The sequence below is a fragment of the Centroberyx gerrardi genome, chromosome 3 (assembly GCF_048128805.1).
Source record: "Centroberyx gerrardi isolate f3 chromosome 3, fCenGer3.hap1.cur.20231027, whole genome shotgun sequence".
NCBI classification, from domain to species: Eukaryota; Metazoa; Chordata; class Actinopteri; order Beryciformes; family Berycidae; genus Centroberyx; species Centroberyx gerrardi.
In genome coordinates, this window is record NC_135999.1 from 29,473,632 (window position 1) to 29,615,608 (window position 141,977).

At 41.7% G+C, this 141,977-nt stretch overlaps 10 protein-coding genes across 10 annotated transcripts in view; 5 read left to right on the forward strand and 5 right to left on the reverse strand.

Moving 5' to 3' along the window:
• Positions 1–21,447, reverse strand: part of nup133 (nucleoporin 133) — a 23,299-nt gene extending 1,852 nt beyond the window's left edge. Inside the window, exons 1-21 of the mRNA XM_071909000.2 lie at positions 21,248–21,447; positions 19,930–20,045; positions 19,577–19,680; positions 18,613–18,846; positions 17,808–17,978; positions 17,082–17,237; positions 15,568–15,638; positions 14,632–14,779; positions 13,141–13,294; positions 12,340–12,494; positions 11,925–12,016; positions 10,995–11,158; positions 10,465–10,559; positions 10,143–10,367; positions 9,246–9,368; positions 8,760–8,859; positions 7,261–7,524; positions 5,685–5,818; positions 4,298–4,456; positions 2,145–2,268; positions 825–943 (exon numbers count right to left, since the gene is read on the reverse strand). Coding sequence (XP_071765101.1) covers positions 825–943; positions 2,145–2,268; positions 4,298–4,456; positions 5,685–5,818; positions 7,261–7,524; positions 8,760–8,859; positions 9,246–9,368; positions 10,143–10,367; positions 10,465–10,559; positions 10,995–11,158; positions 11,925–12,016; positions 12,340–12,494; positions 13,141–13,294; positions 14,632–14,779; positions 15,568–15,638; positions 17,082–17,237; positions 17,808–17,978; positions 18,613–18,846; positions 19,577–19,680; positions 19,930–20,045; positions 21,248–21,366 — 3,027 coding nt within the window. The 5' untranslated portion in view covers positions 21,367–21,447. The remainder of the gene's footprint in view (positions 1–824; positions 944–2,144; positions 2,269–4,297; positions 4,457–5,684; positions 5,819–7,260; positions 7,525–8,759; positions 8,860–9,245; positions 9,369–10,142; positions 10,368–10,464; positions 10,560–10,994; positions 11,159–11,924; positions 12,017–12,339; positions 12,495–13,140; positions 13,295–14,631; positions 14,780–15,567; positions 15,639–17,081; positions 17,238–17,807; positions 17,979–18,612; positions 18,847–19,576; positions 19,681–19,929; positions 20,046–21,247) is intronic.
• A 1,253-nt stretch (positions 21,448–22,700) lies between these two features.
• Positions 22,701–29,033, forward strand: taf5l (TAF5-like RNA polymerase II, p300/CBP-associated factor (PCAF)-associated factor). The gene is made up of 5 exons (XM_071909003.2): positions 22,701–22,860; positions 23,435–23,576; positions 25,188–25,292; positions 25,591–26,351; positions 26,604–29,033. Exons 2-5 carry the CDS (start codon positions 23,438–23,440, stop codon positions 27,399–27,401), a joined length of 1,803 nt encoding a protein of 600 aa, XP_071765104.1. The 5' UTR covers positions 22,701–22,860; positions 23,435–23,437; the 3' UTR covers positions 27,402–29,033.
• A 1,585-nt stretch (positions 29,034–30,618) lies between these two features.
• On the forward strand, positions 30,619–47,283 carry capn9 (calpain 9). Its single transcript, XM_071908986.2, has 20 exons — positions 30,619–30,904; positions 33,222–33,291; positions 34,052–34,170; positions 35,039–35,172; positions 35,900–36,068; positions 37,726–37,809; positions 38,664–38,749; positions 39,190–39,267; positions 39,389–39,549; positions 40,390–40,547; positions 41,603–41,811; positions 42,392–42,428; positions 42,976–43,056; positions 43,199–43,256; positions 43,770–43,834; positions 44,264–44,332; positions 44,438–44,516; positions 45,239–45,355; positions 45,953–46,011; positions 46,901–47,283. The coding sequence occupies exons 1-20, from the start codon at positions 30,698–30,700 to the stop codon at positions 46,925–46,927; spliced, it is 2,067 nt and encodes a 688-aa protein (XP_071765087.1). The 5' UTR covers positions 30,619–30,697; the 3' UTR covers positions 46,928–47,283.
• Positions 47,284–48,436: 1,153 nt separating this feature from the next.
• Positions 48,437–60,730, forward strand: ltv1 (LTV1 ribosome biogenesis factor). The gene is made up of 11 exons (XM_071909012.2): positions 48,437–48,578; positions 51,044–51,175; positions 51,591–51,791; positions 52,380–52,467; positions 53,516–53,648; positions 54,575–54,797; positions 55,691–55,818; positions 56,868–57,007; positions 58,251–58,303; positions 58,817–59,017; positions 60,221–60,730. Exons 1-11 carry the CDS (start codon positions 48,576–48,578, stop codon positions 60,332–60,334), a joined length of 1,416 nt encoding a protein of 471 aa, XP_071765113.2. The 5' UTR covers positions 48,437–48,575; the 3' UTR covers positions 60,335–60,730.
• On the reverse strand, positions 60,729–74,085 carry ifngr1 (interferon gamma receptor 1). The gene is made up of 7 exons (XM_078281723.1): positions 73,842–74,085; positions 68,520–68,646; positions 67,310–67,491; positions 66,053–66,216; positions 64,415–64,598; positions 62,851–62,972; positions 60,729–62,710 (listed from the first exon to the last, which is right to left on the reverse strand). Exons 1-7 carry the CDS (start codon positions 73,897–73,899, stop codon positions 62,357–62,359), a joined length of 1,191 nt encoding a protein of 396 aa, XP_078137849.1. The 5' UTR covers positions 73,900–74,085; the 3' UTR covers positions 60,729–62,356.
• A 10,463-nt stretch (positions 74,086–84,548) lies between these two features.
• On the forward strand, positions 84,549–88,184 carry smim28 (small integral membrane protein 28). The gene is made up of 2 exons (XM_071908990.2): positions 84,549–84,659; positions 87,762–88,184. Exons 1-2 carry the CDS (start codon positions 84,549–84,551, stop codon positions 88,182–88,184), a joined length of 534 nt encoding a protein of 177 aa, XP_071765091.2.
• Positions 88,185–90,271: 2,087 nt separating this feature from the next.
• Positions 90,272–93,940, reverse strand: LOC139919320 (lysozyme C, milk isozyme). Its single transcript, XM_071909022.2, has 5 exons — positions 93,787–93,940; positions 92,909–93,064; positions 91,416–91,476; positions 91,148–91,192; positions 90,272–90,365 (listed from the first exon to the last, which is right to left on the reverse strand). Exons 1-5 carry the CDS (start codon positions 93,938–93,940, stop codon positions 90,299–90,301), a joined length of 483 nt encoding a protein of 160 aa, XP_071765123.1. The 3' UTR covers positions 90,272–90,298.
• A 4,375-nt stretch (positions 93,941–98,315) lies between these two features.
• Positions 98,316–99,638, reverse strand: LOC144542969 (centriolar and ciliogenesis-associated protein HYLS1-like). Its single transcript, XM_078290693.1, has 5 exons — positions 99,610–99,638; positions 99,455–99,509; positions 99,289–99,370; positions 98,804–98,830; positions 98,316–98,426 (listed from the first exon to the last, which is right to left on the reverse strand). The coding sequence occupies exons 1-5, from the start codon at positions 99,635–99,637 to the stop codon at positions 98,394–98,396; spliced, it is 225 nt and encodes a 74-aa protein (XP_078146819.1). The 5' UTR covers position 99,638; the 3' UTR covers positions 98,316–98,393.
• A 2,391-nt stretch (positions 99,639–102,029) lies between these two features.
• Positions 102,030–107,985, reverse strand: LOC139919316 (uncharacterized). The gene is made up of 5 exons (XM_078290750.1): positions 107,862–107,985; positions 106,613–106,786; positions 104,007–105,053; positions 103,207–103,267; positions 102,030–102,493 (listed from the first exon to the last, which is right to left on the reverse strand). The coding sequence occupies exons 2-5, from the start codon at positions 106,770–106,772 to the stop codon at positions 102,433–102,435; spliced, it is 1,329 nt and encodes a 442-aa protein (XP_078146876.1). The 5' UTR covers positions 106,773–106,786; positions 107,862–107,985; the 3' UTR covers positions 102,030–102,432.
• Positions 107,986–130,203: 22,218 nt separating this feature from the next.
• akt3b (v-akt murine thymoma viral oncogene homolog 3b) overlaps positions 130,204–141,977 on the forward strand; it is a 22,371-nt gene continuing 10,597 nt past the window's right edge. The window contains exons 1-5 of the mRNA XM_078291487.1: positions 130,204–130,431; positions 133,970–134,506; positions 138,240–138,365; positions 138,456–138,567; positions 141,836–141,977. The exon at positions 141,836–141,977 is cut by the window's right edge and continues 3 nt beyond it. Coding sequence (XP_078147613.1) covers positions 134,461–134,506; positions 138,240–138,365; positions 138,456–138,567; positions 141,836–141,977 — 426 coding nt within the window. The 5' untranslated portion in view covers positions 130,204–130,431; positions 133,970–134,460. The remainder of the gene's footprint in view (positions 130,432–133,969; positions 134,507–138,239; positions 138,366–138,455; positions 138,568–141,835) is intronic.

The following is a 141,977-nucleotide window of genomic DNA, read 5'->3' on the forward strand; positions in this document are numbered from 1 at the left end:
GTAACAATTAGGTATGTGTGTGTTTGTGTAGATCAATGTTTAGCATCAGGCAGAGAGAGAGAGAGAGACAGAGAGAGAGAGAGAGAGACAGAGAGAGTATGAGAGAGAGAGTATGAGAGAGAGAGAGACAGAGAGTATGAGAGAGTATGAGAGAGAGAGACAGAGAGAGAGAGAGAGAGAGACAGAGACAGAGAGAGAGTATGAGAGAGAGAGAGAGAGAGAGAGTATGAGAGAGTATGAGAGAGAGACAGAGAGAGAGAGACAGAGACAGAGAGAGAGTATGAGAGAGAGAGAGAGAGAGAGAGAGAGAGAGAGAGAGAGAGAGAGAGAGAGACACAGAGAGAGTATGAGAGAGAGAGAGACAGAGAGAGAGAGAGAGAGAGAGAAAAAATATTAAAATATCCAACAAATTTGACTACTACCAGGCAATCCCTTATATATTAGGTGAGAAAAATGAATGATCAATATTAGCGGCAAAATATGTTGCAGCCTGCCATAAAAGGGCAATGAGTGACTCTTAACAAATCACTTCATCCATACATGTTTGTTTGTTTGTTTGTTTTTCTGTTCGTTTCCCACATCTGTCTCCTTTAATATTGTATGTTTATTTGTTTGTTTCCCATGTTGGTAGTTCTTTATTATTGTTAGGCTTATTATTACTATTGCATTTGTTTTGTTTTCTTGTTTGTTTTTGAATCATTCCACAATTTGATGCTTTGGCAATATGAGAATACTTGTGTTATACTAGAATACTTTGAATTTGAGAGAAAGAACAAGAGAGAGTGACAGTGTGTGTGTGTGTGTGTGCGTGTGTGTGTTCCCACCTTGATGAGGTTGTGTGCGCTGAGCAGTGGCATGGTGTCTGGGTTCTGCTGCTTCTCCTCCAGCAGCTGTCTGGGCAGCGTCTCCTGGTGCAGCAGGAAGCGCTCCTGCTCTATGATGTCTGATCACACAGAGAGACAGACAGGCAGTGAGAGAGAGACAGACAGACAGACAGACAGGCAGACAGGCAGTGAGAGAGAGACAGACAGACAGACAGGCAGACAGGCAGTGAGAGAGAGACAGACAGACATACAGACAGGCAGACAGGCAGTGAGAGAGAGACAGACAGACATACAGACAGGCAGACAGGCAGTGAGAGAGAGACAGACAGACATACAGACAGGCAGACAGGCAGTGAGAGAGAGACAGACAGACAGACAGGCAGACAGGCAGTGAGACAGACAGACCTCAAAACTCAGAGGCTGCGTTCACACTGCAGCTCACACGGCACAATCCTGCCCCCCAGACTTTGTCAGCATCGCCATGACAAAAAGCAATTCTGACATCATCCACCTGAGGTAATTGTCATTTTGGCTCCACAGCAGCTTTGCGGAGCCAGAGTTAACATGCAGGACAAGAAGACTCAACAATGGAAAGAAAACAAAATAGCCGACTTCATTGGTATTTGGGGAGACGCCTGAATTCTGTAAGTGAAATATGTTGAAAGTGGGACCGGCACAGGGACAAAGACAGATGTGACGTCTTTAATTATCTTTACTCTGCCATGAGTGTGTTTTCAACATCTCTGTCAGTTCATATTGGTATCAGATGGGTTACATCCTACAATAGATATGAACCCTAATCTAAAATCAGGTAAGAGCAGGAGCATGGAGGCCTGCAGTGAACATAGCAAAAGACATAAGTTTCAATAACAAGCTATATATTTACTGTCAGTCAGGGCCTTGTTGTGAAAGCAGAAGATTAGTTACTGCACTTTCTTACATCAAGCCCCTTGATCAGTCATAATTACGCAAAAAATAAAACATTTTAACCAATCCGTCTGTAAAAAACTATTTAGTTATTCATTAGAATGAAACATGCACTTTATCCACTGATAGAAGTGCTCTGATATGCAAATTCATGCATTTTCATGAAATATGAACTCATTTGAACATTTTAAAAACAACATAAATAAATAATACAAAAAGTGTTTGTACACACTGAACACAGAAAGAGAATGATGGGAGAATGTTTTTCTACTACCAATTCTTCCTGAGGGAAATATAGATTTATTCTTTTCTATTCTATTCCATTCTATTGTGAAACTGCTGTATGTCATGAAGCAATCAGCATCCAGCGATGAATGCGAATGTGAGTTTTACCGTTCAGGTCGTCGTCGGCCATGTCGGAGGCGAGCGCCGTCAGCTTGCTGAGGGCCAGCAGAGTCTTCTTCTTCACAAAGTAGCGTGTCTCCATGTTGGCCTGGCTGTACAGCGTCCTGTGGGCCTGCAGGGGCACGGGACACGGGACACGGGACACGGGACACGGGTCAACACAGAGACCGGCAGGGGCTCACTTCTGGTCCTACAATCTACATGGACACACTGCTCTATCTGGGAAAGCAGCTATTCGCACTGGGAACACAATGCTTGGATTCATATAGACAGGGTTCAAACTTATTTTCCATTTCAAAATTCCAGACATTTTCCAGACACTAAAGTCCTCGTTTTGAAGACTTTGTTGAATGTTCAGCATGATTAAGCTTCCTGCAGGCTTCAGAAACCTTTCTAATGCCACCTGGAATCAAATTTAAGAGCGATTTAAAAACCAAAAGAAAGAAACAGCAATCTCTCAAAAACAGCCCATTTCAGACTGAAAATAAATAATGAAGGTTAACTATAAAACTATAAATGACCAGTATAAGAACACTCCAGGAAATTGAATGTGTGGGGACATTGTGTTCCTAAAGCAGATGCCATAAAAACAAACATGCTTGGTATATTGTATTAACCTGTTTTAAAAGTGGATCTGTGAACTGTAATTGTAAGTAATAATATAATATAAGTAATATAATGCAGCAGCACTGTACAATTCACATCTTTTGGTGAAGCTACACTTCATGGCATCTGCCTGATTTTGCAACTCTACTCAAAGCATCAAAGTGAAACTAAATTAAAAAAATAAGAACTACATTTAGGACATTTTATTTCTTTTCATTTTAGTTCTTGTTAAAGCTTTAAATTCAGATGATTTAAGACTTTCTCAGAGTTTTTAAGGAACCGAAAGCCATCGGGTTTTTAATGTTAAAGCTTTTTCATTTGTAGGTTGACTGTGTTCAGAAGTGAAACGGAAGCTTTGTCTGTGTGTGAGAGGCTGACTGTGTGTGTGTGTGTGTGTGTGTGTGTGTGTGTCTGAGAGAGAGACAGACAGAGTGTGAACAATTCTGTGTGTGTGTGTGTGTGTGTGAGACAGAGTGGTGTGTATGAGGCAGCGTGTGAGGTTCCCCTGCAATACAGAAGCTATAGACGTTAATGTTTTTTTTTTTAAAGTGTTCTAGAAGCTGTGTGTGAGCGAGAAAATGTGTGTGTGTGTGTGTGTGTGTGTGTGTGTGTGGACGCATGTGACCTCTGGCAGTCTCTGACATGAATGTGGTTTTTAACTGTGCAAGCAGGAAGGAAGCTGTGCGGTCTGTGTGTCTGTGTGTCTCTGTGTGTGTGTGTGTGTGTGTGTGTGTTAGGGCGAGAGACAAAGAAAAAGAGAAAGTATGTGTGTCAGAGTGAGTGAGTGAGAGAGAGAGAGAAAGAAAGAGTGAGAGAGAGAAAAATGTATGTTGCTGTATGTAAATTAGGTTTTTAGCAGTTTAAGCATGAAAGGAAGCTGTGAGTGTGTGTGTGTGAGAGAGAGAGAGAGAGAGAGAGAGAGAGAGAGAGAGAGAGAGAGAGAGAGAGAGAGAGAGAGAGAGAGAGAGAGAGAGAGAGAGAGAGAGAGAGAGAGAGAGAGAGAGAGAGAGAGAGAGAGAGAGAGAGAGAGATAGTTTCCCCTATGCTGTGGTGGTCATAGTGGATGTAGTTTTTGAGTAGGAAGGAAGGAAGAAAGGAAGAAAGGAAGGAAGGAAGAAAGGAAGCTCTCTGTGTGTGTGTGTGTGTGTGTGTGTGTGTGAGAGAGAGAGAGAGAGAGAGAGAGCGAGAGAGAGTGTGTTTCCCCTACGCTGTGGTGGTCATAGCAGATGTAGTTTTTGAGTAGGAAGGAAGGAAGAACAGAAGGAAGGAAGCTGTGTGTGTGTGTGTGTGTGTTTGTATCCCCCTATACTCTGGTAGTTGCAGAGGAAGTGGGTTTTAAGTGTTCAACCATGAAGGAACCTATGTGTGTGTGTGTGTGTGTGTGTGTGTGTGTGTGTGTGAGTGAGTGATTCTCCTACGCTCTCGTAGTCTAAGTGGATATGTGTTTTTTCAGAAGGAAAGAAGGAAGTAAGAAAGCTGTGTGTGTGTGTGCGTGTGTGTGTGTGTCGTAGTGTGTGTGTGTGTGTGTGCCCTACGCTCTGGTAGTCGTGCACGTGGATGTGGTGCAGCCAGCTGAGGTGCTGGTGCGCGTGCAGGAAGCTGGCCAGCTGCTGGTGCTGTGCGGCCGGCTGGGACAGCAGCTTGCCCCGCTTCCCCTTCTCCAGGTACCAGCGGAACAGGAAGTCCGCAAAGTTCTGCGGCAGGAAGTGACACGCGAGACGAGGAAGTTCAGAGGAATGCACAGTGTGGTAAAACCTTTTAAATTACAGGCCATTAAATACGCAGGAATGACTGGAAATAAGTTATATCTAAATAAAATAGATGTAATAAACTAGTTACAGCATTAGAATGATGATAAGCTGCTTTTACCAGTACTTGGAATAAGTAATTAGATAAGTGGCACTAACACACACTTTTGAAAACTTAGAGGTGCTGGAGGTGAAGAATAAACTAGTTCAAAAAGTTAGAAACACACTGTCTGCACTGATTTATCTTCCATTCATTACATAAAGTGACTCCACCTGTGCAGAAACAATCAGTTTTTTCATTAGGTTTTCATTTGATTATAATGTAGAATACCACCTTTTTATCATATTTTTATTCATCTTTTTTTTTATCTTACTTTTATTTTATTTTATTTTGCCCTTACTGTTTATTTTGGTCTTCATCTTATGGTTATCCTACTATTTACTTGAATCTTTTTCACCTCCAATCTGAATTTAATTCCTGTTTACCACTTTCTAAACGCATTCTGCTTTTATTTTGTCTGTCAAAGCACTTTGTAAACTCTGTTTTTAAAGGTGCTACATAAATAAAGTTATTATTATTATTATTATTATTTAGTTATTACGTTTCTAAATATCAAAAAATATTATAAAGAGCAGTCTACTGACACACAAATGCAGAAGACAAACATCTATTTCAAAATTCATATAAAAAATCTAGGGTGCCTAAGACTTATTAAGATATTTTAAGATATTTTAGAAAAGACATACTGGTACTGACTTTGTTCAATATTCACACAGCTATACAACCATGCTCCATAGTAACTCTACACAAATAACAGAAAACAACAGAAACCCAGTAAAAAGCACCTTTTTTACTTGTATATTACTTAGTAGTTACCAGTCATTCTAATGCTGTAACGTGTTATTACATCTATTTTACTTGGACATTACTTTTCTAGTCATTACTATTTAATTAATGGCCTGTACCCAGCGAGTTGCACTGGCATGTGAATGAATGTAACTCTAAGAATATAAATCTGGATATCCTTGAAAAACAGCAGGCATGCTCAGAGCAAACTCTTCCTTGGATGAATAAAGGTTTAAAAATATATGCATTTTAATAAACTGTTTGGCCCAGTCCTGACTCCTCCACATATAGTGAGCTGTATCACAGTGTTTCTGGGTTTTTGTGCACCTGGTCGGCGAACTTGGTCATGTAGTGCTGCAGGCGGCTCTGGTTGTCGGTCTGCTCACACATCTGGACCAGGATGTCGAAGTCGCAGTACTTCTCAGCCAGCGCTGCCACCCACTGGTACTGACCCAGCTCCACTGCAGCACAGCAACACAAACACAATACACTCAAGCCAAGTGATCTTAAAGAGAAAAAGAGAAAACTCCTCCCTCAGATTCTCTTACACTGTTATATCTCATCAATCTGTGATGTTCAATGCATTCCAGGAGTTATTTTGTGATGAAGCGTTGTCATTTACTTTTTTGGTGAACCCACTTTGCCTCGTCTACTTCTACTGCAGTTAGTGATTTCCTACATTTCCCAGAATGCCTTTCAACAACCCCCAAGAAAATGGACCTGAACTTGTTGCTTTCAGTACGTGTCGTTGGAGAGAGCAATAATGATTGCATAGTAAGAGCAAGACAGAGATTTTTTCCAGTCAAGAAAAAGCGTGAGTTGCGGCCGTTTATCAAAACACAACTTGTGTCGTGTGTGTTGTGGCTGCATTGCATTGTGGTCTATTGAGGCATCTGTGGGTGGAGAAATTGGTCTCTCTGGCTCTTCGACAATGGATTTCTCTCTATAGGATTGTTGGTACATTGGTGCAAAATGGTGACGCGATGTAACATCAAATTGTTTGGCCAGCTACCCACAGGAATAAGAAAAATACACCAACCAACAAAATGCCAGAAATGCAAGGTAGATTTTTAACAGTGTTTAAGTGTTTTAGGGAGGATTTTTCCTTTAATATCACTAGAACCAGTATTAAAAAAAAACACCACAGAATAGCACACTATGTATCCCCATTTCCCCCACAGGATCGCATCTCTTCTCTACTAACTTAAACTGCTCTCTCTCTCTCTCTCTTTCCTAAAGCTTGTTGTCAAAGTCAGCCCAAGAAAAGGTGAATCGATGAAGCGAGCGGGTAAACGTTTTCAACTAGTGAACTTGCTACCTGCCTCTTCAGTTGTCATTGTGGGACATGTGACCTTCAGCCGGAGAAAAATCTGGCAAAGTGAGACTGGTAACGGGCGATATTTTCTCCGTAGGAACGTTTATTTTAGCCATTAGCCTTTATGTACGGTTTGTCCTTAAGGGCTTCCATCGCCCAGTAGCTTTGCTGTGTGTTTACAAATGTGTTGCGGTTGCTGTCACCCTCTAGTGGTCAGAAAAAATCACTTAGTGTAGCTTTAACTCTCATTTAATGTTTTTTCCCAGCACTTCTCTCCAGCATGATCTGTCAGGGTGCTCTGACCTCTGACCTAGTGCTGAAACGATTAGTTGATTAATCGATGAGTTCAACAGAAAATTAATCGATTGTAATTTTGATAATCAGTTAATCGTTTTAGTCATTTATCAAGTAAAAATACCAAACATTTGCTGGTTGCAGCTTCACAAATACTAAGATCTGCTGCTTTTCTCTGTTTCATCTCATTATAAAATGAATATTTTGAGTCTTTTTGGCTGGTGGTCAGTATAAGTAAGAAATCTGTGGATCAGGTCACGTGACCCTCGGTCATGTGAGCATCATGTGACTCACGCAGCGGGGCGAGCAGCTCAGAGCGCCGCTGGCTGTACTCCATCTCCAGGCTGTTGTAGCGCTCCTGCTGGGCCCCCGGGGGCCTCCGCTGCTGCAGCGAGGTCAGCTGGGCCACGTAGCCGCCCAGGTAGATGTCCAGCAGCGCCACCAGCTGCTCGCACAGGGCGCCGCGCAGCTCCGAGTCGGCGTGCGGGTACACCGAGCGCAGGATGAGCTCGTGCTGCCGGGAGATGACGGTGCGAACGCCGCCCACACCGCCAGAGGCTGAGGAGAGAGGAGGAGAGAGGAGGAGAGGGAGGAGAGAGGAGGAGAGAGGAGGAGAGAAGAGAGAGGAGGAGAGGAGGAGAGAGGAGGAGAGGGAGGAGGAGAGAGGACAAGGAGAGAGGAGGAGAGAGGAGGAGAGAGGAGAGAGGAGAAGAGAGGAGGACAGAGGACAAGGAGAGAGGAGAGGAGGAGGAGAGAGGACAAGGAGAGAGGAGGAGAGACAAGGAGAGGAGAGAGGAGAGAGGAGGAGAGGAGGAGGAGAAAGGAGGAGAGAGGAGCAGGAGGAGGAGAAGGGGGGAATGTCAATGGTCAATTTGGTCTGTTGTCTACGAACCATTAGAATAATTAATAATGTAAACATTATTATGCGAACACACTAACATATTGTTCTTAAAGATGCATGCTTTGAAGTTTATGGATCTGGTGGAATTTTATTTAATACTGTGCAAATAATGTACAAAGCAAGAAATAATTTACTTCCTGGTAACATATAAAAAAAAATGTTCTCAAACACAGAAGAGGTTTATAAATTAAGAGGTGAATTTAATTTTAAAAAAACATTGCGATTACCAAGATGAAAAGTATCTGCATTTCAACTCATGGAGTGAATCTGTGGAATGGTTTAGATGTAGAAATCAAACAAAGTATTGATAAACGGCTACATGAACAAGTAAGATAAATATCTCAAATTATTTCTTTCATGTCAGAGGAAACCATGAGTTTTACACTCCTGGTAGCCTTTGTTTGACTTATACAAATACAATACAACAATACAAACTGCATGAATGATTTCCCCTCGCATACTGAACCAAAAACCTGTACTGAACAGTTAAGTCTGTTTGTATATGAAACTGAAATGGACGTGACCAAATGATGATAAAATTTTAAATGCATCTACAAGGATACTTCTTGGAAAATAAAAGAACCCCACTCCCAAAATGACTTGAATAATTCAGGTTTTGTGCAAATCCTCCATTGACACCATTTCTGATATGTGACACCAACACATTATAGACTGTGGCTTGAGCGCCACCTCTGGCCAATCTGTGCATGGTTTCCCTTCCTCTGCACCCACTTTGCCAGCGTATTGTCAGGGTGCTGTGACCTCTGACCTCTGACCTCCTTACCACTGGTTGCTTGTAAGGTTGCTGATCTAGGAACTGAATCTTAAGTCAGTCTGGATGAGAGAATCGGCTAAATGTCTAAAATGTGAATGTAATATAAATGTGTGTTACCCGTCCATGGGATGTACTCCGGCTCTGCAGCAGCGTTTTCAGATGCTCTGTACATGGAGGCCTTGGTCTCTCTGTACTGACCAGCAGCCTGAAGCATGTCCTACACACACACACACACACACACACACACACACACACACACACACACACACACACACACACACACACACACACACACACACACACACACACACACACACACACACACACCACGTTTAAAAAAAGAAAAAAAGAAAATCCCTCAAAAACATGTCGCCTCTAAAACTTTACCGCCACATCCATGTCTTTTTATTTAGAGTATCTAAACCGAGACAAGTCATTTCAAGCTAGGTTTGACATTGTAAAATTTGTATTTCAAGTCTAATTACATACGGCATGTATTGCAAAATGGACTTAGACAGTGATAAATGGACTGTAACTCTAAATGACACCAGTATTCTCCTGTAGGATGCAGCCAAGGCAGACAGACGGGAGCGGTGTGTTTACCTTGATGATGGTGTTGACGGTGAGAACGACCTCGGCCCACTGCACCGAGTCGACCGGGCTCTCCTTCAGACTCCGCTCCTCCTCCTCCAGCAGACACTCAAACACCGACGAGATCTGGGAGACCTGGAGGGAGAGAGGGAGAGAGGGATGGGGAAATGAAGGAGAGGGAGAGAGAGGAGGACAGAGAAACAAATGGAGAGAGAGTGAGAGAAAGAGAGAGAGGGGGAGAGAAGTAGGAAATGAGAGCAAGTGAGAAGGAGGGAAAGCAATATGGAGATTGAGAGAGGGAGCGATGGAGGGTGAAAAAAGGAGGATATAGAGAGAGGGAGAAGAAAAGAGAGGAATAGGAGGAGAGAGGGAGAGACAAGGAGTGAGGATGGAATGACAAAGAGGGAGGAGGAGATGAAGGATGGGGAGGGAAGGAGAGAGATGAGGAGTGAGGGAAGGAGAGAGGGGGAGGAAGTGAGGGAGAGAAGGAGGGATGAAGGTGGAGGGAAGGAGGAAGAGGTGAGGAGGGAGAAAAGGAGGGCAATTGAAGTGGGAGGGAGAGATGAAGAGGGAGGGAAGAAGGGATGAAGGGGGGCAGAAGGAGGGGAAGCAGGACGGATGGAAGAAGAGAGAGAGATTTGATATTGTACTACATTTTCTCTACTATTTTCATTCTACTATATATACACTATACTTAATACTTACATTAATCTATTCTTTATTTTACATACTGTATATTGTTATTACCATTATACCAGTTTCATACAATACCAACTTAGTATAAGTTCACAAAAAAAATCAGCAAGGAATTTTTCACCATCTATAGATTGTGATTTTACTCGTCCAGTTGTCCGACCTCACAGCATCATACATAATCAGTTTGTGAGCGTTTGAGCGGCGGCCCCTCACCTCTCTGAAGAAGACGTCGGCGGGCGTGAGGCTGGGCGGCACGGCGGCGTTGTTCCTCTGCAGCGCGGCGGCGATGGCGCGGGTCACCAGGTCGGCGTGCTTGGCGTGGTGGCTCTTCAGCACCATGGCCGCCTGCAGCTTCTCGGCGTGTTCGCACAGCAGCAGGCGCGTCGCCATGGGGGAGGAGCGCACCGCCGCCTGGCCCAGACGCTCCAGCAGGCCCACCTGGAGGGGAGGGGAGGGGGGACATGATGCAGGGAGCCAACACAACTGAAAGTGTGTGTGTGTGTGTGTGTGTGTGTGTGTGTGTGTGTGCACGTACCTGGAGCAGGAAGTCCATGAAGCAGCCGTGGGCCTTCATCTTGTCCTCCAGCTGGTGGAGGATGATGAGGGAGGTGAGGGGGAAGCCGGCGCTCTCTGGACAGACAGGCCAATAAAGTTAGGAAACAGGAAACTATAAATGGACATTATCAGTAAAAGGACAACAGGAAATAAATTTTTTAAGGAACATGAAGTCCAATTGTGTTTAGTAAAGTAGATCTGATGGAAAAACGAAAAAACAATATTATGTATATTGTCTCTTCCCGTTTTGAGCCGTAAAGCGATCCAGCAGATTTCCCTCCAGATCCACCAGGTGGAGAAACAATGGAGGATGCAGAGTAGAGGCTGATAGAGGCTGACAGTCTGGTTTGTTTATAGTAAATACACTAATGTCTCAAAATGAATGTGGGAATGATTTACTGATGTTAAAACGCTACACGTAGCCCCTTTAAGACCTTAAATTCAGATAACTTCCAAGACTTTTTCATGTTTTTAAGGACCCACAGACACCCCTCCCCCCCCCCCCCTCACCGTCAGGCACGGACTCGGCCCAGCGGGGGTCGGAGGCGGGGTAGTCGTCCACCAGGTCCAGGTTGATGCGGGTCACCATGCCGTCCAGCTCGGCCCCCTCCTCCCCCTCCCCCTCGGCGGGGAACAGCTCGTCCGTGACGGTCTGAGCTCCAACCAGGTCGTTCCTGACAAAGGAAACAACATTTCTTTCCTCAGGGAAGTTTTGAACTGCCACAGAATAAACTGATTACTTTCCTACTGCAGAGGCATCTAAACACTGAAAGACCAAAAACAATGCCAAAGAGAAAGGCATCTCCACTATAATTCATAATAGGGTTAAATAATAGGGTTCAATGCACATTTGCACATTGTTACATTCTATATTTATTGCTTTATTGTTTTATACTCTTTTACTGTTTTTTATAGCTTATTCGCTATGTTGTTTTTTTTAATATACGGCTTAACTCTTCTTGCCTTTTTCTGTATTGACGTCTACTGCTTTTATTGCTGAAATTAGCCAATCTCCTTACAGGGATCAATGAAGTGTCATTTTATCTCTTATCTTACACCGATATACCAGTTTGCCAACGTTGGCCTTTTGTTAAAAACCGGATATCAGCTGCTCAGTGTTGTCCGCCTCTGATCCGATGGCTATGATGCAGTTTAATTACATATTTATTGTATAATTGATCAATATCACACTAGGAAGCCCTTAACATGAATTTATTCTAATGCAACGTGCTGATCTGATTCCACACAAGTAGCACAAATATGTTTCATCATCATCCTGGGTGCAGATGGGATGCACCGATAACACTGTTCCTCTGCACACTATTCTTCAGACTACTCAACTTTAAGTATTGGCCGATACTAAGCACCTATTCCATCCATTTTCTTATTGAACAATACAAGATATTTTTTACTGTCTCTGGGAGCCGTTCAGCCACGTACCGACAGAACTGCAGGAAGGCTGCCTTCAGGAGTTTGGTTTTGTCCTCCTGAGCTACAGGCTCTGCTCTGGTCGGAGTCTCCATGGCTGAAACCTTAAACACAGAATACAAATTATGAGTATATTCCAGATGGGGTGGGATGGGCGGTTGGGAGTGTCTTGGAATTCAAATGGGCCGGAAAGTGAGTTTTGAAAGCCAGGAATCTCAGCAGGTGGTCAAGTAATCGTTGGGTCATTGTTACCCGATCAACAACCCTATCAACCCCCTGCATATACACTATATTATGGTTATTTTGTGCTATGGGGCCGGAAAAAACAAAACATACTCATTGCTCTTTTAATCATTTTTCAAAACCCTTTTCACATGCAGTTCAGTGGATCAGTCAGGTGATCAGCAGGCTCCTGGCTGAGGTTTACCTCCGGAGCGGCGGCCAGCGAGGAGCAGAGCGAGTCCTCCATGGTCTCTGGCAGGATGGAGGCGCTCTCCCTGCCCACCACCGCCACCAGGCCGCTGTTCTGAGAGAAGAAGACCGGCAGGTTGGCACAGCAGCCCCCCCCACGCACTCCGTCGCCTGGGAGACAGAGAGAGAGACGTCAAGAGAGACACGCACAGACATTTACTGTTCGTTCACCGAATGTGAAAAGGGCTTGGTGTGTAATATTATAGGTTGTCACATCGTAGGTCCTTAGTTCCACAGTTTTGCCAAGTTTAAGTCAACAACTAAACCCAAAAAGAAAGAAACAATAATAATAAATTTGATGATAATAATGATGATTTGATGTTGGTGCCAAAATAAGGGGGTTACATTAAGTTTCTCTAATTTTCTGTGATAAAAAATAAATAAATGAAAATCAATGTCTGCACATATTATGTTCTTCCTTCCTGACGACAAGAATGGCTAGTGATAGACACTTATCTCTGACAATAAATGCACTCAAATTTGATCTTATTTATTTGTATCTATTTGTGGTATTACTCTCAATATGTCCTACTGTTGTAATTACTTTCTATTCTCATCCACATCCTATTCTCTTCTTCTGCTGCAACGCCCCAATTTCCCAACAGATATCATTCAAGCTGAATCTATTCGTCATCCATGCTATAATTACTCTCTGCCATCAATATAACTGCATTATTTTTAATCAGATTCTTTGAAATGCTCGTACTCTGGAACCAAGGCTTAAGCCAAAGAACTTGTGTTTGTTAAAGAGTCTCACCGGGGGAGTTGAAGGCGATCTTCTCCTCGGGCAGCCCCGCCCCCCTGCCGGTGCCGGTGGAACAGGCGAACACCAGATCCTCGTTATAGAGGAAGGCAGCGGAGCCGGGGGAGCGAGGCAACACCAGCCGCGTGTTCTGCAGGACCTCTTCGCTCTGAGGAAAACACATCATTCACCCACAGGGGATAAAAATCTTCTTCCAACTTTGACTGGGCGATCTGCCACAAACCAATCAGTCTGAAACTATTATCCTCAGGGAAAACTAAAGGGAGGCACTGCAACTGAAGAAAAGACTCATCGCAAGTCTTCATTTTGCTGGTTTCTCTTACTTCTTTTTCTTCTATTCTGACCATTTTTCTTTTCATAGGAGCCAAAAATCAAGCTGAAACACATCATGATGGATCCTATGAAAAGAACAATAGTCAGAATACAAAAAAAAGATTTAAAAGAACCGGCAAAATGAAGAATTGAGGTGACAAGAGTCGTTTTTTTCCACAGCTGCAGGGCCGTCCCTGCACTAGTTTTCCTTAAGGGTAATAATTTAACATTGTTGACTTTTGAGACACTCATAACATTTTACTGTTGTCGTGTGAAAACCTTGAAACTCCAATTTTGGTTTGTCCCATTAGAAGTGAATGGGAGTTGCACAACCTCTGTTTGTGAAGACTGTGTAAGAAAAATAGTTTTTCTTTCATTATATATCAGGGATGCAAACTCATGGAGAGTGAAAAAGGTGACAGATACCAGGGCAGACACAAAACCACTCATTCATTCACTTGAGTGCCCTATTTTGGGATCAAAAAGGTGACTATCACCTAAAGGTGACTAGTTTGCATCCCTGATATATGAAGGCACTCACTCCATTTTGTGTCTTGTGCTTTGTTTTGTTTCCTTGCGTTTCATTTTGTTTGTACACTGTATTCAATCATTTTGTTTTGTGATTGACTAAGTTAGATTTAGGTAGGTTTGTTCTTTGTAGTCTTTTGAGACACGCTTTTGTGATGAAGGGCTATATAAATAAACCTGACTTGACTCATAAAATACTAAGAACAAACCATTTATTTATTTATTTATTTTTTCACCTTTATTTATTCAGGGGGAGTTTCACTGAGAGCAATGCTCTCTTTTTCAGGAACGCCCTGATCACATTCACACACACATTCATACCTGGAAGCTGACCAGTACAACCACAGTCTGATCTGCTGCCACTGAGCAGCTCCACTGGAGCGGCTGGGGTTAAGGGCCTTGCTCAAGGGCACCTCAGTGGTGGTAATGAGGGAGGGGCAAGCGCTGCTTTTCACTTTCCCCACCCAGATTTATCCTGCCGGTCCGGGGGATTGAACCGACGACCTTCCGGTCACAAGCTCGCTTCTCTAACCTTTAGGTCACCACTGCCCACAATTTGTACACAAAGAAGAACTTTGAAACATTTGACGAGCAAATAAATCAATTTGAACTGCATGAACAATTCAACAGAGTGTGAAGACGGACCTGGAACGGAGGATTGTACTTGGTGACCTCCACGGTGAACTGGTCGGAGATGCTGGCTCCACCGTCCTGCAGGGTGACCAGGCAGAAGTAGGCCAGGCAGGGCGTGTCCGAGGGGTGCCAGGCCGCCGCCAAAACCACCAGGCCCACTCTGAAACAGCACGACACAGGGTCAGGTCAACTCTGCACGAGTGCAATCAGTGTTTGTTTTTTTTCTATTGCCATGACCACTGCAAATGTATGAAACCTTAAACTCCCTTTTTCCAGCTGTTAATGAATGTTTATGGAAATTTTATTTGATGAAACAGAGCCATCCTGTTCGTAGTCTTGACAATACGTCACATAATGCTTTTTTCCTGGATTTTCTGTTGAAATCTCAGCTTACTGTCGCCGACTAGCGGCTGGAAAACCTTTGACTGAATAGTGTTGTTTTGCAGAATTTTGCATGTCATCACACATGCTACAGTCTTTCCCTCTCGCCCTCCACTCTACTTTCCCCACTGCTCCTCATTTTTCAGCATCACACAGTAGGTGGAGAAAGGCTCAAACTTTGGGCACCATGACCCTTCAAAGCTGCACCAGGCAACTTTGCACTTTGGCGGCTCCAAATGGCAGCAACAGGTAACTGTCTGAAAAACTGTTTGAACTTCAACACCCAGAAGTCCTGTAAGGTGAGGTCACACGGCATGCTCATCATGTTTACCAACCGGCCGGTCTGTGATGCTTTACACCAAAGGAAAGGACCTACGGGGTACCAGTTAGTGGTGATGGGACGCTCCTCTCACAGGACAGGTGGATTTTTACATATAAATCTTGCCTAGTGCAGCTTCAAAGACAACTAAAATTATTCAAGGCTATTATTTTTGCCACATAAAATGAGAAAGTAATTACTCGCGTACAAATACAGACACACACACACACACACACGAACACACTCACTGGCTGAGCTTCATGTCCAGGTATATGACGTTTGCTCCTTCCTTCATCTCCTCATAGTTGCTCTCGGACCCCTGGATAGAGGGAAAAGATCAAGAGGTCTTATTATTTGGACCATGTATGACTTGCATGGCATGCTCAGTATTACTAAATGATGAGTTTTAAAAGGGGCATTTCACCCATATGACTGCCAATTTGCTGCTATCTTAGGTATAAATGATTCTCATGAATTTTTATTCAGGAGTTAGTTCAGTGGATACAGTTGTAACTTTTTAGTTTCCATAAAACTGTTTTTCTCTCCAAAGAACATTAAATCATTAAGTATTTAAATACTGCAACACTGTCAGTGCCAGGGATTAAAGGTAACCTATGTAAGATTTTCACTTTGATCTAGCCTACAATTTTCTCAATAGCTCTAAAGATATGGTGGATGAAGGAACTTCTAATCAACTCATTCTCCATAGAGAGCCTAAGTCCCTCCCCTTCCGCTGTCCCCCATGGGACCTTATTTCGGAAAAAATATGTACGGTAGTCAACGGCGAGAGACAAATAATTGTTTGATCCCGTTTGAATTGTGCCATGACTTACACATATGATGTTTTGTCAATTTAAAAGATAATTTTGCAAGTCAAGAAAGTCGCAGTTTGTTGTAAAACAGTAAAGTAACGTTTAGTTTTGTGTGAAACCGCTCAGTGAACTACATCTCTCGTCTCGCACAATATACGTCACCAACACCAACATGGAACGAAACATAGGAAACACACAGGCATCGAGTTAACGTTAGCGCCCACTGTACTAAAACTATCCTAAACCAGTTTAAATCCATTCTTACTGTCTACCTTCCAGGTTGTGTATAATACTCCTGCTATCTGAGAGGGACTTAGCTTCAGCGGCTCTGGGTAGCTTGTGGAGAGAGGAAGTTACGTCACTTGCGCGACTTTTGGGTGTGTAGTCTTTCTAATTACGTATTTTTACAGTCTTATAGTTCAACAGTTTTACGACAAACTGCGACTTTCTTGACTTGCAAAATTATCATTTAAATTGACAAAACATCATATGTGTAATTCATGGCACAATTCAAATGGGATCAAACAATTATTTGTCTCTCGCCGTTGACTACCGTACATATTTTTTCCGAAATAAGGTCCCATGGTGGTCCACCGGAAGGGGAGGGACTTAGGCTCTCTATTTGGTTTGTTGTTGCCCCATGTATTCAACTCAATGTATTTTTTCTAGGCAGCAAATAGCTCCTCCCCTATAGCTTGAACCTATCCCGCCATTATAAACGTTCAGGCTCCATCAATATGGCGGTGGAGCAGCAAGTCGTGAAGCTGAAAAAATCTCTGTATGCTTCCTAAATTGCCTAAGAAGGTTAGGAGGTAAAAGCGATGTAATTCTTTACACAGCTACAACCCTTATAGGAAATCCTACACAGTATACGTTTAAACCAACAACCTTGCGACCTATAAAACATGTGAAAGCCTGAAAGAGACAGATCCCATCCCCGCCCCACGCACCCAGATGGCGTCGGCGATGCTCTCGGTCAGCGCCCGCCTGGCGTCCCAGCTGAGGACCTGGTGCTCCGAGGCCTCGTCCACCTCCCATTTACTCAGGCTGGAGCTGGTCAGGGTGTACAGGCTGCCCGCCCCCCCCACCCACAGCACACTGTGGAGCTGGAAGGAAGAGAGGACATTGTCGCGTTGTGACGTTTTCACCGTTTGTGGCCAATAATATGTGAACAATGATCAGTTTCTCCTGCCCTGCTCCTGTATGTGAAAGTATAAAATTAAATAAATACAAATTTAAATCAACTCCATGCTATTCACAGCTAGTACAAGGTCAGTCTACGTTTTAAGTTGTAACTTATGTTTATGTTGGAACTATTTCAGTTGGTGCAAATTTTAGTGATGTATAAACTTGGAGAGTTTACAAAAACTGAGGTTTATGTGGAGAAACAGGCTGCTGTTTTTTTCAACAAAAAAAACAGATATTTGAGTCATTTTAAGGGTGAATTTCTACATTAAACATCTCAAAATACACCACACCTCTGAAACTACCTGTATGTGCTATATGTTATGAATTCTTCTGCCTAATCAAGTTTCCTGCAGCAGTTTACAGTCATCCTCTACCTGCTGAGCTACACAAGGAATTGGACCTCTAACCCTGGCTGTGTTAGAGCCTTACTCTACCTATCGAACTATACATGTTTCTTCTTCACAGTCAAATCACATAACCTCACTCACAGTGTCGTTGGGTGGCGGGGGGAGGATGCCGAAGAGGCTGGAGACGCGGCGCCCGATGCCGGACAGCACGCCCTGGCCCTGCTGCAGCGCTCTGCTCTGCAGCTTTCTGGAAGAATCCACACTCACTCTCAGCAGGTGACTCTTGAACGACGACACGACGAAGCTGCCGCCCTGAGGGACGAGAGAGAGAGCGGAGATGAGGAGAGAGCGGAGATGAGGAGAGAGCGGAGATGAGGAGAGAGAGGAGCGTTTCGTCTGATTAGTAGAGTGACTTTGTTGCATCTTTGTATTTGGTTCGTTCAGGTTCACGCGGTCCAATTACAAGAGACCCAGGACTTGTAAACAAAAGTCACATGGACTCACAAGGAGCTTGTTTAGTTGGACAGAGTTTTGGTGACCTGTCATCCTGCCAGGTGAGACATTTTGGCAGCTGGGGAGTCAAAACAAATCTGATTCCAGTTCCTGTAACTTGTCTGTCTCTTCTTCTGTGGTGTTCAAGAACACATGATGAAAAAGCTGAATATGTGCGTTCATTTTGTTCTTCTAGGCTTTCCAAGCATGAGGAACTGCTGACTATCAGATGACAACATCCATCTCCTTCTACCCATAATCCCTTGTGTTTCAGAGTGGTTTCCTGTAGTTGGTTGGATTATGTTCTCACTCCCAACAAACCACAACAAACCACACTGCAGTTCTACTGTGAGAGGACTGAGACATTTTCAGGCGTCTCGGTGCCACCAGAGTCTGAATTACAGAGTCTGAATCTGAATTATTATGTAGGAAGTTAAAAGGCGACTCCACTTACTCTGACAGCAACAACAAAGTTGCAGAGTTCCTCCATGTCCAGGTCGGTCTCGGTGTAGTTGCCCTCCTGGGTCAGGCTGGGCCAGAAGCGGGCCATTCCCTCCGACGACACCGCCAGCACAGAGATGGACTGAACGGCGGCCGTCTCCAGAGGAGCGGGGGAGGCGACCGCCACCAGGTCAGCTGTGTAGGCAAACTCACTGCCGGGCAGCTGCAGCTCCTTACAGACTGACAGCTGCAGAAAAACACAGACAGCTCCAGTTGTTGTATTTAAAGGTTTTTGAATCTGTGACAGTGTTTCCTCTGTATTCTTTCAGCAAGAACATGTCCACTACTGCTAGAGAGAATGTGGAATTAAAATAAAAGCATAAATGAGCTAAACTTCCTTCTGAAACACAAATAAGTCTTGATGGTTAGAATTCATATTTTTATCAAGGTAAAGTAGCTTAAAAAAGTTTTCCGCACTGTGACCTGAACTAGAACCATAAATGGAAACAAAACGGATATGGAGCTAAAACTAAAGAACTAAAAAGCAAAAAGCTAATAAATACTGTTCAACATGTCTGTGTCTTACAATATCAGAACTTGGGTTGAACTGTTCAGTAGATCTGCTGTGATTTCAACAGAGCGGCTGTTCTGTTTATACATCAGATCTCATCTTTATCTGGATGGAGGTTTCACATAACAACTAACTTAGACTTGCAGACAGAAATGTCATGTTATGTGTGCGATTTATGAAGAATGAAAGTATAACCGCTTCGCTTAGTTTAGATATTTTTGATAGAAATCCGGTTTCAAACCTTTGTCAATGCACTGTCTACGATGTGCAGTAATTAGAGAGTCACTGCTTGCAACAGATACTCCATATCCCATATGGCGTCGTGCAGAGACACATTTAGATGTGTGAACTGTAGAGGTGTAAACTGGCTGGCTGACTGACTGACTGACTGACTGACTGACTGTACCTTGGCCACAGCAGTCTGGCAGATCTTCCAGATGATCAGTCTCTCTCCACAAACCATCCAGGCCCAGCCGCTCTCATCCACCTTGACTGAGATCTGGTCATCGGCTGGAAGGACCAACACACACACACACACACACACACACACACGATCGATCAATGGCAATACTGGAACAGCATGCTTTTGACAAACCCTCACAATACCCAACAACATTGTGCATGTTGCCAAAAGAAGCAGGGATGCGAACAAAAACAGAAAAATCAGGGAAAAAAGTAATATGGCATGGGTCCGAAAGCCCTGAAATCCCACAAAAACCTGGAATAATCAAATCCCCGACAAGGACAGGGTTTCTTTACCATCAGCCATCGTCAGCGCCTCCATGACTTTGACGGGAAGCGACGAGCCGAAGGTTTGCACGTCGAAGTTGATCGACTCTGCGGTCGTGTGGCTCTGCACCCGGGTGGGCGTCGACCTGGAGGACAGACGAGGATCTCAACTCAGAATATCAGGATATCCAAATACTGAGCTGCTCTTCCCTCTAGAAAATTAATTTCTCAGCTGTCACAGGTCTTGAAACTCCTTGGACCCGTCTCCTCTCCTTCATCTGCATCAGTGGAACCCAACCATGTGCCATCGACTGCCATGTGAACGCAGGTTTTCATTCCAACCAAACAAACATATTATTTATATCAGCTGATTTTGATGTTAAGTTCCTCCTCTCTGGGAGAAGTTGTGATGTCGTGTTTAGTTGGAAAGAAAACCTACAAAACCTGAGACTAGGATTAGACTAATACTGTATATCGGGACAATATTGGCTTGTTATTAAATACCACATATCGGCTAGTCATTTTGTCCACCTCTGATATGATGGAGGCATGGCATATTTTATTTATTTGTTTAATTGTTCAGTTTAATGTATCCCCAACTTTCCCCTCCTAATGAATAAGTGTGGTGGAGAGTTTTAGTATCGCATGATGGTCTAAACGCTGCCTCAGAGGCTTTTCCACCCTGGTGGTTAGTAATTTTTGGCCATTAAAATGGTCAAATTATCAGGTCTGATCTACTGTACAATCCCCACTTCATGTTTGACAGGGTTCCCACACGAACTTGGACATCAAATTAAAGAACTTTTCAATGATTTTCAAAGTTTTGGTGAAATTCAAGGAATTTTTATGTTTTGAGGTAAGATGTAGCATTGGTCAAAATTAGACACCATAGAGGCCTCGTTTTTTTTTTTATTCATGATCCTGGTGAAATCATTCATTTTAAACCTGCTACTAACATAAACGTTAAATTGGCATAAATCTCCACCACAGGGTTTTCTTCAGGATGTGAGGTGTCGAGTACCATCCATCATTTTCAAAAGTTCCCAAGGCCTTATTTTTCTCAAATCCACACACTTTCAATGATTTCCAAGGCCCGTCAGAACCTGGTTTGAAATGGATTTAATAGAAAAGTGAACTCAGTCACTGTCACAGGTTTCACCCGGACTGGCCTGTCAGTGTGTTTCCTAAACACAGCAGGAATCCTAATATCCACGACACTTGATGTATATTTCACTCTGGGGGATAAACAGACAACGTGCCCGCTCGTTAAAAACAAACAGCCACCTAACGTTAACGGTACCGGTACCGGTGGGGAGAAGGGAGGGGGGGGGGAGTGTTGACGGCTCACCTCGCGGGCAGAGACGTCCTGCGCGGGGAGAAGAGCAGACCGGTCGGCGTCCCGGTGACACCCTTCCTCCTGGACTGCTGCCTGCGGCCGGAGCTGGGCGTGCTGCGCGGGGTAAACATGCCTGCGGTGCCCCGTGCTGTTCAACTGCCGAGAAATATCCACAATTCACCGTAAAAATGCACCCGTTTCTCTCCTCACTGTAAACCTCCAAACAGCGCGCGGTGCAGTCGCCTGAAATATACGTCATCGCTGAGTCAACGGAAAGTCCTGCCCATCGGCTACGAATCACTGTTTGTCACAAGTTTTTCTTTCTTTTCTTTTTTTTAATGATTATTAAACACAAGGAAATGTGTAAGAAGACATGGAAAATTTTACATTCACGAGAATCTAATTAAAACAGGCATGTACAAGAAAATGCCACTATATGTAAAATAAAAAAAAGAAGAAAAAAGCAAGGCAGCCTGTGGCATTTTTTGTCCTTTTTAGTCATAATTTCCTAGTTATTTAAAATAAACCACTGCCGACAAAGAGTTGAAGTGGTTCCTAGCTGCACACTGCACCCAAAATGAGTAGAACCTCCTTGGAGTAACGTTAGACCCTCACTGAACCATAATATCCATAATATCATATCATGACATATGGAAAGCGGTTTGACATTGTTTTGTAGATATGTTAGGCCTACATGTATCCAGTCATAATTGCTATCATAGTTTTTGACAAGAGAAAATCTAGATTTGAGTGAATACATGTTATAACGTCTTCTTGCCAAAGCTACTCTCGTCATGACTTAATATCACTAGGTGTCGACCTTGAGGCAAACTTTCTATGTAGCCTACCAATTTAACAAGCAAAAATGTATAGGCTAATTATATGGAACTTAATCTTCTGATGGATGGACGAGTAAACGTGAAAGACATTTATTTTTAGTTGGTCTAAATTGGTCATAACATTGATATACATCGATACTTCCTGTGGTGTATAGGGAGAAGTCACGCCAAACTCCCTTCGTAAATCATGATATGACGATTTAAGAGAATCATTAGGAGACACTCATCAATTCGGCTTGCACCCGATAGGCCCACAACAATCCGCACTTGAAATTTCCAAGTAATTACAAACTTGTATTATTGGTTCACCTGTGCTTTTCACTAAAATGCACACTGGGAGCGGATTTTATTCAAATAAAATTCTGCTTGGTGTTTTACATGTGTGCCGAATTTTCCAGTGGCCACTAAGGATTCATGAATGATGTCAAGTGATATTATATGAGGTATGTTTCTCTGCCGGTAAGCGAAGCCACATTAAATTGACTGGATTTTTATTGAGGATAGACCGCCAGGTGCAAGAACGATCCAGGCAGAGGTAGTAGATCAACGATACATTTACCCATTAAACGATCCAGGCGGATGTAGTAGATCGTCGATAAATTTACCCACCAAGATGAAAGCGGCGAGCTAGCTTAGCCGTCTGATGGAGGTGGACCATGGGGTGGAAAACCACGATGGAGTGGCGACGAAAGGCAGAGGCGTAGTTTCAGCTGGAAACCAAGTTGCATAAAACCTGATCATCGTGCATGCAGTAACTGACCGCTGAGGAGAACAGCACGATATGCAGTGAGTAACGATTCTCAACGGGTGTTTGTACAGAACCGGATTCTCGCGCTAATCCCGCTAAAAGTTTGGACTGGCCAGGCCCATTCCACTGCTAGCTAGCTAGCTTAATGCAGCATCCTTATCACTAAAGGAAACCTGACAGCACTACGTGGGATTTTGTCATGGTACCCGATGGATTATGCCGTTGCATTAGTTGGTATATATCTCAGAAGGTCAGCAAAGGCGTTTCCCGTGTCTCTGCTTCAGTGAGACAGCATTAGCTTGCTAAATTATTCTAGGTAGCTTGCTAGCTAGTTAGCTATAGCTACTGGAGAGATGCTATGTTAAGGTCTGTGAGGGTTAAGTTTGCCATGGAGATCCTGAATCAGAATTTGAGAACTAAACTGTAATGGACCTGTGTTTTGTAATAATTTGTATTCATGAGTAACATCTACACTGAATTAAGCCAGTGGAAAGCTGTAACTACTGATCTTGTGATTGACAAGATGAGAAAGCAGTTGTGTTCAGGTGTCTTCCCCTGTCTGAAACCTTCTCCACCTCTCAGCTGTTTAACTCTGGTGTTTTGGCTCCTCAGGCCATGAAGCGGGTTCGCACTGAGCAGATCCAGTATGCCGTGACTCAGTACCTGAAGCGGAGACAGTATGTGGACACTGAAGGCTCCCTGAAAGGAGCCAAACTCTTCCAGTCAGCTGAGGAGATGGCTGCCAACCTCACAGGTGAGAAAGTGAAGATGATGTAGTTGCTGTAAATTGGTCAGATAGTGAAAGAATACACAGTGCAAAAGCATCCAATGTGCAACCCACTGAGAGCCAAGAGAGAATCTACTGTGTTCTTAAACACTGTCTAGGTAAAGTCATTCATATGAGAGTTGGAACCGGGCTGCCTTCATTTAGTAAAGGAACCAGAATTTGTCTTGGTGACACTGGTGCAGGAAAACATCAGCAACTTATAGAGTAACACAGTGCAGTCTGACATGGTGCAGGGACACCAGCTGGGCGAGAGTTCAATAAGTTGGGATGTAAAGTCAACACCAATACATAGACACTAAAGCTGTGCGTTTGTTCAGTTGCACCATGGAGACTTATGGTACATCTCTGCTTAACTAGCAGAGTGGGAAGTTACCACTAACCAGAACATTGTTGCAGACATTGATGTTTTCACCTTCTGTTTCCAATAATATGCATGCCAAATTCTTTTTTTTTTCACGGCGCAATTAACATTTGCCAAATCAACATTAGGTAACTTGCGTGATAGCGAGAAATAAGCATAAATTTTGCTGATTTAACATTATCAAATGTTAACAAATACATATGTTATCTAGTACAAAGTATGAGGATTCATTTGTAGTTTGTCTCCCATATCATTACCACCACAGACATAAATCTATGTGTATTACTAGATGTAACTAAAACAGACAACAATAGTGACATCAAGTGGTTTAACCGTTAATTTCAGCAGGGTAAAAGTTATGTAGTTAGGCCTAATGCAATTCCCACTATGATGACATGATTTTATTGTTAGCTAGCTAAAATTGAGTTTGGTTCTTCATCAATTCAGTGATCTAATTTCATGTTGCTGACATAAGCAGTCTGTATTTGTTCCTCTGGGTCCAGTGAGTTTTCCCATCTATCAGATTGATGCTCCATGTCAACAGATGTTTTACAGAAGACTTTACGCCTAGTAGAGGTTTGGTTTAAGTTTTAAATTGGAACTTTAGTCATGTAAACTCAGATTTAGTGAAAATGTATCTTAAAACTAGATTATTGACAGTAGACTATAAGATAAGATGCACTTTATTGATCCCCTAGGGGAAATTCGGGTGTCACAGCAGCAATGTACAGTACAGTAGCAGAACAAAGTACCGGGAAGGTAATAAAAAACAATAGAATTGTTTAGTTAGTTTATTTGCACATTTTTTTAAAAGAAAAGTAAATAGAAATAAAGTTACATGTGCAGGTGAGGTAGAAACCCACTACGAGCTTATCTAAAAACCTCACCTAAAAGAGAGAAAAAATATATATATAAATAAAATAAAAACAAAAAATAAATAAAAAAATAATATTAATTATCAAATATAAAACCGCACATCATCAGTTACCCAGCTTTGGTTGGTTAGCAAAGCTGCTTATTTGTTATTATTTATTATTCATATCACTGTTCTCCCCCTCATCAATTTTAGGGACTTACCACCTCTGCTAACAGCTTTCCTGTGCAAGACTGACTAGTCCAGTGTGAGAGGGGTGATGGATTAGTTATGGATGATATATGTTATCACCAACTAATGCACCTCATCTCTCTCTCTTCTGTCTTTCTGTCTCTCTGAGCAGTGCAGACGGAGTCGGGCTGTGCCAACATCGTCTCTGCTGCACCTTGCCAGTCTGACCCGCAGCAGTATGAGACACAATACTCCAGACTGCGCACCTTTCTCTCAGGTACTACATCCACATTCCTGTTGCATCATTATTTTATTCCTTGCATAACTAGAGATTATGTGTGTATTTTCACAGATGAGTGTGGTTCTGTGTAGCTCAATGAGTAGAGCACCAACATTAGCATGATTGACAGTTTGTTTGTCACTGGGGCGCCCATCCTAAAAATGTCTGCACTGATGGCATTGTCAAGTGCTTTGGATACAAGTGTTCACCAAATTGCAGATGTTAGGCCTTCTTGGATGCTGTAGATGTTGCTGTTCATCACAAAACGACCTCTATTTTTATTTCCCCTCTGTAGAAACGGAGGTGCCATGGGCGAAGGAGGTGAGCAGCATCCTGTACCCGCTCTTTGTGTACCTCCACCTGGACATGGTGCGCTGCGGCCTGAAGGGGGCAGTAGACGGTTTCTACAGCCGTTTCCACAGCGCCTTCCTCCAGGACGGCGAGCAGCGCACCACCGTCGAGCAGCTCCGCCACATTCTGACGGCGCAGGACGTCACAGCCAACGCCAAGCTGAACGCCTTCCTGGAGCACAAGTACGTGGTCCACCTGACGGAGCCGGCCTACAGCTACCTGCTGCGCTTCCTGCAGAGCGAGGACAACGGCGCCCTCTGCCGGGCGCTCAGCACCCACGTGCAGGTGGAGGTCACCGCCTCCAGGCGCATCGACTACCAGCTCTACGGGGCGGCCGGCGGACCGACCGCTGCCCCCAACTCCACCTCCTCCTGGGCGGGGGTGGACGGGGCGGAGGGAGGGGAGGGGGTGGAGGTGCCGGCGGGGATCCCGCAGAGCGAGGCGGCCCTGGAGGCTCTGCAGGACTGTATCAAGAAAGTACGCGAAGGCCCGCCCTCGCTCACCACCGTGTGCTTCTACGCCTTCCACCACACGGAGCAGCTGCTGAACGCCGCCGAGGTTTCGGCCGACAGCCGGCTGCTGGCCGCCGGGTTCGACAGCTCCACCGTGAAGCTGTGGAGCCTCAGAGCCAGGAAGCTGAAGGCCAAACCACATCAGGCCGACGTGTCGCACATCCGCCTGGCGTGTGACGTGCTGGAGGAGGAAGTGAGTGACTGGAGGCATGAATGTGGTCTGGTTGTTGATTCAAATCAGAGCTAGTTTACAGCACAGGTTGACATGGTTTATGTAATGTTATGGATAATTGATTGAAACAGCAGACAAAACCAAACATGTTTTAATACGCTAAAAAATTAATTGACATAGCTTACAAACTGTCCTGTAAGACAAGGACAGGTGATGTAAGATAACATTTACAGATGACTTTTTATTTTTCATTGCCATATCATCTCTCCTCAGGTGGATGAGGAGGACGGCTCCGGCAGTGAGATCAAGACGCTGCGCGGCCACAGCGGCCCGGTGTTTCGCACCGCCTTCCTGACGGACAGCTCCGGCCTGCTGTCCTGCTCCGAGGACACGTCCATCCGGTACTGGGACCTGGGCAGCTTCACCAACACGGCGCTCTACCAGGGCCACGCCTACCCGGTGTGGGACGTGGACGTCAGCCCCTGCAGCCTCTACTTCGCCAGCGGCTCCCACGACCGCACCGCCCGCCTCTGGACGTTCTCCCGCACCTACCCTCTGCGGCTGTACGCCGGCCACCTGGCCGACGTCGACTGCGTCAAGTTCCACCCCAACTCCAACTACCTGGCCACCGGCTCCACAGACAAGACTGTCCGCCTGTGGAGCACCCAGCAGGGGGCGTCCGTGCGCCTCTTCACGGGCCACCGCGGCCCGGTGCTGTCGCTGGCCTTCTCGCCTAATGGGAAGTACCTGGCGTCCGCCGGCGAGGACCAGAGGGTGAAGCTGTGGGACTTGGCATCGGGGACGCTGTTCAAAGACCTGCGGGGACACACGGACAGCGTCACCAGCCTGTCCTTCAGCCCGGACAGCAGCCTGGTGGCGTCGTCCTCCATGGACAACTCGGTCCGGGTGTGGGACATCCGTAACTCCCACGGCGGGACGCCGGCGGACGGCTCGTCCAGCGAACTCGTGGGGCTTTACACTGGAAACACCAGCAACGTGCTGAACGTCCAGTTCATGGCCTGCAACCTGCTCCTGGTGACAGGAACCGCACAAGAAAAAGCAGAACAGTAGCGACGGCCATCTTGTTTCGTGTGTTTTATGTGTAGAAGAAACACTTTAATGTCTCCAATTTTTCTGTTTGTTTGAAGAAACGGCCTCCATGCAGACAGACTGTCCTTCTGTCTTTCTCATGTGCTTTCTCCCCTGAGCCAACCACCAAGAGCTTCCATCGGTCATTTGCCAAACTGAAGTGCAGGTCACCACAAATACAATTATTACTGTTACTTTCACTAGTTCTTTGCATAGGAAAAAAAACAAGGTTTAGTATCATCACTTTACTTTTAACGCATAATGTTCATCCTTCAGAAATTAGAGTTTAGATGATCCTTCGTAGAAAAAGCATCGTTTTGACGTTGTTGGTATTCTCTAGTTGCCAGAACTGCTGCACTAGATCTCAGTATTGAAGAATTCATCGCTTCCTCATGTCCCTGATGTTAAATAGGTGTAAACTGTAGATGGGCATGACTGGGATGATGTGAGGGTGTAGAATATGGGTGTAGTGCCTTGGTGGTCGACAGCTGTTTACCCTTCTCTCACGCACAAGTTTTATATGATCTATGAAGCGCTTAGAAATGTGACTGTGGGAAGATATCACTGCTGGGTAAAAACAAAATCACATATCTGCGAAGAATACGTTTACCAGGAATGGGGGAAAAAAATGCTTATATTCTACTTGGCACTCAGAATTTCTTTTTAGTGACACAATGGTGTTGTGAAAAGTCACTCAACACAGAAGTGACCATGGAAATGTTCAATTTGAGTAAGATGTTCATCAATTTGCCGAAATAGAAATGTGACTGAATAGAAAGTAATATTCTGGAGTAAAGCAGCTGCTCAGTATACAGAGTGTACAGAATATTGGAACCACCACCTAAATATTGATTTGCACGCCATTTTACACAATTTATGTCTTCTTTAACCTGTCTCCTACTCTTCTACATCTCTTCCCTATGATTGGAAGTGTATGTAACAAGTGAGATCAATAACTTTCTCCTGGTCAATCCATTTCACAGGATGTGATCCTAATATTCAGTACACTTGTGCAATGCTTATGAAGGTTAAATACAGCTTGAAGGCAGATTGCTGTTCTCGGAGAAATTCATATCTGCAAAAAGTACAATTTTCAGGAACGTCGAATGTTATTGCATCGACGCCCATGGAGTTTTGAAACTATAATTTGGGGTTTTCAGAGGTCTCAAGGGCCCAAAAGTAAAAAAAACTCACCCATAAACTTTAATTTCTAGTGTTTCTTCCCACAGCAGCAGTGAAAGTTTGGGTAGAAAGTGTAAATAGCCTTGTCAATTAAATTTCTAAAAATTGATGGCTGTATTTTTCGCACTGTTCCGCGAGTGGCATTATTTGTACAATGCTAAAAAAAGTGTAAATATATTTTTGTAATATCTTGGCTACCTTTTTTGTTATTCTATGTCAGGAGAGAGTTGACACCTGGTGCATGTGTTTTATCTGGGCGACAAAGTATTGAGAAAGATTTCAGCTGAAGTTGATTTGGTCTTCCTGGTTTGGTTTCATACAGTTGAAGGTCTGGATGTTACAGCCAGTCCTTCATGTCCTTTATGTTCGTCAGCAAACTTCTGATCCCTCCTGTAGCCCAAGACAAGAAATAAATAACAGAATCTATTTGAACAGATGCTTCAGTTTTTCTTTAAGTCTTATCAGGTGTCATGCTTCGTTGAGACTGTTAGCTGAATGCTGGACTTGATTGATCTTGTGCGTTTCCATTCAACATTAACACTTCACTGCCTATTAAACGCTGTTGTCAATGAATGTAAACCGGACATACCAGAATTCATGCTCTAGTTAACTCCAAACATAGAAATAGAATGGATAGACATGCTCTCCCCTGGCTAAGATTGTCAACACATTAAATGTGGATCAGAATTATACAGATGTTATTTCTAATCCCCTATTTTGTAATCCAGGATCAGACTGATCTTGCTGATTTTGTCAGTTTTTAAACAAATATCAGACGGCTTCATTCTGATCCAGATAAACAAGATCAACATTACAGAATCCAGACTGTCAGTCTTTAATAAACCTCTGTCTCACCACCTGTTGGACAAATAATGTTACAACAGCTTGCTGGGCCAAAAAGACAGGAGGGAACAGGATGGAAAAGAGTAAGACAGTTTGTATGTTACTTTCACTCACTTATCTGCACAAGTATACAATGAATTTATAGACAAAATTCTCATTGGAGGCAAAAATAATTCAAAACTAAACTTCCCATTTCTCTGCAAACTGGGATCAAGATCATCCTGATTTCTGGCAGTAAAACAATCTCTGCTTTTGGGTTTTGAGAAACACAGAAACAATATATCAGCTTGATTGATGAGAATCTCAGCTATCAGTTTTGAAAAACGGCAATTTTCAGATTTAATCCAATCTGATTCCTGAAATCCAATCAGAAAATCTTTGAAACACTGGACCCTGGTGCATCATGGTAATCTCCCTCAGTACAGAAGAAGACGTTTCAACTGAAAGTTAAAATGTTCATCAATAGGATGCCTTTGCCATGGAAACGCGTCACATCTTCCCTTCCACCACACCATGGCAGCGTTATCAAATGTGCTATGACAGCTTCATTAAAGTGGTAATTCATGAGGTTCTCCTTTTTCATTTAGTCTCCATCTTTGGGGCTAAGTGATCACCTGTCAATCAAACAGTGTGTGGGCGGGACTGTGGCACTGTGGTACCTTTTTCCTTGGGTTTTCTCTTGAAGTTTGAGTTTCTCTTTTCTTTGTCTGTTCGCTGCTCATGCTAACTACCCAGTTCTTCTTCTTCTGTTGATTCCAAACAAACCGGAAACGTAAAACACATCACTTCCTGTGCGGCAGAGGATTTTTCCCAGGAAAGAGCTACCAGACACCGGCTGTTAGAACAGACAGTGGAGAAGCTTTAACTGGAAATAGGTTGGATCACTACTGTATTAGATGAATCAATAAAAAGTAACAAAACAGACATTTATCTGTATGAAAATGTCACAGATTATTACCTGTTTAATTTCTCTGACAGCAGATCGTCAGGAATGAATTCTCCTGCAGGCCAAGCCCAGCGAGAGAGAGAGAGAGAGAGAGAGAGAGAGGGAGAGGCACCAGCACAAGGGGCGAGGTCCACCGGCGAGGAGGACAAACCTGTTTCTGTCTGGAGGGTGTGTACCTACCAACCCTACCAACCTGACGAGCTTGTCCCTCCATCACACCTGCACAGATCAAACACACTCACTCACACTCACACTCACACACTCCATCTCCCCACGCTGAGGTCTCTCTCTCTCTCTCTCTGGGAAGATGCCTCTCCACTCCACCCTGTCCGGCGGGAGCTCCAAGGCGTCCCGGGCCGTGGACACGCAGGCGGACGGGAAGTCGTTCGAGCAGCTGAGGCAGGAGTGTCTGCAGAGGAAGGTTCTGTTCGAGGACCCCGACTTCCCCGCCGCCGACGCCTCGCTCTTCTACAGCCAGAGCGTCCCGCTGCAGTTTGAGTGGAAGAGGCCCGGGGTACGTACAGCCTGCAGCCCGACATGCCGCAGTTTACATTACAGGTGTTTAGATGATGCTCCTGTCTAGAGGAACGTCCAGTGGGTGAGCGAGTGGGAGTTCAAGAAATATGACTGGAATCGAACCTGTGACCTTTCAGTGATGGCATGCAGGCTCTGACAAATTACTGCCTGAGCACCTTTAACCTGAGAGGAACACTGTTATAATGAAGTATAAAATGTTCTTTTTATTGTACTTTTACTGTACTTTTTAATGTAGAATGGATAGAGCACCTTTAACATGAGAGGAATACAGTAATAATGAAGTATAAAATGTACTTTTTATTGTACTTTTACTGTACTTTTTAATGTAGAATGGATAGAGCACCTTTAAGATGAAAGGAATACAGCAATAATGAAGTCTAAAATGTACTTTTTATTGTACTTTTACTGTACTTTTTAATGTAGAATGGATAGAGCACCTTTAACATGAGAGGAATACAGTAATAATGAAGTCTAAAATGTACTTTTTAATGTACTTTTACTGTACTTTTTAATGTAGAATGGATAGAGCACTTTTAACATGAGAGGAATACAGTAATAATGAAGTATAAAATATACTGTTTATTGTAGACCTACGTATGAAAACAGTTTCAAAGTGTGTTACAGTTTAATACAAGAATGATTTTAAAAAAGCAACAATCAACCATAAGTTGCTGTACTAAAGTGTTCTTTGACAGTTAATGAAATGAATACTGACAGTATTAATAACTAGTAAAGACCACTGTTATAGTATTAGGCAGGTAGAGTCAAGTGAGGTCTGTTTATGGACGGTATTATTGCTTTTATTACAATAAGCATTTGTCCGCCCATCATTGCAGAACCAGTTCTGCCAGAACACACTGTAAACAGAGCCCAGCTTCCCCTCTTTCAGCCTGTTTGATAGATTTTCTCCTCTCACATCTCAGGATTATCTGCAGTAAAAGTGTCAGGAATAGTTTTGTTGGCATGCACAGAATGTCCTGTGTTGATTTTGGTCGGACCGGCGGCTGACAAACTGCTTTGAGGTGAGGCTGGGTTCAGCTGAGAACCAGCAGTGCTGCAAAAATACTCAATACCATAATGGAAAAATACTTCATTAAAAGTCAAAGTTCTGCATTCAAAAGTTTACTTCAGCAAAAGTATAGAAGTATTATCAGTAAAATGAACTGAAGTATGAAAAGTGAAAGTCGTCATTCTGTCAGACAGTTAAATTATTGAAGCATTAACCTGTCAGAAGTATTTTAATGTTGTCGGTCTAACTGCTCCATATACAGTTGGAGTTTAAACTCTAACAATGCAACATATTTTATGAGCTTATCGTATGTTTTGCGTGTAAAATCTTTTTCTGCAAAGTAGCTAGTAACTCCAGCCGGTAGATAAATGTAGTGGAGGAAAAGTAGAAAGTTTCACAGAATGGAAATACTTAAGTAAAGTGCCAGTACCTCAAAACTGTACAGTACTTGAGTAACTGTACTGAGTTACTTTCCACCTCTGAAAACCAGTCACTGCCGTTCAGCTTTAATAAGAATATTTATAGAACCTTTATTGAATCCTTGTGAAATTCATACAGTTTATGCAATATTCCCTAGATGTTTTTGAGCTTCAGGTAAATCCTTGACTATTCCAATTGAGCCCCAACATCTTTTTTTGCGATCAACTTCTTATTGAATTTCTCTATAGAAGGGGTTCAGACATTTTACATGGACATTTCACGTTTTCTTAAGAAAAACATACAGTATTTGCCCCCTTACCCCTCCCTCCTCCCCTCCTGCCATCACCCACCGAATTTACAAATATATAAAAATACAACTGAAATGTAATCTGATGACTAACCCACTTTATCCCCATAATTTATCCCCATATTATCCTCCCACACCCAACATCATCAACAACATCTCTAAATGTAAAGTAGCATAAGAAAGGACTTTTTTCTTATTTCTAGCATCTAACACCAAGCAGACGAAGATCCCTGCAACACCTGACCGAGTGTGTGACACTGAAACACAAAACTAGTCAGAACAAATGTGAATCTCACCGCTCAAGCTCATTACCATTACTACACATTTCTGTGTTGGGCGTTCCTGCAGAGTGAATACCTCAGCTGCCTGTGTGTGTGGGGTGTTTTTCTCTGTGTGTTCGTTCCGCTGACTGGGACTTTGGTCTGATGAACACGCCTGGAATGTGAACACACCTTCCCAAGGCAGCGGTGTCACCTCTCACCTGTCGCTCCTCCTGAAGAACACACCAACCTGTTCCTCCGCTGTTTCCTCATCGTGTCGCCCCTCTCTCTCCTGCAGGAGCTCTGCGACAGCCCCAAGTTCATCGTCGGAGATGCCAACAGGACGGACATTTGCCAGGGACAACTGGGTTGGTACTCAAGTTTTCTGTAAAAAAAAAAAATATGAAGAGAGACAGATCATGGCCTCTAGTGCTGGAACATGCAAAATGTAAAAAAGATCCATTCTCAAAAATAATACCAAGGCAGACTTTTAGCAATGAAAAATATGAAAAATGCCTTTATTATATTGGCTTACCACCGGCACGTTTCGGCTTACATGCCGTTCGAGCCGAAATGCATCAGTCACATTTTTACATTTTTACATTTTGCAAATTCCAGTACTAGAGGACATGATCTCTCTCTCTCTCTTCATGATCTCACTCCCTGGTTTACAAGAACACCTTTTTTGACACCAGCGCTCTTTGTATCTTCTCTTCTATCTGTAAAAAAGACTTTATTTTATATACTTATTGCATCAAGAAGACATTATAAAATAACGTAAAGTAAAATAAAAACTGCTAAAGAGGAAGGTCCATAATTGCAATAGAAGGTACTTTGTTCATACAAGGTTTTTGTTTGTACAAAGTCTGGTCGTAAAGGTGTAACATGAGTAACCCATTTTTCCCAATTTTCATCAAATTTGTCTTTTTAAGTTCTCAAATTAAAGGTTATCCATTCCATTATAAATACACTATACACTAAATCAATCCAGGGAAATTCATACTTTAAGACTTATTTGAAGTCCTATAATATTTCAATCCAGTCTTATCTTGGATTAGGTCATCTTTACCCACACCTTTTTACTCCATTACCCTCCGTTACCCACAATGCACCTGTCTGTCACCACAGGGGATTGCTGGCTCCTGGCAGCCATCGCCTCCCTGACCCTCCATAAAGACGTCCTGGCCCGAGTCGTGCCCCACGACCAGAGCTTTGACCGCGGCTACGCCGGCATCTTCCACTTCCAGGTACACCGGCTCCTTCAGCTGACTGATCTGTGAGCAGAGATGGTGTGTTGGCTGAGACCTCTCACTCTGGAGCCTCATGTTTGAAGACCCCTGCTGGTCTGGGATCAAACCCCAACACGACTTTCTCTCCTCTGTCTCGCTCTCTATCTGTTTATCTGTCTGTCGCTCAGGGAGGAGAAAATGTTAAGAGGAGCCACTCCCACTCTCCTTTAAAAAACAAACTGATAAACTACTCAGATGAGAGCAGAGGGGAGGGGGAAATCTGTGTGCAGTCTGTATGAGGAAATATCTGTGGAATATACATAACAACAGGCCTCACTTATCACTGTTTCAGGCATGCGACACTGAAGGTTGTTGAAATGCGAAATGATTTAAAACTCACTAATTTCTCATTTTCACTGGGGAAAGGAGATGTTTAATGCACATAGAAATCTGATGGGCACAAGCTGTATTACCAACTCCACTTGTCAGTTCAATACAGAAACACTCCCAGCTGTCAGTGCTGATGAGTGAACTGGCAACCTTCTGACTGTAACCACAAAACCAAACTGGTATAAGCAAAATATTTGATCATAGCATTTAGCAGGACATGCATGCACATGTCAAATAACCAGTGAAGAGTTTTCTTCCAAAATTAGATTTCCACCAGTTAAGATAAGTGATGCATATTCGTCCAAACTGACTAATATCACAAAATGAAAACAAATTCTAGCATTTTTTTTTTTAAAGGATAGTGGTTTACTTAAAGTCCTAGGTTGATGCACATCCCAGATCCTCTATATTTTAAAGATGATGAATAATAAGCTTCAGGCAGTGGATAAAATGGTAAAAAAACGAACAGTTGAGTGACGTTTCCTCTGTTCTTCAGTTCTGGCAGCACAACAAGTGGCTGGACATCGTGGTGGACGACCGGCTGCCGTCGGTCAGGAACCGCCTGGTCATGGTCCACTCCGCCTCCAACAACGAGTTCTGGAGCGCTCTGCTGGAGAAGGCCTACGCCAAGTACTGCTCCTCAAACACCTGAATATGAAACACTCCCTGTCCCGCACGTCTTCCCCCAAATCCCATCCTCATCTGTCCTGCCTTTCTCCTTTCTCCCTCTTCCTCACCTCATTCTTATCCTTGTTCCTTCTTACATCTGATCTCTTGTCTTCTTAAAAAAAAAGCTTTCAGCATATTGGTTCTCTCTTCATTTAATTGCTCAATTGTGTGTTTTGTGAATTGGTTCCTCATTTAAAAGCCTAATGCATCCCACAGTGTCCCTACCATTGAATAGGTTTGGTGGGTCACCCTGCCCTAAAGAGCTTTCAATGGAGAGTTTTAGTGTCCCATGATGGTGTAAATGCTGTTTCAGAGGCTTTTCCACCCTGAGAAAAAAGAAAATTCTGGGAGGAAACACTGAATATTTGTCATTTTTTGGTATGAAAATGGACAAATTTTAAGATATTGAATATCAGCACAAAATTTCAACTATCTGTCTAAAAATATCAGTATCGTATCGGCCTTCAAAACCCATATCGGTCCAATCCTACTCTGAATAAGAGCATCAGCTAAATGACTAAAATCTGACTTACTTCTTCACAAATCTTTACTTCTTTTCTGACCAATCCCATGCAACTCTTGGCATAATTTTGAGTTTTGTGTTCAGTTCAGTTCAGTGTTTTTGTGTATCAGTTATTCCATTAAATCCATATTAAACCAGTTGCGGTGTGTCTTCCCATCCACTCAGACTGCATGGCAGCTACGAGTCTCTGAAGGGAGGCAGCACCATGGAGGCCATGGAGGATTTCACAGGCGGAGTGGGGGAAGTGTACGAGACGAAGAAAGCTCCAGACAATCTGTTCAGCATCATGAAGAAAGCTCTGGACAGAGGATCCATGCTGGGATGCTCCATAGATGTAAACAACTCTTCATCTAATAAAACAGAGGAGAGGAGAGGAGAGGAGAGGAGAGGAGAGGAGAGGAGAGGAGAGGAAGGTAGGGTAGGGTAGAGTAGATGAGATTAAAGACGAGTAAAATAGATTAAAGAACAGTAGAGAAGAGCAGAGTAGATCATATTAAAGAAGGGTAGATAGAGTAGAAATAGAATAGTTTAAATCCATCCATTATCTAGAGACCAAGAGCAGGGCCACAACACCCACAGAAATGTTTCAGAGCTTTGATGTCTGTCCTCTCTCCTCCTCCTCTCTTCTCTGTCCTCTCTCTCTCCCTCTCTCCTCTGTCCTCTCTCCTCCTCCTCTCTCCTCTGTCCTCTCTCTCTCTCTCCTCTGTCCCCTCTGTCCTCTCTCCTCCTCCTCTCTCCTCTGTCCTCTCTCTCTCTCTCCTCTGTCCTCTCTCCTCCTCCTCTCTCCTCTGTCCTCTCTCTCTCTCTCCTCTGTCCCCTCTGACCTCTCTCCTCCTCCTCTCTCCTCTGTCCTCTCTCTCTCTCTCCTCCGTCCCCTCTGTCCTCTCTCCTCCTCCTCTCTCCTCTGTCCTCTCTCTCTCTCTCCTCTGTCCCCTCTGTCCTCTCTCCTCCTCCTCTCTCCTCTGTCCCCTCTCTCCTCCTCCTCTCTTCTCTGTCCTCTCTCTCTCTCTCCTCTGTCCCCTCTGTCCTCTCTCCTCCTCCTCTCTCCTCTGTCCTCTCTCTCTCTCTCCTCTGTCCTCTCTCCTCCTCCTCTCTCCTCTGTCCTCTCTCTCTCTCTCTCCTCTGTCCCCTCTGACCTCTCTCCTCCTCCTCTCTCCTCTGTCCTCTCTCTCTCTCTCCTCCGTCCCCTCTGTCCTCTCTCTCCCTCTCTCCTCTATCCCCTCTGTCCTCTCTCCTCCTCCTCTCTCCTCTGTCCCCTCTGTCCTCTCTCCTCCTCCTCTCTCCTCTGTCCTCTCTCTCCCTCTCTCCTCTGTCCCCTCTGTCCTCTCTCCTCCTCCTCTCTCCTCTGTCCCCTCTGTCCTCTCTCCTCCTCCTCTCTCCTCTCTCTCTCTCTCCTCTGTCCCCTCTGTCCTCTCTCCTCCTCCTCTCTCCTCTGTCCTCTCTCTCTCTCTTCTCTGTCCCCTCTGTCCTCTCTCCTCCTCCTCTCTCCTCTGTCCTCTCTCTCTCTCTCCTCTGTCCCCTCTGTCCTCTCTCCTCCTCCTCTCTCCTCTGTCGTCTCTCTCTCTCTCCTCTGTCCCCTCTGTCCTCTCTCCTCCTCCTCTCTCCTCTGTCCTCTCTCTCTCTCTCCTCTGTCCCCTCTGTCCTCTCTCTCCTCCTCTCTCCTCTGTTCTCTCTCTCTCTCTCTCGCTCTCTCTCTCCTCTGTCCCCTCTGTCCTCTCTCTCTCCTCCTCTCTCCTCTGTTCTCTCTCTTTCTCTCTCTCTCTCCTCTGTCTCCTCTGTCCTCTCTCCACTCTCCTCTCTCTCTCTCTCTCTCTCTCTCTCTCTCCTCTGTCCCCTCTGTCCTCTCTCCACTCTCTTCTGTCCTCTTTTCTCTCTCCTCTGTCCCTTCTCCTCTTTCCTTATCTGGCCTCTCTCCTCTGTCCTCTCTCCCTCCTCTGTCCTCTCTCTCTCCTCTCCCCTCTCTCTCTCTCCTCTCCTCTCTCCTCCTCCAGATCACCAGCTCTGCAGAGTCTGAGGCTCAGACGGCCAGCGGTCTGGTGAAGGGACACGCTTACTCCATCACTGGCCTGGAGGAGGTGAGACAGACTTCACTGTGTATCTGTCTTGTTCCTTCAGTCCTGCACTGCTAATCTGTGAAAGCAGGTGATGGAAAAAGGAACGTTACTTTAGTTTAGTTGCATCTACTGGGAAGCCACATGAGCAGGTTTAACTTTAACTTCAAGAGGTTTAATCCAAAACCTGTTTGCATGAGGAAAAGATAACAATGATACAGTGATGTAAACCTCACAGAAATGCATTTAACTCTGTGCTTTTATCCTAAATCACTGCTGTAACAACCATTCAGCTCTCGTTTCCAAGAAAGACCTGAGAAAAAAAATAATTCATAAAATTGACAAAGAAAATATACAACACAGTTCAGTCATAAAGTATGTTTCAGCAGTCATAGGTTATAAAACATTATAAAACATCGGAAAAAAAAAAAAACATGAAAAAAATACAATATACAAAGCAATTGCAGTATAAACATTGTCGAAAATGTGAGATATCATTGCTTTAAAATCATTTCAGGGGACGAGAAATTCTGAGTTCATAGTGCTTTGCAGCCTGTTCTATTTATAAGGTATACTGGAGTTTATGTATGGAGAATATAAAACGAACCAGTCCTGTGATCTGAATTACCGGATTCAAAAATCAGTAGAGAGGTGAGGTACAAAGGTTTATTCGTGTACATGTATGTGCTGAGTGAGTTTCCTGAACCTTCGGCTTCGAAACCTGTTCAAATCCAGTGTGTAACATCAAACGTACATGTGCATCCGTGGGAAAAATCAGCCTCCTCTTTCTTTCTTCACCCCCGAGAAAAACAAAAACCCAGTTCGGTCCCAGTGTTTGCAGAAGTGTGTTTTGTGTGTGACATCATGCTGATCCTCAGGTGAACTACAGAGGAGGGAAGGTGAAGCTGATCCGTGTCAGGAACCCCTGGGGACAGGTGGAGTGGAACGGCCCGTGGAGCGACAAGTAAGAATAAAGTAAACTGTAATCTGTAAACTGTATTTCAACTCTCGGATACACTGAATGTGAAAAAAAATGAGAAAAAGGTCAACCAGGAAATAGATGCCTTTTTATCCACATCAGTCATGAACTGCTGACCAGCAGTTTTCCAGCCCTCTGATATGTTGTTATGTCCTCTTTCCTTCAGCTACTCTTGGAGAACAATTTAGAAAGCTTTATCATTAAAAAGCAACGTGTTTAGTATTAAAAACAAACGCATTTTGGCTGCAATAGCTTTCGTCAGGGTCTTTGTTGGTTGGTTTTTAATAAAAACTTTGTCAATTGTTCTCCTAGAGCAGCTGCATGTTTTCATTCCTTTGGTCCTTTCTGATTCTTGCACCTTGGAGCAGTTGTTTTTGTTTCTGATTGATTTTTTTTTTTTTTTTGCCGTTTCTGTGTTTCTTAAGATCCAGAGAGTGGGATCTGATCGACAGAGCAGAGAAAACCCGCATCCTGCAGAATTCAACAGAGGACGGTGAATTCTGGTCAGTCTTAATGATGGATTTTTTGCAAAATAGAGATCAAAAATATAGAAAATAGAAAAAATATAATTCCCTGTGAGTTTATTGTACTTGGTGATTAAAGCGGGCGTGGTTGTGATTCCAGGATGGAGTTCGAGGACTTCAAGGCGAACTACGACAAAACTGAGATCTGCAACCGGACCCCCGACTCCCTGACCGACAACGTGAAGCGGCACTGGGAGGTCAGCCTGTTCGAGGGGAACTGGATCCGAGGCTCCACCGCCGGAGGCTGCAGGAACTACATCGGTGAGACCGGACTGCAGTGCTGGTGACCTGGGAACTAAAGCTTATTCTGCTGCTGCACTACAGCGACAGCTAAATGTCCAGAAATTAAAGAGACACTAAGTAATCTATAAGCTGTACTGACCTCTTTCTGCAACCAGTTTGAGTTTGGGCTGAAAAGTGAGTCTTGAAAGCCAGAAATCTCAGCAGTTGACAAAATAATCAGTGAAGTCATAAAGTCTTTGGTACTGATTAAAAACCATATCAACCCAGATATTATGGTCATTTTGTGACAGTAAAAATCTTACCTATTGCCTCTTTAAATGTGCATTATGGGAACAGATGGCCTCAACTATCATTCACTCCATTCCGCTCTCTTCTATTCACTCTATTCAATTCTTTTCAACCAATTCAGTGTAATGTGAAAATAAATAAATATAATAATAAACTTTCTTTATTTAACACTTTTCTGAAAACAACAGAAGAAAACAGCAGAAACAACTCACAAAATACAAAGAATAATACAAGCTTAAGCGCAACAAACAACACAATGTCAGGCAAATTAATTTTAATTTTAATTTATTCCAAAATCCACTGATAAACATTTCCACTGAAACATGTGACACATCTACTCCTGCAAAATACTGGCTGGAGTGAAAGTAAAACTATACTACTACTGGTGTATATACACGTTTGGCCTACAAGTAACATTTCAAATGATATAATCAGCTGTTTTTGATTTTCCTTTCTCCAAAATGTAATTATTGTGTTGTTGGTATGAAGCTGTTCAAGCGTAGTCATATTTCAGACGGTTTAAATCACAAAATGCCATCTGAAGCTTTCCTCTTCATCACCGACCCGCAGACACGTTTTGGACGAACCCGCAGTTCAAGCTGGCGCTGGAGGACGCCGATGATGACGACGACGTGTGCAGCGTGGTCATCGCTCTGATGCAGAAGAACAGACGCAAGCTGAGGAAGGAAGGCCTGGACCTGGAGACCATCGGCTTCGCTGTGTACGAGGTCGGACGAACACTTTGATCCTCACATCCTTATTGGCTGGTTTTGGTGGATCCAGTTCACCAGATATGTTTTGGTGCAAAGTAGACGGGCAGAAAGGCAGCAAAGTGAGACACAAGGTTTAAAATCTGTTCAGATATGATGGATAGGATAAAGTTTGTTTGATTACATATTTATTGTAGAATTGATCAATAACACACTGGTTTATCTATGGGAAGCCCTGAAAATGAATTGAACATTTTTATCAGAATCCACACAAATATGCATGAATATATTATTATTATTATTATTGTTAGCAGTAGTAGTAGTTATAGTAGTAGTGTCATCCTGGGTTTCAGTGGAGAGTTTTAGTGTCTCATTTTCATCCCTAGGCTTGGGACAAAATTTAATTATCCAAGCTTTTTTTCCTTTTGTTTCTTTTTTTGTATGTTATTTTATTTCTTCTAAATTACATCAAACTTCTAGGAGATTTGTCTTCTCGGAGATTGTGATATTTGCAAAATATCACAATATTCAATATTATTGAATATTGGCCCAAACTTATTCCACCCTGACAAGAATAAAAGATAGGGGAAACATGATGTAATACTTATATTTTGGGGAATTTATTGGCCTACAAATGGTCAGATTTAAAGATATCCAATATCTATCTATATATAGCACAAAATATCGGCTATCAGCCGCTTCAATCCAATATCCGTATTGGCGTCGGCATTCAAAAACTCATTTTGGTCGAACCCTACTGTGTGCTTTAAAACACATGACTAGATGTCTGGCAGCCTGGGCAGACAAAAAAAGAAAAAAAACAACAACACAAATTGCTTCTTCATCTAAAATTTACCTCTAAACATCATCTCCCCTTTCTCTAACAATCCAAAAAAGTGCAAACCTTCTATTGTCTTCCTGCTGCCCGGCCTTTTCTAATCGTGTTTTGCTGCCTGTTTTGTGTATTTATGTATTTATTAACATCTATCTTTCGTCAGGAGGCCACAGTTGTTAGAAAACTCATAATGTCATCAGTCTAATATCTACCTGTCCTTCTCTCTCTCCCTGTTCAGGCCCCAGAAGACGTGGACCACCTGGGGAAGGACTTCTTTCGGTACCACGCGTCGAAGGCCCGCAGCCGGACCTACATCAACATGAGGGAGGTGTCTGAGCGCTTCACCCTGCCGCCCGGGAAGTACCTGCTGGTGCCCACCACCTTCCAGCCGCACCACGAGGCCGACTTCCTCATCCGCATCTTCTCCGAGAAGAAGGCCGGCGCTCTGTGAGTCTGCAGCTCTCCGTTTAGTTCAGCTGTTTGGACATTTAACGACAGAAAGGAAACAAAAATCCATGTGCAAGTCATATAAAAACCTGAGGATCTAACCCTAAAAGAATCAAAGAAACAGAAAAACATCAACACAACTGAATTTGATGATATGAACAGAGATTGGGGGAGTGGCTCTCTCTGCTTTTTGCTCTCTTTTTTGTAAATTATTCATTAATTTAAATGCTTAATGTATTGCAAAGTTTCCCTACCATTGAATAGATGGATTGGGTCTCCCTGCCTTAAAGAGCTGCTGACCCACCTAAAAGAATTAGTATGGATTTCAATGGAGAGTTTTAGTGTCCCATGATGGTCTAAATGCTGTTTCAGAAAACTTTCCACTCCGACAAAAGTAAAAATTCTGTAGGAAACACTGAGTACTTGTAATTTTCTGGCACGGAAAAGGAAAAATGTAAAGATACTGAATATCAGCATGAAATATCTGTATCGGTATCGGCCTTCTAAAACCCATATTGGGTGAACCCTAGTCTCCTTTGAAACTTTATGGAAAATGAAAACTTTTGGCCTTATTCCACAGGGAGATGGGGAGCACTGTTGATGCTGACCTGCCAGATGTAAGTAGATCGATCTATCTATCTATCTATCTATCTATCTATCTATCTATCTATCTGTCTGTCTGTCTGTCTGTCTGTCTGTCTGTCTGTCTGTCTATCTATCTATCTATCTATCTGTCTGTCTGTCTGTCTGTCTGTCTGTCTGTCTGTCTATCTATCTATCTATCTATCTGTCTGTCTGTCTGTCTGTCTGTCTGTCTGTCTGTCTGTCTGTCTGTCTGTCTAACATTCATCACTGTAGTACTGTGACACATGCTGTATAGGGGGTTTTCAGTGTTATGGAGTAGAGACTAGGGATAAAAACAAGACAGTTTACTGTGTCACAGTAACCTACATTTGGAAACAAATCCATCTTATCACACTATTCACTTTTACATCATCAGCTGCTCTCTGGTTCTAGCTGCTTGGCAGAGATTTAGTTTATTAACTAACAGATGATTCTACACTGTTCCTCCATGACGGAGCCCGACGTGGTTGATAGCAGATTTGTGATGTAACTGCACATCCTTTACAGCCTTGTACTTTAATGCCATGTTGTTCCCATCAGCCGCCCATGCCCAGCCCGCCGGAGGAGGAGACGGACGAGGAGAAAGGCCTGAGGAGGCTGTTTGATCAGCTGGCTGGTTCGGTAAGAGAGCACAGCTCATCCTCATCAGTCCATAGCAGTTATAGAGTTGTCAGCTGGACAGAGAGAGCAGCCAGTAGTAAGCCGCTGGCTGCACAGTATGTATGAACTTCACCTTTTCATCTCAACACCCGTCTGTCTGCAGGACCAGGCCATCTCTGCCAGGGAGCTTCAGCAGATGTTGAATGGAGTTCTCAGCAGAAGTAAGTGAATGAAGAGATCAAATTATATTGTCTTGTTTTTGTCCATCATCCACTTTAGTTTTGTTCTTTTTTCTGTTTCGTTCGATGTTACATGTTTTACAGCCTCCTCGTTTAAAGGTTCCATGTGTAGAATTATAAACCTTAACATACTGAATGATGTCAATAATTATGATAGCTTGGTATAATTATTGTAAACAAATGAGAGTATGGTGGAGTCGATTGGTCTCCTCTATCTCACACTGGTATTGTGCTAGTGTTTCGCAATTTTGCTTTCTGCTGCAAAGAGGACTTGTCCCTTGTAATTATGCTAATGTATCAAAATTAATGTGGTAATGATTTATTAATGCTAAAATGCTACATGTAGCAGCTTAAATCTCACCTGTACAATAGGTATTTTTCTCTCTTCTTTCTGTTTTATCCTTTTAACTAACTACCTACTGACAGACTGACTAATGCAAAGTTGTAATATTATTCCTTGAGTGATTTTCAACTTTTTTAACTCTTTGTCCTCAGGAAGAGAGATCAAATTTGACGGCCTGAGTCTCAGCACCTGCCACAGCATCATCAACCTGATGGACGTATCCTTTCATGTCTGTCATACCAAATATATGACAGCTGCATCAGTCAGTCCACTTCAACTGCTGCAAGTGATGCTTCACTTTGCCACAAACATTTTAAAGTGATATTTTAGTGATGTTTCACATTTACAAACTGGGGAAATTAGGGCAAGGTGATATTCTCTCTCATTCTACGGCCTGGATCTAAGTTTTTAAATGAGTGTTTTTGAAAATCAATAATGACAGCTGGAGAAAACTCCTGATGGCTGACAGCTAAAGTTGGAGGTCAACTTCTTTCGAATTTCTAGGGAGGTATGCATGCTGAAAAGTGAAATATTACTTAGTTATTGTATATATTGTAGTATATATTATACTAGTATAAGTTTTAATTATTGATGAAGTGATTGCCATGATGCTTTTAAAGGCATTTCCCTTGACAGAGTAAACCAGGTGGACAACACAGGGAAGCTGGAGTTCCAAGAGTTCAAGATCTTCTGGGAAAAGATGAAGAAGTGGATTGTATGTGTTGAGTTATGTGTTGATGTTAAAATTGTAACGCTGCTCTGGCTGTGTAGCCGCTGACAGGTTAAAGGTGTGTTGATGATGTTGTTGGTGTTGTTGCAGATGCTCTTCCTGTCTTTTGACACAGACCGCTCAGGGAAGATGTCTTCCTACGAGCTTCGCATCGCCCTCAAAGCTGCAGGTGAGAGCCGACTGCAGGCTGCAGGTTTAAACTCTCTTATCAGTATAGGGATCAGTATTTGTATGTCTTAAATCACTTCTTAAAGAGTAGCTGGCTGATCTTTGGTGCCAGGTGATGTCACCACCTATAGAAGGTGACATCACCTGGCACCAAAGATTAGCCAATAGCAGATGGCAATTTCAGTAGCATGTTTTTTACCATCAGATATCAGGCTTTACACAGATTTGGGTTTGGTGTTCAATTACTCTTTAATACACACTATATTATATATTTCTTATTATTATATATATATATATATTATATATATATATTTTCTCTAAAAAAAAATTAACATTTGTATTTGCTGGGATTCTCATTTGATATTTGTTGGCGGGCCTTTCTGGTTATTTTATTTATTTTTATTTTTTCATGTATTCACTCACAATATCTCACACTGATTCACTTACTGTCCTGGCTGTGAAAACATAACATAAACATAAATACAACAACATTACGTAGTACTAGTAGCTGTAGTCGTAGTAGCAGTAGCAGTAGTAGTAGAAGTAATAGTAGTAACATAGTAGATGAAGAAGTAGAAGTAATCGTAGTAGCAGTAGCAGTAGTAGTAGAAGTAATAGTACTACCCAATTACTCCAATCGTACATTTTAATTGGAAGATTCAGCGCTGCATTAAGTTGACAGAGGGGTCAAAGGTTAACCACAGGTCACTTGCTTCCACTCAGGCATGCAGCTGAACACACCGCTGCTGCAGCTGCTGGGCTTGAGGTTTGCTGACGGAAACTACGACATCGACTTTGACGACTACCTCACCTGCATTGTCCGTCTGGAGAACATGTTCAGTACGTAAACATTAACGTAAAGTTAGGAAGACATCATCATCATCGTCAAATTAATAGTGACAGCTTGGTATAATTACTGTAAACAAATGAGACCATGGTGGAGTCGATTGTTCTCCTCTATCTCACACCAGTAATATTGTCAGTTCTAGAGTTTCTCTACATTAAGACTACATTTCCCATCAGCCCCGTTGCTTCCTGCCCCCCCCTCCCCCTCCCTGAAGAGGATCAACATGTTGGAAGTGATTTTTCCATCTTCCTTTACCTCCTTCCACCATCTGCTGCCAGAAACTCTTTCAGCTTTAGCTCCGTTTGCTCTGGAAGAACAGAACCTCTTCCTGTTTTGTGCCGTAAAGCGATCCAGCAGATTTCCCTCCAGATCCACCAGGTGGAGAAACTATGGAGGATGCAGAGTAGAGGCTGATAGAGGCTGACAGGCTGACCACTGATGGTCTCATTTGTTTATAGTAATATAAACTATATATACTAATGTCTCAAAATTAACATGGTAATGATTTATTGATGTTAAAATGCCACACATAGCACCTTTAAGATATTTATTGTCATATTGTGCTGACTGAATATGCTTTTCTTAACCAGGAGTTTTCCAAGCCTTGGACAAATACAAGCGGGGGAAGGTGAACATGAACATGCTGCAGGTAAACACACATCCTTGTCAGACAGGAGTCAACTCATCTCTGCAAATAAAAATAAAAAAATAACAGATGGGTGGGGTTTATCTGAATCAGGGCAGTTCAGGTGGTGTAAGGTTAGCTGTCAATCAAACTGTATACTAAACTGACTTTCAAATTCTGTCCTGTGGTTGGCTAAACTTTACACACACATTGTAGTGTGCTATGCTGTAAACCCCACCCATCTGGCATGTAAGAGGCATAAAACAAACTATATAGAAGTGTGACCAAGTCAACTTTGCTTGAGTCCCAAGTCAGTCTCAAGTCTTGATGCACAAGTCTCAAGTCAAGTCCCAAGTCTAAATGTAGAACAGCAAGTCAAGTCAGAACAAATCAAGAGTCCAGTATCAATTTAATATCTTAAAGAAAACTAAATATCTAGGACTTTTCAATGCAATGTGGTTTTAATAGGATAAAAACTTGGTAAGAGCATCATGAGTTTGATTTCTATAATCAGTTTCAACTTCAATAAATTCAATCATTCCATACAAATTCAGAAAACAGAATTTAAATTCAGTCATCTGCTGGAACAAATCTCATCACTTTCAATCTAAGTCATTTACACAAACACAAGATCTCAAGTCAAGTCTTTAGAAACCTTTTCAAGTCATCAAAGTACAAGTCAGAGTCAAGTCCCAAGTCACCAGAACCCAAGTCAAGTCAAGTCTCAAGTCTTCTCTTCATGCATCAAGTCAAGTCTCAAGCAATTAAAACTGTGACTCGAGTCCAAGTCATGTGACTCAAGTCCCTACCTTTGAAACTATATCTAACTTTGTGGGACTTTTTTTTTTTTACTTTACTTTGTGATGTTATGGGTGTTGATTTAACTGCAGTTTTTTTTCTTTTCACCTCACAGTTCCTGATGTTGTCCATGAATGTCTGAGGAGGAACTAAAGCAAACAGAAGCCACCAGAAGAACAAACTACAGCAGATGGCCTTAGCAGTGTGTGTTGAATATTCATGCCATAGTAAAACATACATGCATATTCTTTTTCATGTTTTAAACTCTCTGCATCTATTCATTTTAGAAACCTTTCTTTTTTTTTCTATTGAAACTCTGAACGGATAATGTGAGCTTCTATCTGCACTCCAGTGTCTGACCGGGGGATTGGATGTTAAATTTTGATGAAATTGATTAATTTTTCTGTTGGACAAAACTGACTTTGCTTTCACTGCACTCTGCATGATTGGAAAGAAGCAATAAATCTAAATAAAGACTTTGTGTTTGGCATCAATGTTGATCTGCTTCAGAACTGTATATTTTCCTCTGGACTGAATAAGCACAATGTTGCCATAAGTTCCAGTGTCAGAAAGCACAACTACAATTGAAACACAGTAAACCTTACAGGCTGGATAATTGCATCTACAGATCAATATATACTTTCTATATTGGTGAGATGACAGTATACTTAATGTTAGAGTGTCTGTATTAGTTCAGAGCCATCCTTTCTGCTTTTAAACAGACTTGAGCAAAGATTTCCAAAAGTTAAATCTCTTGCTCAGAGAGTCGTCCCTCAGTTTGAAAGTCCTTGTCTGTGGCACTTTTATGGTTTTATTTTATTTATTTAGCCTTTATTTACCCAGGATAGGCTCACTGAGCACAAAAAGTTTGTGTGTGTGTGTGTGTGTGTGTGTGTGTGTGTGTGTGTGTGTTTAATGCTTGGTTGCAATTGCTGATAACTTGTAGGCCTTTTTTATTTATTTTTTGCTGAAGCAGCCAAATATAGAACATAAGATAAAAATAGTGACATCCTGTCCAAGAGGATGAGTGTGGATGATGTGTAGATTGTCTTCGAGGAAAAAAAACACATTATTCTATCATTATTTAGAGGGTGATTATTTTAGGATGAGATGTTTTAAAACTTCTTTTTTTTGGTGGGACACTTTTTTGCAACCTGTTCCCATGGATGCCTGTCCCTCGCAGTACGATGATATCGTCGATCGATTCTTCTTCTAGATGCAACTAGGCATGCTACTGCCCTCCACAGGATGATATCAACTCCAGCATCCTCAGTCTGTTTGATGTTTTCTGTTATACAGGCCGGTCTTACGCAGAAAAAAAACTTTTCTTGTGATTATTTGGTCAATCTTTCCTCGGAACAAGCAAAGTATTCAAAGAAAAAGAAGAAAGCCCTTTATCTAGATTCGTCAATCGATTATTTATGTCTGTTGGACTATACCAACAATTCAGAATGTAGAGGAGATACAACACTAATTACTTTCTTTATATACGCATGTTCTGTATACTGCGAGTTCATTCATTAATAACAACACACATTTTTAACCAATTATTAAAATGTATATCATATATTCTCCAGATTAAAGCCTAAACTGCGGGTTCATGTTGTATAAACCCCGCTGTTGAAGTGGTTCTCTCCAGCCGTGGCAGCTGCAGCATGGTGAAGAGGAACCAGCGTGGATAAACAACATCGACACTTTCTGGTTTTAAGTTGTTGTTTATGTTAACAGCAGACGGCATTTTAAGGTTTAGTGAGCTTTAACACTGACCCGTCGAAGAAACCAGTTTAAAGATGGTAAGCGGACACTTTTGAGCCACTATAGATAGCTAACATAGCTAGCTAGCTAGCTAACGGAGGCTAACGTCACTGCTGTCTGCATCAGTTCAGCTGGCTGGAAGAATATCCATTCGCAAACTAAAAGTCCATCCATGGTGTTCTTCTTCTTATAATTTTGGCTAGTTAAATTAGGTAGTTAACATAATATCTGTCACCGGTATAACTTGTAATCAATATCCTAATATTCCTATTGATATTTCCCTCTCACTATCTTGTTTTATAGCTGAGCTGCATCCCTTTCAGCAGTTAGATTAAGTGGAAATGATTCAATATCTGAGTTTTTTTAATCAGTAATGTTGTCTTTTAGGCAGTGCCACCAGGATAACGGTACACAGAAAACTCTACTTCACTCCTCACTTTCAAAACACACCTGTTCAAAATTTATTTTAATATTCCATTCTCTCTCCTTCCCACAGTAGGGTCATGTTTGTCTTTTCTATCGTTGTTTCTATTGTTGTTTGTTATAGTCTTACATAGTTGGTTTTAGCATGTTTTTTTACTTGCTATGTATCTGTACATTGTTTTTATTTATGCTCATGCTATTTCATGTAAAGTGTCTTTGAGTATCTTGAAAAGTGCTACACAAATAAAATTATTATTATTATTAAGGTTGAACACTCCTAAACTCAGTTTACTCGCCTTTTTACATGTAAAATGTTTTTGCTCATCTTTAGAAGTTGATGCAAACAGAATGTAAAGTCATTGTATAGGTTACATTATAGGAAGAAATGTGAGACTGGGGCCTATACTACGAAGCAAGTTCAACAAAGTCAGGGTATGTTTGAGTTAGCCGGCTTCACTAAACCTAACATTGGGGATCCAGATAACCGGTCTCACGTAGCTGGTTATCAACTGGCTCTGTCAACCCAGGATTTACCTATCCAGCTATGACCGCGTTCACATGAAAGAGGCGGGGTTTGTAACAAATAGCCAATCACATGCAACAGACAGATCCAGATCAGACAATTCGGATAAGATAAGATGGAAGTATTGATCCCCCGTGGGGAAATTAGATAGTTGTGCAGCAAAAGTAATATGATTCAGCGGGGAAAAGGACATAGAATATAAGCGCAAAACTATAAAAATAAGTAATAGTAAAATAGGCGAAAATAATAAAATAGGCTAATCAAACAATAAAAGCCATAAACAATAGACCTAATTATAGGATGATATAAACCCTAATATTTCCTGCTGACATTTTCAACATGGGTATCGGAAAGAAATGGATAGCTACTAACATTGGGTTCTTCTCTCAAGAAGAACAAATTCTTATAATGAATAACTGTCAGCATTGCAAAACATAACCGCGAAAAGTAAAAGTTGTTTCTGCTTCCAAGGCTAGAGAGGATTACTGGAGGAACTGCCCCGTCATTAGGACACAGTGGGCATATTTTTCATTGATAAAATAGTTTGTGGACACATTGAGGCTGTAAAAAGTTTTTCTATTCATAAAGTCGGTCTCTTGTTCTTCAGGGCTGCGGTAATGGAATATGAATAGCCGACACTGAACCAAACACTGTTGGAAACCAATTAAATAAAGTCAGCGCAATTAATATATGCAACAGTAACTTTAATCCATCAATAATATGGTCAATTAAGTAGCCTACCTGCTATATCTCCAATATAATAAGTTATCATGGAAAACAACGTGATTCTACTGGTCTGTAAACACGTCGCCCTGCGAACAGCACTTCTTACTGTCTGTTCATTCAAAAATAACAGGTTTCAGTTTTTTATTGTGATTTTCATTTGTATATTTGTCCATATCGGGATCCTGTAGGAATGGTGACTCCCTGTTTCCAGAGAGCTGATTGGTCAGAAGGCGGCCTTTCATACGTTTTGATACGATACCCTGAACTTAACCTGCTCCGGAGCAGGTTAGCCGTCCAGCATAAGTTACCATGGTGATCTACCCCGGTTAAAAGTGAACCACCTTCGTGAGACCGAAAAGCCAGGGTTAAACCCAAAGCTAGCTCGCTAACCCCAAATCCTGCTTCGTAGTATAGGCCCCTGGTGTAGGGTACATGACATGAAGGTCTTAAGAAATTAAAAACATTCATGTTCTGATTCCTGAAATTATATTTATTTATGTTATTAGAATAGAATAGAATACAACTTTATTGTCCAGCTAAAGCAGGAAAATCATCTTTGGTCTCACCAATTAAAACACAACATCACATCCATATACATCATATCAATAAAACTAAAACATCAAATCAGTGTAAGACAATCAATACAACTTTCATACATCAGTCAGTTATTTGCTCACCTTGTCGCTCATAAAGGTTCATAACTTACCCAGCTGTTTATTTACCACAGAATCACTGTTTGCCACACTTCTGTATATAATCATCACACTATCTCACACCATATCGCTCGATTAAATTGCCATTAACCGCTGCTTTGTTCCTGCTGTGTTCCAGCCTCACCGGAAGAAGAAGTCGTTCATTGAGAAGAAGAAGGCCGTGACCTTTCACCTGGTCCACAGGAGTCAGAGAGACCCGCTGGCTGCAGATGAGACGGCGCCGCAGCACGTCCTGCTGCCCGCCAGCAAGGTACGAGGCGCCACTGTGCGCTCTGCTAGTGAGCTTATCCACAAGGAACTGGTCCAAACAACAGATTCTGGATAAAACTGCAAATCCACTCAGTGTTTATATCCAGAAAAAGGCTTTTCTGGTCTTTCAAACCTCGTTGAATCAGTATGAACGTATTTAACTTTGACATCACAGGAAAATAAAGGCTATTCAAGTCTGCTGTCCAGGGGTTTTAATTAGAAAAGCAAACATACATTTTTCTGATCTTTGTTTTTCAAAGATAAGGTCTCTTAACTTGACCATTGACACAAAATAATTAAATAAATTTCTGTTTTAAATATGTTAATATGTCTGATTTCATATATATTTGGTTTTGGTTTGCAGTGCATCAGGTGACAGCTGAATTCTCCTGTCTGTGGTTTCGGTTGTTTCCCAGGTGGAAGCAGAGGAGCGGCGGGAGGAGCAGAGGAAGTTCGGAGTTTTCTTTGACGACGACTACGACTACCTGCAGCACCTGAAGGAGACGGAGCGGCCCGTGGAGCTGGTGGCAGCCGGCCCCGCGCGCCCTGACCGACAACCTTTTGACCTCCGTAATGACGGGGGGGAGGAGGAGGGCGAGGTGGACCAGGCTGTTCCTGTAAGTTTTAGAACAAAGACTGTCTGTTAGTACCAGAACGGAATAATCTTACTGAATCTTACCTCCTGTGTCATGTTAACAAGGTTCCTATGGTCATAAACCTCTATTCTATCCTATTCTATTCTATTCTATTCTATAACCTGGAAAAGTAATGGAATTTAAGAATTATTGTTTCCAGACCTTTTGAAGGAATTATAACCCCAATAACAAACTTCCTGGGTTGTACCATGTCAACGCAAGAATGGGACATTCACATCAGCCAGTCAACAACAACAACAAAAATAACTTTATTTATCTAGAACTTTTCTAAAAAAAAAGATTTACAAAGTGCTTTACAGACCAGCGTAAAATCAAATAAGATGATATAGTGGTAATAAAACCACAGTAAATAAAAGCAATGACAAGTGTAAGAACGGTGAAAGAAGAAACCAAATAATAATAATAAAGTAAAATCGATTGAATCAAGCAAAAGCACGTTTATAGAGAAATGTTTTGGACTTAGTAAACTTGGACCTAGCGTATATATTCATGGTATTTGACAACCAAAAGTCTGCAATAAAACAAATTCATATTGTGTTTACTGAACAGGCGTCCAGCATCAACCTGCCGTCTTCAGTGTTCGCCTCAGAGTTTGAAGAGGAAGTTGGACTTCTGAACAAAGCCGCTCCAATCTCAGGTAAACAGCATCTGGGTTAAAGGGGCATCAAGTAATCTGTGACCTTTAATGACGTCTGTCCGCATTGATACAACTTATTTCCTGGTGACATGGGGAACAAAATTATCATTTCACATTTTGTGTCTTCTATCAACATCTTGACTTTTTTTTTTTTTTTTTACTTTAGCAGATGCTGTAAATGAAGTTAACTCTACAGTTATTAATATGTGGCTACACTCAAGTTACATGAAACGGGTTTAAAAGCTGGAGGTGATTAGGGCTGAGCGATTTTGAAAAAATATCTAATTGCGATTATTTTGACTGATATTGCAATTGCGATATGATTTGTGATATTAGAGGGAATGATAATTTTTACATCATTCTCATTTTCATTGAAAAACGTATTAAAATGATTATGGTGTGATTTTTGCGGGGATCTGTACCAAACAAAGATGTTTTCTTAAGTCTGTAGAATATGATGTGTAGGCCAGGACATCTCTGCAGCACGACAATATTTAATTTAAAATGGTATTTTGACACACATTTCGCCTTTAACAAATATTGCGCCTCCTGCGATTTGAAAATTGCAGTAGGCCATATTGCTATTTCAATAAAATTTAGATTAATTGTTCAGCCCTAGAGGTGATTCCCCTTTAAGCTACACTAGGCAAGATTTGAATGTGAAAATTCAGCCGTTTTATCAGCCTAAATCAGAAAGTGGGGCTGCAACAGAGCAGAGCGTCCCATCACCACTAACTGAAATGACTTAAATTAAATTCTGGTGTCAGTTTGGACACTTCTCCGCCCACAGAAAGTGACGAATCAAAACTTAAGAGTGAAATCCAATCTGTCTCCTAACCAGCGGCAGAGAAAGCTGGACTCACCAGTTAGATCTTTTCCTCTCTTGTCTCTTTGGTTTGCTTTGGTCTAAAAAGCACAGACCGGCCGGTTGGTAAACAGTTTACTGACGTCACCACACAGGGTTTCTGGGTAGTGAAGTTCAGCCCTTTCAGACAGTTACCTGTCGCTGCCATCAGGTTTAGATGTCCTCGTCTTGTTCCCCTCCCAGGACCGCGGCTGGACATGGACCCCGACATCGTAGCCGGACTCGACGAAGACTTCGACTACGACGACCCGGACAACATCCTGGACGACGACTTCATCATCAAGGCTAACGATGTGAAAGCAGCAGCGGACATGGAGTAAGACATGAACGTTTCCCTCCATACTGACTGCTCTCTCTTTACCAAAGTGTTTATGCTTTTTTCTTATTTCTTCATGATGACTCGATCATTCTAGGGACTCAGGAATGTTTCTTCTATCTGTTGTTCAGGCGCTGTGGCTCTGACCTTTACACTCCTTACTGCTGGTTGCTTGTAATTCAGGGTGCATGATGACGATTTTGTTCCTCAAATCATCAAGACTGATAATCGTGATAATTATTAGTCTTGATGGTTTGAGGAACAAATTTAATTTGTCATCTTGTCATACAATCATGTTGTAAGAGCAATATCGAGTTATGATTCTCAATTCTGTCGTCTAAATTAATGATAAAAAGCACGAAAACATTAATTAAAATCTCACAAAATGAGATATGAAATTAGGGAATATTTGAAAATTAGTTTCATCATACTTTATATATAACCTTGTAATTCAATGCTATGAACATCAATTTGATTATTTAACGTGATTTTGCATAAGTTGGCAGATATCGTTATATATATATATATATATATATATATATATATATATATATATATATATATATGTGTATATATATATATATATATATATATATATATATATATATATATATATATGTATATTGATAATGAAAGAATTTCTTGTGATTATCGTGATTTTAATTTTGTCTGTATCGCCCCCAGCTCTTTTTTCAACTACAACAGACACTCTAAATGAAAGGAAATATTTCAATATTGCAAACATTTTATGATTATATTTTTATTATATTTTTGTTAGTTTGTTAACTGAAATCAGGATATTATTACTTTTTTTTTAATGTTGCTGATGTAGGAAATCCAGCTTAGTCTGCTGTTGAACGGATAGGAGCGTCAGTTAAATGCCTAGAAGGTAAATGTGATTCTCTGTTTGTGTGAACCTGTTGTAGAGGTGAAGATGATGAAGATGATGAGTGGGAGGACACGGACTCAGAGGGACAGTTTGACTCAGACGGCGGTCTGTCGGGGGACGAGGGCGAGGAGGGCGGCAGCCGGCGGGAGTTCCTGTTCCTGGACGAGGAAACCAAGAGTCGCTTCACAGAGTATTCACTCACCTCGTCGGTCATGAGGAGGAACGAGCAGCTCAGCCTGCTGGACGACCGCTTCGAGAAGGTCACTGACACAAGTCCATGTCATTAATGTCAAATTCCAAGTCTAAATGTAGATTACCAAGTCAAGTCTCAAGTCTAAATGTAGATTACCAAGTCAAGTCCATGTCATTAATGTCAAATTCCAAGTCTAAATGTAGATTACCAAGTCAAGTCTCAAGTCTAAATGTAGATTACCAAGTCAAGTCCATGTCATTAATGTCAAGTCTCAAGTCTAAATGTAGAACAGCAAGTCAAGTCAGAACAAATCAAGAGTCCAGTATCAATTTAATATCTTAAAGAAAACTAAATATCTAGGACTTTTCAATGCAATATGGTTTTAATAGGATAAAAACTTGGTAAGAGCATCATGAGTTTGATTTCTATAATCAGTTGCAACTTCAATAAATTCAATCATTCCATACAAATTCAGAAAACAGAATTTAAATTCAGTCGTCTGCTGGAACAAATCTCATCACTTTCAATCTAAGTCATTTACACAAACACAAGATCTCAAGTCGAGACTTTAGAAACCTTTTCAAGTCATCAAAGTACAAGTCAGAGTCAAGTCCCAAGTCACCAGAACCCAAGTCAAGTCAAGTCTCAAGTCTTCTCTTCATGCAAGTTTATTTAGGATGACTTGACCATTAATTTTGAAATAGTTTCACATATCACAACTGTTTATTGAACATTTGCAGTGGGAAAAGTTTGCTGGTCATTAAAACCAGAGAACCAAACAGGTCAAAGAACAACAAATATATCACAAGAAACACTGGAAACAAGTCAGTCAGGATAACATCATCCCTGTCTCCATGTTTTTATCCAGTTATTCCCCCCAGCAGGAGGAGGAAACCTTAATTCCAGATGTAGCTGTAAAGCCAGAAACCTAAAACCGTGTCTCGTGTCGTGTTGTTTCAGTTTTACGAACAGTTCGACGACGACGAGATCGGCGCGCTGGACAACGCCGAGCTGGAAGGCTTCATCGCCCCGGACAGCGCTCGCCTAGAGGAAGTCATCAAAGACTACTTCAAACAGAAGGAGAAGGAGTGAGTGAAGCAGAAAACTGCTCAGGTCCTCATTTGAATAGAAAAGAAATGTAGAGTTAAAGCAGACAGCATGCCAGGGCAAGAAAACGTTTATAGAGGGAATTTCTTGCCCTCTTGATCTGATTTGGTCCTTTTTGGGGGCAATTTTATTGAACTATGAAACATATAATTGCATTTTGTATGTATTAAGTGCTATCTTATCTTATTATTATGTTTGTGCCAACATTTTCTACTGCTTCAAGCTGCGTATTCGGTTGTTTTCTGATCATAAAACGCCCAATTTTTCTCACCTAGAACACACCAGAAAAATCCCCCAGTCATAGGCGGCCACAAATCACCTACGGTGGCCCATGGGGAACAATAGTTGCATTTACATGCTTATATTTGACAGTTCAATAAATAAAATGTGAGCTGTCACAGGGTTAAATGCAAAAGGATACTCCTAATTGTCGGGAGTATTTTTTTGTCCCAATACTCAATTTCCCAGGCATTTTATGATTTTTAAAGAGCATTTTTACCCCCAGCCCTCATTAAGTTCTGACCCTGCTATATGCCCTTTTGCTTTTTATCTAATGCTTTTTATCCAAAGCACCTGACAGTTCATCACAGAACTAGCAGATATCATTTAATCTGTGGCAGGGAAGAACAAAATTTGTAATACAGGAATTCAAACAAACAAAAAAAGAGGACAGACTTGTAAACTTGTATTCCATACAGATGTGGACTGGATTGTGCCAAGTAGGGCTGCAGCTATCAAATATTTTCAGTTCCCAGAGTCCAAAGTGATTCTTCAAATTTCTTACTTGGACTAACCAGCAGCCAAAAAACCCAAATATTCATTTTATAATGATATGAAACTGAGAAAAGAAGGAAATTGTAGCATTTGTGAAGCTGCAACCAGCAGATGTTTGGTATTTTTACTTGATAAATGACAGTTTCCGTTACGGTGGACGATGAATTCTGCGGATTCCAATTCAAATTCCCGTTTTGGGGGAAACTGTTCCTTTAACTGACCCACCTGACTAACACTGACGCTGTCTGTGGTTCAGATACCAGCGGCCTGATGACCTCGGCCCTAAAGAACTTCCTGTGGTGAAGGAGGAGGAGGAAGATGAGGAAGAGGAGCAGGAGATGGAGACTCTGGTCATCGAGGCTCCGGCAGAGAAGTGGGACTGTGAAACCATCATCAGTGAGTCAAAAACCTCTAAAGTTTGGGAAAAACATCAGACTGGGCGATCGCTGATTGGAGCAGATTGAATCAAACATGACAGGGATTTCATTTCCAGATAAAATTGATCCTTCTTTATTGATTGTGTTTACTTGGCAGCTGCTAAAGGCTAAACTGATTTTTTGCACTTTTTTTTTTATTGCATGTCATATATTACAATCTGGTCCGGTCAGATTTATGCATTAATAGCTCAATGCTGTTAATGATTAATAAGAAATTGTTTTGTATGTGTCAGTGAATGAACACAACAGCCAGGCCACCAGATGTCAGTTTCCCTCCCTGTAGAAATCTACTGTATTAAAATCTACTGTAATAATTAACATCTCCAGGTCAGGTGTGATATGAGAAGGGTATGAAAACAGAAGTATGATTTCTTCACCACAGCTAAGTTTAGTTTATTTGTGCAAGAAAGTAAAATATAAAATACCACTAGACAGAATGGAAAAAACCCAACGGCACAACTGAGTCACTGAGAAGGAAATTAACATACAAATAATTCACTTAGAAATAGAAATGAGAATGAAATTGACTTACAAATGAAAATATGTAGTAAAAATAGGAAAAAAATAGTACAAAAGTAATAAAAACTTAACGCAATAATAACCATCATGGAAAAATAAATAACCAACTAAAAATGACAATAAAAAAAAAAAATAACAGAATTAAAACAATTGATTCAGCCTCTATGGAAAGGTCTAATTCTGTCTGTTTTGAGCAAGTCTGAGCTCAGATTCAGCCCTAAACAAACTGCTGAATCAGCAGTTTTCTGATTTTTGAGAAGTTGGCTGAAGCGTCAACTTCACTTCGCTTAATTAGTTCAAGAAATTAACGCTTTTAGTGCTGCACAGTAAAAGTGAATGATGTGATGTTGTAGTACATCAGATAATGCAGAAGAGATAAAATAAGATAAGATAGCACTTTATTGATCCCCTTGGGGAAATTCAGGTGCCACAGCAGCAATTGACAGACAATACCAAAGAAGTAAAGTATGTCAAGTACAGGTAATAAAGAAATAAAGGAAATAGCTTCTAACATAAGATTATTTTATTATGTTAAATGTACCTTATGCAGAGGAGGCCATGGATGAGTGTGTGGGTGAAGTGCAGCTTTATTATTGTTTTATCTGTATGTCTTCTTTTTGTTTTTTTTTGTTTTTTTACTGCATCAGACCAGCAGTTTCCACCTTGTTTCTTGTTCTCTGCAGGTACATATTCAAACTTGTATAACCGGCCCAAAATCATTCAAGATCCACCAAAGGTAAGATAAGAGCGTTGCATTTTTCTGGCTTGATGTTTTGGTTGCTGCTATCGCTGGAGAGCTTGTGTGTAAGTTTTTTTTTTTTGTTGTTTTTTTTTTACCTGGGCCTCTGTGGCAACACTGATGGTTTTATGAGAACTCAGGGAATTTACAAATCAGTCCCTTTACAGGAATATACCAGAATGTACAGTATACTACAATTTGTTTCACTCATTTATTGCCTCAAATGGAGGATTTCAGCCCAAATGTTGTGGAAACCAGACTGAAAAACATTAACAAACCAGGAAGAAATCACATTTTAGGGTCATGGAAGCACTTTGACTTTGTTACAGAAAATCGGGGCAAAGTTGTGGAATTTTACAAGGGCGCAGTATTTACTAATTAAACACTAAATTGTAACTAATAGATTGTCAATAGGTACTCAAGGGGGGTCCAGAACTCTTAGTTCAGCTCACTGAATAAGGATTTGACTTGGACCTGAATGAACTTGTTTTTCTTGCGTGCGCTCCTCAGTCGAAGCCAATCAGAGTGTCCAGCAAGACGGGCATTCCTCTGGACGTCCTGCCGGGCAGAGGCCCGACCGCCAGGCAGGCCGAGCGCATGGAGAGGATCAACGACTCGGACCTGCCGCGCGTCTCCACCCAGCCCCGCAGCAAGGAGGAGAGCAAGGAGGAGAGGAGGGCCAGGAAACAGGCCGTCAAGGAGGAGCGCAAGGTGTGTTAGACTAAGTTTAAATCCAGGGACCCACAGTAATACAGCAGAACAGACCAAACTCTCTACTTGTTATTGTGGAACTGCACCACTGGTTATATGGCCTTTGTAATCCAGATGCCAAAATCACAGACATGACGGGGTAAAATTCCTGTGGTCCTGAGATAATAATTACCAACCAGTTGCTTTCCGGAGGCTCAAGACGACTCTCTTCCTCGTGTGTTCTTTGGTTGCTCATACAAATCACCCGCCACTCTTCTTCGCTTGTGAAATTCATAAAGATGAACCTTGACCCTTTTCCTAAGCTCAATATATAAAATCCTCACCAAGTGCTCGATACAAAAGGCAAGGCACTGAAACAGAGAAGACACCCACACGCTGGACTGATGCATGCTGGGAGGTTTGTTCAGCATCACTTCAGCTTCAACTGGTATTTGTCAGGCTTATGCACATAGTTGAGGTTGAAACTTTGCTTAATAAATCACTAAGAGCGTCAGTCCAGGTGTGAGTGTCTTTTTCATTGGTTAACCACAATCTTGCCTCAACAAAGGGAAACAGTCTATAAATAGCATCTGATTGAACCGATGAATTGAAGTCAGTGATTTGGTTGATTTCGCTCTCCAAGTCACGTACGAGCACTTTGTTTTTCACCTGTCACACCTGATGGCCACAAACTGCAAAGGCAAACACCATTAATTGTATTTCAATATTTATCAGGGGATGAATTATCAGTAATGGAGTTTTTGGAAATGAAAAATGAAAAGTGCGCGCATTTAAAATTGCAACCATGGAGGAAAAGATGTATTTCTTTAATGTACATATAATTTTATATAATAAAATAAGATTTGCACACCTGACAGTTTCAGTCATGGGTGCTGGGAGAATAAAGAGGTTTGAACTTTAAACTTAATCTCTTATTATAGATTTTGTATTGTGATAATGTGAAAAATGCTGACCTATTTAGTGATGTATAAATGTGAAAAATACTGATCTATTTATTGATGTAATATGTAATGTTGATAGGCTAATTTATTATGTTGATTGTTAATCATCCTGCACCTATATGTAGCCTACTGGTGATATCATTTCCACGTTTACCGATTTGAAAAAGGTCTATGACCGAAACGGCACAATAAATTGAGATTTGCAAGTAGACGGTGTGCGGGAGCCTCATGTATTTATGTATATATTACTTTGTGTCAACAGGAGCGGAGAACGGAGAAGAAAGCCAACAAGATGGCGTTCAAGGAGGAGAAAGCCCGGCAGGAGAAGCAGATGTCGAACCTGAGAACGAACATTCAGGGCCTGAAGCTTTCCTAGCCGAGCGGCCGCAGAGCCGCCGGCGCTCTGACCTACAGACTCTGGGTTTTACCTGTTGATGACATCACCAGCGGATGGCCTGTCCTCCAAACCTTTAATTCAGTTCTCCATTGGAATTGGCCTCAGTGCAGCTCAAGACAAAAGACTGGAACCCCTAACAAGAGGACTAAAGGGGTGTGTGACACAGATTTCGTCTTTCAGATTATACCAAATCAGGGCTGGTTTTCCCCAAAATCATCTTGAGAATAAGTTCAGTTTTGTTCCCTTATGAGCAAAAGGAGCAAAGTTGAACTTAATCTACAGTAAACCAGCCCAGGTCATCATGTTATATCAGTTTGAAGTTCACACACACTTCAAGTTCTGTTTGAAGTTAATGAAAGGAAATATCAGAGTATTGTTTGTCTCTGGAAATCTTTATTAAATCATAATTGTATGCATTTGTGTGGGATGCCGTCATGTTGACCTCATCAGTGTTTCCCCTGTTAGGGATCCAATACCATCACCAGTATTTAAATATGGGGCCAACACCAGGTTCTAACAGGGTCTCTTTTAGTAAACAGTTGATTTTGTTCACACAAGGAGTATCAGTAATTAAATTAAAACATTTTAGTGAATTCATTCAGCAGCAGTGGCCTCCACTGTTAGAAAACTGTAAAAGACATTTTTTAAAAATCCACTTGGCTTTATTATTTAGCCAAAAATAAATTGAGCAATTATAAAATTAGTTAATATAATCTTATAAGTGTCTGAATACAAGACTTTTATACCACAACAGGACCTGGAGCAAACCCCGGGTCTCACAGCTGAAACTCCCTGAACCGCCCACTGATTTTTACATTTATGGAGGAAACAGATCATCAACTTCACTCTGTTTCCAAAAACATGAGCAACCCTAAAACAATGTAAACAAAACGTGTTCACACCCACACATTCCCCACAGATCCAGTTTGACAGGTTGCCCCACACCAACGTCCTGGGACGACTTCAGAGTTACAACTGCTATTGTTGGGGGTTTTTTTGGTGGCGCAGTCAGCAGTCTTGAAAGCTACCTCCCCCTGTCAATCTGCTGCCGAGAGGTAAAGCTCCAGTTTATGGAGGTATTCAGGTAAACTCATTACATTAAAAAAAACTCCAAGGCAGTGGGAAGAATCACTGACTGCTTAGCTGCAGTGTAAAAGACTTCAACAACCCAGAACTGTTACTAAACATGTGGCACCAAGCACTTCCTGGTTACTCAAGCATAATCCTCTTCCCTGCAAGAGTAAATACAGTCACCATTCTCTGATAAAGTCAGATTTGGCCGTGCTGTAGTGAAAGACAATCGTTTAAAATCCTGACATCAACGTGCTTATAACTGTACTTTTTATTTTTGTAGAAATTCAGATTATTGCTGCGATGTTAAAATCTCCCGGTGGTATTTTGATGTCCCTGTATAATAAACCGCACTGCTGCGTCTCGCTGCGGTCGCCTAGAGGTTAAGACGGGTGGGCTGGAGACTGGACGGTCACCAGTTTGAATCTCTGGGAAGAGAGAATGAGCTTTCTAAAAGCTGTTTCTAAAAAAAAAAAAAGGTCAAAGGTCATGGCTGTGGTTGAGATTTCATATCAAGCAAAGCTGTAATCATAAATGTTGCTAAATAGCAGTTTTCAGTGCACCAACAAGACTACTTTAGTCAGGATGGGAGAGAAGTGTTGAGGTTTTTTTTTCTCAGTTTTAGTGCTCATGCAGTGACGGTTCTTTGGCTTCGTAGGCGAGTGTTGCTCTTCCCTACCTAAACAACTTCTGCCCATGTTCCCTCGGGCAAAGTACAAAAGTCCCTGATGGCTCCAGTTGCTCAGCAGCCAACAGTAAAAGCCGAGACGAGGCAGCTGCCAGGTCTGAGTGTCTCTGTATGAAAGTGTAGCAGCCCGTTGCTGAAAAAGCTCAGCAAATCTTCCCTGGATTACCCAAGTTTAAAACGGCGTTAAAGGGGCGGTGAAAGAGCCCAGGTGAGGATCCTGAACCGAGTCGTCCGCCGGTCGTTCACCTTCCATTGTAACACTTCACCATGTCCCCGTCCCCCATGTCCATCTCCGGTCTGTGTGGGCAGTCGTAGGGCGACAGAAAGTCTTCCCCGCCGTCTGATGTCGACTCAGCGTCTTCCTGCTGCTGGCTGCCGCTCTCCGACAGTCCGTTTTCCATGTACGCAGAGCCAGCCGGAGACGAGAGATCGGACCAAGCGCTGCTGTTCTGCGTCTCACTGGGACGCTCCGCAGAGAGGAGGGTGAGGCTGCTGTCCTGCTTGTGATTGGCTAGTTCGACGGTGCAGGTGCTGGACACGCTCTCACACTGCATGTTCACGTCCGGGTTTACGTCCGGGTTTACGAGCAGAGAAGCCTGTGTGACCAAACGACAAGGCAAAGTGTAGCATTGAGGAAAAATAAAAAGATACTGAAAGGGTTTGGGAAATGCTAATGGCATAAATTAAGCAGTAGAATTGCCTGTCTTTTGTATATTTTCCCAATTTGACGACTTACCAAACACTTTGGTGTGGGCGAGCTCTTTTCCCAGGCCTTCGCCTTGCAGATCATCAAGGTTACCACGACGACTACAACGACAAAGACTGACAGCAAGACAGCCGAGACAATCAGATAGGAGTCTGTAACAAAAATCAGAATGAATGATTCTAAATGAGTCTAATACTGAAGTGAAGACCACTCTAATGTTCACTTCACTCACTAATTACATACAGTGTAGTAAGTGGTAGGAAAACTGCACACTGTCAGAAATTAAGAATAGGTCGTTAGACAAGTTCATAGAATTCATTCATAGGATTTTTGTTTCTCTGCATAACCATCTGAAAGACAGGTATGCATTTCAGATCCTCGTGTTTTTATTCAGTCTCCATCTTTGTTGCCCAGCACTCATCGCTGTGGTGTTTCTGCACTGTACTTCCCACAGATCACCTGTTAATCAAACAGTGTGGGCAGAGCTTGTATTTCCTGTTGATGCAGTTTGAGTTTCTCTTCTCTTTGTCTTTGTTCAGCCAACAGTTCTTCTTCCAACAGTCTCAAAGAATTTCATGAAATGAGCGCAAACTGTCCAAACAGATTATTTGTTGTGGACACAAATAATGTGAAGATTACGGTTCTTCACCAAGAAAGATTATGTGACAACAGCACAAATTAGATGCACCATTTTCAGATGTTTATCACATGGAAAGGTTAGCTAAGGGTAAAATTTAAGGTTTTGGTTTAATAAGAAAATGGGTAACACTTTACAATAAGGGTCACTAAGTTAAGGGTTAGTTAATGCTTAATAAGCATTAACTAACCCTTAATTAACAGTTAACTAATGTGTCGTAATCGTTTACTAATGGTGTTCATGTTAACTAAGGTATTAATTTATACATTATTTAATAGTCTATTCAACTATTAAATAATGTATAAATTAATACCTTAGTTAACATGAACACCATAAGTAAATTACACATTAGTTAACTGTTAATTAAGGGTTAGTTAATGCTTATTAAGCATTAACTAACCCTTATTAAGCATTAACTAACCCTTATTAAGCATTAACTAACCCTTAACTTAGTGACCCTTATTGTAAAGTGTTACCAGAAAATGTTTACTAAAAATGAAAACTTCCCTCCCAGATATTTTTATTTATGTATGTAGTTTATTTGATAGGGACAATGCAAATTAGCATAGTGCCACTTCAACAGGTTACAAACAAGACTGATGTTCTGCATATAGACTCCTGTCTCTAGTTTGGCTTTTCTTAAGAGAAAAAAGAAAAAAAGGAAGAAAATATCTAGAAACTTGTCATGAGTTGGGTGTAGGCATTTCAAGACATCGTGCTCATGTCAAGAAATTTCAGGCTGGTTCTTCCATTTATTCCAAACAAACCGCTGTTGCCAACAACATAAATCACATCACAATACACAATGTTAAAGCTTTATGAACTGGATATAGGTTGAGTTAGAGCAATCAGCGATAGAGAGGCCAAACGGGACATTTATTTACAAGAAAATGTTGCAGATTACTACTGTAATAATTGAAGTAGAGTCATAACTGAAACGTCCCAGTTCAGACGTACCTTGCTCAGGCTCCTCGTGGGCACAGATGCGGTCCGTGTCTTTGAACAAGACAATGTTAATTCTGCTGCTGTCGAACATCCTTCCCTCCAGCCGGACGCAGCACTCCTCCCGGCTCTGGTTACAGAAGACCTCCTCGTGTCTGCACATGTCCTCTTCTACGCCACACTCTGCTTCACTCTCCTCCTGAAGACCAAGGATAGAAAATCAACGTCCTGTTTTATCTCTACAAAAAGATAAAAGGTGAATGCAAAGAAAAATCTAAGAACATTTCAGGCCACCTTCAATGCCTCACTAATGCACTTTTTTTACAACCGAGTCAAATTAAAAGAACCTTTTTTTACTGTCTCACCTTTCTATTTATTATTCTCAGCTTCTTAATGTAGTTTTTTTAGGCTTGATGTCCTAACTGGCTGATGTGTGAGTTGAGCTCCGTTTCCCTTTTCATGGAGTTTGTGAACTCTGCTTTTGAGCCATTTTACAAAAATTGCCATAATTCATGAACGCATTGTGCTATCTTCACCAAATTTGGTACACTTGTGCAGGAGTCTCAAAATTGTGTGTCATTTCGCCCATAGGGTGCGCTACAGCATCTTAAATGCCCATAACTCAGTGACTATACATCGTAGAAACAAAATTCTACTTTCCCTGGATTCCTTGGGTGAAGACGCATCATTTCCTGTAGGCCACACACATTGCGCCATGTTAGCTTTTTGGCCATTTTGAATTTTCTTGAAAACCTATTTCCGTGAACTCCTCCTAAACCGTTGAGTCAATCATCTCCACATTTGGAATGCATCATTTCTGGACTCCCATGATTAAAATTTATCAAATATCATATTTGACAACATGAGCCAACTGAGGGACGCATAGACAAAATTTGAAGCATTTTGGCCCATAGGTGGCGCTACAGCAACATCATAACTTTAAATAGCCATTCACCTCCATTGTATTTATATCTCAGTCATTGTATACAGTACAAACTCCGTTCAAATTTCCAAATGCTCAGTATGCCACAGGGATCACACTTGCACATTGGCCCACATGACATTCAGCCCAGAGGTCATCAGGTGCTTGGCCCCCACCAATTGCGGCTATATTTATATATGTATTGCTTTGACTTTGGCTCTGTGAAGTACCTTGTGTTGCTTTTTTGTATGCAATGTGCTATACAAACGTTTGACTTGACTATTATACAAACAACGTTTCGACCTGAAATTACCGAAACTTTTCTTGCCCAGCTCCACTAGAGGAATTGGATGTTCGTATCACAAGACAGTTGAGTCTTGTGGTCAAAACGACTGTGCGTATGCGTATTGTGTCACCGCAGAAAAAAACACAGTATGCACTTCCGGACCGCGCTAGCCAGCCAATCGTCACAATGCGATCTCTACAACGACCGCGCTGTTGTTACAAAGTTTACAGGCCGCAACTGTCATATCGCCTTTGATGCTGCGGACGCCACACAATCCACAAAGAGCATATATTAACTATAACACTGCCAGGGTTAGGGGTTCAATTCCCTCTGTAGCTCAGTGAGTAGAGCAAGGCACTAACACTACAGCCTGCAAAATGGCGTGTCATGTCAAACAGCTAGAACTCTCTCTGTGTGGTAAAACTTTAAACTTTATGATACTTACTCCGTCTGAAAAGACACTGAATTCAAGGGAGGGCTTGTCCTGCTGGAGGGCCGACAGCTCTGTGATTTTATTCAGCTCCTTGTAGAAGTGAAGCGGGTTGGGAAAGCTCACTTTGGCCTTCGAGTCCTTCACAGACAGAGTCACAGGAGGGAAATCCAGTTTACCTAGGAGAAGCAATTAAAATTCAATCTCTAGAAAAAAAAAGACATAATTGCAAATCATTTCTATTCCCAACTCAACCAAACATCTTTGTCAAAACCAGACAGTCACATCTGATCTGAGTGTACTGGTACATAAACACACCAGAGTGTGACCAAGTCAGTCTCAAGTCTAGAGGCACAAGTCTCAAGTCAAGTCCGGAGTCTAAATGTAGATTACCAAGTCAAGTCCATGTCATTAATGTCAAGTCTCAAGTCTAAATGTAGAACAGCAAGTCAAGTCAGAACAAATCAAGAGTCCAGTATCAATTTAATATCTTAAAGAAAACTAAATATCTAGGACTTTTCAATGCAATATGGTTTTAATAGGATAAAAACTTGGTAAGAGCATCATGAGTTTGATTTCTATAATCAGTTTCAACTTCAATAAATTCAATCATTCCATACAAATTCAGAAAACAGAATTTAAATTCAGTCGTCTGCTGGAACAAATCTCATCACTTTCAATCTAAGTCATTTACACAAACACAAGATCTCAAGTCAAGACTTTAGAAACCTTTTCAAGTCATCAAAGTACAAGTCAGAGTCAAGTCCCAAGTCACCAGAACCCAGGTCAAGTCAAGTCTCAAGTCTTCTCTTCATGCATCAAGTCAAGTCTCAAGCAATTAAAACTGTGACTCGAGTCTGACTCGAGTCCAAGTCAGCCTCTCTTAGAAGTGGAATTTCATGGAATTCAATTCTGTTTCCTGTCATTCCAATTCAATTCACATGCTGTTTCCTTACAGCTGGGTGACTTTCACATTCACACTCCAACAGAAACTGAATTGGACTCTACCATGCATTCTCAATTCAGTTCATGAATGGTTCCAACCCTGGTGGGCGTCGTCCCAGTGACGCGGGGCGGGTACAGTCTCCCATGATGCTTTGTTGACAACCTGTTTCTCATAAAACGAGGCCAGTTGACTCTGACCTGAACCCAAGTCAAGTTAATTAAAATTAAACTTGAGTCCAAGTCATGTGACTCGAGTCCGAGTCCTCCTCTGAAACACACACAAGAATAGCGTTCACAGTCTGCATGCATTTTCTGCATATTACCTACATTTTATATGAGCGGTCGCGAGCTCGCTGAATGTGAATGTTGGTGATTCAACTGTTTGGGAGCGCTGGTTTCCCCGTTCAGCTGTCAGCTGGATGTGATGCACGGCCGTGTGGCGCCCTGCAGACCGCCAGATGAAGCTGCTCAGGTCAAACCGACGCTCCTTAGTTACCTCCTCAAAATGCCTTAAAAAAAATTTTTTAAAGTTAAGGCAAGACCAATCAAATCGATAACAGCTCACAAAATACTATGATGCAGAATATGGGTAAATTATTTTAAAATATGAAACAAAATAAGTAATGCAATGCGATTTGTGGATTTCTCACAAATATTAAAACTGGAATTAAAAGAGATTTTTATTTAAAGTATGCAAAACATTCTAATGAGCACAGAACCTCAAACACAAGCACAAATTAATTCCCGTTAAGATTCAGAACTGAGCTTCAGGCTTTCAGATTGTCAGTGATTTCACTCCACAGGTGTCATGGTAGCAGAAGTGTTTTGACAGGTTTTGACTCAAAACCTGATCTGTCAAACCTGATCTGTCAAACCTGACATGTATTTTGACAGCGTTGGTTGATCCAAAACATCAACCAACGCTGTCATGTTGTCAAATTGAGAATTCACTTTGTGTTTTATTGTCCTTTATATCATGACATCTGTTTACAGCTGTTTAGCAAGAGTCAGAACCTAGATTTGATTTGGTTAAGTGATGCAGATAAACTCAAATGTCACTGAACACAAGTTATTCACAGAGAAAGCATGGGATAAGCGCGCAAAGAGAACATATATCAGATTTTTGATTATATTTTGGCTCTTCTGATAGGCTACAAATATTTTAGCGTTATTTCCCTGATCTTTCTTTTTTGTAAACTATGTTTGCCGTGCGGCTGCCATTTACTGAGAAGTGACCGTATTTAATTGTGTTTTTGGTGTCTTATAACTTCATTCTTTCGGAAGAGGATTAGGGCCACTCAATAAAATAAAAAACGACTCAGTTGTGAGGTTTTTTTCTCGCAATTGTGACTTCATTTCTCGGAATTCTCTTTTTTTTTTTTTTTTGCGAGAAAAACAAAAGTCATAATTCCAGAGATATAAAGTCAGTCACAATTGTGTCGTTTTTTATTTTACTGAGTAGCCCTAATCCTCTTCCGTACATTCTTTCATAGTGGAATATAAATAAACTTTTGTAGCAGAATATCACTCCGCTCACCCAGCTGCTCCATCCTCCGTCAGCTTGAAGCTGGTGTCTGGTTGCTGCTCGCTGTAGTTCCAGTACAGAGCGATGTGGACGTTCTCGCAGCTCACAGTCACGTTTTCCGGAGGTGAAACTGAAAAAACTGAAAGAAAAAAAAAAGTAAAATTTGTCATAAACCTGTGTGTGAAACAGTTTTGTCCTACAGCGACTCCAACCAGCACACAAAGTTATTTCATTCATCTACTCTGCTCTAGAAACAGCGATGGAAGCCCATTCCTGCCACTCAATAAAATAAAAACGACTCAGTTGACTCCATTTTTTTCTCGCAATTGTGACTTTATATCTCAGAATTGTGACTTTATATCTCGGAATTCTGACTTTATATCTCGGAATTCTGACTTTATATCTCGGAATTCTGACTTTATATCTCGGAATTCTGACTTTATTTCTCAGAATTCTGACTTTATATCTCGGAATTCTGACTTTTTTTTCATGATTCTGAGTTTACTTTTTTTTCTCGCAGAAAAAAAAAAAAAAGTCAGAAGTGGAAGAAATAAAGTCAGAATTCTGAGGAAAAAAGTCAGAATTCTGAGATAAAAAGTCAGAATTGTGAGGTATAGTCAGAATTTAGTCATTTTTTATTTTATTGAGCAGCGGGAATGGGCTTCCATAAACAGCAAACAGAAGTCATGAGTTCAGATTTCACTTAAACAAAAATTCTACTCAGAAATGTTGTTAAATGATATACAGTCCAATTCTATACCAACAATACTTTTATCAAGGGAGGAGATACATTTTGAAGTCATTATTTTTTCTTAGTTCATTTACTCTCATAGTTGCAGCGTTTTGGCTCTGCAGGGCAGCACAGCGGTTTCTGCCAGTCTCAGTATTTTACCAGACAGACTGATTTTTAGAGCAGGAAATCTAAATGGAGTCTGGTTACCTGCTGAGTGGGAGGGAGAGTATGCAAACCTACCAGCCACACCCGGAATAAACATAATAAATGCTTTACATTTTTGTCAAACAGAGTGACTTACGACTGTGAGAAAGACTCACAGGAAAAGGAAATAAATAGGAGCCAAGGAGAAAGGTAGAAACTTTTCTCAACCAGGATTTGGCTGGGATTCATTTCCAAGCATGGATCCAGCATCCTGATCATTCATACTGCTGTATGTAGGCTAAAGGTGGGATGGTGGGATGAAAACGTAAAGGAAAATTACAGTCTTGGATACTCTTACTGTTATATATATATATATATATATCTTCAATCTGTGATGCTCAATGCATTCCAGGAGTTGTATAATTTTCTGTTTTGTTGTTCCCACTTTCCCTCAACCTGCCTCATCTACTTCTTTTGGTGATTTCCTGTTTCCCATAATGCCTTTAGACAATCCTCAGAAGAGGCGTGAACTTGGGTCAGCACGCGTGAAGAAATGTTCGTGCTAAACTGACTCACCTGGGATCAGAACTGAGGATCTCTGGTGTGACGAACCTCTGATTTACCAACTGAGATAAAGCTTCACATGCACGCAAGTTTTTTTGAAAATTTTGGGGCCGACCACAGAGTGACTTACACTACTAAAAACTATTTGAACAAATCATATTTATCAATATATTTATCCTGTGTATTGATAAAAGCAAGTGATTTCACTCTTTGCCCATGCAGAAGAGGGAAGATAAGGGCTTCATCCATCACAGACTCACCATGCAAATCAAAGCATATTTGTACAGACAAGACTCGCTCACACACACACACACACACACACACACACACACACAGCTCCATTTCCACAGCTTTGCCCATACAAGAACCACATTACACTCATATTTGCCCGGCAGTGTGTGAACAGTTCAGTTAATTTCCACCACTAACCACTGAAAGATAGAGGTAGATTCAGTAAAACTCCTGAAGATGAAAAAACGTGTCTACTTTGTGATTTGGGAGAAAATGAGAATGAGATTTTATGTTCTACTGTCCGGCAGATGTTGAATCTAAGAAATGTGTTGTACAGCAAAATTACTTCTGTCTTTATGAATTTCTTCTGGGTAGATGATTATGAAAAAACTTGAACTATGTGTTAGAAAGGGCAGCTTCCATATTCCTCGCTTCATTTGTAAAGCATGGGGGGAAACTAAGTTGGAGCTACAGGGGCGAACTGCTGTGTTTAGTGGTCATACAAACTGTAATGGAGTTTCTGACTGACATGGGGTTGAGGATTTGGAAGGTGGGGCAACTCTTTTACTGGGGGAGGGTGGAGGGGGGAAAAAAGCACATACGATGAGCTCTGGACAGACGGACCCCACCCAACCCCTACCATACCATTATAGCAACTTTTTGCAACTTCTAGAGGTTTGACTTCAAAAAACAATGTTTGCAAGTCAGAAATTATAGCTAGGAAATATCATTTGGACTCAAAATACATTTCACAGAAATACACAGTGGAAATACACTGTACATGGTCATATTTGAACCACAGAAGCATATACAGTCTAAATTTGATGATCAACCTACCATGTTGTTGTTGATTAATACATGTGCACTGATCCTTAGATGTCTAGTAAATATTTGGGCTGCTTACACAGACAGACAGAAAGAAATGCACAACACTAACACACTTAACAAAGGCATCAGAATGGATAAGAGCATCTACTGCTGTATCCATCTGCATCTACTGTCATATAGTCAGTTTATAAATACTCAGCTCTGTTCTGGCTGGATATTTATACTCTGGAACTCAGTGTAATATTCTCGACATCTGTGTGTATTTCTGTTTTGTTTCCACAGCTTCCCATCATTGCAGATAGTCAGGTTCCAACAGAGGACCGTGTGCATGCTGTAGAGACTGGAGTCCTATCCACATTGTGTCTTTATTAAGGGCTTGATGCTGATTGGTTGAGCAGTGGAAACAGATCTACCTGAACAGGCCCAGCATGAAAGTGTGAAACCTTTAATTGGACCAGGTGTGCAAGAACCAAGATGAAACAAAGACCTGCAGGACAGGGGAACCCGAGGACCGGAGTGAGAAACACGGATCTAGATGAGAATATAAGTCAGGTGTGTTTTACCATCATGAAAAAAACAGACTAAACATCTCATTTACATTATGAGTATTTAGCTGAAGCTGTTATCCAGAGGGAAAGAGAGCATCAGTAGAAGAAGTTTACATCCCTACATCACCGACACAACAAGCAAATCAAGTTGCACGGATGACAGAAAAGTACTGAAACAAACAAACAAGAGAGAAGTAGAAGAAGAAAATAATATGGAAGATGTTTTTTTCCCCAAATCTGTCTTGTTTTTGTGTCGTAAAAACCACAAAACATGGGACAGCATTCTATGGCAATATCGTTTATTGAGTGATTTTTACCAACATGCGCAACCAACGGTGTATTTTAAAGTCTTTATACATTTAGCCGCTGTGTTCTTCATATTGATTTGGATCCATTTGGTGATTCTCATCCCTGCTGAAGACATTTACCAAGACACAGAAACTGATGCATCAAGATGGCTGCCAACATTAAAAGAGGTTTTGTTGAATTAGGAATAGAGATGAATGGACTTGGACATTATTCCTTTTCTATAATTGATATTTTAATGACATTGAATTCTGGGTAAACTGGATTTCCCTCTATGAGGCATTTGGAGCTGCAGTTTTCCCTCAGCTGAATCATCACAGTATGAGTCACTTGTCACTGTATGGAAAAGCATAAATCAATCTCACTCTTATACTGAAGCGGATATTGCAGACAATTCACTGAAGTGGGTCAAGAGTCCAACAAATCCCCCCACACCCTTTTTCTTTTACAACAGACTTTGCAAACACTTTATTCCTCTGCTCAGCCTTTGCTTTATGGTCTGGGGAATTTATTTTAAGAAGCACTGGAGCTTCGAATGATTTCCAAACCGTGTGTCAATCAGCAGGAATGTGAGCGCTGCGCACTGTGAAGAATTAAGTTATTATTATTATTATTATTATTATAACTAAAGTTCGGGAACAAGACCACGCCTCAAGCACACATTCAATTTCCTGCTCCACCTTATTTAAAGTCCCCATGAAATGAACTCCCATTACTTTTACTTGCTGGAAAACACAGTATCTTTCATGGTGACCTCATGCTGCACCAGTAGGCATAAATATAAATGTCCAACCAATAAAACCATCAGATTTTTGAACAACCCTGCCCCTCCGCACCCCTCCCATCAAATGAAATCACCTTTCTCTCCCTGACTGATATTCCATTGGTTTACACTTTTGAATGATCCCTGACTGCATTATGTCCCGCCCCAGGATCAAATCCAGGAAGTAAAGATGACATTTCACAGGGTCTTTAAAGGCGCCTAACCATGACCTTTTCTCTCTCTCAGTACAGGAACCACAGGGGGGTATGATGGAGCCAAGAACCCCCCCCCCCATCAGCGAGACAGTGCCCCCACCCTGAGTCTCAATTCCCTGGTTCCTCGAGCTAACCATCGACCCCCAACTCATTCGACCCCCTCGATTCATCCCTTCATCTCGACCCCTGTTTCATACTTCCACCCTTGTTTCATCCCTCCATTCTCGACCCCTCTTTCCCTCAATAAACCATCTAAATACATCTCACAGTGGCGTGGTCTTTGTTAGTGAAATACCGGTTAGTTAGGTTGCTAAGAAAAATAACCAGACTCTGTAGGGAAATGAGAAGTGAAGCCATATCCTGTCACTGTATGACGCTTGGAACAGAAACTCCAGTCAATTCCCACAACTCTTCCCGCAGTACAAACACACTCACAGTCATATTTGCCCAGCAGGGTGTGATACTGTGACTGTGAGATGTCCATTTCATCAAGACAACCCTTACAGAAAAACCACATGAATTTCCCTGTAATCACGTTATCATGTTATAACATGTGGAGCACCTGAAACTTATAAAACCATAAACTCACCGGGGAAATGGAGACTGTCATCACACCCATGGGTGATTGAGCTTGGACCTTGATCTCAGTTATAACTATAATAATAATAATTTCTTATAATCTCTCTCCAGTTTCTAAAGTCCCTGATGAAAAACACCTATAATATTCCTACACATATCATATACAAATTGATGAATTGTTAAACTTAAGCATTATTTATAAGAAGTTGTAAATTAAAGAGACATCCAGCTCTCCCCCAGTTGATTTGTGAGGAAGTTTTATCATGTTAACTGACAGAAATAGTCCAGTGTGCTTCCCCATCAGCACCATAATGAAACATACTGCAGTGTCAGTGTCAGTGTCAGTGTGTCGGTGTCGGTGTGTCAGTGTCAGTGTCAGTGTCGGTGTGTCAGTGTCAGTGTCAGTGTCAGTGTGTTACTCACCGGAGGCAGCAGCCGCGGTGAGCAGCAGCAGCGGGCCGGCCGGGCCGAGATGCAGCATGGTGCTTCCTTCAAACTACCGAGCGGGTTAATCTGGCTGCTTTGTGTTCATGAGAGAAATAAAAAAACATATCAATAAAAAACCCTAGAACCTCATTAGAAACGCCGAGTTTTCGCAACAGCATGAGCTTCCTCCTAAGTAGTTTCTCGTTACGACAGTTCCTTTATTTCCGAAGAAAAACGTAGGAACTGATTTCTGCTCGTTGATACCAGTCTGTGTGTGTGTGTGTGTGTGTGTGTGGGAGGACGTTATTAACTTCTCAATGAGCAACACCTTGACGGTAGCTGGGCCGCTCCTCTCGCGCGTCACCGGACAGAACGAGGACCGCACAAAACTTTCAAAATATTTTTTTTTAACAGCCATAGATACAGTGTGAATAGATAGATTGAAAAGAAAGAAAGGAAGGAATGAATGGATGCATAAACAAACGAATACATGGATGGATGGATAGAAGTTGATAAAATAATTAATAATTGAATAAATAACTAAATAAATAAATGGATGGACGAATAAATAAATGTAAAAATTGAGGAATGAATGAAAATAACTAAATGGATATATGGAAGAATAAATATATAAATAAATAAATGGATGGATGAATGAATAGATTAAAAAAAAACATAAATACTGTAAATCAATGATTGAATCAATGAATCAATCAAAAAATACTTAAATAAATGGATGGATGAATGCATAAATAAATAAATAAATAAATAAATGGATGGATGAATGCATAAATAAATGGATGGATGGATTGAGTGGTCATCAAATCATCAAAAGTAATTTGTTTTTTTTTAGCTCTAAATTTACCATCTATAAGGTATTCCTTCATCATGATACTATTTATATCTTTTATATATTTAAAATATCTATCTTACAGCTATAGTGTCACATAATGTTGAATCAAGTGTTTTCCCAAAGTATTTTTATATGGGTTTGTTGCTCTGTACTGAAAAAAACTCTAAATTCAAACTTATTCTTTTCACAGTCACAAATGTTACACTTTTATTTTGGAGGCGAAATAGTATGGTTTCCTGATCTGCAGGTAAATCACATGATCAGAAGCTGGTCTGTGTCGCCTCCCACTGCTCACTTCCTGCAACACACTGACACTGGACTGAAGAGTGCGGTTCAAAATGAGTTTCCAACATGAAAAATGAAAAGATGGACAGCATGACATGAAAACAGATGATGTCACTTTGTAAAGGAGAGCGGGAACTGAAGTCCACAATAACACTGACACACACACACTGCATCCTCTAGGTGTCAGAGACAGTGATGACCAAGTCAACTTTGCTCGAGTCCCAAGTCAGTCTCAAGTCTTGAGGCACAAGTCTCGATCAAGTACCAAGTCTAAATGTAGATTACCAAGTCAAGTCCATGTCATTAATGTCGAGTCTCAAGTCTAAATGTAGAACAGCAAGTCAAGTCAGAACAAATCAAGAGTCCAGTATCAATTTAATATCTTAAAGAAAACTAAATATCTAGGACTTTTCAATGCAATATGGTTTTAATAGGATAAAAACTTGGTAAGAGCATCATGAGTTTGATTTCTATAATCAGTTTCAACTTCAATAAATTCAATCATTCCATACAAATTCAGAAAACAGAATTTAAATTCAGTCGTCTGCTGGAACAAATCTCATCACTTTCAATCTAAGTCATTTACACAAACACAAGATCTCAAGTCGAGACTTTAGAAACCTTTTCAAGTCATCAAAGTACAAGTCAGAGTCAAGTCCCAAGTCACCAGAACCCAGGTCAAGTCAAGTCTCAAGTCTTCTCTTCATGCAGCAAGTCAAGTCTCAAGCAATTAAAGATGTGACTCGAGTCTGACTCGAGTCCAAGTCAGCCTCTCTTAGAAGTGGAATTTCATGGAATTCAATTCTGTTTCCTGTCATTCCAATTCAATTCACATGCTGTTTCCTTACAGCTGGGTGACTTTCACATTCACACAACTGAATTGGACTCTACCATGCATTCTCAATTCAGTTCATGAATGGTTCCAACCCTGGTGGGCGTCGTCCCAGTGACGCGTGGCGGGTACAGTCTCCCATGATGCTTTGTTGGCAACCTGTTTCTCATAAAACGAGGCCAGTTGACTCTGACCTGCAGACGGATTCTGTTCCTGCAAACCAGCAGATGAAAAAGAAACACAGGATGTTCTCAGTGAAGGTTTTACTGTAAATCATGTAATGTCCCTGACTCTTGAAAAGAGTTAGGGACACTGAAGACCTATACCTGAAGAAAACCCCCCTATTCCTGATATTCTTTGTTGTTGTTCCTGTTAAATCAGCTGGTTGTGAGGCAGAGTCTTACTTCTTGTGATGCGGCTGCTGCAGCGCAGGTTTGAGTCAGAGCGACTGCATGACAAAGCTTGTTTACCGCTCCGTGCCAACAGCATGCAGCTTCACCAGAGTGAAAACTAAGCCTCTTATGGGATTACAGCTGCAGTCTTTTACTGAGTCAGATGCAGAAAGCGTGGAATCACACGCTCACACACACAGTATTCTCCCAGGAAAACCATCACAACAGTCCTGGGAGCGATTCCAAATTATGGAATATTATTATAGTAATTCTATATCATTGTTAAGATGTATCCTGTAGGAAATTTTACCTGTAATTAATCATCTAGAGTATTATATAAATCTGTACAAATATGTCAATATGTGAATTCGTCAAATTTCCAGAGTTACACATTTTTGTGGCTTCTTTATAACTTTCTTTTCAATCAATCAATCAATCAATAAATCAATCTATCAGGGGACAGGAACAACACAACGCACAGCTGTCCAACCTGGTGAGACGCAGGAGGAGCCAGGACCAGAGTCACCCTACAGTGCCTCCAAGTGTCGCAATGACTCCCTCCAGTATCAAGTCTGAGAGGAAGCGGATCAAGTGGCCAGCAGCTAACATGGCATCACTGTGGAACCAGTTTGACAACGATATAGATCAAATTCTGGAGGCAACGGTGAGGGGAGATGTCAACAGGAAACTTCAAGCCATGACAGCAATCATCATGAGCCTCGCATCTGAAAGATTTGTAGAAGAGAGAAAAAAAAAGGCCCCAAAGGACCTTACTCAAAGAACCAAAGAGAGGTGAGGATCCACAATATCAGGCAGGAGCTGAAGACCCTAAGGTGCCAGTACAAGCAGGCAGGAGGAGAGGAACGCATAGGCCCGGCTCAGTTGACGTGCATCCTAAGGAAGAAGATCATCGTGCTACGTCGAGTGGCATCGGAGGCGCCGTCGCAAAAGAGCCCAAAAGTGCCTTTAAGTTCACCAAGGAGCTGGTGGGGCAGAAGCGTAGCGACAAGCTGGTGTGCTCACAGGTAATAACAGGATACAAGTTCATCTACACATCACACATCACCACATGTTCTCGGTATCTGACACTTTTTGCAGTTTGTTTCAGGAAATGATTAAAGCATTAATAAGGCGAACATCACTGGCAAACATCACTGTCATCTCTCTGCTGGTGTCAGCCGGGGCGGAGGGATTACCCAGGGAACCCTCCGAGTCATGCCTCCCACTCTACCCATGATCCTCCTCTCCACCAGCGGAGCCCGGCCCACATTTCAGACACGTGAGGAGTAATTACAGCTGCCGTCTGCAAGCCGGGCGAATAATCTCCACTGGACAAATCCCAACTGTTTTCCCCCGAGAGCCGTGCGTCCCGCCGGCGGCCGGACAGATGTTGAAGCTGACAGCTGGACAGCGGACATGGTGGTGCGTGTCCTGATCTGGACACAGCAGCATCAGCAGCATCACACACAACATCTGGACACACACCGAAATAGCTGGCACATATGGATAGATATTCGTTTAATTCAGTAACAGAAAGATGTGATTATCTTGGTGTTTATTGGTTTACTTTCTTCAAGTCACAGAGCGCTTCTGACAAACAGGTTTGTCACAAAGTGCTTTGCAGAAAACAAGGATGCAAACAGATAAAAACAAGATCAATAAAAAAAAGCAGGTAAAGAAAATAAATGACTGAATAAATACGTACCTGCATTTGGCTGGTGGCTGCTGCTATAATTTCCCAGCATGTCTACAGGGAGTTTCACTGGTCGATAGAAATAGAGGCTGGAGGTACTCAGTTTGAAGAAAACAACAAAAACAACAAAGTAACAATTTGTTACCTTGTCTTTATTAATTTGTTACTTTGGTTGAATGCCAGGGAATTCCCCAGCACTAATTAAAACTGAAGAAGCGAGAGGTGAAATGTCTTCAACTCTTCATTTTAAGTCTAGTGGATTTTTATTTTCTATTTTTTGGACATAACAATAATAATAATAATAGTAATAACTAGTACTAGCAACTTTATTTATAGAGCATCTTTCAAAACAGTTATAAAGTGCTTTACAAAGGATAAAAAGAGAACAGATAAACAACATAAAGTGCTGTGCAAAGGGTGAAATAAAACATCAGCAAAGCAATGTGAGAAATATAAAATGAGGCAATTATCATACAAATTAAGGTACAAAAACTGGAAGAAGAGAACTCCTGCCTTCAGCCCACTGTCTCAGTTCAAGTTCGGAGGTCTAACTGATCCACAGTCTCCTTTGTCTCAGCTGCTGTTGACTTACTGAATGTCATATATGATGATAAAGAGCAGACAGATGGCACTTTGTCTACTCTTTTCCACACCAGCTCACTTTGCTCTGCTGCAAATTCCTGATTCCACTGTGTTTTATATGCTGACTGAAGTGCACAAAATTGCTAAAATATCATCAACAACATGTAAAAAAAGTCATATATCCAGAAAACAAAATCTGCTTTTTAGGATCAGAGCTTTTTCCCATTGACTTCCCTTTATTTTTGATATTAATGTGTTGTCATTGATTTAACTTTGTCACACACAGACACACACACACACACACACACACACACACATACAGACGCCCCACCCACCCACCAACCTACTTTCTACACCACTCCTGACCCCACCGGTTGTCTGACAGCCCACTTACACACAGACTAAATCCTCAGCATTATAGGTGGATGCGTAAATACATAACACAAAAAAATGTGTCATCAAAAATTCTTTCTGAGTTCTTCAGAAAGTAATGCTTGTTTTCTCATTGACGCCCATGTACTGCTGAGAATGATCAATGAGGTTTTAACAGATTTCAGTGGGTCACAAAACTCACTCAACACTTAAATGCTGAACTTTTAATTCAAGTGCAGACAAGAAAAACATCACAGTTGTGTGTATTTTTTGCGCAGCAGCAGCATCTCTGGATGGATTGCAGGCCAATAAAAGAGTAAAGCTGTCGACCCAGACAGGCTCATCACTGCTGCCGCTGTGGGAGGGACTTCATCACTGACCTGCTGTAATCGAGGAGAACACGGCTGGTTTTTGATTTTTACTCAGACAGAAACCTGCTCCTGCTGCACTGATAATCCATCTATCCATCTGTTTAAACCAGGACAGCTCACATTAACCTTGATTGATAAACAAGCTGCTCCTACATCACAGCCAAACACACGTTGTTCACCCCACTGTGTGTCTGTAGGCTCACTTGGTATTTCACACTCGATTTAGCTGCTTTTTCATGCAGATGAAACTACAGATCAGAGTTACAAGCCATGTAAACCTAGCTGGAAATGTGCGTGAAACAGTCCTAAAAATATCAATATTCAAGTTTTGATGGTAGCATCAGGCATCGCCATGCGGTTGAATACATCAATTAATTAAATCATGGTATGATAATGATTTAAATGTGAAGTTGTTGCTCTTATAGTTAAAGTCCAACAACAGAATTGATGGAGTGGCTATGATCGACCCATGTTCTACTTTTCATCAAAGTAAAAATCAAAGCATTTTGTTTTATTAAATGTTGTGCACATGCACCTATACACAAATACACAAACACATGCACACTCATGCAAACACACACACACACACAAATACACACACACACACACACACATATATTGTCTTTATGAAAGTACTGGATAGAGGATTTGCAGTTGTGTCACCAATCTCCCAGTAACCCCGTCCATCATGGAGCTCCAGTGGAAAATTAGATGTAAATAAAGTCTAAATATATAACAACTGGGCTAGAGAGAACAGAGAGCTAGCTGAAAGAGATGGTTGTGGCGTGGCTGTAGGTAAATTCAGTAATGCTGTAAGTAAAAGTTATCTGATAAGGTGGATTTGTTTCCACCTTTAGCCAAAAGCTCTATTTTTATGAATCAGTGGCACACAGCGCAAAATCCAGTCAAAGGTGCACAGTGCGAGCGTGCAGCACGTAGCAACTGACCTTCATGGCCAGGTGCGTACCTGCGGCGCGGTTGCTAACAGGGTTCGGATTAGGAGAAATATATTATCAGTAGGTGTGGTGGGCGTGGCATCAGCCATGACCAATCAAATCACCTCTTTTCCTTTCCTTTAAAAGCAGTGTGCTTCGTGCCACAGCGCTCTGACAGTTTGGTGATGAAAGAGAACAGTCCGGAGCGTTTCTGTCACAAACGCTTCTCCCAAGAGGAAACTGACAGATTCACCATGAGCCAATATCCTGCATGTTAAATAAGCCGCTGAAGGCAGATTATGTTAAATTAGTTTGGGAGGAGAAAGCACATTTGGTTCCCGTGTTGCTCTGGTCCAAGGAGAACTGTTTCCCAATGTAGGAAACGGTCCAATTATATTATTAGGACTGTGGAGGTCTTGGTTCTTCACTGATGGCCTCCCTGTTGTTATCAGTCTCTTTGTCAGCTAAAGTGACCTGTGCTGACCTCTGGGGTTTTTACTGCCTTTAGCCTTGCTTCTCTAGCCTTAAAGCTAGAGAAGCAAGCTTGTGCCATGAAAATCTGAGTGAGGAAAATGAATGAGAAACACTTTCCCCTTCCTCAGTAACTACTGTCCAGGAGCCAGTAGAGCTGCTCAGTGGCCAAAGCACAAGACTGTGATTGTACCAGACAGCTACCAGGTTTGAAACTGTATGAGTATGAAGCAGAACACTGTTAAAAACAGTATGTATGCTCAGTAAATAAATAAATAAATAAAGCATAAAATAAAGTGTACATATATACAGATAACAGATAAATAATTTACAATTTACAATTTCCCATTTGGCAGACGCTTTTATCCAACGCGACGTACACATGAGATTTTAATACAACACAAGCAAGGATCTAGTCTTGAGAGAACAACGAGAGTAAGTGCCATAAAGCTAAGTTCTGGTCCAACAGGACATAGGTGCTACGAGGCAGTGCATAGAGGCAGATAAAGAGTTGTTTTTTTTTGTTTTTTTTGGTTACACAGTCCATCAGGTGAGAAGGTGTTCACTAAAGAGCTGGGTCTTTAGCCTTTTCTTAAAGATTGAGAGGGACTCTGCGGATCGAATGGAGTTTGGTAACTCGTTTCACCACCGAGGAACCACAGAAGAAGAGTCTGGCTAGAGACATTGATAGCAGCAAATAGATAGCAGCAACACACTGGCCTGTTTGTCAGTGATGACAAATAGGAAAATGCTGACACCTCACATACAGTACAAAGGGATGATTCAAGACATTCAAGGGACAATAAACTTTACACATCATTTCACATACATGTATTCAGTATTCTCTAGCTGTGTTTGAGCCTGCAGTGTGGCAGGAAGAGAAGTCACATCCATACTCATCTCTTCACTCCATCAACATGCAGAGCTTGATGGCCTTTAATCCCGTGATCGAAGGCGTGTTGAGGATTTAGCCCTGTAGGGCGAGGAGACTTTCTGCTGATTTGCAGATGGAGCCTGCGCCGGCTCTCAGCAGCTGCAGTAATAAACTCCATCAGGTTTTTCAGAAAGCCGCCGGCAAGAAGCCGGGATTTGGAGAGGCCGTTTATAACACCGCAGCTTTATGGGAAGTCTGACGAAGACCGCGTCTCGTTTTGTGTCTCGGTCCGTCTAGGTCAGCTCTGTCTCATCTGGCATTGGCACCAATGATAAAATAAACTTTATTGATCTCCAAGGGAAAATTAGGTCAGTGCAGCAGCAGAGAACAGAGATGAAGATGATGAACAAAGAGTAAAAGGTGCTGAAAGTAGGGATGGGACGATATATCGAAATTCAATATCGCAATACAAAAATGTGTGAATCCGTATGTTGTGTCAGGAACATGAATGGTGATATCAGCTCCATGTTATTCTGCTGTAGTAATCACTAATGAGACTCTTGACCATCACAGTTTCACAAGCTCTCCATCCAAATTATATTATTGTCACTTTGTAATGACATTTTTAAATTGTTGTTTACATTCTAGCAGCCAATGGCATCGCTGGAAAGATTTGTGTCTCAGAAATAAACAGATTTCTGCACAGTCAGACTTTGTTGTCACTGAACTTTAATTTATCACATCGTATCCTGGCTGTATTGAATCGTGAACCTCATATCACGTATCGAATCGTATGGTGAGATAAAGATATCGTCCCATCCCTAGCTAAAAGCATAAGAATAAAAATAAGCAACATAATAAAGTAAAGCAACAAATGAATGAAGATGCTCTAATGAAGCATTTCCACCGATTAAAGTGAATTTCCCTCTGCTGCTAACGACGAGCTGACCTTCCCAACACAATGGCCTGTATGTGCAGTAATCGTGCAGATGGATCCCACGGTTAATCCATTCTATAGACATTTAATCAAAAAGCGTTTCAGGTATTTTCTCCCTAATGCAATATTTCAATAAGGATTAATGCAAGGAGCACGCACGCTCCGGCCCGTCTCCGTCCGGCTCTGATATTAACTCACTGCCTCCCTCCGCTCAGCAGATGTTTGTCACGCTCAGCTCTCTTCCTGAAGCATGCAAACCTGCAACACACACACACACACACACACACACACACACACACACACACGGGTGTGTATTACTATACTTGTAGAGACCTTTGACTGACTACATTCATTTCTTAACCCCTAACCTGAACCTTAACCCTCACCGCTACACGCCCTAACCTTAATCCTAATGGGTTCGCAATAGGATTGATTTTATTTATTTATTTATTTATTCTTTCATTTTATTGCGCAGCCCTGCAGAGGATACACTACCAGTCAAAAGTTTGAACACACCACATCTTTCTGTAAAGACATCAAAACTATGAAATTACACAAATGGAATTATGCAGCGACCAAAAAAGTGTTAAACAAATCAAAACTATCTTATATTTTAGATTCTTTAAAGTAGCCGCCCTTTGCCTTGATGGAAAGGCAAAGGCTTTGGAAAGAAATTCATACATAGGATCAACTTCACTATTTATATTTGTCTAAGAAACTAATTTCAAGCATTTAAGCAGAAGCCTTTAGATCAAAATGGCTTTAAGAGAATAAAACACAGAACATTCAGTCAGGTGGTCCAGACTGTTGACAGGTGGTGTTTAACTGTAATGATACAAACTAGTGTTCAGCCAATACAGGTTTTTGAGGGCCAATATTTATATGACATACCAGTATTTTTAGACTGAAGTCTCCAGTAGCCAATATTTTGTGCCCATCTTCAATATCTTTAGATTTGACCATTTTCATGCCAAAAAAAAATCCAAGTATTGAGTGTTTCTCCCAAGCTTTTCTTCTTGTCAGGATGGAAAAGCCTCTGAAACAGCATTCAGACCATCATGGGACACTAAAACGCTCCACTGAAACCCAGACTGATGAAATTCTTAGCAGCTCTTTGTCCCCTACACACACACACACACACACACACTCACACACCTATTCAATGGTAGGTTACTCTGGGATACATTATGCTTTTAAATGAAGAATTAATTTACAAAAAAACATAACTGAACGATTAAATGAGAAAATAAAATATACAATTTTATTTTCTTTGCATATCAGGTTTCCCAGTCTGATTGATTCTCTGTAGCTGTGGTCAGGAAGGAACCTCCATCATATCAGAGGTGAACTGATATCTGATATTTAATAAAAGGCCGATATCAGCGGATATATCGGTCTAACTCTGTTACAAACAGCAAAATGTCCTCGCTCACTCACTGTGGAGGATTTTCCTCTTCTTACTATCCTTGTGAGGAAATGCAGTCATCTTAAGAATAGAAGTAAAAGAGCATACACACACACATGCACACACACACACACACACACAGGGGTCCAACAGCTGTGTAATCTCACTGTCAGCATTGTCTTCCCCAAGTGTGTTCCACGTGCTGAAGATCTGGCCGGACAGCAGGCCCGCCTTTTTCTGTCACCAAGCTTTACTGACACACAACCTGGATCCTCCCTCTGGCACGCACACACACACACACACATACATACACACACACACACACTCTCTCTCTCTCTCTCTCTCATCAATATAGGCCAGCTGCGTTGCTACAAATCCCATCATTGGCCTGAATCCTGTTGCTCTGCTGCATGTGTGGGCATGTGAGCAGCTGCTTAGCCGGTGACCCCCCCCCCCCCCCACACACACACACACACACACACACACACACCCTCCCTGCCCCTACCCTCTCTGCACCGCCGGGTCTCTGCTCTGTTTACTCCGACAGCCAAGGGACCAGCAGCTGGATGGTTGAGTTGCTCGCCCAGCTCCTCCTCTGCTCTTCTTCTTCTTCTACTCTCCAACCGGACGTTTCTCCATCCTCACCTCATCTGCTGCCCCCCCCCCCAACCCCACCATCCCGCCCCAGCACCCCACAGCAGCATGCGGGCGCTACTGGAGAGCAGCTGGATGAAGTTCGGACCGGCCGGCAGAGGGACGTACGACTGGGTGACGGGCTCACCCTCGCCCCCCACGCTGGAGAAACAGCTGCAGGTGTGTTGAGTTCAGGTTCAGCGGTGCAGATCTGACATATAAACATAGTAAACATTGAATGGTTTTTTGGAGTGTGTTGTTATGGGTTGAACCTGCCAGCTGCACTAAATATTGCACTAAAGTCTAGAATCTAACCCCAGTAATATCTTGATATTTCTGACAGCCAGTCTAACTTGTAATTGTTCAAATGGACCTTTTGGGTTGTCATGTTGGAAGTGTTACCAAAACATTACTTTTTTTTTTCTTTCTTTCTTTATTTGGCAAAATCAAGAATTTACATAATTTTACTTTCAATCCTTGCACAGAAGGCAAAGCAAGGCAAGGCAAGTTTATTTATGAAGCACATTTCATACACACAGGCAATTCAAAGTGCTTTACACATTAGATAATAAATACAGGATAAGATGAATAAAAAACAAATAAAAAGACATAATAAAGTGGATAAGAAGAGAGTATAAATAAAGAATTAAAATGCAGAAAAAGAGAATAATACAGAATACAGACATGAGGATTATCACATAGAAATCACAGCTGTATCCTGAATGCTTCCTCCCTCTTTTTGTCCCATATAGAAACAGATATTCATATTGTTCTCCCCTTTCCCCTTTTCCATACACTCCTCTTGTCCTCTTTAAGTAACAACAAAGCTGTTATGGATAATGAGTAAGAACAAAATGATATAAACTATGTACATTATCTGAAACAGAGGGGTGCTATATCGAAATCAGCCAGCTAACTTAGTCTCATACAAAATCTGGTCTCTGTGGTTGTATGTACTCAATCCAGTTTGCCCAAAACAAAACATGATTTTTAATGAACAAATAGAGGCTTCATATTAGTACCTGAATCCCATTGGCATAGATTGCAGGCAGGGCACAACACTGCAAATCCCTCAGCATTATCCAGCATGGACACGGCTGAGCGGCTGAGCGGCTGAGCGGCTGAGCGGCTGAGCGGCTGAGCGGCGGCGCTGCCAGCCGGCCTGCTGCTCACACTCACCGACACTTTCTTGCTTTCGTGAGCTGAGAGGCCTTTAAGCCTCACGAAAAGTCTGGGGATTTCAGGACAGGAGGTTGAGAGTGCAGCAATGGAAAACTAAAGCTGTCCGATGCTGTGAGAGGACCGGAGTCTTGGTGTGTTTGTGCGTGTGTGTGTGTGTGTGTGTGGCAGCATTAGCTGATTGCTAGAGAAAGTGAGGCAGAGGGAATTTGGGACAGTCGTACTGAGTGGGTGTAAACAACACCGCCACATGCTACGCTCTGAGAGTCGGGGGGGGGGGGGAGGGGGGGGGTGCAGGCTGAGCCGCTCCTGCAGCATCATGTGGATCCAGGGTTTGTGATGCTGCAGCTGCTGCACCTCGCACTCTGTCTGCTCACACCGGGATCACACCGAAGCCGTAAAGCATTTGTAACGCTGCAAACACAGTTCTACATATTCCATGGCTGATATGTATTGAGATGAAACTAACTAGCCGTGGTTATCGATGGTAGTATTGCAACATAACATTTTGATTCACGATGAAATGGTTTCATCACAAAAACTAGTAAAATGGTGCAGAACATTTGTTATAGTTTTGTATTCATCATAAACCCATAAATAGAAGAAAGATTTGATTAGAATCATAATCGTTTTAATCGTCAAGCTTGATAAATGTAGAGGAAACTGTCTTGGTGACATTGGTGCAGAGACATGCTGACTCACATCAGACTGATGTTGTGGCCTTGCAGTTTGGAAGGTTTCTAGTCCAACAAAGTGAATAGCCTATGAACCCGTAATCCCTTAAAATTACCTTACATTTAAATTAATTCACCCCTTAATTCATGCAAAATCCCCTTAAAGTGAGTTAAGGGAGTTATTTTCTAATTTAATGAAAAATTCAGGTAGACAAGAACTTTCCATTGATAACTCATTAATAACCTGTAAACCTGCACAAAAGGCATAAAAAATCCCTTGATTTCTAGTGTCTCTGTGAATCAACCCATGAATAAATCCCTTATAAACCCATGATACTAACCTTCCTTTTTTAAAGCTGTCTTATTTTTAACGGATAATTAATGTTTATGTAATGGAGAAATTAAAGACATTTCAGGGATGAAATTAAGGAGTTTGGTTTCGTAGTGATAACACTCTCCCTTCCCTCGTTAAATTTTGTCATGGTGCCTCTGAATGAGGTTTAACCCCCTGCTTCTCCACTGGAGCTGCTCAGTGACACTAACACTGCTGTTCAGCTCCCCGGCCCGAGTGTGTGTGTGTGTGTGTGTGTGTGTGTGTGACTGTTTGAATGGGAATGTTGCTGATAAAGAACGTGCACGCTCAGCAAACGTTCCCTGGATAAATACGTTTCAGATTCAGATTTCAGATCCAGATTTGCCTTGCATGTAAGAGCATCGAGTCAGACACAACCTTAGTTAAAGGTTGCAGGTTAGGGTCCTGATCATGGTGCAGGGTCGGGGGGTGAAGTGCATTTGTGCGAGTTCATTAGTTAAAGCAATATTCCACTTAGGTTTAACATGGAGGTTATTCGGCTCTTGACCGCCATGAAAACCAGAATATAATCTACTCACCTAGATCAGATGCAGCTGGACGAGTTTGTAGCATTCAGATTTTTACTTCCCATTCATTTGAATGGAAACTGACATTGAATTGGTGAACCGATTCAGCATCAGATCCTACTGCTGTGATTTCCAGCTGACTGTTGGTCCGACGCTTTAGAACAGAATTTCCCCAAATAGCATTTTTATTGATAGAAGAGAACACAGCGGAGGGATACCATTTAGGAGAGATAGTTCCTGTTTGGGAGACCGGATCTACTTTTATTTTTACTATTAGTGTAAACCAAGAATAGAAATGCAAAACGACGGCTGACCAATTACTGCTTTATTGTCTTAAAAGCAGGATCTGTTGTTGAATCTGTTCACAAACGTGTTAAATGTCAGTTTTGAGGCTATTTTCTTGGCCTCATTCAAACGCTACAAACTCGTCCAGCTGCATCCGATCTTGGTGAGTTCTTGGTTAAGTGCCAAATAACCCCCATGATAAAACTAAGTGGAATATTGCTTTAGTAAAGATTTTTTTTTTTTTTTTAATGTTGTTGATCTCCAGGGCTACAACTGGAATGAGCTGGACCCGGGCGAGGAGAGGAAGACGGAGCTGGTGATCTACGTGGTTCTGTCGGCGCTCTCCGTCCTCCTGCTGGCTCTCCTGGTCGGCCTGCTCTACCGCCGCTGTTCCCGCGGCAAGCTGAGCCTGGCCGGCATCATCGCTCTGGACCTGCAGGACGCCGAGGGCAACGCCGAGTTCCTCTCCTCCCTCACCTGCAACGCCGAGCGCCACACCAGCACCAGCTCCGATGCGTCGGACGGAGTCTTCCTGATGGTCTACCTGCCTCCGCCGTACGAGGAAACGCTCACCAGGATCACGCGGGCCGCCAGCCTCTCCAGCTCCAAGGACGTGGAGTCGATAAAGATAGAGGATCTGGAGGCCAAGCTGTGTCCGGAGCTGAAGTCCAGCGGCCGCTATGTGTGATAACGCATCGCTGCAGTTGGGTGTAAAAACATTGTAACTCCAAATTTTGGTGTTTTTTGTACTTTTTCTTCCATGAATGTAAATTTTACGTCATCGTTAAAGGTTCCATATGTAGCATTTTAACATCAATACATCATTACCACATTCAATTTTAGACATTAGTACAGTTACCGTAAACAAACGAGACCATCAGCAAGAAGATCGTCAGCCTCTACACGAGTCGGATCTGGAGGGAAATCTGCTGGATCGCTTTACGGCACAAAACAGGAAGAGGTTCTGTTCTTCCAGAGCAAACGGAGCTAAAGCTGAAAGAGTTTCTGGCAGCAGATGGTGGAAGGAGGGAAAGGAAGATGGAGAAATCACTTCCAACGTGTTGATCCTCTTCAGGGAGGGGGAGGGGGGGGAGCAGGAAGCAACGGGGCTGATGGGAAATGTAGTCTTAATGTGGAGAAACACTAGAACTAACAATACTACTGGAGTGAGATAGAGGAGACCAAATATCCCGCCATGGTCTCATTTGTTTACAGTCATTACAAAAAGGTATCAAGATTAATTTAACAATATGTTGATGTTTAAAATGCTACCTGGCAACTTGTTGGGTGAGTTTTGTCACTCACAGACCTGAAGACTGACTGACTGGAGGAACTGCTACAGGACAGACATCACTGAACTCAACAACAGACCTCTCTAGCCTTTACAGAGGTCTCCAGTTTTGTACAGAGGAGTTTACCACATTCATTGGCTGCTGCATTGCTGGGCGGTACAGGAGGCTGAGGCTGCAGGATACTGACAAAAAAACCCATATTTCAATTGTGAGATGAATTGCGATACATACAGACCCAGTTTTTTTTTCCTCCTAATATTCTTTTCCAGCGCTCTTCTTTTCCAGGGGTCATAAAATGAAATACTAATGCTTCATCGGGTCAGTTTGATGATTTTAAAATGAAAAACCTCTCCACAGCACTAGAATACCTCATGAAGGAAGCTTTCTGAAACGCCTTTCCTGCTAACATACAGTACATGTTGTACGGTATGTGCCATGAAACCCAGCTGTGCAGGAAAGTCAGTACATGAAGAACATGATCTGTGTAAAATATTGTATACTGTTCCATTTGATACTATCTCATTTGTACACTATTGCATTTGCAGCACACATTTTCTTTGTAATTCCTTGATCTCATATGCGTTCTCCTTTTGTGATAAATATGTTTCGAATCAGCCGGTGTGTAGTCTGAAGTAGGCCTGTACTGCATGTTATAGCTGCCCTGTTTGTAAAGAACCTACCAGATCCTACCTATGTTTTTAACATCTGTTTTACATATTGAAAATGTCACATCATATGTCACATCATTTTCCTTTTTTAATAAAGATTCCGATTTTCAAGGTGTTTGTTGAATGTTTGTTGAAGTTATCTGTGATAAACCTACTGAACATGCAAAATTAATGTAAATGATCGATTTCATGTCTGTTAATAGCGTATAAAGACTTGGTTGGGGGCTGGGGACAATAAAAAAAACAATATTTTAACACAGTGATACATATTGGCACTTTAGACAAGGCTAATAGGCCATGGCTGCTTGTCCAAAGAGAGAAAATCCTCATGTTTAAATCCATAATGTAGGAAAACACAACTTCTGAGGAGACTGAGGCTGCTGTGATTCTCCTTCATGTTAAAGAGGACAAGCTTGGTGTCGTGAATCGTGCTGCAGCCTGTTGTTGCCTTATAACTGGGATTTTTAAATATATGTGGAATATTTTAACTGTAGTGAGGTGCTGGTGCTTCAACCATACCGCAAAATATTCATTTGAAGGGAAGTGAAGCTAAGAAAAGTGGGGTTCAGGACGAGAACTTGAACCCCTCCAGTCACTTTCATTGGCCTGCGCTTTTCAGAGCAAATCCCTTCACCAGGACACACTTGTGAACCTTTTTTCCCCCCAATTGCTATATGCAATGTTTTAAATTGGATTATTGACATGATTAACACAACAACAAGTGCAAAATGCTTCATTTTATTATTGCTGTAAATATCTGGGTAGTCATGTGAGAGTAGCTTAGCTCTACCAATGATAGTTATGGCACTAATCCACTAACACTAGGGTTATGGGTGAAGTTTTTAACAATCAGCAAAGTATGTAGAGGCGGAGACGTTGTAGCACTCACTCTGGAACAAGATGCGGATCCTGCACATGGAGAAAAGAGGTCAACGTTACCAATGGCTTTAAAATATCGGTAATACTTTATTATCTGGGTCCACAATTTCCTAATAATTTCCTAGAAAGGAATTGTTAATTTCTTGGGAAGTTTCCTGGAAAGAACCATGAAGTGATGTAGTGGTTATACACAAACAGCAGTCAGCAGTCTGGAGAGTCGATCAGATACTGAACACTTCTAAAAGAGTTTCCTGGAAAGAACTGCAAAACTATAAACTATTTATTGGAAAAATAATAGGTAGAGGTAAATTTGGTAACCCAAGTCAGTATTCATATAATCATATAATATAGTTATTTGTTGAATTCCACCTCTAATTTCTAATTTTCTATATAACTATTACACAATTTTATGGCTCTGTCTTCACTCCAAACTCCAAAAGAAATGACCAGGTACCTACCAACTACCACTCAACTCTTTCTCTATCTTCCCTATTATGACATCATGTAATGGTTCTTTCCAGGAAACTTCCTAATAAATTAACAGTTCCTTTCAAGGAAATTATTAGGAAATCGCGGACCCGGAAAATAAAGCATTACCAAAATATCTAATTCATGCATGCTTTAACAGTCTATTAGAAACTGGTTGTTTGGCATCGCCTATCAAATTGATTGAATTATTACCGTAATTATTCATTAATTAATTATTCATTAATTATTAATTTATTATGGTTTGCATACCAAAAGGCAGATTAACAAAGGTAGTACGTGTCACTTAAAGGGTACAATATCAACATAGATGATGTATTACTTACATTCTAATGAAGTCGACCTTGAGGTGGTCGTAGTCGTGACTTTGACTGTGGAGATGAATGAGAACAAGAGTTTTTAATTTATAAGGTTTTTCTGTACAAGTTAAGTCAATGAATAATAGAGTTGAGATAATTCAGTGTTCAATAAAGTGAAGATAACTCACTGTACAATGAATTTAAGATAAGGGAAAAGAGATAACTTGTCTGATGTCTGATGGAAGCTCTGATTCAAAGATCAAGAGATTTCAGAAATTAAAAAGACCCGACTCACAACTTCGTTTTGATCGTCTCCAGGCATTTAATGTCATTAGCAACGTTGTCATCAATTAAATCTGGAAAGAAAACACACAGTTGAGAGACATGATTACATAAACTTCAGAATCAGAGTCAATTTTAATCACATTAAAGTACAATGAATGCACTTGACTTTATCTTGGTAGTGCAGAGACAGTACAAGGAGGATACTATTGTGATTTCAGGCACAGTACATTTAGAAATAAGTGCAGAATCTGACGTTTGGTTCCACTTTGTCACCGTCTTCCTGACCAAGACCACACCGAGAAGACTGGCACTGTCAGCCTCTACCAGCCTCTACTCTGCGTCCTCCATCGTTTCTCCACCTGGTGGATCTGGAGGGAAATCTGCTGGATCGCTTTACGGCACAAAACAGGAAGAGGTTCTGTTCTTCCAGAGCAAACGGAGCTAAAGCTGAAAGAGTTTCTGGCAGCAGATGGTGGAAGGAGGGAAAGGAAGATGGAGAAATCACTTCCAACATGTTGATCCTCTTCAGGGCACTTTCAATTTTCTTTATCTTTTTAATGTTGTCTTTTTACCTATGTCTTTATTTTATTTTTTTTATGTAAAGCACTTTGAATTGCCGTTGTGTATGAAATGTGCTTTATAAATAACTTGCCTTGCCTTGCCTAGCAACGGGGCTGATGGGAAATGTGGTCAACAGCAAAATGTTGTCACTCACAGTCCTAAAGACTGACTGACTCCAGGAACTGCTACAATGATATATAGATGTTTAAAAATTATACACGTAGCACCTTTAAAGGAAAAGCTGCCCTGAATTTTAAAGGTTAAATGTGTTACAAATGTGTTACTGAAGCATAATATGACTAGTAAATATCAGCAGGTTCCTGAATGGTAGAGAGTGAAACAAAGTGACGCTGCAGGGATTCCTGCATTCAAAAACACAGGAGCGGCCCGAGGCTGAAGGCCCTCACCAAGGTCCCTTCAAAAATCTGGCAGTTTGTTTTTTCCTTGCTTATCAGCAAAAATCGCACATCGGAAAATATAATTTGAGAGTTTACTACTAATCAGTAGGGTGTTCTGGTAAATTCGGCATGTACAGTATATAATCCTCTGAACAGCTCAAATTTTGACGGACCAGCCCATTTATGCAGCGGGGAAGTGATGTTACTTCACACACAAAACGACCACTCCTTACCTTCGATATGCTCCAAGCAGGAATCGTGGTGATGTCAGGATCCATCGAATAAAAAAAATGTGCTAACTCTCTATATATAAATCTATATCTATATCTATATCTATATAGATATAGATATATATATATAACATTCATTGTCGTTGATTTTGAAACAGTCCAACCTGCCCACCATGCTGATGATGGTCTCGCTCTACGGAGGGCAGAGTGTTGTTGCCATGACAACGCTGAACAATAGAGGCCAGCATTGGACCAGAGATTACACATAGACCCTTTAACCACGAAGGACATACAAACCCCAAACCAATACTCACCGCTGCAGTTGATGTCACAGAGGTTGGGTGAGTCGCCGGCGCCGGAGCTGCAGATCAGGTGATCGCTGAGCTGGAAAATGCCGTAGAGGGTCCAGGTGTCCCTCTGACTCACCGCGCTGGTGTTGAAACCCGCCCCCTTCTCCACGTGACAGACGACTAGAGGCAGGGAGAGGGAAGACAGGAACAAACTGACTCCCCCATACTCACATTTATATAAAGAAATATATAGTATGTAAACAGTATACATATTAGTGATGATGCTTATCTCACGATACGAGGGTTCATGATTCGATACAACTACGATACGATGTAATAAATAAAAGTTCAATGAATAGTAAATAAAAGTATATTGTGTTTATTTCTGAGCCACAAATCTTTCTAGCTTGCTAGAATGTAAACAACTTTTTTTGTGCTTAAATTCTATTTTCAACAATTATTTGCAGTCTGCCACTTTTATTGTTTTATTATTTTTATTATAGTATTATTCCTACTATAAAAACTTGCATAAAGATTGAAGGCACATTCAAGAATTTTCCCACCTAGCAGTTATTGAGCTCTTGTGCTGGTGTTGTAAATGTGTTATAAACTGGAGTTCATGCAAAATCTTTATTCTATATATGTGTACTATTTATATGTACTGTAAGCTTTTTCTGATTTGGCCTGCCTGCCAAATGATTCATGTGTCCTACCTGTGTGCCATTCTGGTATACTCTAATTCGTTTGTATTTTCTATTTTAAATGCATTCAATAAATGAATCAGTCAGTATAAAAATCCAAAATATCTTTTACAGCAAGCAGCTCACTGCACTGCCGTACATGTTACTTTACGTTTGGATAGTTTCGATGTTTCTAATGAACAAGTTACGACCAGTACTCACTTTTGGCCACAAAGTCCTCATCGGTCACATGGCGGTGACAGTTTTTGAGTTCAGCTTCCTCCAGTAGCGTCTTCAGCTCACATTTATCGACCAGCTTCCCCTCGGCCGGAGCGGAGAACAGGGCCGCCAGCACCAACGCAACAAGCATCTTCATCTTGTCCCAAAGTGAGCTATCTCCTCTTGCGTTGAGAATATGTGTAACATGGTTTATATACTCTCAGAGACCTGGTGAGAACTGCTATCTTTTGTTCTCCTCAAACAAAGACCATTCCCTTGGCGCCTTGAAGCCTTGTTGAAAGACCACAAGGGTGTGCCAAAATCTCTGGTTTAGCCTTGAGTTTCAGTTCTCTATTGAGGTCAGGGGGAAAATGATACGTCTGTCCAAAAAAAAGCCTTTTCTCATTTGCAGGTCACAGCTTCCTCCTGTTGAAAAGATTGTCGGGCCTGAGACAAAAACGAGATAAGGTGAAACACTTCCCCACATCACTGGATGTTCAGCGATCACGAAGATGTTCAAGAATGATGCCCTTTTCATTTTCATATTTATAGGATCAAGTGTCAGAACAGGTAATGTGAGAGCAATGAATTCAGTCGCCTTGTGTCGATCCCATTGGTTTGCTGAGCTCAGCTATTATGTTAACAGAACACTCATTGTAATAGAAGAACAATGCAAAGTGGAGCAAAAATAAAACATAAAAGGTGAGCAGAACACGTGAAGTCAGTCCTGACCTGGAAACAGTTAGATTTGTACTTGTTTTGCACACAGCAACACTGAACATAATGTACTCTGCAATGCTCAAATAGCAGTGCTGTTATTTTGAGTTAAAGCTGAAATCCAGGATTTCCCCGATTTCCCCACTTTGTCTCCCCCTCTGGTGGTGAAAAGTTTGAAATGATGTTCGAACTACAACCAAACGACTACGAAAGTGTTATATGATCAGTTATATATGAGGGAGGTGTAGCAGCCAGCGTTGCTCACCAGTAAACAGTTCCCACTCTAGTAAAAATGGCTACTTGACTTTCAATGACTACTAACTTTTGTAATGAAATTAGGCAGTAACATGGCTTATGATGATGTATTGCAACTTGACAGTAACAGCACCAGTGTGCCACTAGTCAGGTTTTGCCGAAAATGATTTTCAATGTAAACTCTTTGGGTTGGCTAGTATGCTAACTAGCTAGCTGCTGAGTGTTAACGTTAGCTGGATAGTTAGCAGACTTTCGTCCTAACCAGACAAAAATTTCAATAGCGGTCTATGGAGAGCGTCCGACCATGGTAATACTGCCAGCTGGTATTGTGTAACCTGACTCCATGGTCCTTTCTGCAGGGAAGATTTTCTCAGCATGTATCCTGTCTTCTTCCACAGCGCAGCCGAGGGCATCACAAGGTCAGTCAGCTGACACTTAGTGAGATGTCGCTTTGTGAGACGGCCTCTAGAGGGCGTCTTTGACTCAGAGATGCAGTGTTTTCCATAGGCACAAAATCAAAATTTGGTCAATGTAGAGAAATTGATCTAAATCGATCTCTAATGCGCCTGATGTGGATGTGGATTTGGAGATGCACAGACAGCAGACCAGCAGCATTGTACTCAGTTCACAGAGTACAATGGCAACAGAGTCTTGCCACTTTGGCGGCCCCAAGTGGCAGCAAGAGGTAATTTTTTTTTATTTTTGAAAGTGTGAAGGACTTCATTACCCAGAAATCCTGTAATGGTGGCGAAGAGGTTCAGTCATTGTTGGTGAATGTTCTCTAGACGGAGCGCCCGCTGCTGTTATTAGACACTTTTAGATTTGGTCTTAAGTGACCATACCAACAGCAGAATTTCTTTTGGGCAAACAGGGAAAAGCGTCTAAATGGGGATGGGACGCTCTTCTCTGTTACAGCCCCACTTTGTGATTTAGGCTGATAAGATGGATGTATTTTCACATAATCTCTCCTAGTGCAGCCTTAAATCAGCTTACAAATACGATTGACTAAACTTTCTACACTAAAAATGTCCTATGTTGAAAACACCACCCATCTGGTACTCCAGGCAGATGAAAACAAACATTAGAATCATGTGAAGGACATCTTTTATGAGTTTATGTTTGCAGAGAGAGCGAGAGAAGGAGAGAGTATGGTGACATGTATAGTGTTATAGTGTGCATACACATGGCTGTCCTTGTGCCATGTGTACTGAGAAACTCTACTCTCTAATGTCTGTGCACCAATGTCACCCAGTTTCTGTACATTTACTGTACTGGGGAATTCAAGTAACTCAGAGGCTGATTCTGAACTCCAGCAGGTGAAAACAAACTCAGAGTTACTTATAAATGCAGTTGGCAGACCACTGAATGTCACACAGAGATAAAGTAAAGAGACAAACTCTTCCTCAGCATCATCATCTCGTCTTTAGTGAGCTTTGATTTCATTTAGTTTCTGTTGTCAAATTGTTTTCCATTTTTTGTTCGTTTCTGTTGTTGAGATTGCAATTGACTGATTTTTATTATAGTGTGATACCCAAATTCTTGTGCAAACATGGGCTTATAAGACACTGTTTACATGAAACAGAACAGAGAAAAAAAATAAGTTCTTATATCACAAAAAGATCTTAAAAGATACTTAATACAGATATACAACATGTAGTAGAAATCCAAACTAAAATAGACTCAACAAAAAGAAACACAATTTCACTGAAACATACAGCACACTTTTCCTTCTATTCCATGCTGCTTCAAATAAGAAATGAGCAAACTCAAATATCTATATACTGTATGTTTGCACATAAATTGCAACCTGCCTTCATCATTCAACCAAAACAGGATTCGTTTGAAAGATTTTACTGAATAGACGGTGCCTCAGGTCGTCATACAAAGGGCAGTAAAACACAAAATGTAATTCATTTTCGACCTCATCTGGGTTACATAATAAGTATTTCCTCTCCTCTTCTTCTTATAAAAGTATTTTGTACCACCTGCATAATCAGATTTTTTTTTTTATTCTATTATTTTTGTGTTTTACCATTTGCATATGTGCAACTTGACTTAAAACACAGAATGGTGATAGGCTTCAGGAGCATTGATTGGTACTGATGGAGATCCACTCTCGCACATTCACCCGGAGCTTTCAGCACCTTCCTGTAATGAACATAAGGAAATACAGCTTGGCCACCGAAGCATCACGATCATGATAGTTAATGAAAATAAATGAAAAGTAGTTTCCTGTGTTTTAAACAAGTCTTATGTGTGTATGCGCTGTTTATAACTTACAGCCAAGCCTGAGTCTTCAGGAAGCAGTCAATGTCGTCCTGGATGTCATCATCAGTGAACGCTCGAAGGGTAAGAAGATAGGATAAGATACCATATAATACCATACCATACAACACAATACGATACGATACAACACGATATGATATGATATGATATGATACGATACAATGCAATCCGATTCAATATGATACAACACGATACGATATGCTACGATACTATTGTCCAGTGTATTTTAAAGACCCCCCACAAGTACTGGAATATATATTGTAGACCTGAGAGATGCAGAAGTCTTCAGTGTCACTTGACAGGCCTTTACCTTAAAGCATGACTCGACCTGGACCTTATTTTCCCAACTTTTTCCACCATACCGATCGATTCTGACCAAAATCTTGTCAGTTTATGTCTTTCTTGCCTGGGTACAGATCTTCACAGTCCAGTCATAACAGGCCAATGAACTCTCCAAAAATTAACCCCAAAAGCACCCAACATATTGATTTTTATATTTTTATATTATAATTATATTTTTTTGGTCCATATATTTTTTTTTATTTGGTCTCCATTTGTCTAAATTTCAATCTCAGTCTCACTGGTTAGGGTTAGGGTTTTGGTTTTTTTTCATCATTAGATATATTATAGATATATAACACTGCAGACTACTGTGTTAGTTTGCAAGTGTATTTCTAGTTAACTGCAGTTGTTTAATGTGTTCTATGTTTTTCATCAAACTGTCTGGCTTATTGATCACTGAATGGTCCTTGCCAGTTGTCAGTGCATTGTGTTGACTCCAATCAAACTGAGTAGGAGGAACGTCAGTCATTGTACTTACGTATGTTCATCTTATATCTGAGTGTTGGAGCATTTTACGCATCTGCAAAATTAAAAATGTCCTATTACTGGATTGGATGGATCCAACAGGAGAAAAGCTCCTTGCTGCTGCACTGGCAGCATAAACAAAACCAAGTGTGGAGACAGATGATGTGAGACTACAAGACTCCATCAATATGGTGATCCAAGTCAGAAGAATATCCTGCATTAAACATTAAAAACAAAACTTACCATTAAAAAGGCGTTAATAATTCATTATCTAGCCAGAAGCTGCTGGTGGAAAAGTGTTCGGTTTGGGTTTTTTTCTGGGATGGGAGGTGATTTGTAGATCAGTCAGGTGATGGTGGCACCTTCACTTGTCTGTATGTTTTCATCATCTCAAACACACACACACACTGTCACTACACTATAACACCTTATGTGGTTTACCACTCTGGAAACCAAATGAGGAAAAACCTGCTGCATTGACAGAAAATTTTATTCCCTGATAGCATGACTGCGTCAGGATGGCAGGAGACCGTCGGCTAAATCATTCACCTGCCACCGGAGGGCGGAGTGCTTGTCTTCTGTTGGCACAATGAACAAAGAATAAACAAGTCTTAGTATCAGTTACTATCAACTGCATTCTAATACATCCACTTGTATGGGTTTTTAAAGCTGCACTAGGCAGGGTTGCTTGTTGGTGGCCCCAAATAGAGAGAGGTAACTTTGAATTTTAAAACCTTCAACACCCAGATGTCATGTAATGTGACAGCAGTAAATTAAATGTTTTCTTCTTGATGTGTGGTGGGGTGGTAATTTTTGATTCGTCACTTCCTGTGGGCGGAGAAATATCCAAACCTGACACCTGAATTACCACTTTGTGATTCAGGCTGATCAGGCAGATGGATGTTTACATTCAAATCTTGCCAGCTTTAAGTACAACATGTAGGTAAATACTTACTGGTGGAGGTTGGTATGCCAGCCGTTCCTGAGAAGGAAAGCAAAATACATTTTTAAGCAATAAGAGAATAACAACTCACCATGTGCAATTATTTAATTATAATCAAGAAGTGTCCTTAAAACCAAAACTAGTTTACATTTACAGTGTGATTTCATTTTGGCCACTGAGATGTTGAGGTACAATAACAAAAAAAAAACAGTGTAATTTCCTAGATGGCAAACATTTCCCACATCCAAAGCCACATTTTATAGAAAGGAGGCTTATAGAAGAGAACATAATAATAGCCCAAATTTTTTAATTAGATGGTAGGAATTAATGAATTGGAGGTGCAAGATACGCATCAGCCTGTGTAAACAATGAAGCAGAAGTTTTGGAAACTGTGAGCTGTGTTGCATCATGGGACTGGCTTAAAGGACTGAATATGTTTCTGTCTGTTAGTCTAACACAAATAAAGTTTGTTCTTCTGTTCCAGATGTTTTCCATACCCTGATCTCCGTGTGCAGGACTCTCCTGTCATCCTCCCCCGGAGCCTTGTGCTTGTCCCAGTACTTCTTATATTTGAAATACCTTCAGAGACAACAGAACCACATAGCCAACAACTCACTAAACTAACAGACTAAACACTAAATATGAACTCTTACTCTTTCTTACTTGGCCACTGGGTCGGTCTTCTTCAAGGTTTGCTTGTCCAGCACTGGGCGGATGACTGAAACAACAATTAATTTGATTAGGAAATATGAGGTTTGTTAATTATCACTTTGGAAACATTGATGTGCACTGGTGCAATAAGTCTCCTGTTGACTTACAGGACTTGGGTCTGAGTTTGGCATCCATGGTCTGAAACTGAGAGAGAGATATAATAACTCTGTTACTCACATCAATTTCCAAACCAACCCATCTACAATCTGATAATTATAATTTAAAAAAGGTACATAACAGAATAACTGAGAAAATACCTTCTTTTTCTGGTTATTCTATTGTGTTATCTATCTATCTATCTAGTTAATTAATTAAAAAAAACTAACAAAGAAACAAACAAACTAGCTAACTAACTGTTTAGACCTTTACTCAATTCCAGTCCTTGAGGTCTGGAGTCCTGCAGGTTTTTTTCCCTCCCTGACAGTTAATGAGCCACAGCTGTCTGTATCTACCTGACACCAGGTGTGGCTCATTAAGTAGCTAACGAGCCTCTCTAACTGTTTAACAAACTAGCTCGCTAGCTAGCTAGCTAACTAATTATAGTAACTATCTTACCCTTACCTTTCCTGGATGCAGTGACAGGTCAGATGAGCCAAACCTGCGATCACCTTGCAGTTCAGCAGTGAGGTCATAAAGAGGCTCTTATGACTCTGACTCCACTGACTCTGAGAAAAAAAAACTGCCCTGTTTTTCTGAATTAACGAGATAATTATCTCAGAAAAACAGCAGAATTTTTTTTTTTTAATGCTGTTTTTCTGAATTAACGAGGTAATTATCTTGTTAATTCAGAAAAACAGAGCAGAATATTTTTTTTTCCATGAAAACTTTTCTCAGAATTCTGAGATAATTATCTCGTTAATTCAGAAAAACAGAGCATTTAAATAAAATAGTAATAATAATTCTGCTCTGTTTTTCTGAGATAATTATCACGTTAATTCAGAAAAACACGGCAATTTTTTTTTTCTCAGGTGAATGCATTACGCTTCCGTAAAAACCGACATGAAAACCAGAATATAAACTCACCAAGATCAGATGCAAGTTTGTAGCGTTCAGACTTGTACTTCCCATTAATTTGAATGAGCCACGAAAATAGATCCAACAACAGCTCCTGCTAGTGTGATCTTCAACGGACTGTTGGTCCAACATTTTAGAACATCATTTCACCAAATAGCATTTTTATTGATTGAAGAGAACATAGCGGAGGGATACCATTTAGGAGAGATAGTTCCTGTTTGGGAGACGGGATCTACTTTAAATACTAATTTTAGTAGAAACCAAGAATAAAAATGCAAACTGAGGACGGACCCGGGATGATTTATCGTCTTAAAAGCAGGATCTATTGTTGAATCTGTTCACCAACGTGTTAAATGTCAGTTTTCAGGCTATTTTTGTGGCCTCATTCAAATGAATGGGAAGTAAAAATCCAAACACTACAAACTTGTCTAGCTGCATCTGATCTTGGTGAGTAGTTTATATTCTGGTTTTCATAACCCTCATGTTAAAACTAAGTGGAATATTACTTCAGTTGTCAGTTGACCTGCTACACTGCTGTGTTGCGTTGCGGCCGATGGCAGCAACCGCAGAGTCAGCCTCAAGATTAACTTAGATCCAATTCCTGTTGGCTGGTGATAGCGTTCATTCCATTTTGTGAATGGGAAAAATTAACAAGACGACAACACATTATTTCTAGTGGCATACAATACAATTATTTAAAAGCTACTGCCGGTAGAATTTGAAACTTGTTGACTTTGGCAACCCCCTGAGTCTCTTAGTGGTAGTATTTTACGACAGCTGTCACAGAGACCCCCCCCCCCCACACACACACACACACACACAGACTGCAGAGAGAGGACAAGTAGGCCTATACCATACAGAAGGGGTGACGTGAAATTGTTATAATGCAAAGTGAATAACTGAACTGCAACAAACTCATGTAAGGAGGCACAAGATGTGTTCATCCGGAGCCAAATTCATCAGTGATGTTGCTCGCCTGGCGTTGGGTATAGCTTCGCAACTATGTTGGCTAAACTATGTGTAACAAAAAAATATTTTTACACATACACATTTACATAAAGATGAGGTTTAGTCTACTTTATGCAAATTGGGGGCGTCTGACGTGACTTGCTCCCTCTCCAAACTCCCAACCGTCGTGAACAAACATTTAAACTGGCCGTTGCAGATCTAAAATTAATCAAGATTCAGCAGCTGCTTGGCCAATTTCTCACCCCAGATATTTTCAGAAACAGTATGAAAACTGTCCAATGACGCCCCTATGGAAACTAACCATGACGGCGTAGTGACACACCTCCTCTGTGTAGCTTGTATCCCAGTCGGTCACACATTGAAGTTTGCAAGTCATTTATTCTGCCAGTAGGATGAGATAATTCCACTTTTTCAACACAATTTCACCTGCTTCAGGAATTTTCAATTGTCAATATGTTGAAACAGGGGAGAATAAGGCTGTTACTATGTGTTAGTATGTGTTACTATGACAACAGAGTAATCAGATTATAAACACTGAAACACATTTTGTGGAGGAAAAGGTGTTTTTATTATTCAATCACAGACAAATTAGATAAAAGCATTATTTTACTGATCAGGAAATAATTGATTGATTGATTAAGACGGCAAATTAGCTTCTGGTCATCCAAAAGAAACTTAAAGTAACTGACTTTACTTGAGTAATCTAGTGGATTAAAGTATTGATTACAATTTAAGCAACTTCGTGCAGGTAGTTCACAATTTTTAACAGATTTGGGAGGTAATTAACCCGGTCCAAATGAAGGAAATGTCAATGAAAACTGAGGTTGTTTTTCGCATGCAGTCAGTCTGGAGACAGCATTAACAAAGATAATGAAGTCACTCCTGGTGTGCTATCCAGGTGAGAGAAAATGTGTTTTGGGGAGGTTTTCCTGCAGACGGCCGGCTGCTCAGTCACACTGGCTGAAGAAGTTCCTCCTCGGGAAACAGCGTTGCGATTGCAGAAATCTCCTGTTGGATAAAAAAGAAAAAAAAAACGAGTTTGTCAGTGAGTATTCTTCTCATTTTTACACCTGCATGATTAACTGTCCTCAAATGACACACATTTTCAGATTTTCTAATATTTCAAATGTAGTAGGCTAATCCAAATTTAAAGTGGTAATTCTCAAGATTCTTTTTTTTATTTCATTTTATTTCATTTTGTGACTCATTGCTGTGGTTTTTGTTTTTATTTAGTCTCCATCTTTGTTGCTCAGCTCTCATCACTGTGGTGTTTCTGCACCGCTCTTCCCACAGATCACCTGTCAATCAAACAGTGTGGGCGGAGCTTGGATTTTCTGTTGATGCAGTTTGAGTTTCTCTTTTCTCTGTCTGTTCAGCCATGGTGGCTATCGCTGCTCATGCTAACTACCCAGTTCTTCTTCTTCTGTTTATTCCAAACAAACCGGAAACGTAAAACACATCACTTCCTGTGTGGCAGAGGATTTTTCCCAGGAAAGAGCTACCAGACACCGGCTGTTTAGAACAGACAGTGGAGAAGCTTCATCAACTGGATAAAGGTTGAATCAAGTGAAGATACTCTGGATGAGAGTATCAGCTAAATGCCTAAAATCTAAATACCTGAAGATACATAAATATTGTAATATTATCATGTTGACTGATCAGTGGTTTTCTTCATTCAAACTACAGTAGGGCCCTACTAAACATTGCTGTACTGTACTTACACCCAGGCATGAGACTTCACAAAGCAAGCGATGTCATCCGTGATGTCATCATCGGCGAAGGCTTGAGGGGGAGAAAGAAGGGAGGAAAAGGAAGAGTCATAAAAACACAAAACATGGTTGGTTGGCTGAAAATGTTATCACATCTTTATTTTATTTTTCTTTATTAGGCTTAGAAAAGGAGCAACAACGTGTTTGGCTTGTTGCCTCCTCGCTTGTTGCTTCTTTTTCGAAACGCGTTGTTTGCTCCTTTTCTAAGCCTATTTGCAAATGCTGTGAGAAAAATAAAAATAAAGATGTGATTTCATTTTTAGCAAATCTTCACAATGTGCAGTTGGTTAATTTCTTTATATAACATTTAAATCACTTGGTACATTACACCACCAGTCAAAAGTTGACACGTGATTGAATGTTCTATGTTTTTCATTCTCTTAAAGTCATCTAGTGATCTAAAGTCTTCTGCTTAAATGCTTGAAATTAGTTTCTTAGACAAATATAAATAGTGAAGTTGATCCTATGTATGAATTTCTTTCCAAAGCCTTTGCCTTTCCATCAAGGCAAAGGGCGGCTACTTTAAAGAATCTAAAATATAAGATAGTTTTGATTTGTTTAACACTTTTTGGGGTTATAATTCCATTTGTGTTATTTCATAGTTTTGATGTCTTTACTGTTATTCTAATATGTGGAAAATAGTAAAAATAAAGAAAAATGTTGTGTCCAAAATTTTGACTGGTAGAGTATGTTGTAAGTATTTACTGGCAGTTATTTTCTCTATGAATCTGCAGGTGTGTGTGTGGACTCACCGCTGCACTCCTTGTGACAGACGTTCCTGGACCAGCGGTAGCCTGAATCGCAGAAGTGGTTGTCGTTCAGCTGGAACAGGCCGTAAAAGCCGAGGGAAAAAGGCCTTCTGCCTCTGTACCACCAGGCCAATCTCTTCCTCCTGCTGCTGCCTTCCTCAGGTTCCTCCTGCACCTCCTCTTCCATCTCACCATCATTCTCCTCCTTTTCAGCTGTGGTGTCTTCCTCCTCCTCCCAAGTCTCGTTCTCGTCCTCTTTTTCCTCCATCTCCTTGACGTGTTCCTCGTCTATCATTACCTCCAGGTCTTCTTCCATTTCGCTTTGGTCCTCTTCGTCATCATTGGCCGCTCGCTTCTGTCTCCTCGGGGTGCTGTTTCCGGTCCTTGGTAGGCCGGTTGGTCGTGTCGTCGGTCGTGTCGTGACCCCTGGTGACGGTTCCGCCGTTGTTGGTTCCGCCGTTGTTGGTTCCGCCATTGTTGGTTCTGCCATTGTTGGTTCCGCCGTTGTTGGTTCCGTTGGTGTTGGTTCCGCCGTTGTTGGTTCCGTTGTTGTTGGCTCCGCCGTTGTTGGTTCCGTTGTTGTTGGTTCCGCCGTTGTTGGCTCCGCCGTTGTTGGTTCCGTTGTTGTTGGCTCCGCCGTTGTTGGTTCCGTTGTTGTTGGTTCCGCCGTTGTTGGCTCCGCCGTTGGTTCAGTTGTTGTTGGCTCCGCCGTTGTTGGTTCCATTGTTGTTGGCTCCGCCGTTGTTGGTTCCGTTGTTGTTGGCTCCGCCGTTGTTGGTTCCGCCGTTGTTGGTTCCGTTGTTGTTGGTTCCGCCGTTGTTGGTTCCATTGTTGTTGGTTCCGCCGTTGTTGGTTCCGTTGTTGTTGGTTCCACCGTTGTTGGCTCCGCCGTTGTTGGTTCCACCGTTGTTGGCTCCGCCGTTGTTGGTTCCATTGTTGTTGGCTCCGCCGTTGTTGGCTCCGCCGTTGTTGTCTTCAGAGGTCTGCGTTTGCCGAAGACTCTCACCAGGCCAGTGTTGCGGTGGCTTCTCCACTCCACTTCACAGATAACTACAGCAAACCGTGCGGCATGCAGACGGCGGGGAGGGAACAAGGAATAAGAAAGAAGAAGAAGAAGAAGATAGGGTACTCAGTTAGAGACGGTACAGAAGAGAGTTTCCTGTCTGATCTCTATTGATCTCCAGCTAGGCTTCCTTCAGATCAGTTCAGGAGTAGAAATGGATTTATAAGGTAATCTTTTGAGTCTACAACACTTAAACAGTTGATGGTATTTTCTTGCAAAGTCTAACAAGAATAAGAGACATAATGCGTTCAATTCATAATCTAAAATTAGAAGTTTGAGTTTGAAGAGGCCCTATTATAGGAATTCTAATTATATCCCCAAAATGAGTTTCGGGGATATTATGGATTCACCCCATATACACGTCCGCCGCAGATCCTTCGTGTGAACGCGATAACGTTTTTCTAAGAATCTTTTCAAATTTGGCATGGACATTGATGATCCCTAGAGGAAGAACTCTATTGATTTTGATATGTTTATGATTATAATCGGCCTGATGGTGGCGCTATAATTAAAGGTCAAAAATAAAAAGTTTAAAGTGCTGTATCTCCCACACCATTTGTTCGATTTACATGAAACTTGGTACACATGTCCACCTAACCGTACTCTACAAATTTGCCATACGGACCCTCAAGGTTCACTTGGAAAATTTTTGAGATATTTTGAATTATTTGAAAAATACATTTTTAACATCTCCTCCTACACCGTTTGACCGATTACCACCAAAATCGGTCAGTAGCATCTATGGTCCTACGCTCTTTCAATTTTGTTCATAGATTGTTGATACTACTGTAGTTTTGAAGATATTAACTCTTAAAGTTGTGAAGGAGGCGTGGCCTATAAGCTAAATTGTTATAACTTTGTGATAGATGATACAATCATCATGAAACTTGGACAACCTGTTCACATATAATGAATGAACACGTGTGCAAAGCCATTCAAAGATTGACCAATAGGGGGCGCCACAAAGGCCAGAAAACTGTATCTCTTAATGCAATAGGTGAAATTGCACGAAATTCGGTACACATGCTCTAGGACCATGTCCTAGTCAAAATCTGAAGTTTGGTCGTCATTAGTGAAAGTGGGCGTGGCCTATCACATTTTGGCTTATAACTCAAACAGAATTTCACCAATCGCTATGAAACTTGGCAATCATGTTCCAACCTTTATGTGAAACATGCACACCAATTTCCATACAGATCCGACCAGATTTTGCCCAACAGCAGCATTTTGAATGTACAGCTAGACACAGTAAAGCCAATACGAAGTTGGATATTGAACCTTTTAACTTCCTATCACATTGTTCAGTATCAGAACTTGATAGCTTGGGACCTGACAGCTCAGATGTTTAATGAAGACATTGTTAAAATTTGTGCTTGAGCGGTTAAATTTAAATTATTAAAAGGTTGGGTTGTTAAATGCCTTGCTCAACGGCACATCAACAGTAATAGTTGAAAGAGGGGAAAATGGTACTCATTCCCCCTTACACACACACACACACACACACACACACTCACACTCACAAACTCACCACCATTCATAGCCTCACCTTTTGCTAGGATGTAGTTCTTAATCCTTTGAAGCCTGCCTGACAGAGTGATGGCCTCGTCAAGTTTTTTCTTCAGCTCACATCTGGAGGCTAACCGGCCCTCCGACAGGCTGGGCACTAGGACCGCCACGGCCAAAACCACCAGCAGCCCCACCTTCATTCTGCCTGCAACTTCTGTGGAGAAAGCAGAAAAATATAAGCCATCACTGTCTATAGGGGAGAGGGGGGTAAGTTGAGCCAGTGGGTAAAATGAGCCACGCCATGTATCTAGACAACCATACATAAAATGAATCATGTGATCACAAATTTAGGAAGAATAATTCATTTCCCAAAACTGTGATGGAGGAGAGAACATGGAGAACCAGGTCAAAAAAATATTTTTGTGATATCAGGTGATTTCATCATGGTAAAGTTGTCAGTTGTAGATTATGTTTGAGGCTTTATTTCGTATTAATTTAAGGCTTTATAAGATACAATATGAGGCCATGAACTTAGTATTACTGTGGGCCTGAGTTGCTGTGTGAAGCAGTTTTACCAAAATAGTGGTTGTGGGGTAAAATGTACATTTAGCCCTGGGGCAAGTTGTGCCAAAAGACCAATTTTTTTTTAATGGGCCGTAGCCTACTTCTAAAACTGTATTCGCTAAAGAAGAACAACCTTAAGTATACAGAGCAGTTATTGTTCAAAATAAATTCACCTTTATTTTGCTGTAGCAGCACAAAAGGTAACACGTCTCATTTTACCCCGTTCTTCCCTACAAGACTTCAGAGATAATCAAATAATGAAAAGGCAAAACAACATAAATAGAATATAGGCAAAGGATGCAAATCAGATTAAAGGTACACTTCACGGCTTTTTCATGATGGCCTCCATGATGGCCTTTCAATTATATTCAACATTCAACATGTTTATTCCAGTCATTAATCAAAATAATATATTGTAAACACAACATAATTTAGGCCTAATGGATTTGTTTGAAAAGCAGAGACAAATTGCTGGCTCTGATACTGATTATTATTTGCCAGTATCACTATTCTCAGATTATCACCAAACATAGTGGTGTGTATACGGAAGAGAAGAATTGAAGTAATCTAAAATATTACTGCCACTACTCATAATATAATAATAATAATAATCATTTAATAATAATCATTTTCATCAACAAAACGCTATGCTGTGATACAGAAGAGCACTTCAATAAACAAACAAACGTGTTTTCACTGACACTAAAACAAAAGATGTTTCTTACTTCTTCCAGACGTGATTCCTGAGTACGTTGCCTGATGAGAGTTTCCTGCTTTGTGTCAGTGGAAGAACACGTCAGGAGGCTTATATGCTGTATAAACTCAACCCATGGACCAACCTGTTTTTTGTTATGTTTTTTTTTTTTTATATTTCCTTCAAGGAAGACGGGAATTGTTAAACGCATGAGAGAACAATGTCAAATATGTGCAGAGAGACAATAGTTTTTTCTCTTCTCAGATCATTGTGAAACAAGGGATAATTCTTTAAGATCCCACACTTAAATAAAAAGCCTGCCACCTAACATGACATTTGCAGACTTTCAAATGTAATGATACAGCTCCAGATTAGGACTGTGTGACAGCTAAAGATGATGTTTACCTAGACGGTGCATTTCACAGTTTTTGTTAACACTTGAGTAAATGCAAGCCCCGGACTTGGAGAATCTCATATGTATGTTGTGTATATTTTGAATCTTTATCCAGGGAAGGTTTATATCTGAGCATGCATAAATTTAACTTTCTCAGCAACAACCTGCTTACACATATTCAGCGGCCCAGTACAACCACAGCACAACACTGGACCACTGGCTGGTTATGACCAGTGGTGGGAAGAGTAGCCTACTATGTCCTTCTCTAGTAGAAGTACTGCTACTTTGCTGATATTTTTATTAGGTAGAAGTAAAAGCACTGGTGTAAAAATCTATTTCAGTAAAAGTAAAAAGTGTGTCATTTAAAATGTCCTCAGAGTAAAAGTTACTGAGTTACTTTTTAAAAAAGAGAACGTTGTTAGATGTGATCTTTCCCATGCAGTTCTAAGAGTTAAAACTACATTTATTTAATTGGAAAATTTGGAAAACACAAAATAAAATGCACAAACAAAGTAAAGCCAGATTACTGGCCCAATCCCAATGTCCGCACTCACGGCCTCACAGACTTTGAGGACATTCCTGATAAATCAGAGAGGGCTCAAGGCTGTCCCACTGTAAAATTGGCAACTGTGTGAGGCTCTCTGGCGGACTTTATGAGCACTTTATGCAGAGTTTCAGCAAGTCCGCAATTCTGCAGACTTTGCTTGAGGGAATTACCCACAGTTCATAGCATTTGTGATGTTAATATTGTTAATATTGACAAATGTAGGAAATATCAGCAACCCAATACAAAAAAACATAATTCAGGAAAAATAATCACAAAAAAAACTACATTGTGTTCTTTTGCTTTCTTATGTGCTTATTTGTGCTCATTAAGCTTTATTAAAAGTACCTCTTGCTTTCAAGGTGCCTCCTACTGTTCTTTCTTTTTTTTTATGTATTGTAGTATGGAAGTAATGCAGGCTAACCTCTAGTAGAATGAAGACTATTGTCTGTATCCATTAGCACAGGATATAAACTTTGCAGTGTTGCAAAACATATACCTAGGCCTATTTAACATTATTCATCAATAAAAAATTCATTTTAGCTTAATAATGCTGTTTAGACAAAAAAACGCAAACAAAGACTAAAATTACAAACTGATAACATTAACGGGGATAGTAATGTCTGTCGTCAAGGCAACACATGATGCCACAAAGTGCTGGCCCATTCTTCATATACCATTTCGAACCCTCATGACTTCTCACACTCAGGCACTACAGCTGTGCACAGGTGATGTCATCTAAGTCTGTGAGGGCTCAGTGCTTAGTCCACAGGCTGGAACTGGGCCGCTCTTCTCTTCTGTGCTGACTGATCGTTCATTATGAATGGCTCCACAACTCAGTAAAAACATACTGAAGTAAAATTACTAACTTTAAAATATATTCAAAAAAATACACCTTAAAGCTACTTAATTACAGTAATGTGATTAAATGTAATTAGCTACTTCCACCCTTGCTTATAACTACCTTGCACGAGACCTAGATTTGTGATGAGTAACTGAGTCTGCTTCATGTCATATAAACACCACTGGAGGTCATTTTAGAATCAGTTCCTCCTCTCTGGTTGACGGTGTGTGAGTGAGGGAAGTCAGCTGCTGTACTGGTTGGTTTGGAATGAAGAAACTGCAGAGTGCTGGGTCACGATGGCACGTGGCATAGTGACGGGAATTACGGCTCTTTGAAGGGAACCGGATCTTGTGGCTCCGTTCGTTTCCGTTCTTTTTTTGTGTGCGTGCGTGTGTGTGTGTGTGTGTGACTTTACGAGTGGCAGGTTTACAGTGCTTTTTTTTTTTTTTTTTTCACCTTTATTTATTCAGGGGAGTTTCACTGAGAGCAATGCTCTCTTTTTCAGGAACGCCCTGATCACATTCACACACACATTCATACCTGGAAGCTGACCAGTACAACCACAGTCTGATCTGCTGCCACTGAGCAGCTCCACTGGAGCGGCTGGGGTTAAGGGCCTTGCTCAAGGGCACCTCAGTGGTGGTAATGAGGGAGGGGCAAGCACTGCTTTTCACTTTCCCCACCCAGATTTATCCTGCCAGTCCGGGGGATTGAACCGACGACCTTCCGGTCACAAGCTCGCTTCTCTAACCTTTAGGCCACCACTGCTAAATCTAATAATGCACATACTAGTCGCCCAATGTCTGGCACAGAGGACTGTAACATCTGCATATTGGCAAATGACATGAATACCCCCCCCCCCCCCCCCCCCCCCCCCCCCCTACACACACACACACACAGGCTATCTCTTAAGGCCCTGACACACCAAACCGACTTCAAAGAACCAGCGACGACGAAGGCCGACTGTTGCGTCGCCTCACGTCGCCTGCGTCTGGTCCAAAAAGTTGCACTTGAACACACCGCAAAGACTACACCCGACGGCCAACTAGCACGTACGTTCTGCGCCTGCGTGAGGGGAAATAACTCTCCATACCTTATGTCTGATAAGAAGTTGCAAATGGCACTGGCGTTGTCAGCCCTTGATCTTTTGGTTGTGGAAGAAGAAAGGAAGAGGCGGAGGCGAAAAATAAGGAGAAACCGCACTAAATGGGTGAAATCATGAATAACGTTATTCCAGCGACAGGCTCAAGGGGCTTTCCCGAACCTGTGTCGAGAGCTGGAGATAAATGAAACCTCCGATTTTAAAAATTTCGCTCGGCTCTTTCCTGTTCAGTTCCACATGTTGAAGGAATTTATCAGTCCAATCATCCAGAGGCAAAACACGAACTACCAATCAGAGTGATCTCTCTCACCGACGGCTCCGACGCCGATTCAACATGCTCAATCGGCCGAAAAGACGCCGACAGGGTCCGACTAGTGCCGACGGTGCGGGACACACCGCAAAAACTAGGGACACCGACGCTTACCGACGGCCCGACATTGCCCGATGGCCGACCGTCGGCCTGGTGTGTCAGGGCCTTTAAGGCCGACCGTCAATGTCGGGCCGTCGGTAAGCGTCGGTGTCAGTTCGTGATTTGCCTCTGGATGGATTGGACTGATAAATTCCTTCAACATGTGGAACTGAACAGGAAAGAGCCGAGCAAAATCGGAGGTTTCATTTATCTCCAGCTCTCGACACAGGTTCGGGAAAGCCCCTTGAGCCTGTCGCTGGAGTATCCATGATTTCACCCATTTAGTGCGGTTTCTCCTTATTTTTCGCCTCCGCCTCTTCCTTTCTTCTTCCACAACCAAAAGACCAAGGGCTGACAACGCCAGTGCCATTTGCAACTTCTTATCAGACAGGTATGGAGAGTTATTTCCCCTCACGCAGGCGCAGAACGTACGTGCTAGTTGGCCGTCGGGTGTAGTCTTTGCGGTGTGTTCAAGTGCAACTTTTTGGACCAGACGCAGGCGATGTGAGGCGACGCAACAGTCGGCCTTCGTCGCCGCTGGTTCTTTGAAGTCGGTTTGGTGTGTCAGGGCCTTTAAATGGAGGGGGAAACATTTGCTGGCGGCAGGAGATGGCAACTTAAACAAATAGCATGATATCTGTCTGTAAAACTTGCCAAAAACAGAACGGCTCGGTTCCCTTCGTTCCTATAAAAAACGACTCAACACTAACGTGGCACCGCTGCCTCCGATGGCAGAACGGACACGTCTAACTATAGTAGTTTAGCCAGACGCTATTTTTGCCATGTCACTACACCAACACATTTGCATACCTTGCACGTTTCCAGGAAGTCAACAACCACAGATGTTACAAAGAAAAACTGTCCGCAAGTTTCGAAAAACCTGTTTTCCCTCTTCCAGGTGGCATGATGTTCTCCCTCTAGAAAAGCAATACAGACAACACTTAACATTGAGCACAAGTTAGTATGCCATAGTGCCATTCCACACGTTTTTGGTTACCAGTTGAGTACCATCGTGAGTACATAGACCTACTCTGCAGGGTAGTACCTGCTACTGAAAATTAACCCTTTTGTAACTTTTTGACCCCGCCATCACTCAAAATACAAGTTTTCTAAAAGAAGAAACAAACAGTATATTTTCAATTTTTCATTTATTTCATGAACATTTTTAATTTATTTCACATAGGCCTACATACATTTAAACTCATGTCTGGCAGTAATATACTGAAAATTCTTGTGTTACGACCCTTAGGGGCTACTAGAGGAGGAGGGAAAGTACCACAACCTGCAAATCCAATGAGTGTTAAAATAATCTGATAGGACAGATTACAAACGGTGACAAGTGTTTATTAGCAATGGTGATTTAGTGTTCACATCTCTATATACAATATTACATCAACCGTGTAGAAGGGAAGGGAGGGGAAAAGGACCAAAGGTGGTGCCAAAGGAATGAAAACAAAACACAATCTTCCTAAACCAGGCGGTAAATCTATCCTAAGAACAAAAAGATAAAATACTTAACAACCCTGGCTAACCAAAAAAGTCTCATCAAACCTTGCAGAGGGTGGCACTCACCTCTAACCTAGAGTTTATAACACAAATCAAACCTATGTGTGCACTGTGTAAAGGGGCTCCCGATTTACCTAGTCCTTCCCCCAAGATAATTTACATAAGGCCAGTTTATCACAGAGACTAAGGCTTTACAGTGGCAGCACCAAACAGGTCAGCTCACAGGCTGTTAAGGCAAAAAGCTTCTTGGTAGAAAACACAATCTTTATATAGGAGGCGGTGAGCAGGGATTGGACAGCATGGCTCCAGGAGGCGAAGAATCAAACAAGCAGGTGAGAAGAAAAAAAGAAGAAACAATGCAAGGCACTCTCCTCTGTATAAAGTTAAAAAGCCTTTATTATTCTTGGCTATTTCATGTTAAAATGTTAGAAAACGCACCAATGTGTTGCAGCCCCACCAGGCCTACTTCAGGGTGCAGAGAACAGCGAAACATACAGGAGGCTGCAAACACAGTGTGAGAAGCAGGTGAGAAGGATTGGACAATCATGTGGGTGGACCAGAGGACAGCTACAGCTTTGTTCAGACTGCAGGCAAAATCCGATTTGTTTCCCAAATGAGATCTTTAAGACTTTAAGATTTTCAAGTGATCAGGCCGGATTTGTGTGTTCAGAATGGTCAGACTGAGACGCATCTGTAGAAATCAGATTTGAATCGCATTTCAAACCACATACAAATGTGGCTTAAATCTGATTCGCAAAATTCGGTTTCCATGTGTTTTTCTGCTGTTCAGACTTGATAAAATCAATCTGACTCCAATCTGGATTTGCCAAAAATCTGATTTGGGCTGGCAGTCTGAACAGAGCCAGAGAGAAACACGAGTACATGCAACAAGCATGGCATGTAACAGTATCAGTAAGTTAAAAAGAAACTCAACCTTGTATACAAGCCCTTTTAAAAAGCTCTATTACCAATTCTTACTATTACTATTGCTGTTGAATGGCTGGCAAGTGATTTTCAGAGTAGTAGTGGTTCCATAGCATTGGCTAGCACTAGCATTGCTAACAAATGCTAACAGCGCTAATTTCTCAGAAACAAAAATACTGGCATGAGTGCTTTTTGACTATCCCAAGAAAGTGTTTGGATTGTGTTCAAGAGAATGTGCTTCACTTTAGTTTAAATAGTAATAAAGGTTATTTTTATGCCTGTATATTTAGCTAAACACTTGGAGGTAGCAGTGGCAGTGGTTAGCTAACAGGAAGGCTGGAGCAAACTGTGGCAAGTTATTCTTCAGAAGCATCAGTTTTATCTTTGTGGTTCCTTACTATTTCAGTGTGTTCAGGATGCTCCATCACAACCAAATATAACAATCATATCATACCCAAAACAAAATAACCCACAAGGTTCTAAAACAAAGTTAATAATCTGCATGTTGATTCTGTGCTTGCGAAGCTACATCACATCACTGCCAAACAGCGTTATGTATACATTTATTCACAGGGATTAATGAGGTTTCATCTAATCTTACTTTAACACGAGACACTGTGTAGCGAGTCAAACTGGTTTAGCTGTCACTTTCTGCAATGTCATGCAGTTCGTCATTTTTATCCCTGAACCCTTCGGGGACCGCCCATTGTTCCCACGGCCCATTATTGCGAAACCCCAATAGTCAAAAATGTTTACTTTCTTAATAAGAGGTTAACTATGTTGAATACAACAGCTAAGTCAAACCACTCTAACATAAAATCAATTTGTATACCTGAAAGTAAATAATGAAAATCTTGGTGTTTTTCTTCTCATTTTTTTCTTATAAAGGAATCAAAATAACTATCCATATCCTTTTTTTGATTAGAAATAGCTTTAAATTCATTCTTTTCTGAATAAATATGATGTTAGTACTTGAACACACAAACCTTTGGTTCGTGTAGTAAGTGGCCTCTCTGCTGGACCAGACTCACATACAGCCACAGAGGCAGATTACTATTATTACTGTTTTCTTTAAGTGACTAAGAAACCATTTTACATCATAAAACATCAAATTAAATGAGTATATATTATGTACATGCATTAATATATCATACTGTTAGAAATTGTATCAGAATTTATGTTTGTCTGAGCATCCCAGGATGTGTGAGGGACGGGTTAATTTACCTGGTGTGATCATGATTTTAAAGCTAACCTTTATGCAGATGATATCTTATTGACATTGTCCAGACCAGATCATTCAGTTCCACATCTTCTCAAACTTATCAGTGATTTTGGTCTGTTTTCTGGATACAAAATCAATTGGTCTAAGAGCGAGGCTATCTCTTTAAATCGTCTTACATGCCCTGGACACCTGACCTCAACCCCTATTGTGTGGAAGTCACAGGGCATGAAATATCTCGGCGTTAACATCAGATCTCCAATTGATAGTATTTTTGAGTTGAACGGCCCCAAGCTTTTGAAAACTGTTAGAGAAGATTTAAAGAGATGGACAAATTTACCGTTATCACTGTGGGGGAGGGCAGAAGTACTTAAAATGAATGTACTTCCTAGATTAGCTTTCCTTTTTTCTGCAATCCCACTAAAATTTCCTCAGAAATGGTTCGAGGAGATTAGCAAAGTATTTTCAGTGTTCCTATGGAAAGATAAAAAGCCTAAAATCAGCCTAAAAAAATTAGCTGTTCCTAGGAACAAAGGTGGGTTAGGGATACCAGATGTGTATTTATTTTACTTGGCTTACAATGGTGTATATCCAATATCCTGGGCCTACAAGACCAATCTTGTAGATGCAGGTAGCTGGAGATGGCTGGAGCAGAAGATTGTGTCTGAAAATAATAAACATGTTTCCCTAGCTTCCTTCTGGTATCACCCTAAATATGATAAGCGCATCAAAAGCCCTTTAATTCAGTTTTCGTGTGAAGTGGTTAAAGTATTACATAAACGTCTTAAAATCAGTGGTTTATCCATGCCCTCTTGTCCCATATGGAAGAACCCATTATTTACAGCTGGTGGTAAACCTCTTTCTAATGATATATGGCAAAATAAAAATATTGCTGAGTTGGGTCAGTTACTAAAGGATGGAGATATAATAAGTTTTCATCAACTTGAGATAAATTTCAGTTTAAATATTTCAAACTTCTTCCAATATTTGCAGCTGAAATCTATTTTGTGTAATTATACACTTAAAAACATTATTCTTGGTAGTAATGAAACCATTGATATTCAATTAAGAGATGCAGCCACTGGCAGAGGAACTGTCTCCAAATTGTATAGATTATTATGTCATACCTTTTTTGACTGTAGTGCATCCATAAAAGCACAATGGGAGAAAGATCTGGGTGTACCTCTCACAACAGATCAGTGGGAAGCTATACTGAGTCGTTCAAACTATCTTTCAAATTGTGTGAGGTATAAAGTTATACAAATGAAGATTTTGTTTAGGTCATATATCACCCCACACAAACTGAAGAAAATGAGCCGTAATGTTTCAGATATGTGCTGGCATGGCTGTGGGATGACTGGCACTCTTATGCATCAACTGTGGCACTGCCCAGAGGTAAGAAGATTTTGGGTAAATGTGAAAGATTTTTTGTGCAAAATATTGGATATAAATTTCCCATTATGTCCAACAGTGGGTCTACTGGGAAGTAAGATAGACGAGAAGTAACCTCAAAAGAATTACAACACTTGATTGGATTAGCCTTTCTCTCAGTGAAACAGACAATACTTATTAATTGGAAGGTGAGGAAATTAAATTGTTTCAAGATAGCTGGCTTAAAGATTATTTGGATTTGGTATCTATGGAACAAGCAGCATCGGTTCTTCAAGATCTGGGCAGTGGCCACACAGGCTCTTTGAGTCTAATCATGTCGGTTTTGAACAAAAACTAAATAAATTAGGATGCACATTAATTAACAGCCAGTGGAGACTAGGAGTCCCTGTTTTGTTTTCATCTCTTATTTATTTATTTATTTTTTGTTGTTTTTACTTTCACTTACACATGTATGCGGTACTTACAAACGAGCATACATGGTGTATGTTGCTGGTCCACAAGGCCATGATGGCAATTATATAGGCCTATGCTGGTGTATAGCATCCTGAATAGATTTGTGTTTATATAGAGTTTTTTGATATCCCTAGTTTGAACTCAGGCGGTGAGAGGTAATCATCAAGACACTAGGGGCTTGATGGTTTCCTTCCCACCCCCCAAGATATGAAAATGTTTTTGTTTTATTGTAAACATGCTTTCAAATGGCTTTAAGATAGGTATCCTGCACTCTCTGTCCCGAGCCTGGTCCCGATGGAGTGAAGCTGGGCACCTGACCTGTTGTTGTGCAGCCGGTCAAGCCGGCTGGGGGGTCGGGGTGGGGAGGGGGCAGGGGCTTTAATGTGTTATATCCTGCCCTGTCAGTGTTTCTGTATATTGTTTTTGTTGTATTATAAATCTGGAAAATAAAAAATCTATCTGGAAAAAAAAAAAATTTACCTGGTGTGTAGTGGGTGTCGATTTCTGAGATGAAGTATGTTGTTTTCAATACAAGATTATGCTTTTCATGTTATTAATGTATATATACTTAAGAGGAAATGGAATTATGTGCACAAACACAGCACATTTGTCTATGTCAACTGGTATTTCATCTGTAATAACTTTTTCTTCCAGTTAAATTATTCAAAATGTAAAAACGCCATTTTTTTAGAGAAGACCTTAATCTAGCTAGAAAATATATATATTCTATCTCAGTAGTAGGGCACTGCTGAGAATACAGAACTTCCTAGAATTACTTTTCTATTTATTTATTTTTTATTCATGATACACTGCATCTCAAGGTCCGTTTTACATAAATGTTCAAAAGTTCAGTGTCAAGAATGACCGTCTTGGATGTGGGGGATAATCTAATCCCCATTCTTCTATTTGATGTCAAAGATTTCACAACATTTCAGGATTTTAGCTGAGCAGGCAGAGGTTCAGTGTCTTGCTCAAGGACAGGTCAGAAAGTCGTTGGACACTCACTGGCTGCTGCAGGGAACTGAACTTGTGACCTTCCAGATATGAGCCGGGCTGCTCAACAGTAGGCTCAACCTGCTGTGTCACGCAAGACTGAAGTGTCTTTTACCAATTCACAGGATCTGTAATCTAACTCTCCCTCGTGTTAATTACAGTTTTTCACAATTCTTCCCAAACTAAAACTGGAACTTGGGACACAATCTCTAAAACCTGAAACGCATGTATCAAATCCCTAAACCAAGTCTGCAACAATACAAGCACATTTTCTGCTTTTCACTCAGTTTGCAATTCTCAGTCACACTTTTTGCAAAACGCTAAACACAGTTCTCTACATTAGACCAGTGTTTCCCCTATATGCACCTGAAATATGACCGCCGCTGCTGAATTTTTTTTTTTACGAGTCTTATCTCTTTAGAAACTAACGTTATATTATTTTGCGCTACGGACGCTTCATATCCAGGTCAATTAACACACCTGTGAGTAAAGCATATAAACGAGAAACTTTGCGCTTACCTGATAATGTCAGCACAACGATTATAACAACAAGCACCGGGTAGATGTCAACAATGAAGCAAGCAATGCTGATCAGGATTCAGGATTATCATCGCCGAAGGGAAAACAGTCCTGCAACTTCACGTGAGTATCGCACAGTAACGTTACAGCAAACGCAGTCATTAGATAGGAATACGCAAGGAAACACATATCTGTGAAATAAACAACATTTGTTAGATCCATCTTGATACAAAGATAGCAGGTATTCCACATGCACCGATTGTTTTCTTCTTCCTGGAGGCGGGCCTTACTGTGCGCGAGGGCCACTGTGACGCGCGAAAGCTGTCAATCTCAAAGACAACTGACATTCCCTCACAGAGATATTAACGTTACATATTATTTTTGGACTGTTGTAGTATTTGTGTTATGTGATTTTACTGTATATGGGTGGTTGTTGATATAATATATTTTTTGTTCAATAAATGTCAATAATTGTTTTAAAGATTATACTTTTATTATGTAAAAGTGTATTTTCCTAAATCTTGAGACACCTCATATGTAAGCTAGACAGAAATTTCCCCTGCTCATTACTGTGCACAAATGTACTGTATGTACTTAGGCCTCAAGAGCCCTTCTGGTGCCGGCGGACACAGAAACCTCCGGGCAGGGCGCACAAAAAAATTAATTGTGCAGCGCGCGTGCTTCACCTCCGCTGCTACAACTCCATCCTAGGGGAAACACTGTTAGACACAACATTCAAAAACTAAAATCGCATGTGTTCATTTGGAAGCACTGCCATTCCAGATGCTTAACTTCATTTACCAATTGGCCGCATCCACTCATCACACATATAAACACTAATATCTGAATTGTTCACTCAGAAATCAGAGCTTTAGCACCATAACAAAGGCCACAGGTGAGCTCTCTTGTTTTTGAGAACAATGGAAACCAATATGTTGCAGAGGGAGTTAGAGGAAGAGGAGTGACAGTAAGAGGAGGAAGAGGACAAAGAAGAACAAGGACAAGAACAGTTACAGTATCTCAGATGAGATCCAGGTCACTTTGGTTCACCATGTGGTCGACATGGACTGAGCATGAGGGAGGCTGGGCAGAGAGTAGAAAGGGAGGAGGCAGGTGTGTGTAGTCTTGTGCTCGTTCACTGGTCTGTCAGAGAGACTACCTGTGTTTCCTATAGCTAGCGTGAGTTAAGGTAAATCAGTGCAAATGTATTATTGCTCTTGCAACATTAGTCAGATTTTTTAATTTGCGTGAATTAGCTTTAGGCTGATCCCTCATGAAAGAGTGACCACAGTTTAGCCTTCTGGATGACACACAACCGTCTCATGTATCTTCCTGTGGTTTAGTCTGTAGGATTAAACAAGATGCGGTAGCCATGGGGAGTCTGGGGTAATACATGGACTAGGGGATGTGGAATACAATGGGCTAGTGGATGTGAATACATGAATACATAGGGGATGTGCAGTATACTCACTAGTTATTTTTATTATAATTATTGGTATATAGTTATCAGCGTGCATTTTAAATGTCCGCTTGGACTGCCTGGATGTTTATGATGGCTGCTATAGATGATTTTGGATTATTGTGGTTTCTGTTTATTGATGTGCTTTCAGTGGTTTATATGCTCAGGTATACAGTTATCGATATGCACTTTAAATGTCTGCCTGGACTGTGATGGTATTTATGATGGCTGCTATAGATGATTTGGATTATTGTCGTTTCTGTTTATTTGATTTGATGTGCTTTAAATGTGTCTATATGTTCTGTGTTGTACCACAAATTGCCTCTTGGAGGACATTCAAGTTTTTCTAAGTCTAAGTCTAAGAGTCGAGGAGTCAAGTCCAGCGACTCCCACAGTAAGAATCAGAGACAAGCAGCTGTTGTTGCATCTGTAAATATAAAACGCATCACTTCCTGTGCAGCAGAGGATTTTTCCCGGGAAAGAGGGACCCATCATAGGTTTTTAGGACAGCAAATGTTAAAACTTTCATGAATTGGCTATAGGTTCAATCACTATTGTATGGTATCAATCAGCGATAGAGAATAGCAAAACGGATATTTACTTATATGAAAAAGTTGTAGATTATTACTTATTTATTACCTCCAGAATGCCAAATAATAAAAACACAGATCTGTATACATTGATCAGACCTCCTCTCTCCTTCACTATATTAAACCGACACTGCACCTACTCTGAGGCTTCATCAGTGTACAGAGTTAGTACACTTCAGTTCTGAAGTCTTTTGAATGCCTGACATGTTTCCAAGGTCTCTACAGCATGAAATTACAAAGAACTCACTGCTATCTAAGTAAGTCACAGCTGCCTTGGTGTTTCTCATCAGTGGGAAAGCACGGCTCTTCCTTGTCATAGATTTGAATGCATGGAGGGACAGTTTGGACCGCTTTGTTTCTTTCCTTCTTCCTTATTTGTATAGCAGCTTTCATACAGAGGAGGCAACTCAAAGTGCTTTATATTAGCGCTAAAAAAAAAAAAATGAAAAAGAAAGATGTCAAACCTTGTCTGGCTCAAGTCCATTTTTTATGAAACGCCAGAATCATACAACAAAATAATGATAGACTGTCATAATAACACCTACTGTTCCTGCTAATATCCGATGGAATAATACTGTATTGGACAGATAAAGATACTAATACTAAACCTCCAACGGCTCAGGGTTGCAGCATTTATATGATTTGCTTTTGTTTTTTTCAGAAGATGCATAACACACCTTGAACTGCAACCTCCAACATTACTTCAGTGGATTGTGCAGGTTGAGAGGAGATAACAGTGCATCTTTACTTTAAGTCTGTTTGCAAAGAAAAAAAAAAGGTGCTCATTGGAGTCAAGTGTTAAAAAAATACTTGGAAAAAAAGGAAGCAGAGCCACTATTGTTTTGTGTGCCAACATTTAAAAAGCCCTTATCTTTCTATGGCTACTTTTTTTTTTACAGTATCACATTACTGGACATTGTGATGGGGTGCCAGAGTGTGGAGTGAACCGCTCAGGTGCAAAACAACCAGCTGAATCCACAGTGAAAAAGATCTTCTGCACACTCAGATCCTTTCTATTAAATATTCTATTCTATTATATAACAATCTTCTTCCCTTTCTACTCTTAATTAAAAAATTAAAAAACATTGGTTTTGACTACTGTTGACAACATGTACTTATTGTAAGTCGCTTTGGACAAAAGCGTCTGCTAAATGACATAATGTAATGTAATGTAATGTAGATCCATGCAATTTATTTATTAGGCCAAGCTCTCAGTCTCACCAAGCTTTCACATATTCTCTGCTGAAGGTCTTGCAGATGGAAAGTTTGGCCTGATAAATGTAAATTGCATGGATCTAAGTGTGTGGAAGATCTTTCTCAGAGTGCCATACTGTTAAAATGACTCCCAGTTTCTTGTACTTACAATACTGCTGCAGCAGTTAAATGATTCTGACTGGAGGGAATGAACTGGGTCTCCTAGCTTTGGAACAAATATGTTGAGTTACTGTTGAGATTATCCAATACAGCCAGGCTTTCTCTGGCTCCACCTTGTGGATGTAAATGAGTGCAGCTGTCCCACTGCTGTCCCACTGCTGCCATGTTTCTGTCACTGCCACATGATTTTTACAGTATTGTTTAAGAACAAGGGAATCTCTCAGCTGTGAATGTGTGTGACTGTGTGACTGTGAAGCAGAGCGTTGCTGAAAATGACGATTTTCTCCAGTTAAATAAAAAGGAAAAACTATTTTTATAATGAGCCATCTTATTCTGCATGAAGCCTACAGCAGCACTGTCCATGCTGTAAGACAGACAGAAATTGGCTATTGACAAGTATAGTTATAGAGACGATATACAAGGAAGATAAAGAGGTTCAGCATAAAGCCACATGCACCAAGCATTCCAACATGAGAAATTCACTATTAGAAAAAATGTGACAACTACTATGATAAAATGTTAACACAAGACTGAAATCATTATATATTATCATTATATCATATCATATCAATCATATCATTATATATTAGATTATAGTATTATTATTTAATATTATTGGAGACAACAGCTGTCTTGAGCCCTTTACTCACAAAACAGTAGCATTTTAGAAGTTGTAATCATGTCAATATTTTATCAAATATTGAGCATTGGCCTTGGGGAGAAGTGCGGTGTGTGTGTGTGTGTGTGTGTGTGTGTGTATGTGTGTGTGTGTGTGTGTGTAAGTGCGCTCCCCTCAGTGTAATTTCCCCTAACCCCGTTCAGGGGTATGCCGATGATGTTCTGATATCCTCTCATCAAGAGGCTGTTATTAACAACATGCTCTCCAGAACTGACTCCTTTTTGGAGTGGTCAGGATTAGAGGTTAAAGATTCCAAATGTGCAATGTTTTCTATGAAAGGTGGAGCGGGGGAAACCGCTGGTACCATTCTAAGTCAGATTCATTACCTGTATTATTAGTAATAAGCCACTGAGAGTTTACTCACAGCATGAGACATATACATATCTTGGTCATAAATTCAATGTAGCAGGTGAATGGGAAGAACAAGTTGATGAAATCATATCTGAGTATTCCACCAGACTTGATCTAATAAATGCATCGCCCCTGCCACTTATCATGAAATTGGAAGCGATCAGACAAGTAGCACTGGCCAAAGTACAACATCTGTTTTACAATGTACATATTCCACGAAAGTCACTACATGACTTGAATGCTAAAACTGTACGTTTGGTAAGACAGTGGGCTGGCTTAAATACGCATACTACACGTGATGTCATATTCCACAGTAAACGGGAGGGTGGACTGGGGGTTCCTAACTTTGAATGGTCATATATTGCTACGAGGCTCTGCCATCTATTAAATATGCTTAACAGTGATGATCAATGTGTCAGAGAGCTTGCTAGAGCTTCTCTGTTCCTGGACCTTCAGAGGCGCCAGGTCCCCCTGGCACCTGAGTCGGATCCTAGTTTCCTGGGCTTCAAGAGGAAACCCAGTGGAAAGCTGGACAGTCGCTCCCCTGGGACTCCCCCTCGGACTGGCCCGACTTGAACGACCTATGTGGCTGGGCCAAAGTTACTCTGGAGTGGGTAGGGTCTAACTCCGAGGCAGTGAATGTCTCGGAGGAGGTTATATCTGACCAGTATCTTTGTGAGAGCAACTGTGAATGTTGGTGGAACAGAACATCAACTTCCACTAACAAATGCCCGAGGTCGCCTCTTGAGGCGCAACAACAGAGACAACGGCAACGCTGGACTGAGTTGAAACTTCAAGGGAAGCTAGCATGTCTCCCTGTTGCAGATCACTCTGTCTCCCACACAGTGTTTAAAAGTGTAGCTATAAATGAGAGCATTGTCATCTTCACTATAAAAGCAAGATTACAGGTTTTACCAACTAAGCTTAATCTTTCCATCTGGCTTCCTGAGAGTCATGCTCCTCACTGTAAACACCATGGTCACGAACAGACAGCTGAAACCATGTCTCACATCTTAAATGGTTGCCATGTATACAGGGGGCTTTACATATGTAGGCACGACAGAATAGTGGATTTGATATCAAAATATATGACATCTATTTTCAGGTCTTCTATAATGCTTTATAAGCATTCTACTGTGAAGCTGAGCATGTTCAGTCTGTGTAGTGAGGATTCAGAAGTGTTCTCTAATATTACAACTAACACCCCTGATGTTGTTGTCAGTGAAGATCTTAGAGAGGTGTTCGTTCTAGAGGTCGGCTGTACTTTTGACTACAGCCTAGAGGAAGCCTTTCTAACCAAGATGCTGAAATATCAACAGCTGGAGCAGACCATTTCACAGCTAGGCTACAAGTGTAAACTTTTAGTTTTCATATTTGGCAGCCTGGGTCATGTGCACAAGCTAGTTGTGAGGGGCCTTCAGATGGCTGGTCTCCCTAAGAGAAGGGCCAAGCAGTTAGCGAGGTATTGTTCAGTATCTGCTATCATTGGTAGCTGCTCAATATGGAGAAGGCGTTGCTTTTTATACCCATGAAGTGGATCCTGTCTGTTATCCTTCGACCTGCCACTGTTTTCATCCTGTGTGTATGCAACAATGTGGCTGCCAATTAGGCACTTATGTAACTGACTGACTCAATATCTGACTGCATTAATAGTGTTTATGTCCTTTGTATGCTTGTATTTATGTGGACATAAATAAATCTTTCATCTGTGTGTGTGTGTGTGTGTGTGTGTGTGTGTGTGTGTGTGTGTGTGTTGGGGAGGGGGGTGGCACAATGAGGATGTGACATTATTCCTAGCCTGCCACCCAGAGGTGATGGAGTGAAATACATCTCTCCCAGGAAATACTCTGCTCCTGCTCAGCTGCAGTTGAGCCACACACACACACACACACACACACACACACACACAGAATCCAACTTCTTGTGTGATAGAAATTAAATAGGCTGATGAATGCAAAGGACCGCACTCCAACAAATCAAAATGGTTCACTAGGTCAGATTCTTCTTGACATATTTATTTCAGCCTGTTACACTGTCTGACTGAAACAAATACATAGAAGTTAGTCTGTTATTAAAAATGTAGTTTACAGTTCTTACACTGCATGAAAAAACATTTCAGAGGTGGACGACATGACTGGCTGATATCTGATATTTAATAAACAGCCAATATCAGCAAACCAATATATTGGTCCAAGCCAACTGAAGACCATTAAAGACCATTCAAAGTCAGTCTGTGATTTCATTTTAATGGATAATATTTGAAAACGTCACTCATCAGGAAACTTGAACTCACTTATATGCTTCTTGCATGGAGGATTCATTAACCCTGAGACAGTGTGTCAGGCTGCTGCTGGCAGAGGGCGGCCTGCAGGCTGAACTGCTCCTGGTAGGCCGTCTGGGGGGGGCGGGGCTCCGGGGCCGCGGGGCCGTGATGCAGGACGCTCAGGGCCTGCAGGGTCCGCAGGTCAAAACCCCGCTGGTAGTCTTCACACCGGAGGGACAGAAACCTCACACTCTGGAGACTAGAGCTGTGAAATATTGACAGAAATGCATATTGCAATGGGTGAATGACAGCTAGCTTATTATCAGGAGCTTGGGAGGAGCTTCTCTAACTTCTCTAACTTCTATCTTCTCTGACTTCTCTTTGTTCATTTGCTGGAGGATCATTTGGTGGTTGCTTTACTACTCTATATTAATAAATAATAGTAGAAAGTATTTTTTCTCATGTGCAACGTGCTTCACAGACCTTATTTTCTCCACAGCAGTAGAATATCTGAAACACCTTATCCATTAATGAAAAAAGTTACAGCCTTAGCCTATAGCCTTCAGACATTGTTGTGATTTTGATAAATTTCCTGCACTATTCTTCAGCTTTAATAAAACAGCATGACATAATGGTTTTGAACTAAAGTCCAACCTCAGTTCACATTTTTTTTCCCTCAAAAAAAGAATAAAGTTGAAAAATGTGTCTGTTAACATTCAGCCTCATGATGAGAACTGCTGCTGCAAGAGGTTCAAGGTTGAAGGCTGACTTTATAAACCCTTCAGGAGATTCTGTTGGTCAAATGCAGTAAAAACAGATAATATAATGGAACACAATGTGCACAGGACCATACTTCCTCCTTACCCACAATCCTTTGAGTGAACAGTATGGACTCTGCCCAGCTGTCCTGGGTATAAACCAGGAACATCTCTGCCCTGCCGGGACGCTCTGGAAGGACAAGCAGGTTCATGTACTGTACAGTGCTGAAAAACAGTTCTAATTACACATACAAACTGCAAAAGGAAGGTTATTCTGTGGATGATACGCCAATTGAAGCGCTGTACAATGCCCAGAAATTCCAAAGGAAATTATCTGTAGAGAAACTGGAGTTACCAGATTCTCAAGGTATTTCATACCGGTCATGGTCTTGGCTGTTGTGATGTTTAATGGAAGCGAGAATTGTTTTCTCAAAGAATTGGTATGAAAGTAAAACTCAGTAAGGAATAGCAGTGAAGGTACTGCCTTATTCAAACACCTTCATTTATAAGATGGAAACCTGTTTGAGAGTAAAATAAATTTTAATTGCTTCCGTTCCCCACTCACTTGTGTGTCGTCCGGTCCGGTCCGTCGACCCGGCTGCAGTCCTGAGACTCTCTGAACTCATGCAGCCTCAGAGCGACTCCAGGTCCTGCCATCACCACACCGAGTCCAGACCGGCTGAACCGAGAAATAAACAGAGTACATGTGTCTCCAGATGTAAAAATAATGCTGAAGGAGTTTAAGGCTGAACAGAGATGTAGATCGATCTGCAGGAGCTTCAACTGATCAGTGTAGTTTAGTTTGTGGATCGTTACATTCACAGGTTTCTACAGGTCAAATCCCTTCAACTGTTTGAAGTTCCAGGGGAAAACATTTATATTTTTAGGTAGAGAACAGTTCTGCAGCTGCTTCGCTCTCCAACCAAGGTGCTTAAACAAAAGCATGAACCAGAAGAAAAGAAAATGTAATTTATTTAAACCAAGAATAGGACTAATATTTTAGATGGGAATCATCTGCAAAATCAAATCAAGTCGCTTACAATTTCTACCTGGAAATTCATTCTAAATTGAGCAAACAGCCGTCTTACCTGCAGCTGAGAGAGGAGACCTAGCTGCTGACCTGGAGTCAGTTTGGCTCTTATTTAGTGAAGGTAAACTGATACTGGATCACTGCCTGGCTGTCTTTTCTTTTCTCTTCTTTCCTTTCCTTTCCTTTCCTTTCCTTTCCTTTCTTTTCCTTTCCTCTCCTTTCCTTTCCTTTCCTTTCCTTTCCTTTTATTCCTTTCCTGTCTTTTCCTTTTCCTCTACATTACTCTCCTCTTTTCTCTTGTTTTCTACATTGGTCTCCTCTACTCTCTTCTATTGTGCTCTATTCTATTCTATTCTATTCTATTCTATTCTATTCTATTCTATTCTATTCTCCAGATAATAGCTCTGCCAAGGGATCCAGGCCAGAGAAACCCAACACTAGCAACCCTGACAGCAGAGCAAACTGACACTGGTGGTGATGGTCACCTCACACACACACACACACACACACACACACACACACACACCAACAGTTTCACCTGACAGAAATGGGCGAGGATTTCCAGTTCTTGTTTCGTTTCAAGAGGATGTGCTTAATAGTGTGCATGTGTGTGTGTGTGTGTGTGTGTGTGTGCGTGTGTGTATGTGTGTGTGTGTGTGTGTGTGCGTGCGTGCGTGTGTGTGTGTGAAGGAGAGACAGAGAGAGGACCTGTTCACAAGCTCACACCACCAGAAGAGAATCAGCAGCATTTTTTTTGTCAAGATATGAACCTGATGATAACTGTGCTGCTGCTTTTCCTGCAGGGACTGAAGCAGCTGAAGCTGCAGCAGGAAGAGTTTTATACAAATCAACCATCAGTTTTATCAGCAAATCACAAAGTGAAGCTGCAGCAGAGCAGAGCGACCCGTCTACACTAACTGAGACGCTGTAGATTCACTGTATTTGTCCAAATGAAATTCTGGTGTTTGTATAGACTCTTCTCTGAGCTCAGGAAGAAACGAAATTGAAACTTATGTGTTCATGTGCTGCTGGGAAAGTCCGACATCCAGGACTTTCAAGTCAGTTTCTACACAGCGTTGCGTTCATGTGCTGTTATGTTGGAAAATCAAACCTGGAAAATAAACAATAAACAACCACAGACGTCCTGCAGCTTAACAAGCTAATTTGATAACTTCATTCAGACGAATGTTAGGTTAGTCTGGCTAACTTGCAATAAAGGAGCATCTATGTGTTTTCTTACTGTTGACTGACACAAAACTTTATTTTTCGCCTTGTTGAGAAGGTTAAAGGTCACCGATGCATCTTAACTCGGAAACTCGGGTAGCAAAATTTTCTCTGAGTGACTTAATCATCCGACTTCGGAGGGCGTTCATGTGAAATTTCCAAGCAGGAAATTTGTTTTTCCGATATATCCGATAGCACATGAACGCACATTTAAGAAGACATTTAGGTTACTGACGTCACCATACAGGATTTCTGGGTGTTGTACTCCTCACAATTCAGTCAGTCCTCTTACAAGAGAACTGCGGTGCAGTTTGTTAGGAGTGAGAACGTAATTCAACCAACTACAGGAAACCACCCCAAACCGCAAGGGATTATAGGTATAAAGTGACGGATGTTGACTTCTGATAGCCAGCAGTTCCTAATGTTGGGAAAGCCTAGCAGAACAAAATGAAGTCTGGACTGATGCTGATGATGATATTCAGCTATTTCTTCATGTGTTCTTAACTGATGAACACCAGAGACAAGACAGAGACAGGCAAGTCCATCATGCTGAACTGAAGTTACAGGAAACCGTGCTGCCGCCAAAATCTTTCACCTGGCAGGATGACAAGTTACCAAAACTCTGTCCAATAATCAAGCTACTAGTGACTCCATGTGACTTTTGTTTACAAGCCCTGGTTCTCTTGTAATTGGTCAGTGTGAACCTAAATGAACCAAATACAAAAATGCAACAAAGTCAACATGTCAACTGTAGTTCAGAATAAAGAAAAGGTGCTGGGATGTTGTATATTTGTTGTATATTGTTGTATATTTATTGTGACCTGTGCTTTATGATTTTTATCTCCTGTAGTATCATCCTAATATTCCTACTATATAATATTCTTATAGGGACTTATAGTGTGTCTATGGAACTCTTTAGTGAGTTTATAGTGACTTTATTGTACTTTATGACATTCTTATTTCCTAAGGAAACACTATAGTATTCCTATAGGGACTCACAGTGTATCTGTGGTACTTAATAATTATATAGTGACCTCATCGTACTTTATTGTATTTTTATCTCCCATGGTATCACTGCAGTATTCCTGTAGGACATTATGTTTAGTTTTTGCTGTTATAGCATCCATCTAAATCTTATTATTACCATAACTTGGGTATAAAGCTTTTCATTTGTTGATAGAAAGCACATTCTCTTCACATTCTTCACATGCTGTCTAATTTGATAGGCTGACCTAATAAAAGGCCTTTTAACCGGGCTTGAATTATTATTTCACAGATTGTAATGGATTCATGCAAGGCGGCAGCAGCAGTCCCATCTGCAGGCCAGCAGCCTCTGAGGTAGACTGGGACCAGGATCCTCAGACAAAGCATCCATTCACTGGCAGGCTGTGGGGGGGCTATACATTTTGGTGAGCTCCAAGTAAATTAATAGCAGCATAAAGTCTGATAAAAGGCATTTTCAGTGCGCAGAATCCCACTTGGTGCCAGACTTACACCGGTAGATAAGAAAGAAGATGCGATATCTGGTGTTGGTCACAGACAAGTGAATTATAATTGAATCTGGACACATAAATCCGGTGCATAATGACAAGGAGGGGGTAGAGAGAGAGAGAGAGGCAACAAAAGCCGGGGAGCAACAAAAGCGCCTGGATGCCATGAGGAGAGGGAATGATGCCTTCAGGTGCTCCCCGTAAACTCCTAATTCTCAGTTCTGAAGTACAGAAATACCACTTTTTGGCACTTTTGGTTTGAAATAATAACATACCCCGACGGATATGTTGGAATAAACCCTTTCTGTTTTTCAATGGAGAGAGATGTGCAGCAATTTTATTTTACTATTTTGCCTTGGAAATAGTAACCACAAAACCTTTTTTTATTAGTTTATTTTACAGAACCGGTATATTGCAAGGTATATTGCAAAGTCCCTGCCTCTAATATCTTTTGCCACCAAAACTTCAAAACCCGCTTATATTGACTACATTTCTGGAGTCAGCTGAAAGGTACCTATAACATTTTATGATATTCAGCATTGATAACACTATGTGTAGTCTCAGGGTAGGTAAGAAAAAAACAAAAAATACATGGAATTTCACAGAATTTCATTGAATTAATTTCAAATTCCTGAAATTCCTATTAAATTCCAATTCACTTTCCTGTAGTTTTTTTCAAATTCCAATTCCAGTTCCTCAGTTGTTCATCAATAAATTGACCCCGACCCTGATTCCCACGTTCACTGTCACATTCCCCACTTTTCCGCCAGCGCCTGAAGGCAGCAGGAGTCCTCCCAGATCTGGCTGAACGTGACTTGCCGAGGTTTCCTGGCTGAGCCTGTGGAGGGAGCCGGAGCGGGTCTGTCTGTCGCTGCAGTCTCCGTCTGTCTTCAAAACAAAACGCTTCTTTTTCGGGTACCGCGGTCCGGACACAGCATCAGCAGCAATGGATCCGTCGCTGTCCTTCCTCTGTTTTCACCACTGACCGCTCCGTCTGCACAATACCCCGGCTGTCGGATGCTCCAGTGCCCATAGAGCAGGAGGAGGAGGAGGGGGGGCGTCCCTATCATTCTTCGACTACCAGGTAAAAAAAAAGCGTTAACATGTTGGGAATGGAAGCAGAAATGGTTTACACGGCGTAGGGGAGGAGGAGGAACGGGGTTGGGGCCGTTGTTTTGGGGCATGGGAGCGGTTTGTCTCGAGCTCCGGACGGGTGGGAGCGGAGGTTAGCATGCTAGCGGGCTGCTGCTTCGTCATTCGCCAGTCTGGGATGCGGCGCCGGGATGCTGCTGCAGAGGGAGGGCTAACGGTACCGTCTGGCCTCGGCCCATCTCCGTCCCGAACGACACCCCCACCCCCTCCTCCTCCATCCCCCATCCGTTCAAAAACACAGCGTCGCGTCTGGTAATGACGGGGGACATCACCGGGGAAAAAACCGACACTTACTTAACGTTAAACCGCCCGCGAGTCATTTCATCACGGAGATGAAAATAGCATCACGTCAAAAGGCACACCGCCTGACTGTCAGTTAGCCTGCTATGCTAGCTAGCTAGCCCGCTAACGTTAGCATCCCCCGCTAGCATCCCTGGCTAGCCCGCATCCTCCTGCCAAGCCATCACAGGCCGGCTTGGCTTACACAATAATTTCCCTGACCCCTTTGACATCCAGTCAGCCTTTTAGGCCTACAGTAGTGATTAATCAGTTTAAGAGTCATGCAAAACATTTATTTGCGTCTCAGCCATAGAATATAATGGAGCACGCCAAGCGGATGTTGTTATGTAACATAATGACACCACACGCCCTTGAAACAAAAGCTGTTGTTTCAGTATTTGTTTGTTTGTATGCAGTGCAGGGCCTAATCATGTCCAATAAATTAGAGACGGGGATGTTTGCGGGACCAAGGGCACCGCTCTGAACCGGCTTTTATCGCCTGCTAAATATATAACGCCAGCTCCTGTCAGCCATTGTTTTTGTTGTCATTGGATGGCTCCCATTTGTTTTCCAACCTTGCGTTTCCCTGCTGTGGTAAGTGCGCTGTGCGTTGGATGAACATGCTCAGTCTTACTCCTGCCACCCAAGCCCGTACAGCATCTTACACTGTTACTATTACTGTTACACTCCAACTGTTATTGTTTGTTTATTTGGAAATGCAACATAACAATAACACGTGATAAGCTTATATGAGCTGTGATGTATAGGTGGTCGATGGACCTCAGAGAGCAGCCCAGCTGCTCTCTGAGCACATGGGCATGAATGTAAGGATGATACGGCTGTAAATCAGAGTTATAGAGTTACTTTACTGGGGTCCAGGGACACCCAGGGGTGCCAGACAGGGCTGCGGGGGGCTCCCAGCAAAATAAAGACTAGTTCAGTTTCTCTTTTGCTTCATTCACCATAAGTTAGCACAACATCAGAATGTCTAAGTATGATTATTCTGATCTCTGAGGTTCCACTCGCTTTGCCTAAACTAGAGACAGACAATAAAAATATTCCTAGATCTTGGGACAAAACCTCCATCCAGTGGTGTGTAGGCTAATGCTGGGGGTTCTGGCCATTAAACAAGTTAGGGAACCCCGGCTTGAGGAGGCACAGGCACTCACAGAATGGTATTTGTGGTGATGGAGACAAACATTTCTTCCTCTCACGCAGCAGCTGTCAAAGAGAGCTGCGTTCACCGAGCGTTCAGAGTTCAGTTGCTGCTGTAAACTTTGGCTCACTGGTCATCTGTTGATCTGAGATCGACGGCAGGTTGAGGATCTGTGGGAGACAAGGGCAGGTTGACCTGTACTGCTGTAAGATGGAGAGAGACTGAGAGAGAGAGAGAGACTGAGAGAGAGAGAGAGAGAGAGAAGGAGAGAGAGAGCGAGAAAGGGGGAGAGAGACAGAGATGGACAAACGGAGGAAACATAGGGAAGGAGGGAGGGAGTGAATGAGGGATTGAAGGAGTAAAGGAGGGAGGGAATGAAAGATTGAGGGAGTAAAGGAGGGAGGGAATGAAGCATGGAGGGAGTAAAGGAGGACAGGAATGAGGGGTTGAGGGAACAAAGGAGGGAGGGCAGGAGGGAAGGGGGAGGGAACAAAGGAAGTAATGAAAGAAGGAGGCAAGGGAGGGAAGGAGGGAGCGAGGGTGTGAAGTTGGGAACGAGAGAAGGAATGAGGGAGAGAAAAAGAATGAATGAGGGAGAGTAGGAGGTAAGGAGAGAGCACGGCAGGGAAGGAGGGAGAGAATGAGGGAAGGATGGAAAGTGCATGGGAAGGATAGGGAATGAAGGAAGAAGGGAAGAAGTAGGGAAGGAGGTAAGGAGAGAGTAAGGGAGTGAAGTAGAGAAGGAAGGAGAGAGCAATGCAGGGAAGGAGGGAGTGAACGAGGAAAGAAGTTAAGGGAAGGAACGAGTGAGTGAGGGAAGGAGAGAAGTAGAGGAACGAAGTAAAGGAAGGAGAGAGCAAGGGAGGAGGGAGGTAATGAAGGAAGGAAGGAGGGAGTGAAGGAAGGAAGGAGGGAGTGAAGGAATGAAGGAGGGAGTGATGGATGGAAGGCAGAAGGGAGGGAAGGAGAGAAGGAGGTATTAAGGGGGAAAGAAGGAGGGAGGGGGGATAATGAGGGAACATGGGAGGGAACGAAAGGAGGAGGGAGGGAAAGATGGAAGGAACAAGGGAAGGTGGGAGGGAAGGAAGGAGATAGGGAGGGAGAGAAAATAGTGAATGAGGGAGGAAATGAGGGGGTGAAGGAAAGAGGGAGGGAGGAAAGGTAGAAGAGAAGGGGGAAGGAAGAAGAGAAGGAGGTAAGGGAGAGAAGGAAGAAGAAAAGTAATAGTGGAAGGAGAGAGCAAAGGAGTGAAAGAAGGAAGGAGGGAGCGAAGGAGGGTAGAAGGGAAGGAGGAAGCATGTGAAAGGGGTGGAAGGAAGGAACGGAGGCAAGGAGGGAGGGAACAAACAAGGGAAGGAAGAAAGTATAGAGGGAGGGAAGGAGGTAGAAAAGAAGCTAGTGAAAGAGAGAGGGAAGGAAGGAGTACAGGAGTGAAGGAGGGAGTGAGGGATGGAGCAAGGGAGTGAAGGAGGGACTGAATGAATAAGGAAGGAGGGAAGCAAGGAAGAAACCAGGGAAGGAGGGAGGGAATGAAGGAGAGACAGCTAGTGAAGGAGGGAGGGAATGAAAGAAGGAAGGAGAGAAGCAGGTAAGAGGGGGAAGGAGCAAGGGAGTGAAGGAGGGAATGATGTAAGGAGGGAGGGAACAAGTGAAGGAGGGATGGAAGGAAGGGACAGAGGTAAGGAGATAGGGAAGGAATGTGGGCAGGAAGGAGGGAAGCAGGGAAGACGGGAAGGAGAGAAGGAGGTAAGAGAGGGAGGGAGCAAGGGAGTGAAGGAGTTAGGGAGTAAAGGAGGGAGTGAGGGAAGGAGCAAGGGAGTGAAGGAGGGGATGACGTAAGGAGGGAGGAAACGAGGGAAGGAGAGAAGGAGGCGAGGGGACGGGAAGTGTGCTGTGGCTCTTAACAATGAGTCCCGCTCTGCTCTAAGTGTTTGTAGGCAGAATGAGAAAATGCAAGGGAAACTATCCATTGACCTGCTCTGATTTTTTTTCTTCTTCTTCTCTCTCTCCTTTCTCTCCCTCTGTTTCCTTCCAGGCTGACTCACTGCTGGAGCGCCTGAACACAGAAGAAGAAGAAGAAGAAGAGCAAGAGAACGAGAGCGGGGGAAAAGAGCGATAGTGAAAGAGAGAGAGCGTGAGAGAGAGAGATTTAAGGGTGCAGATTGGGAGTGAGAGGGAAAAAAAGAGGTGAGGAAGACTCCAAGAAGGAGAAGAGGCGAGAGAGAGAGAGAGAGAAAAGACAACAGGAAAGTCGGGTCGAGAGGGCGAGCGGAGGAAAGAGAAAGTGAGTGTGGGAACGAGAGAGAGAGAGAGAGAGACTGCAGACTCAGAGGGACAGTTCACATCACCAGTGGGGATAGACTGTCAGATCTGAGGAGAGGTGAGAGTGGGCGCAGGCAGGTCAGAGGTCAGGCGGACAGAGGGACACCCTACCCCCCCACCCCCCCCTCACCCCTCCTGCCCCCCTGCCCCCCCGCCCCTCCAGGGTCACCACACTGGGAGAACTGGTGACGAGGAGAAGCCACCATGAGCGACCAGAACGTCGTCAAGGAAGGCTGGGTGCAGAAAAGAGGTGAGTTTGTGTTTGTTTACATCCAAGGATTTATTATTATTTATCACACTGATGCTGCTAGGGCCGGGCGATAATTCAATATTATGGTTTAACGTCTTTCACTGGAATCATATGGTGATGAAATGGTGATTTTGGGATATTGTGACACAGTTTTATTGTCTGAACTGAAGCAAATTATATTTAAAAACGTTGAAAATTTCAGTTTTGTTTAACATCACACCCTAACATGGGATGAACATGAATTTGATTATTTAAAGTGATTTTGCATATCGTGATATATACCGATATCGAAAGAAATCCTTGTGATACTGATTTCAACCATATCGCCCAGCCCTACCTGCTACTTGTACAACTACTGGAATGACAAATGCTTCTACTACTTCTACTATTACTACTACTACTACTACTACTACTACTAGTGTCACTACACTTACTACTACAACTACTAATGCTACTACTACTACTGCTGGTACTATTACTATTACTGCTGTTACTACTGCTGCTTTTACAACTGCTACTACTATTACTGCTGATATTACTACTGCTATTTTTTAAACATTAAGACCTATTCTTCAATGTATTGATTACTACAGGCTAACAAATAAATTATGCCGTAGGCTTAGCATGATCGGCCTCACAAATGCTTCAGTCACATTGTGCAACAGTTAAAGTAGATTTGGACTCTACTGAAATGTTGTCTGTAAAATATCCACCTCAACCTGCTATAAATGTCAAACCTGCTGTCATATATATATAAGTCTCCATTGTGGTTGTATGGCTGTTAATTGGTGCATTAGAACCAAGCAGGGCTGAAAAGTTAATCATGTATAATAGTAAATCTGGTAAATCTAGATATTGAAATATTAGATTTTACTAGCTCATTGTAAATCACTCTGGTTAAAAAAGTCACCTAAATACCTTTAGTGTAATTTCATTTCATTCACGCCTGCTGTATTGACAATACAAAAGATGCAAAAAGTGCAAATGAGCCATTTTGTTTTCAGAATAATAGAGACTCATACCGGTATTTGTGTGATTAATAATTGGGATCACAATATCTAGCAAAATAATCAGGGATAATGATGTTAGCATTTCTTTGTTTTCATCTTCAGTTGAAAGCATGAATATGGCCGACATTAGCTGACACTAAAAAACAATAACAACTTAGCCAAAACTTTTTCTCATACATTTTGTTTTCTTGTGTTAAGGAAACTGATTTATTTGCTTCAACCCAGCTGATGGAATCACACTTGAATCACATTTAGTTTTTTGCTACAAAAGTTTGTGCAAAATTCACTTGACAGTTTGATGGAAACATAGCTTGTGTGTGTGTGTGTGTGTGTGTGTCTTTGTGGCTGTCTGTGTGTTTGTGCTTGCTTGCATGGGTTTTGTTTCGTGGTGTGCGTGTGTGTGTGTGTGTGTGTGTGTGTGTACCAGCTTTGCGGTGCAGGTGCTGCAGGTGTGTCTGTGTTTTCACATGGCTTTACGTTTCTTTGCACGCATTTCTAAGCAGGACAGGAAAATGAACTTTTTCGTCCACAGTGACTGATGTTCTCTGAGATTCTCCACCTCATTTAAATTTTTCATGTCAGTCATTTAGCTGACTGTCTTAGCAGGTTTGGTTCTGTGTCTTGCTCAAGGACACTGATGTTGACTGACACAGTGGCTGTTGTGGGGATTGAACCTGTGACCATTACATTACGGGACAGGCTGTCTAACAGAACCTCCAAACGTGTGTTTACCTGCCACAATGGCAAGTAGAGAAGGCAAGCGTACCAGTGTGAGCAGTGTTTGGCTGCTGCCTGGTGTTGATTTCCCACACTGGTGGTAATGTGTGTGCCTGAGGTGTTTGTCTGGTTGAGTCCAGGCTGCTGGCAGGCAGGCAGCAGGCAGGCAGGGGAAGTTTCTCCTGTGGCAGTATGAGCGCACAGAGGATGACCTAACACCCTGGTTCCTTCCTCCCCGGCCCCTCAACTCCCTGAATTGTTTAGCGCACCTCTCTGCTCTTACAATAGAGCCTGAGCTGCCCTCACAGCTCTCTGCGCCGCTCAACATCTAAACTCTGGGTTCCCATGCTGCTCAGGAAAGTCTGGAAGCATATTGAAAATTAATTTGATGGTTTCCAGGTCTTGAGAAGGTTGGGAATAGCACAAAAGTCTGGAAGGTTTGGAACAACATTGTTGTTCAGTGCTGATACACAGACTGACTACACACTTTATGTAGCTGAAGACCCCACAGCCATTTTACATATTGTGAAATGAGTTAAAAAAAAAGATGTGTTTCAGCTCAAATGAGCCTTTGTTGGTCAGTTTTCAACTATTTAAATTGCCAAAGTGAAATAATGGCTTTTAACTTTTGTTCTTTTGTTCATCGCAATAGAGTGCCTCAGACCCTCTTTGATTTATAATACATAATTAGAAAAACTTTTGATTAAAAAAACCCCCAAAAACTATAACTATAAAAAAAAAAACATATCATCCTACTGTGTACTCTAATGCTTATCAGTACTGATAATTGCACCAATTCTTAATTTACAGCACAAATTATTTGGTTATCCACAGTCACTGTAGAAGCTTGACTGAAACTACTGGCTGCTATATCTTTTCATGCTGTTCTGCTGCTTGTAACAGGAGCCGGTGTAAGGAACACAGTATGTTGTCTCAGTGACTGAGTTGTCCAAGTTGTCTAAGTGCATTGCACATCCCGCTTCTCCCTTTCTGTTGAAGCTTTTTGTCATCCTCATCACACTGTTGTTCCTGTGAGTAATCAGATGTGTGAAAATAGTTTGGTCAGAGTTTCAGTTGAGCTGTGGATCAGTGAGCCGGAGGAGGAGAGGGAGACACTTTCACACCGGAGCACCGAGGCCTCGTTACCCGCTGCTCCGCTGCTAGTCTGACTGTCAGTGTCGCCATGTCACCGAGACATATTCATCTAGTCCTGCGTTTATTTGACGTGGGGATCAGAGTGATGATTCAGACCAGAGGGGAACCGACACTGAATAAGAATAAAGCTCTGTGTTTATACTTCTCGACAAAAGGTTTAAGTTTCTTATCTTCATCAACTGGAAAAGGTGGAGATGTTCCAGGATGTTTGCTTGCTGATGATCTAAAATTAGAGAAGTAAAGAGGCTGCAGATGGCACAAAATACAGCAGCAAGGATTATTTTAAAGTTTCCTTATGACTCTCCAATTGTAGAAATGTACAATGCCTCTGCGCCATCTGTAAAAAAAATTAATCTAATTGTCAGTAATCTACTGAACCAGAACAGTTATGACTTCAGACTACTTCAGTGTTACCCCAAGATTCAAACATGTATATTACTCCGTTTTTGCAATGATGACTTTGTACATGAAGTATCTAGTGAAACTGTAAATGTAGATTTGTATGTTTTTATTAGTGTGTATATTTGTTCGTTTTTAGTGGCGTTTAATTTTGTATTGATGAAAGTGTGTTTTTAGCATAGGACTCTTGGAATATTAGCCTATTTGGGCTAAAAGAGATCCTAATGAAAAAGAAAGAAAGAAAGAAAGAAAGAAAGGACAAAAGAAAGAAAAGATGATAAAAACAGCTATTGTTCCTGTACTGAACATTTACTGTAAGAACTGTAAAGTATCCGTGTCCCTATATAAATTCCTGTATATTGATTACACTCGGCGATTAAAGCGACGTATCTTGGCTGCGTCCAGGTGAGTGCAGCAGGATGTAACCTGTCGATGTCACTTCCTCCCGCCAGGTGAGTACATCAAGAACTGGCGGCCGCGCTACTTCCTGCTGAAGACGGACGGCTCTTTCATCGGCTACAAGGACAAGCCGCAGGACGCCGACCTGGCCTACCCCCTCAACAACTTCTCTGTAGCAAGTAGGGGCTTCGCACTCTGCTTTACTTTCAGCACTTAATAAATAGACAAAAACAATATCTACATTACAATATCATCTCTCTGTCTGTCAGAATGTCAGCTGATGAAGACGGAGCGGCCCAAGCCAAACACCTTCATCATCCGCTGTCTCCAGTGGACCACCGTCATCGAGAGGACTTTCCACGTCGACTCGCCCGATGAGAGGTGAGCCTTCGTCTTCCCCATCCTCCTCATCCTCCCTGTCCTCCTCATCTTCCTCATTCTCCTCGTCATCCTCACCCCCCTCGTCCTCCTCATCCCCCTCGTCCTACCTGTCCTCCCCATCCTCCTCCTCATCCTCCTCATCCCCCTCATCCTCCTCATCCCCCTCATCCTTTTCATCCTCCTCATCCCCCTCATCCTCCTCATCTTCCTTATCCTTCTCATCCTCCCCGTTCTCCTCGTCCTTCCCGTCTTCCTCATCCTCCCCGTCCTCCTCATCCTCCTCATTGTCTTCATCCTCCCCATCCTCCTCATCCTCCTCATCTTCCCCATCCCCCTCATCCTCCTCATCTTCCTTATCCTTCTCGTCCTCCCCGTTCTCCTCGTCCTCCCCGTCTTCCTCGTCCTCCTCATCCTCCTCATCCTCCTCATTCTCCCCATCCTTCCCATCCTCCTCGTCCTCCTCATCCTTCTCATCCTCCCCATCCTCCCCGTCCTTCTCATCCTCCCCATCCTCCTCATCCCCCTCACCCCCCTCATCCTCCTCATCCTCCTCATCCTCCCCATCATCCTCATCCTCCCCATCCTCCTCATCCTCCCCATCCTCCCCATCCTCCCCGTCCTTCTCATCCTCCTCATCCTCCTCATCCTCCTCATCCTCCCCATCATCCTCATCCTCCCCATCCTCCTCATCCTCCCCATCCTCCCCATCCTCCCCGTCCTTCTCATCCTCCTCATCCTCCTCATCCTCCTCATCCCCCTCATCCCCCTCATCCTCCCCATCCTCCTCATCCTTCTCATCCTCCCCATCCTCCCCGTCCTTCTCATCCTCCCCATCCTCCTCATCCTCCTCATCCTCATCCCCCTCATCCTCGCCATCCTCCTCATCCCTCTCACCCTCCTCATCCTCCCCTCTGCAGTGTGGTTCTCTCTCAGGAGTCTGGAGTTGGTCTGGAGTGTTTTATTGTGTTTATTTGACAGAACAGGCTTCAAAAGGCTTAAAAAACATCAAAATCACAATATTGGCTACTGCTATTTCTATACTCCTGATGAGAGAAAGGTGCACCAATCATCCATTCCCACTCTTTTTAAGTTCATTTTTTATAGTATTTGGGTCAGTGACAATGTAGGTTTTCAAAAGAGGAAAAAATGACCGAAGAAAATTACCAAAATGGATTTTAAATCAATTTGATATATTACATGTGTTTCTTTGATATTTGTTTGATATTTGTATTCGATAGTACACAGTGTAGAGAGACAGGAAAGATGGAGAGACGGGAGGACAAAGATCATGAGCAGGATTCAAACCCACAACATCACAGATACACGGTTCATACCTTCGCCCCCTCCAGCCTCACTTCGACGTCTCCCTGGTCTTTCCACCTCGTTCAGTATTATTCTCACTGCAGAGCCAGACTGGAGGGTTTTATTCCCCTCATTGGACTGAATGGGAGTCAGTTAACACAGGGAGAAGAAAGGCAGGAAACAGGGGGAAAGAGGGGCGGAGCCTTGGAGCGCAGGCTGAGAGTGGAAGCCAAGTTTTGAAGGGCTTCATTCCATGTTTTGGGCTACCTGATGTTCCAAGGCTTGTTATTAAAAAAACAGACAGTTACATCCTCTAAAATGTTGCTGTATGGTTTGTGTAGGGCTCAAGATAGCTAATAACTTCAGTAATATTCAATAGTTGTTTATTTTCATGCCAGCAATCATTTTGTCAGAGTAGATGTAGTGTTTTCTAGATGGTGGATATCTCGTTTTAAAATGGAAAAGGTGGGAAACCGTATAATGTACAAAACATGACCGGGAAACCTGTGAAAAAACATTTAAGTGTAGGTATAACAAGACTGCTCAAAATAAAGATAAATAGTGGGATGCTAGCACTAATAATTAATAATTACATTTGTGCAGATCTGCTTTTGTTTGGTACATGTCAGTCGTATCAGTAGGTAATGCAGCAGTTTCCTCTCTGTGTTTTGGTGTTTGTCAGTGACCAATCCCGTGGTCAGGCTCATTGTAAATGCAGCAGCTCTCGCATCCCATTGGACACCGGTGGATTTCTTCACTTCCTTAAATATAATCCTGAACAGATTCTTGTCAGTATTCTAAAGGCATGCAGAGTAGACCGAGGACAAATTGTGTTTTTTGTTTTTTTGTTTTTAGCTCACTAGGTGCCAGATGGGTGGGGTTCACCACAGAGGACAATACAATGAATGCCAGAAAGGTTAAACAATCACAGCAAAGTATTGGAAGTATTTGAAAGTAAATTTAGTACTTTTCTGTCTTTTCTGTGATTGACAACTTACCTGACACCAGCTGAACTGTCCTGATGTGGTAAACTCCACCCGCCCGCTGCTCCAAGCAGGTTAAAACCTAAAACTAATGCTGAGAATTTCCTTGTGTGACGCTCTATATCTGCCTGAGGGAGAAATCAGAGCGCAGGATCGAACCCGGAGCCTTCCAGTCGCAGGACGCTCTCTCACCCACTGGGCCCCCCTGCCACCCAGTTTGCAGCTTGTGTTTGACCCAGTTCTGATGCAGACTACAGTGTTTCCTGTTTCATATTTTGTAGATGTGGGGCGTGGGGGTTATTTTGATCCAGAGACCCAGGTTCACTCCCGGACCCGCTCAGCATTAGCTCCAGCAGCTGCTGCACTTTAAGAACGACTAATGTGGATATTTATATATCAAAAAGATAATTAAGCTGTAATTGCAACTGTAATTTGTGCAGAGGCAGGCTAAGTAACACGGGCAGATGACAAATTTTCATTGTATTTACATTTTTCTGGCTATCAGGTCAATTTTCCAGTCATTTTGGGGCATAATACTAAATTGTTTATTGTTTATTGTTTATTCATACAGATCCCCATTAGCTGTACACAAGGGTGTCAGCTCAATCAGCAATTAGGACCGCTTTATCATGGGCCATAGCATGAAAGACAAGCAGAAATATTGATAATGTAAGTCACATTTGTACAGTAAACAATGATTCTTACATATTAAATGAATCATTGTTTACTGTACAAATGTGACTTAAATTAATGTAAAGAATCCTGGAGTTTTGGGCTTTTTGCCGTTATTATGATAGTTTACAGTAGAGATAGACAGGAAAGATTGGGAGAGAGAGAGAGGGAAAGAAAGAGAGGGGAGAGAGGTCCTGGGCCGGATTCGAACCCAGGACGTTGCGGTTACACGGTAAGCGCCTTAGACCGCTGCTCCACCAGGACGTCCCGCTGCAGACGGTCCTGAGCAGAGCGCTGTGTGTCTCCTGCAGGGACGAGTGGGCCGAAGCCATCCAGATGGTAGCAGAGTCGCTGGCCAAGCAGGAGGAGGAGGGCATCCTCTGCAGCCCCACCTCCCAGATCGAGAACGTCAACGAGGAGGAGATGGACACTTCCATCAGCCACCACAAACGA

Excerpts from the sequence above, each read along its gene's own strand:
- LOC144542969 (XM_078290693.1), bottom strand. The coding sequence starts at position 99,637 with ATGGATGCCAAACTCAGACCCAAGTCCT. Across the intron at positions 99,510-99,609 it reads CAAACTCAGACCCAAGTCCT|TCATCCGCCCAGTGCTGGAC; the intron begins GTAAGTCAACAG and ends TTGTTGTTTCAG. Across the intron at positions 98,831-99,288 it reads TCCTGCACACGGAGATCAGG|GAACGGCTGGCATACCAACC; the intron begins GTATGGAAAACA and ends TTTCCTTCTCAG.
- taf5l (XM_071909003.2), top strand. The coding sequence starts at position 23,438 with ATGAAGCGGGTTCGCACTGAGCAGATCCAGTATGCCGTGACTCAGTAC. Across the intron at positions 23,577-25,187 it reads GATGGCTGCCAACCTCACAG|TGCAGACGGAGTCGGGCTGT; the intron begins GTGAGAAAGTGA and ends CTCTCTGAGCAG. Across the intron at positions 26,352-26,603 it reads GTGACGTGCTGGAGGAGGAA|GTGGATGAGGAGGACGGCTC; the intron begins GTGAGTGACTGG and ends ATCTCTCCTCAG.
- LOC139919316 (XM_078290750.1), bottom strand. The coding sequence starts at position 106,772 with ATGAAGGTGGGGCTGCTGGTGGTTTTGGCCGTGGCGGTCCTAGTGCCC. Across the intron at positions 105,054-106,612 it reads GAACTACATCCTAGCAAAAG|TTATCTGTGAAGTGGAGTGG; the intron begins GTGAGGCTATGA and ends GGTTTGCTGTAG. Across the intron at positions 102,494-103,206 it reads GTGAAGTCTCATGCCTGGGT|GAGATTTCTGCAATCGCAAC; the intron begins GTAAGTACAGTA and ends TTTATCCAACAG.
- smim28 (XM_071908990.2), top strand. The coding sequence starts at position 84,549 with ATGCGGGCGCTACTGGAGAGCAGCTGGATGAAGTTCGGACCGGCCGGC. Across the intron at positions 84,660-87,761 it reads CGCTGGAGAAACAGCTGCAG|GGCTACAACTGGAATGAGCT; the intron begins GTGTGTTGAGTT and ends GTTGATCTCCAG.
- ifngr1 (XM_078281723.1), bottom strand. The coding sequence starts at position 73,899 with ATGCTGCATCTCGGCCCGGCCGGCCCGCTGCTGCTGCTCACCGCGGCT. Across the intron at positions 68,647-73,841 it reads CACCGCGGCTGCTGCCTCCG|TTTTTTCAGTTTCACCTCCG; the intron begins GTGAGTAACACA and ends TTTTTCTTTCAG. Across the intron at positions 62,711-62,850 it reads CGCCCACACCAAAGTGTTTG|GCTTCTCTGCTCGTAAACCC; the intron begins GTAAGTCGTCAA and ends TTGGTCACACAG.
- ltv1 (XM_071909012.2), top strand. Across the intron at positions 51,176-51,590 it reads TCCTGCTGCCCGCCAGCAAG|GTGGAAGCAGAGGAGCGGCG; the intron begins GTACGAGGCGCC and ends GTTGTTTCCCAG. Across the intron at positions 55,819-56,867 it reads TTCAAACAGAAGGAGAAGGA|ATACCAGCGGCCTGATGACC; the intron begins GTGAGTGAAGCA and ends TCTGTGGTTCAG.
- LOC139919320 (XM_071909022.2), bottom strand. The coding sequence starts at position 93,940 with ATGAAGATGCTTGTTGCGTTGGTGCTGGCGGCCCTGTTCTCCGCTCCG. Across the intron at positions 91,193-91,415 it reads GAGACGATCAAAACGAAGTT|TCAAAGTCACGACTACGACC; the intron begins GTGAGTCGGGTC and ends TCATCTCCACAG. Across the intron at positions 90,366-91,147 it reads AAGGTCGACTTCATTAGAAT|GATCCGCATCTTGTTCCAGA; the intron begins GTAAGTAATACA and ends CTCCATGTGCAG.
- capn9 (XM_071908986.2), top strand. The coding sequence starts at position 30,698 with ATGCCTCTCCACTCCACCCTGTCCGGCGGGAGCTCCAAGGCGTCCCGG. Across the intron at positions 39,550-40,389 it reads AGGCTGCAGGAACTACATCG|ACACGTTTTGGACGAACCCG; the intron begins GTGAGACCGGAC and ends ACCGACCCGCAG. Across the intron at positions 43,257-43,769 it reads GAATGGAGTTCTCAGCAGAA|GAAGAGAGATCAAATTTGAC; the intron begins GTAAGTGAATGA and ends CTTTGTCCTCAG.